This window comes from Ochotona curzoniae, unplaced genomic scaffold (assembly GCF_017591425.1).
Source record: "Ochotona curzoniae isolate NIBS_2020 unplaced genomic scaffold, NIBS_Ocur_1.0 contig_883, whole genome shotgun sequence".
Classification (NCBI taxonomy): domain Eukaryota; kingdom Metazoa; phylum Chordata; class Mammalia; order Lagomorpha; family Ochotonidae; genus Ochotona; species Ochotona curzoniae.
The window spans coordinates 34,224,295-34,353,659 of record NW_024466599.1 but is presented as its reverse complement, the minus strand read 5'-3'; the positions used below and the strand labels follow the sequence as shown (position 1 = coordinate 34,353,659).

The 129,365-nt window shown below is 50.1% G+C and overlaps 5 protein-coding genes across 9 annotated transcripts; 2 read left to right on the top strand and 3 right to left on the bottom strand.

Moving 5' to 3' along the window:
• Window positions 1-28,925: 28,925 nt before the first annotated feature.
• SMYD5 (SMYD family member 5) lies at window positions 28,926-41,518 on the top strand. Its single transcript, XM_040993220.1, has 13 exons — window positions 28,926-29,035; window positions 32,849-32,957; window positions 34,325-34,464; window positions 34,893-35,014; window positions 36,104-36,173; window positions 36,709-36,813; window positions 37,630-37,692; window positions 37,842-37,912; window positions 38,192-38,298; window positions 38,693-38,749; window positions 39,264-39,358; window positions 39,951-40,021; window positions 40,118-41,518. Exons 1-13 carry the CDS (start codon window positions 28,940-28,942, stop codon window positions 40,269-40,271), a joined length of 1,260 nt encoding a protein of 419 aa, XP_040849154.1. The 5' UTR covers window positions 28,926-28,939; the 3' UTR covers window positions 40,272-41,518.
• A 422-nt stretch (window positions 41,519-41,940) lies between these two features.
• Window positions 41,941-46,486, bottom strand: PRADC1 (protease associated domain containing 1). Of its 2 annotated transcripts, XM_040993221.1 has the most exons (5): window positions 46,127-46,486; window positions 43,638-43,738; window positions 43,078-43,187; window positions 42,696-42,863; window positions 41,941-42,473 (listed from the first exon to the last, which is right to left on the bottom strand). In XM_040993221.1, the coding sequence occupies exons 1-5, from the start codon at window positions 46,191-46,193 to the stop codon at window positions 42,353-42,355; spliced, it is 567 nt and encodes a 188-aa protein (XP_040849155.1). In that variant the 5' UTR covers window positions 46,194-46,486; the 3' UTR covers window positions 41,941-42,352. The 2 variants fall into 2 exon arrangements, with proteins under 2 accessions (XP_040849155.1, XP_040849156.1); XM_040993222.1 differs by lacking the exon at window positions 42,696-42,863.
• Window positions 46,487-46,726: 240 nt separating this feature from the next.
• On the top strand, window positions 46,727-70,661 carry CCT7 (chaperonin containing TCP1 subunit 7). 3 transcript variants are annotated; one of them, XM_040993217.1, is made up of 12 exons: window positions 46,727-47,219; window positions 58,149-58,302; window positions 58,811-58,917; window positions 62,127-62,252; window positions 63,370-63,422; window positions 63,775-63,946; window positions 67,230-67,394; window positions 67,935-68,123; window positions 68,725-68,822; window positions 69,138-69,270; window positions 69,672-69,878; window positions 70,291-70,661. In XM_040993217.1, exons 1-12 carry the CDS (start codon window positions 47,214-47,216, stop codon window positions 70,510-70,512), a joined length of 1,632 nt encoding a protein of 543 aa, XP_040849151.1. In that variant the 5' UTR covers window positions 46,727-47,213; the 3' UTR covers window positions 70,513-70,661. The 3 variants fall into 3 exon arrangements, with proteins under 3 accessions (XP_040849151.1, XP_040849152.1, XP_040849153.1); XM_040993218.1 differs by lacking the exons at window positions 58,149-58,302; window positions 58,811-58,917; XM_040993219.1 differs by lacking the exons at window positions 58,149-58,302; window positions 58,811-58,917; window positions 62,127-62,252; window positions 63,370-63,422; window positions 63,775-63,946.
• Window positions 70,662-74,891: 4,230 nt separating this feature from the next.
• Window positions 74,892-83,779, bottom strand: FBXO41 (F-box protein 41). Its single transcript, XM_040993216.1, has 12 exons — window positions 82,872-83,779; window positions 80,851-81,064; window positions 80,330-80,403; window positions 79,727-80,097; window positions 78,215-78,456; window positions 77,932-78,047; window positions 77,656-77,808; window positions 77,388-77,483; window positions 76,586-76,704; window positions 76,244-76,402; window positions 75,294-75,409; window positions 74,892-75,194 (listed from the first exon to the last, which is right to left on the bottom strand). The coding sequence occupies exons 1-12, from the start codon at window positions 83,777-83,779 to the stop codon at window positions 75,132-75,134; spliced, it is 2,631 nt and encodes an 876-aa protein (XP_040849150.1). The 3' UTR covers window positions 74,892-75,131.
• A 23,469-nt stretch (window positions 83,780-107,248) lies between these two features.
• On the bottom strand, window positions 107,249-109,577 carry EGR4 (early growth response 4). 2 transcript variants are annotated; one of them, XM_040994004.1, is made up of 2 exons: window positions 109,054-109,272; window positions 107,249-108,673 (listed from the first exon to the last, which is right to left on the bottom strand). In XM_040994004.1, the coding sequence occupies exons 1-2, from the start codon at window positions 109,184-109,186 to the stop codon at window positions 107,349-107,351; spliced, it is 1,458 nt and encodes a 485-aa protein (XP_040849938.1). In that variant the 5' UTR covers window positions 109,187-109,272; the 3' UTR covers window positions 107,249-107,348. The 2 variants fall into 2 exon arrangements, with proteins under 2 accessions (XP_040849938.1, XP_040849937.1); XM_040994003.1 differs by having other exon boundaries at window positions 107,349-108,676; window positions 109,054-109,577.
• Between the last annotated feature and the right edge of the window lie 19,788 nt (window positions 109,578-129,365).

Sequence of the window (129,365 nt, the reverse complement as noted above, 5' to 3'; positions counted from 1 at the left end):
TGATGAACACCTTCTAAAGATTATGCCCAATACCAACCCTACTTACTAATCTCTAGAAAAGGATGGTACACTATATCTTGCTAATATTTGTAGTTTCTGCATAGCTTTACAAGCTTACTGCTAGGAAATAATTTTAAAAGTGCATCTGAATAATTTTACACTTAGTCTTTCCTATACATTTCTACAAGTCTCATTTCTGAAAACCATGTTTTGTTGCCAATTCTCCAAATTTGTTAGGAGTTTTATTCTTTCTGCAGAAGTAAGAACTGGCCCTTGTACAAAGTTTACACTTTAAAAAAGTTTTATTGAAAAGGCAGATTTACAGAGAGGGGAGATAGAAAGATCTTCCACTTGCTAGTTCACTCCCCTAAGTGACCCCAATAGCTGTAGCTGAGCTAATCCAAAGTCAGGAGTCAGGAGCTTCTTCTGGGTCTCCCTCATGGGTGCAGGGTCCCAAGGTGCTGGGCCATTCTCCACTGCTTTCCCAGGCCACAAGCAAGGAGCTGGATGGGAAATGGAGCACCCAGGACTCAAACCAGCACCCGTATAGGATAGTGGCTTTACTCACTACTTCACTGTGCTGGATCCTACAAAGTTTTTATGACATGAAACATAGAAGAGGGGAAAAAAGTTACATTTTAATCAAAATGCCCAAAGGTATACTATCACTGTAACAGATTTTTTTTCATGTTAAAAATATATATGGTTTTACTAAATATTGAGCTGACACAAAAGAATATTCGTTGTATTATGGTAAAATGTAAGGAATAAAACAAACCAATCATGGCGAACGCACCACCAAGTTAGTAAACCATCACTGCTTGCTTCCTGCCACCTGACCTGGATCTCAGCATCTGCATCTCCAGGGTCATCAATTCACTGATGTGTTTTGAATTCCATACTTTAGTTTATTTTTCTTTATAATTTTAGCACAATTGTAGTATGCAATTTCATAGAAATCAAGTTGTTACTCATATCTAAACATTATAACTTTTTCGTTTCTAAATATCTTTTTATTTTTATTCACTGGAAAGGCAGAGATAGAAAAAGAGAGAGATCTTCCATCTGCTGGCTCATTCCTCAAATGCTTCTCTCAGCCAAAGCTGCCCCAGTCCCGAGTGAGACACACAGGTCTCCCATGTCAGTTGCAGGGACCTGAATACATGAGCCATTGTCTGCTGCTTCCCAGGGTACAATCGTATAGTTGGAAGCTGAAATTTGGATTAGATCGGAGACTCAAACCCAGGCACTCCAGGGGTCAGGATTACGACACAGTGGATTGAATCATCACATGTGACTCTCATATCCCTACGGGCACCAGTTCAAGTCCAGGCTGTTCCCTGATGATGTACTAGCAAGACAGTGGAGGATGGACCAAGTGCTTTGACCCCTGCCTCCACATGGAGCACATAGAAGAAGCTCCTGGCACCTGCCTTCAGCCTGGCCCAGCCCAGGGAATAAACCAGCAGAATAAAGGTCTCTCTGTAACTTTGTCTTTCAAATAAGTAAATAAATCTAAAACAAAACAAAAAGCCCAGGCACTGTAACACATGATGCGTGCGCTCAGACAGTGCCTTATCTGCTATGTCAAATGCACACCCTTGTTCAGTTCTGATGCTTCCGTAAGCCACACTGCATGCATATTTCTGCAGTGTTCTTTTCCAAGGTCATGACATTCATATTGATTTGTGCAGTTATATTGGATTCATTTTGTACTGAAACATCATGTTTCATAGACCACAGTCTTAGCTATTTTTTCTTACCTAGTTTAACATGGCCATACTTTCATTTCTCTGCATAATTTATTTCTAGTTGAGATTAAAGTATGAATATAATTGATATTTTGACTTTTCCACCTAAGATTACTTAACACAGTTCCATAAATTGTTTCTAAAGCTTCATAAAATGCTATGTAAATGAATTCATAATAGTGCACCTGAAAGCATTCAAGTATTGAAGAAATTAAACTTTGCTCTGGTTTTTAATCAATGAACAATTTTGTTTGGCAGATTGAACTTCAGATTAGACACACTGAAAAAAGAAAGAATGAAGAAAGAGGGGGAAAAGTTGCTTACCACATAGTCAAAAGGAGTAGACCCTGTGTCACAGTAGTTAAGCCTTCTGCCATATTGCAGTGCCTGGCTGACTTTGAGCTATTCCACTTCCCATCTAGCTTCCTGCTAACCTGAGACCCTGAAGGTAGCAAAGGATGACTCAAGTGGCTGATTCCCTGCCACCACATGGGTGGCCTGAATGAAGATCCATCCTGGTGCCTGCTTTGGTCTAGAGCAGCACCAGAATTGATGGGCATTTAGGGAGTGAACCAGTGGATGGAAAGTTGTCCCAAGGCGTTGGGTCATCCTCTACTGCTTTCCCAAGTCACAAGCAGAGAGCTGGAAGGGAAGTAGAGCATCCAGAACATGAACCAATGCCCATATGGAATCCTGGGTGCATGCAAGGTGAGGACTTTAGCCACTAAGCTACAGTGCCAGGACCACATAGTGCATTTCAAAAGATTCTAGCCCTCAAGGAAGAATGATGATACTTAGGTGCCTGGGGCATGTGTGGCTGCCTTCTAATCTCACAGAACCCTGGGAATCTCAAGACATTTACCAAATAATAAAAGAGCCTAAGGTTTTCTCGGCCCTACCTTAAATAGTTTTGGGGCCTGATGATAGCAGGCTTACTGACCTTGGTCAGTGTGGCAGCCTCAGTGACTGTGGCAGTCTCTGACTTAATCCTCAGGTTTTGCAAGTCACCTGCAACTTACGTCACCAAAGCTTTAAATGATCAACAGAGAACTGATGAAAATTTTGATGTGGAAAGGGTCTGTCACAACGGCTTAATGGTTAAATCCTCACCTTGCAAGCACCAGGTTTGTGTCCCAGCTCTTCCATTTCCCATTCAGCTCCCTGCTTATGGCCTAGGAAAGCAGAAAAGGATGGCACAAAACCTTGCGAGAAGCTCTGGCTCCTGGCTTTGGATCAGCGCAGCTCTAGCCGTTGTGGCCATTTGGGGAGCAAGCTAGTAGTCAGAAGATCTTTCTTTCTGTCTCTCCTCTCTGTAAAAGATGATCTCCCTTTCCAATAAAGAAAAAATAGTGAACCTTTTTAAAAAGAAGATTTAAAAATGAAAAATACAGCTACGTGGTTGGCAGATTACCTTAGATCATAAAAATGCAATTGCTGGGCCTGACGTGATAGCGGTAGTGGTTAAGGTCCTCACCTTGAATGCGCCAGGATCCCATATGGGCGCTGGTTCTAATCCTGGCAGCTCCACTTCCCAACCAGTTTCCCTGCTTGTGGCTTCCTCTCTGTCTCTCCTCCTCTCTGTACATCTGCCTTTCCAATAAAAATAAATATTTTTAAAATATGCAACTGCTTTATCATTATGCTTTTTCTAACTGCTTGTGTTACTAACATTTTACATAATTCAGCTGACTCCTGGGAGAAAATTAATAAATTAAGGCTTGCCCAGTGTGGCATTCCCATAAGGCTTCCCTTGAAATATTCAACTTTCCAAAAGAATTTTTTTAAGGATTTATTTATTTCCATCTGAAAGGCAGAGTTACAGAGAGGAGAGAAAGATCTTCCATCAGGTGCCTCACTCTCTCCAAATGGCCTCAGCAGCCAAAACTGACTTGATCCAGAGCGAGTAGCTGAGAGCTTTGTCTGAGTCTCCCACATGGGTGCAGGGTCCCAAGGTTTTGGGCCATCCTCCACTGCTTCCCCAGGCCACAAGCAGGAGCTGGATGGGAAACGGAGCACCCAGGACACAAACAGATGCTTGTATAGGATGCTGGCGCTGAGAGTGGATCTGCTTACCTACGACACCACAGCGCCAGCCCCCAAATTTGAGATCTTTTGGCTGAGATCTTTCAGATGTAGAAACACAACAACATGGTGTCAAACACACTTTGTCCTTGCTAATCCTTTTCGCTGGTTTGATATTCACTTTCTTGTGACTCATGGTGCTCTCTTGGAGGTATTTGTTGTTTTTCTCCTTGTAGTTGGCCAACCAGGATGAATAACACTACAAGCAGCTTATCAGTCAAAGCAGCAACTTTTCTTCCTTAGTGTTCCAGAAAAACAGAAAGCAGGAGAGGCTGGAGACCGTCCAGGGTAGACATGGACAGTCTGCAGAGAAAGGAGACAGTGACTGAGGACAAACTCCACTGCGGTATGCAAAACAGCAGTCCCCCAAAGCCCGAAGCCATGGCACACAGGCGCCAAGCGTGGCTCTCAGAGAAGGAGCTCCCAGGGCTGGCGTGCTCACTGAGGAATCCTGCCCTCCTCCTGCCTCTGCTCGTGGTCATTTCCCAGCAGCGCTCTCAGGGGTCAGCAGTGGGAATGGGGAAGTGGCCTGAGACTATTGCCTCATCAGCAGAGAAATCTGATAACCTAAGAAAATAGCAACTGACTGGAAGAGCTTGTAGGGTTCCTCTCATTTTTATAGAAGGGAAACCTCTGGCCCCCTGCTTTTTAAAATATTTTGTATTGTTTCACTTTTATTTGAATGGCAGATTTATGGGGAGAACGAGAGACAAAGAGAAAAATCTTCCCTCCACTTGCTCGCTCCAAAATGGCAGCAGCTAAGCTGATCCAAAGCCAGGAGCCACAGGTGTTTCTTTCAGTCTCCCATACCAGGCAGGGTCCAAATACTTGCGTCATCCTCCATTGCTTTTCCAGGCCATTGACAGAGAGCTGGATGGGAAGCGGAGCAGATGGGACATGAACCAGCTTCCATAAAGGATGCTGGTATTTGAAGGTAGAGGATAGCCTATTAAACCATCATGTGAGCCCCTCTTTTTCTTTTTTTAAAGACTTACTTTATTTATTTGAAAGGCAGAAAGAGACAGAGCTCCTCCATCAGCTGGTTAACTCCAAAAATGCCTGTAATACCTGGGGGCCAGGCCACGCAAAGCAAGAAGCTCAGAGTAGCCTATCGTGTGGATAGCAAGAGCCGGGGACTTGTGCAGGCACCTGCAGGGTATACATTAGCAGGAAGTTGCATCAAAACAAGAATAAAGGGCCCAACGTGGTAGCCTAGCAGCCTGGCAGCCTAGCAGCTCACCTTGCATGCACCAGGATCCCATATGTGCACTGGTTCTAATCTCGGTTGCCTTGCTTCCCATCCAGCTGCCTGCTTGTGGCCTGGGAAAGTAGTTGAGCATGGCCCAAAGCCTTGAGACCCTGCACCCACGTGGGAGACCCGGAAGAAGCCCCTGGCTCCTGGCTTCAGATCGGAGTTTAGCTTCAGCTGTATTAGTCACTTGGGGAGTGAATCAGTAGACAGAAGATCTTGTCTCTGTCCTTCTCTCTGTATATCTGACTTTCCAGTAAAAATAAATCTTAAAATAAAAATACAAAGGCAAAAGTCATTGAGGTTTTTGAAGGAGTTCAAATATGAGGGAAGAGATTTGCTGTTTATCTTTAGGTCATTTATTCTGTGGCCTAACAGTCACATTCTCCTCTATTTATCCAGGAGAGATAAAAACTTAGGTTCCTACCAAAACACATACAGCAGCTTTATTTATAACAGCCCCAAACTGGAAATTCCCCCAGACATCAGTCATGTGGTGATGGGGAAATTGCAGGATGTCCACGCACAGTGGGAGGAGCGTCACCATAAGAAGGAGCAGGTGACTGACACACGGTGCGAGTGACTTGCAGGTGCGCTTGGCAGGACAAGAGATGTCAGACTCAGAAAGCAACACACTGTATCGCTCACTTTACAGGACATTTAGACAAGGTAAAACTAGGAACAGAGAAATGGAGTTGCTGAGGATGGCAGGGAGGGGAAGTCACCCAAACCAGGACTGGTGGGGGAGTTGGAAGCCCAGGGAACTGCTCCAGGCCTTCTTTTTAAGATTTATTGAAAAGCTAAGTTACAGAGAGGAGTAACAGAGAGATCACCCATCAGCTGGTTTACTCCCCAGATGGCAACAATCGCTGATGAAGCCAGGAGCTTCTTCTGGGTCTCCCAAGTGAATATAGAGGCCCAAGCCATCTTCCATTGATTTCTCAATTTCTCTAGGAATTGGGATTGGAAGTGAACCAGCCAGGATTTTGGTGTTCTCATGGGATGCCAAAGTCACAGGCAGCAGTTTAACCCTCTATGCCATGGTGCCGGCCCTTCTAGAGCTTAATTTTGGTGGAGGTTACAGGCAATCTGTATTTGTCAGAACTCAGAAACCAGTTACAAAAAGAAGCAGCTCCGATCGGCTTCAGATATCAGTGCTGGGTCTACTTGTCTGTTGCTGTCTCCCGCCCTCCCTTTGTTGATGTCCTTTGAGGCAATCCCGTAAGAAGAAACCCTGCTCTTCCGATGGTGTAGTTAATAGTTTGGGAAGCTGTTTTCAGGTTTTCTAAACATTATGCCCTACTACTCAGAGGATGAAGCTCTGACATCTTGGCATTGGGGCCCAGGTGGTGCTGACAGGCTGGCTTTGGGGTGTGTGGTGATGGACTTGAGGAGGCATAGAGCTTTTGGATCCAGTGCATGAAGGACGCTTTTCAGCTCAAACACAGAGAAGAGAGGGCTTGGAAGCTCCAGGGAGAAGGGGCTGACCAGGCCTAGAGAACCCTAGATAGGCAGTAGCCATGCACCTGCTGACAGCGTGGAGGGAGGGAAGTGACAGGAGCTGCCCCGACTTCCAGGGGAGGTTAGGTGGGTGTGAAGAGGGTGGCATAGGCCATCCCCAAGAGCTGCAAAGTGTGTGTGTGTCTCCTGTTACAAGAGTGGGCCTGGCTTAGGGGTTAGTGATGGCAGAGATAGGCCTTGCCTGGGAGGGTATATGAGGGTGGTGGTGGGGGGGGGGTTGTTAGGCAAGAGGCCATGGCCAGGCCCCAGGACTCAGCCTTAGGCAGGGGAATTGTGGCTTATCAGCCCCATCTGCAATGCCTCCTACCACCTCCTCTCACCCAGCAAGGGGGCTCAGTGCCCTGCCTGGAGGAGAGGAGGAAGTGGGCTGTCCCAGGCTCCATTCATTTCTATGGCTGGATGCCCTCCAAAGCCCTTCCCTCTGCCTGCCTCACCCTCTGGGTGGGTGGAATCAGAGGCAAAGCAGGACAGTAAGTAACAGAATCGTTTTATTTTATCTCATATTATTTTATTGGAAAGTCAGATATACAGAGAGAAGAGACAGAGAGGAAGATCTTCCATCCATTGATTCACTCCCTAAGAAGTCACAATGGCCAGAGCTGAGCCAATCCGAAGCCAGAAGCCAGGAGCCTCTTCTGGGTCTCACAAGCGGGTGCAGGATCCCAAGGCTTTGGGCCATCCTCAACTACTTTCCCAGGCCACAAGCAGGCAGCTGGATGGGAAGCAGAGCAACTGAGATTAGAACCGGTGCCCATATGAGATCCCAGTGATTGCAAAGCAAGGACTTCAGCCACTACACTACCACACCGGGCCCAGTAACAGATTCTTATTGCTCCCTGCCCTCCCTGCTCCTGGGGTTCTGCGGGTGACAGCTCATACTTTACAACTCCCCGAGGGAAGAAGGCATCTCTATACCAATTTCACAGATGAAGAAAATAAACATGGTGAGGATAAAGGAATGTGCCCATGGCTACATAGATAGTACTGAGAGCTTGGATTTTTAACCTTGGTGGGCTTTGGGCCTCTATCTTTTTTTTTTTTTAATGCGTTTTTAAAAGATTTATTTTTATTTGAAAGTCAGTTACACAGAGGAAGAACTTCCATCTGCTGGTTCACTAACCAAATGGCCACAATGGCCAGAGCTGGGCTGATCCAAAGCCAGAAGCCAAGACGGAGTTCCTTCCCAGTCTGTCATGTAGCTGCAGGGGTCCAAGGGCTTGAGGCATCTTTCACCACTTTCCCAGGCTGAAAGCAGAGGGTTGGATTGGTAGCAGAACAGCCAGGATGCAAGGTGGTGCCTATCTGAGATGCTGGTGCTGCAGGTGGAGGCTGGCCCCAAAGTGCCCTTAAGACGGAGCTACGCGATGAGCATTTTGAGGATGCCTCTTGTGACACCTACACCCTTTGGCAGAGCACCTGAATTTACATTCCAGCTCCCCTCTCCATCCCAGTTTCCTAGTAACACACATCTTGGGAGGCAGGGGACATGGCTCAAATACTTGATCCCTGCCACTCCCAGGGAACACGTGGATGGAGTTATTGGTTCTTGGCTTCACTCAGCTTCATCCAGCACAAGTGGGTCCAATTCTGGGCATTTAGGAGTGAACCAGCAGATGGGAGCTCATTTGCTCTCCCTCCTCTGGGTCCCTTCCACAGAAGCTGTGGCTTCATTCCTTCTCCCAATGGGCAGCGGGGGCTGGGGAGGAGGCGGGCAGAGACCCTTCTGGTTCCTAAATCTTTTAAAGCCTTTCTCAGGAGTCAGCATCGGCAGTCAGTGCAGCCAGCGCTGCCACCCAGTGGCCATGGCCTGAAGGCCAGCTCTCCTACTACTGCAAGGACAGAAAGCTGAAACACTGCCCCATCCTGTGTGTCCCGCACAGCCTGAAGGCCAAGGCTGCCCGCAGAGCATCCTTCAGCTGAGGCAGCCCATCTAGATCACGGTGAGTATTCTCAAAGGGAACTTTTGGAAGAGGAGAAAATACCAAGGCTCACAGAGGCAAACATGGCTTTTAGGAATATCTATCTCAAATACATGAATTCAATACACATGCGCTTATTGGGGTCTGCTGAAAACCTATTTCTTACTGTGACTTAAGGGCAAAATGATAGAAAAAAAGCCCAGAATCTAAGGCTCAGGGATCAGTGTTGTGGCACAGAAGCTTAAGTCATTGCCTGCAATGCTGGCACCCCATGTGGGGTATCTACATATATATACGTACAATATGTTCAGGTGCAGATTGCTGCACTTCCAACCCAGTTCGTCAATGCTCCTAGGAGAACAAAGGAAGAAACCCTAAGTCTTGGGCTCCTACCACCCACACAGGAGACCTGGATGGAATTCCTGACTCCCAGTTTTTATCTTGCTTAGCCCTGACTAGAGTGGTTATTGGGAACATGCACCAGCAGATGTAAGATCTCTAACTCTGCCTTTCAAATAAATAAATAAATAAATATTACAGGAAAAAATATCTAGGGACTGGTGTAGTGGCACAGTGAATTAAGCTGCCAGCTGTGATGCTACATCCCGTGTGAGGGCTGGTTCGAGCCCTGGCTGCTCCACTTCTGATTCAGATCTCTGCTGATGCATCTGGAAAGCAGACAGGAGATGGCCCAAGTACTTGAGCCCCTGCCACCGACGTGGGAGACCCAGATGGATTCCTTTGGCTTGGCTCGGTCCCTAGGTGTTGGCCACCTGGGGAGTGAAGCAGGTATTTCTCTCTCTGCCTCTCTCCTTCCCTATCTCTCTGTTATCCACCTTTCAAATAAACAAAACTAATCATAAAAAAAACACCTAAATCCATGGTGTCAAGAACCTCTGATTTAACCTTATTACAAAATAATAAAAATAAATAAATCTAATAATGAAAAAGAATCTGGTTTATTCTAACTCGCCCATCCTGCTCTGTGCCTTGTCTGGGTGTCCTTGGGCATGGACGGTATTTTCACTGAAACTTAAGGCACTAGCATCTGCATTTTTTTTAACTTTACATTAACTGAGAGGTTTTTTTAAACAGACCCCTGTCTTTTGAAGAGCTGCGTGAGAGTCCCCTGTATAAATAATCCATGATATACTGAGTAATCTCCACCCCCAGACCATCATAGTTTCCTTATCTGATTGCTTAAAAGAGCAGCTCAGCTCAACTCCCTTCCTGTGTCCATAGGCGGCCACATGTTCACAAGAAGTCTCCATCTCTTTCCTTCCCTTACTCCAAGTTGGGTGTAGTGTGAATGAGGCAAGAGAGAAAGTTGAAGGACTAAACAGAAACACATTCCAGAAGGTTCTGTCACCTGCTGACGTTAGTGTTCCTTTGTCTATACCCCCTCCTCACCTTCTGCCTCCAGTGCTCCCACCTCCCTTACCCTGCCCCGGAAGCATGCAGCACCCTCCACCCTTCTAGCAGTCTCTCGGCACTTGTGGTGGGACCCTGGCTGTTGGCAACAACTACGGCCTGGCAGGAGGCAGCCCGCAGGACTGAAAGAGAGTAGGCCTAGCAACACTGGTAGCTAATGATTTAATTGGGTGAAACAACCATTAGGGAGGATTCTCACTTCCCAGACAGTCTGTGAGTAAACATGCCGGAAGAGATGAGTGAGCTGTCAGCAAGTACTATCTCCCCACTGGCTCCCCCACCCACCCAGCTGAGGACCGTTCCCCCTTCCTCCCTCCAGGATGCTGCCCTCATGTGTCCACAGGCTGGCACAGGGCAGACTGGCCAGGCAGGGCCTGAAAGAGGCATACTGTGCTCTGAGGAGGGATGCTGGGCTCAAGGCCCTCCCCCAGGAATCACCCCTCCTTCACCCACCAAGTAAGGGGGATTTAGTTTGAGGGAGTGTTGGGGGAGCTAGGAACCCAACAATGGCAGGAAGCACCTGCTGCCCTGCAGCTAGAGGCAGGGCCGGCAGAGCACAATGCTTAGGCACCAGGCCACCAGCTCACAGCCACAGCTGTGCAGCAGCTCGCTGCTGGCAGCAGAGCCGCTGGCCTGGCCTGGCCTGGCAGAGGCAGGCTCTAGAGAACAGATGTTGCTGGGAGGAGAAAGAGAGGGAAGTAAAAAAAGCTTGAATAGGGCTTGAGTGTCTTCCTTGGTGTCTATGTTGAAATGTAAGCCCTAAGCCCATTACTGTAGTTCAATGGCTAAATCCTCACCTTGAAAGTGCTGGGATCGGGCCCGGCGCGGTGGCGCAAGTGGTTAAAGGTCCTCGCCTAGCACGCCCGGGATCCCATATGGGTGCCGGTTCTAATCCCGGCAGCCCCGCTTCCCTTCCAGCTCCCTGCCTGTGGCCTGGGAAAGCAGTCGAGGACAGCCCAAAGCTTTGGGACCCTGCACCCGCGTGGGAGACCCGGAAGAGGCTCCTGGCTTCGGATCGGCCTGTTGCGCTCACTTGGGGAGTGAATCATCGGATGGAAGATCTTCCTCTCTGTCTCTCCTCTCTGTACATCCGCCTTTCCAATAAAAAATAATAAAAATAAATCTTTAAAAAAAAAAAGTGCTGGGATCCCATTTAGGCACCAGTTCATGTCCCGGCTGCTCTGTTTCCCATCTAGCTCCTTACTTGTGACCTGGAAAGAAGTAAAAGATGGCCCAAAGCTGTGGGACCCTGCACCTGCATGGGAGACTCGGAAGAAGCTCCGGGCTCCTGGCTTGAGATCAGATCAAATCAGCTCCAGCCATTGCAGCCATTTGGGGAGTGAACTAGCAGATGAAAGATTTGCTCTCTGTAAACCTTAAATGCTTTTCCAATAAAAATAAATAAATCTGGAAAGAGAGAGACAGAGAAAGAAAGAAAGAAAAAAGTTCCCACTGGGAGGGATTTTGAGAAAAAGGACTTTTGGGAACAATTTAGGATTAGGTCAGGTCATAAGGGCAGCACCCCCATCCTAGTGGCTCTATAAGCAGAGGGACACGTAGCCACAGGTGTTCCCTGGCACATGAGCCCTGGATCTGGGGGCTTCACCAGCAAGGCCCTTGCTCCTTAGGCCAGAGGTGTTAGTCACAACAAAGGTCTTTTCTGCATTCAGTCAGCCTGCCTCGGGCCATGCACTGTAGTCGCTCTGTAGGCCATTCTGTCTCCCACCATCTCATCTTCCTCCAGTGGATGAACATGGGACCCAGCACTAAGACAGACCCCCTTTCACCCACACACACCTCTGCTTGGTGTCATCTTCTTGAGCCAGTAACTTTGGAAAAAGTTCTCCTGGGTTTTCATTTGACACTAGGGCCCTGCACACAAAGCAGTCAGCCCTACTGGAGAGGAAGAATGATTGCAAGGGTTTTGTTTGTTTGTTTGTTTTTCCTGACTTGCAGAAACAGGTACTCCTCCGGGCCTTTTGGGGGGAACAAATGGGCTTCGAACAATGGGAAAGGCATTTCTCCCAGTGTTCGCAAGTTCATGTCCAACCCCAGCACTGAGCCTCATACAAGCCCCTCATGTTCCCATCGAAACCTGCACCTGGCTACGCTCTGAGCCAGAAAGTTAGGGCCTGGTTCATCCTCTGAGAGCTCTTCAACTCCCCAACCCATTCCAGATACACCAAGAACCAGGCACACAAGATGGGGGGACTCCAATGGGGGCTGCCTACCCTGACCAGACTGGCAGCCGTGCCCCTGCCAGCCCTCTTCTGCAGCCTGGGCAGGTGTGGAAAAAAATGAGGCTGCAGACAGAATGCATGTGTGTGCGTGGAAGGGGGGCGGGGCACATAAAACAGAAACAAATAGAGAGTTCAAATGTGAAACGATTTAAAAAAAAAATAAATGGAAGGGAGTGAGATAAGGCAGGGTGCCTCTGCTCCCTAGTTAACATTCATTGGATTGAATAATCAGCCTTCATTATCTCAAATTGTCTGCATATTTGCCCTCAAAATGCTAATTTACAGTTGGCTGGGAGCAGTCACGGCCTATTTTGACTAAAATATTATTTCACTGTGTCGAGCATTGTTCCTAGCTGTCGGGCATCTTGGTTTGCAAAGGGAGAGGAGGGGAAGAAGCCGAGGACAGAACATTTTCCATCAAAGTCATGCCCGCTGCGGTCTGATTATGGGCTCCCTGTTTTGCGTAGAAATGGCATTTCTAAGCCTCCCAGTAAAATTAGAGTCTTTATCATCTTCTTCTAGGGGATAGACCATTTATCATTCATCGCAGCAAAGGAAATAGGAGAAATAATTTTGTTTTGTTTTGTTTTACTGAAGGGGTGGAAAATCTTGCTCATCGCCTCCCCTCCCTCCCAGGCGAGACAGCCCGCTCCTCCCTCTGCCTCCTCTCCTGGCTGTGACCTCCACCTGCTGGACTGCTCTGCCTTCAGCCGTCTGCTGGCCTCCAAGCGAGGGTCTTAGGCGGCTGGCCACAGCTCTAGAGCCTGGGTGTGTGTGAACGCCCCCTGAACTGCATTCCTGAATTAAGAAAGACGCTGCAGTGACAGCTGGGTGTAATAACCCAGTTCACCTTGGTTCACAAAGGAGTGTGGGCCCCTCGCTGGGTTTTCAGTCCCTGGGCTGCTGGGCTACCCTGAGCCCACACCACGCTCAGCCCCTCCTCAGCCAGCCTTTCCCTGGGAGGAGGTTAGGTGGTTAAAAGGCCCTCCTGGGCCAGGACAAGCTCATTCTGCCTGTGGGTGGAGTCCAGAGACCAGAGAGCCTTCAATTCATCCCGTCCCAACTGTTTCAATCAGAGGCAAAACCAAAGCCATGGTTAAAGGTGATCGAGCGGGTTAGTGAGTTATCGTGGTGATTCCTTTTTCAGGATTCTTGGTTTGTTTTTGCACATTTATTTATTTATTGGAAAGGCAGCAGACAGAGAGACGGCAAAAGACAGAGATCTTCCACCAGCTGGTTCACTTCCCATATTTCCACAAGAACTAGAGGTAAGCCAGTCTGAAGCCAAGAGCCAGGGATCCATGCAGGCTTCCCACAGAGGGAGCAGGGGCCCAACTCCTTAGGCCAGCGTCTATCTGCTGTCTCCCAAGCACACTGACAGGATGATGGGTCAAAAGTGCAGAGGAGGGACCCAGCACTGTAGCCTAGTGGCTAAAGTCCACACACTGGGATTCCGTGTGGGTGCCGGTTCGTGTCCTAGCAGCCCTGCTTCCCATCCAGCTCTCTGCTTGTGGTCTGGGAAAGCAGCAGAGGATGGCCCAAAGCCTTGGGACCCTGTACCCACATGGAAGACCCAGAAGAGTTCCTGGCCTTAAGTCAGCTCAGCTCCTGCCATTGGGGCCATTAGGGGAGTGAATCAGTGGATGGAAGATCTTCCTCTTTGTCTCTCCCCTTCTCTGTATATCTGACTTTCCAACAAAAATAAATAAATCTTAAAAAAAGTACAGAGGAGCTGGGCTACAAAACACAACTTTGATATAGGATTCAGATATGCCAAGTAGGGTTTAGCCCACTGTGCCACAATGCCCAAGTGTCAGGTGCTCCCTCTGGACACCCTTTCTCAACCTTCCCTCTGCTGTTTCATCTTCTAGGTTGCCATAGCTCTCTTGTTGTCAACACATAACTCTCTGGTCCTCTGTGCAGCAGGAAAGTTCTAGGTTGCTGTGAAGGCCAACTCAGAGGGCCAGACACAGGACACCAGTCAGGAGTTCCCCAGCAGCTCTCCTGTTGCCACAGCTAGCTTCCCACACCCCTGTCCCATGCCAGGCTCCAAAGTGTAGAGAGGGTGTCTTCTGCTCAGCCCTCCAGCCCTCCGCCAGTCCAGAGGAAGCAAACCACATGGTCCCAGGCCCAAGGTCCAGGGTCACCATGTATGACTGTCCACTGCAGAAAAACATCTGGCTGGGACGGGGGGCATGGGACTGTAATTCAGCTCCTGCTCCCTTTGAGTTCCATGCCCACCCTGGCACTGGGCTGCTGCTGCTTCCCAGAAGGGTGCCACTGGGCTAGCCTGGCCCTTTAGAGCTATCTCCCGGCTCTCCCGGGCTGCCCTCACCCCCTGAGCTGAGCCTTCTCCCGGAGCTCTTCTCCTGACTGTCTTGAAGGCTCAGGATATTTTGTTTAGATCAAGATCTTGCCTGGGCAAGTCCATCCTCTTCCTCAGCCTGTCCTCTGTGTTGCAGGGAGTGGAGGTTGTTGGGGGGCGGGGAGACCTTGTCTTGTCATCTCTGTTTCACAGACATCAAGGCCTCCAGGCACAACTCTGTGTCCACTGATTGCAGCCGGCACCTGTCTCTTCGTGGGCCTTCAAATCCCTAGTCACAACAGTTACTGCTGTTCCCCAGCTGCCTGATCCCTGAAGACCCTGGACTGCCCAGCCCTCCCTGCTTGCGCCTTGGGGCAGCAGCTGCCTCTGGCCAAGCACAGGGCCACTGGTAGGGACACATCACCAGGCCTTTGACAGCACCAGCCTGCAGACTGCAGGCATCCAGCCACCTGCACGCATGCACACAGCAGGCATATCACACACACACACACACACACACACACACACACACACACACACACACATACACACACATCCCCGCCAGCGCTGAGCACACACACACACCCCACAGACACTACTTTCCCTCACTCTTCACAAACACTACACAAACACAGACACAGTCCAGGAGAGATGCTACCTACACAGCTACAGGAAGCAGACACACATAGTCTGCCAACATCCCCTAAACCTGCACCTGCATCCAACAGACTCCATCTGCACCTTCAGGTGACACCACACCTAGAGCACTCCCACCTGTTCACATGTGCCCTGTCGCAGTCACTGGCCACAGCAAGAACTGAGAGGCCATCTCTCTACGTCCCTGCTGGCCCACACGCGCCTCCAGGAGTCACAGCACATGGGGCCTCCACAATTCTCTTGATGTGCAAACAGGAGAGGCCGTGGCCAAGGCCCACAGAGGTTCAGCTCAGCTCTGCCACTGCAGAGTCACATGATTTGGGTCACCCTCTCCTCCATCTGATATGAGGGATTAGGAGGACTTGTCCAACGAAGCCTTCAGGCAGGGGGTCAGGACTTGTGTGGCCAGCGTACTGTACACACTAAGACCCACTGTGGGCTGGTGTTGATGGGCAGCTTAAGGAATTCTGAGCCAGGTTTGGGCCCTATCCATAGGGAGTTCAGTGTCTGGCTAGAGACAGAAGCAGGGATTAGGATCAGAGGATGTGAAAATGCAAACACACCAGTTGTATCAAGCAAGCAATCTAGCAGTGGCCACTGCAGCTGGTCATGTCTAGAGGGAGGGCAGGCTTGGGGAGAGGAACGTGGGAGGGGCAGGGTAGCCGGTCACCCTCATGAACTCACTGCCCAGCAGGCTGCTCTTGGCTATGACTCAAGGCTGAGGCGCCTGCCATGTGCTGCCCACCCCCCCATCTGAGAGAGATCGGTCCCAAGAAGGTGACATCTGAGGAGCCCGTGAGCATCATGGGGACTGGGAGGCATATGTACGGGGAATGAGCAATGCCTGAGCTGTGTCAGCCATGAGGGCAGACCTGGGTCTAGGGTAAGGCAGGGAGGCATCCAGGCTGTAAGACTGATTTTCATTTGATTATTTTATTTGAAAGGCAGAGTGACAGACATGAATCAGTCTTTGCTATGCCGGTCCACTCCCCCAAATGGCCACCCTGGGCTACACCAGGAGCCTGCAACTCCAACCTGGTTTGCCATCTAAGTGGCTGGGGCCCGGGCACTTGGCCCAGCTTCCACTGCTTTCCCAGGTGCACTAGCAGGGAGCTGGTTTGGAAGCGCAGCAGCGGGGACCCCAACCAGCTCCCTGATATGGGATACCAATGTTGCAGGGCAGCAACTCTACACCTCCATCTGGCCCTATAATACACAAGCTTGTTTTTTTTTTTTTTTTAAGGATTTGTTTTGGGCCTGGCACGACAGTGTAGTGGCTAAAGTACTTGCCCAGGATCCCATATGGGCGCCGGTTCTGATCCCGGCAGCCCCACTTCCCATCCAGCTCCCTGCTTGTGGCCTGGAAAGACAGTTGAGGATGGTCCAAGTCTTGGGATCCTGAGACCTAGAAGAAGCTCTTGGCTTCGGATTGGCTCAGCTCCAGTCGTTGCGACTGCTTGGGGAGAGAATCATTGGACAGAAGATCCTGGTCTTTTCAGTCACCTGGCAGGCCCAGGGCCTCGGGCATTCCTGGCCTGGACTCCCTTTGTAAGCAGCTTGCCATGTCCCTGCCCTCGGCTCCCCGACTTCGCCTAGAGATCTCAATATCCTTTTCCAGGGACATTTTCCCCTCATGAGTCTGGATGGGCCTGCACTGCAAGAAGAGCGGGGTGGGGGGTCTGACTGCCTCCCAGGAGCCAAGGAGCAGGGTTAGGGCACCCCCAGAGGCAGGTGGGCTGAGCCTGCGGCTCCCGCGCTAATCAATGGGCCGCAGCCGGCGAGAGGGGCCGGACCAGCGGATTAGCGGCCCGAGAAGAGCAATGACCGCGGTCGGCCGCACCCGGCTGTCCTCGGCCCAAATGCCACATTTCAGATGCAGAGCCGCGATCGGCCTGTTTGCTCGGCAGCCGGGGGCCTCGGGGCAGGAAGCCAACTCGCAAGTGTATCGGAGATTAGAGCGGGCGGCAGCTGCCTCAATCCCCCGGCCTTGATTCTGCCCGCGGCCGCGCCTCGCCGCGTGCAGGAGGGTCGGGGGAGTGGAGGCCGCGGTCCCCAACCCGCCAGCACCGGGGTGGAAGAGGGGCGGCTCCGAGCACAGAGCACGCACGTGGCCTACCCATGCCAAAGACCTTGGCGGGAGAGAGGACGGAGGCAAGGGCGCCACTACCCTTCGTCCTCACTCCTACGACTGTTCCGCAAGGCTGTAACCCCGCCATCTGCCCGCAGTTCCAACCTGGGGTTGCACCAGTGAGACGTGCGCTGCCGGCCTGCCCCGGCCTGGCGTCCAGGGGTTCGCCATATTTGTTTGCCACCCCGAACCCAAGTCGGGGACTGTGGCAGGGGGAGCCGCAGACCACACGTGTCTGAACCCTCCAGACCGTCTGCAGCCCGGGGCTGGGTAGGTGTCTGTGAACATCTTGAGCATCTGGGAACCCTTGGATGTTTTGTTTGGGTTGGACCGTGTGGCCAAGGGTAGGAACTCTTAACCCCTAGACAGGGGCTGGGTTTACAAAAGGCAGTAGCTGGGGGGAGGGAAACACCTGTGCGCAGGTGAGCCCCTCTCAGGAGTGCCGGTGACTACCCATTCATGCCACTTTGCCCCGCTAACCAGCAGCCGCTGCGCCCCGCCTCTCATTCCCCACAGCTTTTCATTTCCCTCAGCCTGGGAAGGATCATGGGGCAAGACGAACCCCAGTTCCCACACTCCCGCATCAGATCCAGCCCTCCGCGCTCCGCGCACTGGCGTAGGACCGCGGAGACTGGAGCGCCCTGTTCCCTTGCTGGACGCGCCAAATCGGACACCCGCATCGCGCGGTCTGAGCGTGCCCCCTGCTGCCCACCTCGGGTAACGACACTCTCCAAGGACCGGGATTTTCCACCTGTATTGTCTCTATAGACAGCACCCAGGAGGAGCTGGTTCTAAAGACAGTGATGTCTCTACTAATGGGTTCAGCACCACCCAACGTTATTGTAGAGGAACAAAAACCGCCCTTTGAAGGTGCAGTGATGTTGCTAGTAGGCAGATACACAGGAGGTCAGATATGAGTGTATTACAGTGTATTTACAGTGTATTACATGCAAAGGGACATTCTGGGATATTGTGCAGACCACTCACAGGGCCTGTATTCTCCAGGACCCTGTGCGAGGAGCTCTGTGGAGACAGAAGACCAAGGCCTACCTCCCAGAAGCCTGGGTTCCCCGACCAGGCTTAGTTAGACCTGAATCTGTGCTGGGCCATGCTGACTCCACCCATCCCCGGGCTGGCAAAGCCAACTTCAGCAGCTAACACTGAGTCCAGTATTGGCCTTGCCTGCAAAGGAGCTGCTTGGTGAACCTCAGAAGCACCCCTACCCACCATCACGGGTGAACTGGGGCTGTAGAGCCCCTGCAGAAGCAGCAACAAGGTCAAGTCAGAGCCGAAGAAGCCTGGAGTGGCGAGTCCTCTTTCTACAGCCACTTGCCAGCTGTGGTCTGGTTATATCATCCCCTTCCTGAGTTTCGTGTTCCTTGTCTCTGCAGCAGGATTGGGGTTTTTTCCTGGGGTATGGTGAATACTCACTGCCATGATTTTACCCCATCCAGCACAGAGCAGGTGCTCCAAAATGGTGGTTCCCAAAGCCCTTAGAGCTCACGGGGAGTGAGGGACATCTGGCCACAAGCCATAGAAAGCCTATGACACCATATGATCTAGCCCTGCCAAGACAGCTGTGAACAAGACTCAAAATTCAGCATATCTGTATAGCAGCTTGATGTTTACGCAGATCATTTTGCGTGGCCCACACATGGTGTTGTAAATATCCCAGGGGCCCTTGGCAGGACCACAAGGTCCCCCATGCCTGTCTGGATTTTTAGTCTTAAAGGGCCTCAGTCTGCCTTCCTTAGCTTTTGATTTTTTCTGGACATCAACCTCTTACTCAAAACTCTCTAAGGAGAAGGAGAACTACAGCTGGCCCAACGGGTTCCCTGAACCCAGGACACAAGAGGTCACCCGTCTCCCCTGCAGGCAGCTGGGTGCTGTGTGATCTCATCTAAAGGGCTGTCCCAGGAACCCAGGGCAGAGTTCAGGCTCTAGGATTTCTTTCACCCCTAGGGGGAGCTGGCAATCAAGTGATCTTTGCCCAGTTCCTTGCTTTTCCATAAATATCTGAGACTCAAAGGCAAAAAAAAAAAAAAAAAAAAAATCTAGAGAAAAAAGTTCCTAAGTGTTTTTCTAAAAAAAAAAAAAAAAGAGGGTCTGGTTAAAGTCCTCACCTTGAATGTGCCAGGATCCCATATGGGCACCAGTTCTAATCCCAGTGGCCCCACTTCCCATCCAGCTTCCTGCTTGTGGCCTGGGATGGGAAGACAGTTGAGGATGGCCCGAAGCCTTGGGTTCCTACACCTGTGTGGGAGACCTGGAAGAAGCTCTTGGCTCCTGGATTTGGAACAGCTCAGCTCCAGCCGTTGCAACCGCTTGGGGAATGAATCATTGGATGGAAGATCTTCCTCTCTGTCTCTCCTCCTCTTTGTATATATAACTTTGCAATAAAGATAAATAAATCTTTTTTAAAAAGTTGAAAGTCACCACGGTAAATTAAAATTCGTAAAATCTGAAAAGTGGGCCCATGCTGTGGCATAGTAAGCTAAGCTTCCACCTGTGGCACTGGCATTCCCAATGGGCACCAATTTAGGGCATGGCTGCTTCAATTCCGATCCAGCTCCCTACTTATGATTTGGGAGAGCAGCAAAAGATGGTTCAAGTCCTTGGACTCCTGCACCCACATGGGAAATGCAGAGGAAGCTCCTGGCTTCGGATCAGCTCAGCTCTGGTGGTTGCCATTTGGGGAGTAAACCAGTGAATGGAAGATTCTCTCTCCTTCTCTCTATAACTCTGACTTTCAAATAAAAATAAATCTTTAAAACAACAACAATGTAAGATTTGGAGGGTGAAAAGAATCTACAAGAACTCAAGTTCAGATATTAATTCTTATTTATTACTTGAAAGGGAAAGAGAAAGATCGTCTGTCTATTGATTTACTCACCATATGCCTACAACATTTGAGGCTGATCCAGACTGGAGCCAGACACCCAGAATTCCATTGGGCTTCCCATGTGGGTGGCAGGGACCTGTTGCTTCGCAGGGTACACACACGCAGGAAGCAAGAAAATGAACTGGGACCCAGGGATACCAACATGGGAGGTGGCACGCCCCTTGGCATCTGAACTGCTAAGGCAAATACCTGTCCCCGGGTGTCTTTTTGCCTAGAAAGCCTGCAATTTTCAGGTATATGGTGACGGATTTGGGTCAAATCAATACCTATCCAGAATTCCCTAGCTGGAGGCTGAGTCCTTGCAATCCTAGAGCAGAAATAGGCTGTGAGTAGTTCACCTGACTCCTTGGCCAAAGGGGCAGACCCAAACGGGTGAGGCTCTTCCTGCCTTTCCTGCATTTTGATGACCTGCACCTACATATATATGTGCATGAGCCCATCTCCACACCAGATCCCGTAACTTCATTCCTTTCAATTATTGGTTTATTCATTGTACAAATATGGGGTCAGGAGGTCTGGGCTCAGGACTCAGCATCAAGAAGAGAAGCAATAAACAAAGATGGAACTCTGTATCCTAGGGAGCTTACTTTTGTACTGGGAAGCATAATAAAACAGGAAATAAGACATGTACTGGCTGGTTGGTGGTAAACACTATGGGAAGAAATTGAGCAGTATAGGAAGACAGAAAGGTCAACCAGATGGAGAAAGAAAGGTCAGGTCAGGTTATGAGGGACCTCACTGGATAGTGACATTCAAGCAAAGCCCTAAGGAAGATGAGTGGATGACCCATGCACACATCTGAAGGACAGATGTTCCAGGTGGAGGGACCTGCAAGTGCAGAGCCCCATGGCAGGAGCACACCTAGTCAAGATAAAGCCAGGCCGTGCCCCCTTTCCTCTGAGCAGTGAATGAGGAGTTCAAGGCAAGGACAGAGCCTTGTTCCTGGGCATGTGTTCTCTGGCCAGGCAGCACTAGCCTCCCCCATAATCCCACCCCAGCCCAGGAGTGTGTAACAGTGTAGCGTCCAGGGATCAGCATCATGGCACAACACATTGAGCGGCCACTTGTAATGCTGGCATTCCATATCAGTGTGGGTTCCAGTTCTAGCTGCTCTGCTTCGCATCCAGCTCCTTGCCAAGGTTCTGAAAAGGCAGCAGTAGCAGGAGCAGAAGAACGCACCTGCAAGGGAAAACTGGATGGCCCCGCTTCCCATCCAGCTTCCTGCTTGTGGCCTGGGAAAGCAGTGAGGACGGCACAAAGCCTTGGGACCCTGCACCCATGTGGGAGACCCAGACGAGTTCCTGGTTCCTGGCTTCGGATCAGCTCAGCTACAGTCGTTGTGGTCACTTGGGGAGTGAACCATCGGATGGAAGATCTTCCTCTCTGTCTCTCCTCCTCTCTGTATATCTGCCTTTGCAATAAAAATAAATAAATCTTTAAAAAAAAAAAGAAAGAAAGAAAAAGCCTCCTTTAGGAAATGTGGGAAGGAAGGAAGAAAGGAAGGAAAGAAAAAGGGAGGGAAGAATTAATACTATTAAGCTGGTAATTATTCATTAATAATATTCATGGAAACTTCTTATACATATTTTTAAAGATTTATGTATTTATTTATATTTGAAAGGCCCCCAGACTGCAGCCCATGATGCTGCAAGAGTCAGTCCTACCCACCGGCTAGCCAGCTGCTTCCTCTGCTACATCCTCACACTGGACAAGAAGGACAGATCTGCCTGCTATCTGTTGATGTGAATCTGTTGCAGGCCTCAGCTGCTGCCCCCATCCTGATGTTTCTCCACCCCCCAACCTTATTTGCCAGGTACGGGGATAATCTCTCCAGAGGCATCTTTGGGCAATGTGGGAACAGAAAGTTAACCGGAAAGACCAAGACAAACTGGCGAGGCCATCTGTTGTCTCTAAAATGGGGTGGGAATTGCTGTGTGTGTGTGTGTGTGTGTGTGTGTGTGTGTGTGTGTGTGTGTTTATAAATAAAAGGAGTGTGTGTGGAATCTTAGATGAACCTGCTCAGGGCTTCTCTGCAGGTCCCACCAGTCTCCTCCACACACTCCCGCTGAGCCTCTGGAGGGCAGGAAGAGGAGGCTGCCGGCAGCTTGCAGAGCAAGATCAGGGCGGGAGCCTGGGGGATGGATAGTGCACCCGGATCCTTCCAGCCGCAGGCTCAGGGTGGGCAACTTTAAACACAGAGCAAAGAGGACATTCGCTCTTTGGAGCTAAGCCCACCAGGCCTCTCCCAGGGTAGGGCAGAGCGGGGCAGAGCGGGATTTAGGACATCCCTGTCCCGGAGTGCAGCCACTGTCCAGGACACGCCTGTGTCATTGAGAAAAGAGATCTATTGGACCCCGCCCCTGCCCGCTGAGACCAATATAAGTCGGCAACTCATCCTGGTATTTCTCACACTCCTTACAGCAGAGGCATCCCTCTTCCCTCCCCTGCACCTATCTCTGCTGGGACCACACCATGCAGGGCTCTTGGCCAAGAAGCCGAGCTCCTTATTGCTACACCTTGATGCCCCAGTTCCTGGTGCCCCCGTACTGCCTGAAGAACCCAGGCTTGCCCTGCACTGCCTCCTCCAGTGAAGCCATCCTGGTGAGGTCTGAGCCCCGTGCCAGGGTCGCCTTCTGGCCACCCATCTCCACCTGTCCCACCTGGAGCCTCTGCAGGGTTCCCTCCCACTGTCCCGGCCTGGTGCGGGCTTGCCTGACCACCTGGCGGCCAGCCTACTGGAACACGGATCTCCTTCCACTGTGGTCTCTGTGTCCAGTGCACACAGCTTCCTTCTGCAACCTCCATAGCCTCTGTGTCACAGGTAGGGTGCAAGGGATGAGAGCGAGGCGGGAAGGGGCGGCTGCAATACACCAGCAGAGTGGAGAAGTCTCCAGTCTGAGGTCAGTACACGGAGGGGGTCTTAGTTGAGAACTGTTTAACTCATGGTTGAATCCAAGGACTGTGATAAAGGTTTTACAAAACAAGAGCCTGGTGCGAGTCATCCCTACCAGGCTGCAGAGGTGGGAGAAGAGTGGGTGTAAGACAGGTGGGCCAAAGACTCTCCTCGGAGACTCTTGGAGCTTCCAGGGGACTCAGCCCTCTTTCAATCTCTGTCCTTGGTCTCTACTACTTTGGGGTCACACTTGAATACACTTTCCCCAACCACATTCTGTTCCTGAACCCACCATCCTGTGTTTGCTGAGACAAGAGGGCACTAAGGGTGGTAATTAACCAAGAGCTGTTAGGAACTGGTGGTTACCCAGACCCCACTGCCACCCCAGCTGCTGGAATCTATGGGAACTAGAGCATACTCTAACAGCCTTGCCCAGCTTCTCTTAGAATGCAACCCAGCAGTATCCCTTCATGAATATAACTTTCTCCTCTAGCTGGTTCACTCCTCAAGTGGCTGAAAAAGCCAGAACTGAGCCAATCCGATTGGAAGCCAGAAGCTTATTTCAGGTCTCCCAAGTGGGTGCAGGGTCCCAAAGTTTTGGGCCATCCTATGTTGCTTTCCCAAGGCCACATGCAGAGAGCTGGATGGGAAGTGGAGCAGCCAGAACCTGAACTGGCACTTAAAAGTGGAGGCTTAGCTAATTGAGCCATTGCGCTGACCACTTAACATATGATGAAATCAAGGCTCACAGAGGTGTAGGACTTGACCAGTGTTCTAATACTGTTAATGGGGCAGAGCTAGGATTCTGTCTAGATCTCCAAAGGAATACGCAAAACTGTTAGCCTCTTGAAGGGCCGCAGCTACTTTAGATTCCAAAACAGGGCAGGGGAACTGTATACCTGCTGGGCTTTCTTGTCATTTGATCCTACCTCAGGCAGGCACATAGAAGTCTCATGGGCGCCAGTGGTTGGAGCCTGGGAGGCCAGGACCCCAGCTCTGCTCTCTGCACTGGGGCTGTCTCTGCCAGCCACTGTTTCCCAGTGCCTCTGCCCAGAGCAGTCTCCTAGTCTAGATGCCCTTTCAAGCCCTGACTCAGGTGCTGCCCCCTGGCTGATGCATCACCACTGGCCTATGGCTTGTAAATAGCAACTGTTGTGTCTCTTCGAGATGGTGACTCTTCCTCCAAGTAGACATGGCACTTGTCAGGGTCCAAGGAGTATCTTGTAGAGGGGACAGAACTTCAGATCCCACTCTGCTCCAGCCCCTAGCTGGCTAGCTGATTGCAGTGCATAGTGTTTTCAAGGTAGTCCTAATCAACTGTTCCCACAGTAAGGTGGCTACAACTTCTAAAGATGCAAATCATCTCCCCTAAACATTCATCCCGCCCTCCTTCCCTACATTTCTTCTTCCTTACCACTTACTGCAATGTTTCACTTATTTACCTCACTTGCTATCTGTTTCCCCACCTCTAACATTTAAACTATAAAAAATCTTTTTTATGTTTGTCCTGAGACCACGCCTGACTCATGGTGGACATTCAAAAAGTATTTGTTGAATGAATGTAACAGTGAAATCTAGTGTCCTTCCCTCTATCCATTCTAAGGGATTTCCCAAAGCAGTCAGGGATAAGAAGAGGACAAGGATGTCTGGCATCTCCTATTAGCTCCTGTGCTGTAGAATGGTGAAAGCTGGATTCTCACAGCATTGTCCCTGCACCCTTTTATTTCCCTCATTTATTTGTTGTCTATTTTAACTGTACTCTTCCTACTTCGCTTTCCTGTCATGTTACTTGGCCAAGAGGACAGCAAGGCAATGGGGTGGGGGTGGAGTTGGGCAGGAGGCTGCTGATCAATATCCCTTGCTGCTGGTTGTTCTTTAGGATTGGGGCTGGTTCCCCGTGCAAGATCCTGGGATCCCCTAGAATGGCCCCCAACTGAGGATGATGACAACACTGTGAGACACCCAAAGAGGTCCCGGACTATGTTAAACTTGGAGCAGGTACAAGAGCTGGAGAAAGTGTTTGCAAAACAGCACAGTTTGGTGGGGAAGAAGAGGGCCCAACTGGCAGCCCGGCTCAACCTCACCGAGAACCAGGTGGGTGCAGAGGCTAGGGGGCCCTGGGCTGCATCTGGGGACAGCGGAAGTCTCTGTGTCAGGGGAGTTGAAGACATGGACCTCCTTCCTCTGTGCCAGATTTTTACAGAAGACACTCCCTACCTTTTTGCACATTCCTTACGCAAAGAGAGACGATGCATTTGAAGTCACCGTAAGGACAATATGATACTAATTTAATTATTTATCTAGAATAATGAAATATTTCCATGCTAAATAAGGAGCTACCAGTAAAATCAAATAGTTATTTAAGAGGCTAGATATTTCAAAAATAATAACTGTTCCCTTGACCCCTGTAGTCCTTTCCAGCTATTTTCACATTTCTCTGCTCCTTTCATGGGCAAACTTCTCAAGAACTTGCTGTGTTTACTCTCATCCTGGCCTCGCTACCATAACTCATTGCCCCTGCTCCCTCCTGCCTTTCCCTGCCCTCTCTGCTAGATCTCATTTGAGCCCCTGCTGCCAAAACCAGCAGGTGCTTTCCTGTCCTCCCTGAACTGCAGCATCAAACAGCTCTCTCTTTCTCGTGACTACCAGACTTTCTTGGTTTTCCTCCCAGTTCTCTGGTCACTTCTGTCTCTTTCTCCATCTACGGACCTCAGAATCTCCCAGCTGGTCACATACTATTCCTGTAGCCAAAATACCATCTGCAGGCTGATAATTCCCACACAGCTGCCCTCCACTCAACTTACTCTGATGACTGTTATATCTAATGGCCTTCTTGATGTCTCCATTTCCATGTCTCAAGGGGAGAATTTTAAACTTGGCAAGCTTAAACCCCAGCTCTTGGTTTTTTCCCCTCCCCACATCTGTTCCTTTCCTCACAAGTGGGCCCCTGTCCATTAAGTTGTTTAAAAAGATCCCTGTTCATGCCAGATTCTTCTCCTGTACTTCCAGCCATCAGCAAGCCTTTCACTGTTACCTCCAAAATACATTTCTGCATTTCTCAATGTTCCAGTTTACACCATCCTCTCCCAATGCTTGCAGGATCACCTCGGCAGCCCCCCAACTTCTGCCTTCACCCATTCATTATACAACAGCCAGTTGTACAACCCAGATAAAATGTAACCAGAACTACATCATGTCCTATTTATATTTTTAAAGATTTATTTCTTTAACTTGACAGGCAGAGAGCGAGAGCAAGAGCGCTTTATTCTTTGGTTTATTCCCCAAATGGCTGCAATGGCTAGGGTTGATCCAGGCTGAAGCCAGGAACATGGGACTCCATCCATATCTTTCACAAGGGTAGCAGGAGCCTCTTCCACTGCTTTGTCAGTTCATTAGTAGGGGGCTGCATTGGAATAAGGATAGCTGTGACTTGAACCAGGGGTCCTATAGGGATGCTGGCATGGCAAGGGGTGCTTATCCTGCTGCACCACAATGTTGGGGTTCCTGCCACCCTTTCCCATTTTCCCTCCTATTGCCTCCTCCTCTACAAGCTATGCTCTCCTCTCACCTCCAACCCTCCTGCTCTGGCTCCTCAGTACTGCCCTCCAGGCTGTCCCCACCACCCCAGCCTCTCATCCTTCGAGCCTCAGCTTCAGTTCTTCAGGGAGGCCCCTCTCCGCAACCTAGCTTGTCCCCACTTATATTTGTTTATTTGCTCACCAGACTCTCTCCAGTAGTGGGCAGCCTGAAGAAGCAGGGACCACACATCTGCCACTTACCACTCTGTCACCATGATCTAGGATGGCATCTAGCACCTAGCAGGAGCTCAGCAATCCTCTCTGGGTACATGAAGGGACTGGAGTCACAGTAAAGGGTGTTCTGGAAAAAGAACAGATATATATATATATATATATATATATATATATATATATATATACACACACACACACATATATTTGGCCCAGGCCGGAAGGGGTGGGCCCTCTGAGCAATGGGGAGCATCCTGGCACATTCTGATATTTACCTCCTGCCCTCATTTACAGGTGAGGGTGTGGTTCCAAAACCGCAGGGTCAAGTACTACAAACAGCTAAAGCTGCAAACCATCCCCGCCTGCCTGGATGAGCCCTCGAGCAGCTCCGATGCCACCAGGCAGAATGAAGACATCCAGGCAAGAGTTGACAACTGAGGACAGGACATAGGTGCCTCCCACCCCGGGCCGTCTCTGGGCTCCTTTCTCCCCAGGACAAGACACACCAGGGCCAAAGAGCATCGGAGAAATCAGGACTGTCAAGCAGGGGCTCCTCTCCTGGATGTAATACTTTAAAGCACAGCCTAGAGCCTTCAGCTGTGTCCTCGGCTAAGTTACCGAAGTGAGCCAAATTTCTGTACCCATGCTAACAGCAGCATTGCTAACGTCCCTGCTGCTGACACGATGCTTTGGGAAGCACTTGCTGTGTGCCAAGTCTGGCAACAGGGTGTGGTTGAAGTTAAGGCTGATCGCTCCCCACCCGAGATGCTGGCTACCAGCATTTTCAAAGCTGATTTATGCAACACAGACCACTTAGATTCTAGAGGGGGTCCTGAGGGCGGAGGCCAGGCCTCCTGGTGGCTCCCAGAGCCCTTTTCTGAGGCAAGCAAAGGAGAAGTGGCCTACAGAAGGGCCTAGAACCAGCCCTACTCTGACCAAAGTTAACAGTAAATGAAAGGAAACTGGCTGCAGGTGGCTTCCAAGAAATGGCTCTCAAGGGGAGGGGCACATACCAAGTTACCTGTCCAGCAGTGACTGGGCTCCCTCCAGTCTCCCAACACCACCATGAGCCCACGGTGTGTGCTGACACAGCTCTCTTCAAGGAACAAAGAATCAACTGGGGGGACACAAAAATAAAGTAAGGCACAGAGGTGAGGCTAGCTGTGGGTCATGCTGGCTGCAGGCCAGTGTTTCCTAGTCTTCTGGAGCTTTTGAAGGAAAGAACTTGCCTCTCTTCCACTTTCTCAATGATGCCTGTCACACTTCTGCACCCACCTTCTGCATCTCAGACCTGAAATCCACTGTGGACTCTTTATTTTTTAAGATTTACTTATTTAATTGAAAGAGTATCTTTCATCCACTAGGTTCTTTCACCAGTTGGCAACAAAGACAGGAGCTGGGATGGTTCAAAGCTAGAAGCCAAGAACTTCTCCCAGGTCTCCCATGCAGGTGGCAGGGAGGGGCCCAAGCTACTCTGGCCCTCAATTGTTGCTTTCCCAGGCATATTAGCAGGGAGCTGGATGGGAAGTGGAGTAGCTAGGACTCAAACTGGCATCAGGCTGCAGTCTTAATTCGCAATGCCACAGTCCCAGTCCCCAGATCCCTGAATCTACTGGAGAATCTGACTCTAGGACTCTCTGATTTCAAATTCCCCTGAATACAGCATGTTTTGATGTCAGGGGTGGTGTGGAGCAGCCCCAGGGTATTAGCTAGTCCTTACTTGCAAGCTGAGGGCCGGAGAGGACAGGCGCGAGTCGGCCCTCTGTTGTCCCACACCTCGGCTAGGACCAAAAAAGCTCCTATTCGGTCACACAGCTCTCGGTGCGGCGATGCCAGGGGTAGTCATAGGTGCGCGCGTACACATACATTGGGACCTGCTCACACACAGGCAGCGGCACACGCCAGCCACAGAGCGCTTCGAGACCTCAGAGGGGGTAAACGCACAAAGGCAGGTCCCGTGACACCCGTTTCACGAGCTAAGGGACTTACAAACGCCGACTCGCCAGAGCGCAAAGCCGCGCAAACACTCGCGCGCTTCTCCAGCCGGAGGAGGGGCGGGGCCTCCAGGGTCGGCGACGGGGTCAAGGGTCAGAAGGCGGAGGCGCGCCCAAGATGGCGGCCTCCATGTGCGACGTGTTCTCCTTCTGCGTGGGCGTGGCGGGTCGGGCCCGGGTCGCCGTGGAAGTCCGTTTCGTGAGCAGCGCCAAGGTGAGGACCGGGGTGGACCTCGCTGGGACACCCCCACCGCATCCCGGCTTTGAAGGCCAGCTCCTGGGGGCTCCTGTGCTGCGCGGACGCTGCGGCCCTGTCCCCACCCGTTAGGTTCCTGGCTCGATCCTGCCGTGGATCGAGGCTCCCGGGGTCTCCGTGCTCGGCGGCTCGCAGCGGAACCCGGTCGGGCCGCCAGCCATGCTGCGGCGGCAGCTCGGGGCGGGGTTGGTGGGCCTGGTTGAGCAGGGTCGTGCCTGACAGAGAGCCGAGGTAGAAAAAGGCGTGGGTCTTGAGGGAACTTTCCGAGGGAGGTGAAGCCGAGAGTGGAGGAGGAGAGAGGCTGGATCCTTGCAGAGCGGAAGAATTTGGAGCAGAGCCCAAAGGCGGGACGGGACGGGGCGGGGGTGGGGTGGGGTGGGGTAGGGGTGGCATTTGAAGAGTTTCAAGCAAGAAAATGACATCATTGTGTCATTTTTTCAATCGCCGTGTTTTAAAAGTTCATTGTGGAAAACAAAAATTCAAAGGAGGGAGGAAAAAGTAATCTTTCCCAGTTCTCTTCACTTGTTCTGCAAGAATATGCACATTCAGATGATGAAGCGGCAGAAGGAGGGTAGTTTGTAACCTGAGGGCCACCATTCGGTGGAGCAGTCTTTGGGCCCTTCTCATCCTTTTTTGGTCACTGCAGGATCAGATATCTTGTTCAGTTTCTGTACAAACATCCTTTCATCACTGTTTTTCTTTCCTAGTTATCTTTTCCCTTTGATTTTTTTGGAGGGGGGAGGTTTCCTGGTGGGATGGTGTAACTGGCCGTGTGTGCTGACTGAGGCACTCGGGTTCTTGTCCAGCAATGGTAGGCCTCTGGTGAAACGCACCCTGCTCTCAGCATCTTCACATTGACCCGGTTTCCCAGTCCAGCCTTCCCTCACTCTCTGGCCTTCCCTGGGAAGCTGTACCCCTGTCCGCTTGGTCTCAAGCTTTTGCTCACACAGCTGGTGCTGTTGGGTGGCCCACGCGGTGATAGTCTCAGTTCCACTCAGGCCTGTTCTGGCAGAACTCCTCAGTCTTCCTGTAACAGCCATTTATCAGAATCCCATCTAGTCCCCGTCTCCAGGTCCACGTCTGACCCACTGCTGGACAAAACCACACACTTCCCTGGACTTGCAAACAAGTTTTGGATTATTTTCCCCTGAGTTTTTTATGTCTCTATAGTTATCAAGTCAGATTGATTTGTGTTTTTTTTTTTTTTTTTTTTGTCTTTGTGCTCCTTCAGGTGAACACATGGACATTCAGCTTATTTTTTTTTTTTTTTGGTAAAATGGAGAAGCTTTCTACTTTTCTTTCTCTGTAACTCAGTAGTTTAAATAGCATGAAATGACTAATTTTTTGAAAACTGCAGGGAACTGGCTCAATGAAGCTAGATTGACAAAGGGCATCATGGGATATGTTTTGGGTCGGTTTTTATTGCTTTTATGGATATTGGTAGGAATGGTTTTAAAAATTTGCCAATTATGATGCCAGGGATACAGCTATGCTTGGTGGATGTCTCCTGCAATGTCCTACTGATTTCTTTAACCACTGCGCCACCGCGCCGGGCCCAATGTCCTACTGATTTCATGCTACCCAGATGGCATCACGCTTATTAGCCTGGGCTTTGTACCTTTTGAATTCAGTCTTGTCCATTTGTGTTTTTCTAGAAAATCCCTGTTTAATCAAATTTTGTAGTCTTCTTTTTTTTTAATGATGTATTTTTTAAAGAATTATTTTTATTGGAAAGGCAGATTTCCAGAGAGAAAGAGAGACAGAAAGTTCTTTTCATTAGTCGACTCACTCTCCAAATGGCTGCAACAACTAGAACTGGGGCCAAATGCAAAGGCAGGAGCCTCTTCAGGTCTCCCACATGAGTACAGGGTCCCAAGCCTTTGGGCCATCCTCCTTTGCTTTCCTGGGCTGTAAACAGGGAGCTGGATGGGAAACGAAACAACTGGGATATATGAGTGCTGGTTGTGGCAGGTGGAAGATTAGCCAGTTTAACCATTGTACCAGCCCTTGCAGTCTCTTACAAATGGGCCTTTTCTGGTCTGGCACAGTGGTAAAGTCCTCGCCTTGCACGCGCCTGGATCCCATATGGCTGCTGTTTTGTTTGTTTGGTTGTTTGTTGTCGCTAGTTCTAATCCAGGCGGCCTCACTTCTCAACCAGCTCCCTGCTTGTGGCCTGGGAAAGCAGTTGAGGACGGCCCAAAGCCTTGGGACATTGCACCCATGTGGGAGACCTGGAGGAATTTCTGAGCTTCTGTCTTTGGATTGGTTCAGCTCTGGCCATTGTGGCCACTTGGGGAGTGAATCATCAGATGAAAGATCTTTTTGTCTCTTTTTCTCTCTGTTTATCTGACTTTCCAATAAAAATAATATAAATCTTTAAAAAAATGTCTTTATCTGCCTGGGGGAGAAGTGTCTTCATAAAAGACCAACCCTTGATTCTTTTCCATTGGTTTTGATTACTGCACTGGACCTCAGGAAAAAAAGAAGAGATCTCTATCTACCTGATACTGAGAGCTGGGATTGTCACATTGCTGGAGTTCTTGTTTAGAGGAGGGCTGGGTTTTTACTTTACTCCATTGGTGCCAGGGGCTGTAAGGCATGGGGGTATGGCTTTGGGGGAGAGGAAAACAGCTCCTGCCACCTGCTCTTGTTTCACATCTTCTGTTCTGCTGGTAGGGTCAACACCACTCCTGGCTCATGGATTGCTCAGGGCCTGCGCCATCTTGTTCTGAGTTCCATGCTAAAAGGAAGCAGGAAGCGACTTGGGATGTTATAATGACAGGACATTCTGCTGCCGGACCAAGCTTTTTCTTTTCTTTTTTTTTTTTTTTAAGTTTCTCTCTGTTGTAGTAGCTCAGTGTTGGCAGGGACACCACCTCTCTTGTCCCAATAAGGTGGTGGGTGTAAGTGTACAGTGTGCCTGATGACTGCCTGAATTCTGAAGCCCATCCCCTGAGTCCTCTCACACATTTGAGAGAAACCAGATCATCCATCCCTTCCCAGAGGTGTCTAGTATACTGGACTAGGGCTTCTCAAATTTTAATATGCATATGAATTACCCATGTACCTTCTGGAAATATAGATTCTGATTGAGCTGGCCTGGAATAAGGCCTGAGGTTCTGTATTTCTGAACTAGGAGCACAGCGACACCCGTGTTGCCTGTCTACTTCCTTCACATTAAGTTGTAAGGAGCCAGAGCTCATGAGCTAATTAGCCTGTATTGTACCCTCACATCCAGGTAGGATTTACTGAAATACTCCTGGGAAGCGGAGGCGAAGAATTAAAGTGAGTGTCTCCAAGGCATACTGCAGTGAACATTAGAACGAGGGCTAGAATAACTTGTTCCTTTCAGTGAAGCCCCTAAGAACTTGGCAGGCACTGTGCCAGGTGCTGTGGGCCTCAACTGATCAAGGAAGAAGGCATGTTCTTCCCCAGAGTAGGCCCCCTTTCCCCATGTTCTGCCATTTATCTGCCACACTACCAGGATCCTGGAGGGACACATAGCTGACTTAGAGACAGGGGCTTGCTGTTACAGCTCCTGGAGGAGGTGACACAAGGTCCCAGGCAGCCAGAACGTTGGCTCTTCTCTGCACAGTCTGCTCCTCTTGGAGCAGTCTGTCCTTCACAGGTCTTCCTCTCTGAATGCATGTGACTGAAAGCAGGTCAGAGCTGCCTCTCCCGAGGAACAGTTGTGGAGGGTGCCCTAGGAGGCTGGTGGAGCCACTCCCTGTGCCCTTGGTTAGGTCTCTGCTGTTCTCGCTGTCATTCTAGGGAAAGGGACTGTTTGCCACACAGCTGATCCGGAAGGGGGAGACCATCTTTGTTGAACGGCCCCTAGTGGCTGCACAGTTTCTCTGGAATGCACTTTATCGCTACCGAGGTAAGTACATCTTAACCACCTCTGTGGCTCTGGGGCCAGTGACTTTTGTGTGGAAGACAGCCGTGTGCATCCCTAGTGGCCGATATATCTAGAACACCAGGTGCTGAGGGAAAAGATGTCTTCCCCTGAGACCTGTGGCTGCATACCACCCCTCTGTCCATCCTCCACGTTGGGAGCTGGGTGGCAGGATTTGGTGTTTAGCCCTGTGGGCTAGTAGATGGTGTGCTGAAGGACTTCATGCCCATGTGGGCCCTCCACCAAGAAGGGACATATGTCTCTTGCTCAAAGAGTTTGGGGGTCAGTAGCATATAGTGTTGGGCAAGTATTTTCGCACATGGGTTAAACTGCCACTTAGGATGCCTATATCCTATGTCAGAGTGCCTGGGATTCTGTCCCACATCCAGTTGCAATCATTTTCCTTCCAGCATTTCTTGTAGGGAGCAGATGACCCAAGTCCTTGCCACCTGTGTGAGAGAGTCGGGTTCTTGGCTCCTGGCTTCAGTCTGGCCACCCTTGAGTGTTGCAGGCTTTTAAGGAGTGACTCAGTGGATGGAATAGAATATCTATCCATCTCTTTTTGTTTTTCAGTCACTCTGCCTTTCAAATGAGCAAATCTTTCTTTAAAAAAAAAATCAGTAGCAGATGGTAGCAGCTTTGTTGGCTGTATACTCTTTTTACACTTACCACACTAGAGTCTAATGGAGAGGAGGGTCATTGGCTACTGAATGAAGGCAAAGTTCCACGTGGAGGTGTTTGGAGGAGTGCAGACAGAGAAGCATGGAAAGCTGGATAGGAAGGGTTGGGCAGTTCCTGAGAGGGAGGAGCAGATCACTCCCTAAAGATGCACTGTGGAATTCATTTGTTCATTCACGCTTTCATTCATTCATGTGGTCCTTTATTTACTCCATATATATATATATATATATATACATTTGTTTTATTTGTTTTTAATCGAAAGGCAGAGTTACAAAGAGAGAAAGGGAGAGAGAGAGAGAAGTCTTCTATTTGCCAGTTCACTCCCAAAATGGCTATAATGGTTGGATCTGTGCCTGTCCAAAGCCAGGAGCCTGGTGCTTCTTCCAGGTCTCCCATGTGGGTGCAGGGACCCAAGCACTTTTCCAGTGCTTTCTCAGGAGCATTAGCAGTGAGCTGAGTTGGAAGTAGAACAGCTGGGACTTAAACTACTACCCATATGGTATATCAGCACCACAGGTCAAGGCTTAACTTGCTACACCACAGTACTGTCCCCATGTTCTCCACATGTTTTATGGAATGTATGCAGTGTGCCAGGTACCCTTCTAGCCCTTTGCTTTGAAAAGGAAAGATGTGGCTTTCGACATGTTGTCCTGTGTGGCTCACACCCTCAGCCTGTGACCACTGCCTTCGAGCACTGGAGAAGGCAGAAGAGAATGCGCAGAGGCTCACTGGGAAGCCAGGCCAAGTGTTGCCTCATCCGGAGCTATGCACTGTGCGCAAGGACCTCCACCAGCACTGTCCCCACTGCCAGGTGAGCATCTGGGGGAGTGTACCTGGAAGAGGGCAGGTGAGGGTGCTTTGGCTGAATTCTTCACTGGGGAGGCCCATCTAACCTTGGCCCATGAGAACCACAGCATTGAGTAAGACACTGAAAAGGCTCAGATAGTGTTCTGGTTTCATCTTCACTGCCCCAGCTCTGCTGTCTAGAGAATAGACCTGGTGAATGCTTGCCTTCTTCCGCTGCCTGAAAAGCTCTCTCTCCTTCCCATGGGTTCCCAGGCCTGGCTCAGGGGCGCCTCCCATAGGCCCCAGGGCATCTATGTTTTCTCATCTCCATAGTACCTTTGAGTTGCAGTTCCAGGCCTGTGTTGCGGGACTGCGAGAAGTGAGGACCACATGGGAAGCCTGTGCCTCGCTGCCGCACTTCCTGGGGGTGCTGACCTCCCCACTGCCCAACAGGTGATGTATTGCAGTGCAGAATGTCGGCTGGCGGCTGCTGAACAGTACCATCAGGTCCTGTGCCTGGGCCCCTCGCAGGATGACCCCTTGCATCCTCTCAATAAGCTGCAGGAGGCATGGAGGTAGGTCCCCTCCTTTCCCTTATCTTTCCCTCCCTGTCTGCCTGGGGTCAGCAGATGTTGTCCTCTTCCTCATGCTTCCAGCACCCCCAGATTTCTCCTGCATTCTTAGCAGTCACAGTACCTTTACTCTGGGCTGCCGCTCCAGCCAGCCTCAGTAAAAGATCCTTAGACTGAGTTGCACTAAGCCCATAGGCTGTAGAGTCCTGCCTCGGCTCCTCTCTGTGACTGCTTGTCCTTGCATATTGATGGTATTGGCACAAAGGTTTCTCTCTCGGTAGCCTTCGGGCTGGGCTTCCCTGAGCTCAGCTGCTGTGGAGAGCACTTTATTTTCCTTTCTTGGTTCTTAATTGGCATACCATCATGCACATTTCTGGGGTATCCAATGTGTGATCAAATCAGGGTAATTAATGTTTCCCATCTTTTAGCATTTATTATGTCTTATTGTTGAGGACCTTCAAATTCATCTGTTCTAGTTGTTTATGAAGTGATACAATTGTGATTCAGGTCATCCTGTGCTATAGAATGCAAGTGCTTGCTCCTCCTCTGCAGCTGTAACTTGGTGTCCGCTGTCTGATCTTTTCCAACTCCCCTTCACCCTACCTTCCCAGTTTTTTAGGAATTAATATTTTACATGTGAGAGAAATGTGGTATTTGTTTTTCTGTTTGGCTTGTTTTACCTAATGTAATATTCTCCCAGCCTGTCATATGTTGCCATAAATGACAGTTTCATTATTTTTTTGTAGCTGATTAATACTCCATTCCCTAAATATTGTGTTTTCTTTATCTGGTCACCCCTCCATAGACACCTTGGTTGATTCCATATCTTGATTATTGTGAATGGCACTGAAATGGATAGGGGAGTTCAGGTATCTCTTTAATACGCTGATTTCATTTTCTTTGGAATACGCCCCAAAGTGGGAAAGTTGTATCATATGGTAGACCAGTTTTTAATTTCCTCAGGAACATTTATCCTGTTTTCTGTAGTGGCTGTGCTAATTTTCATTCCCACCAACGACATTATAAAAAGTGTCACATTTTTTTGCATCCTTAGGGAGAAAATTCTCAGGCAGACTTTTTCTTTTTCCTCAGGAGTGTTCACTATCCCCCCGAGACTGCAAGCATCATGTTGATGGCCCGGATGGTGGCCACGGTGAAGCAGGTGAGCCCACCTGGTCCTCCCCAAGATAGCTTCCTGGCCCCATTTAGTCCTCGGGCTCAGACCCCTCATATCAAGGCCCCAGCTTATTCCTGGCTTCCCAAAGTGGAGCTGCTAGCTGTGTAGAATAATACGTAGGAGTAAGCTAAACATAAATCAGGCGTGGGGAGTAGGGGGTGGGGGCCCATGTGGCCGGTAGCTTTTTGCATTTTTGGGAAGATGTCTTACGTAGCAGCTATTCATGCACTCAGTGCAAAATCACTTTTTTCAGGGCTGTGCCTCTAACATAAAGTGAGAGAAGCCTCTTGGACCCCTGCTAGTTTGCCTGTCAGACTCAGCCTCTTTCTCTGCTTTCCCATGTGTGGTTGAATTGGCTAGCTCTGATCCAGCAGGGGAGGAAGCCATTCCAGCGGAGAAAGGGCTTCTCCAAGCTCCTGGAGGGTAATACTTCCCTCACGACCAAGGTTTTAGAAACACAGACTGTCCCTCCCTCATGGGCAGCTGGGTGTCACAATGTCAGTCTGTTTGTTCCCTGTAGGCGAAAGACAAGGACCGTTGGCTCAGGCTCTTTTCCCAGTTCTGTAACAAGACAGCCAATGAGGAGGAGGAGATTGTCCACAAACTCCTGGGGGACAAATTCAAGGTCAGTCTCCTCCTATGACATCTCTTCCCTCCCACAAAAGTCTGACATGTCTGTGGCTATGGGTGAGGAGCTCTGCATTTGGTCTTCTCCCAGCTATAGGAAATGATTAGAACCTGGGCCCTCAAATCCATTCAGAGGCCATACGTTCTTGGTGCTGTTTACACTTGCAGACCTGATGTGCACCTAAAATTGGGAAGTATGAAAGTGGGATGGTGGCAGAGGAACAAGGGCTCAGATGCCTTGCCATGTGTGTGCTTTATGTGGCATTGCAAGGCAAGTGCCTTGTCAGAGGATGACAGTGGGCAAACCAGGCCCAGTGGAAAATGGAAGGTTGGGGTGTACAAGGTTTGAAAGCAGTGGGTACTGCTGTACTCCTTGACCCAGTGTACTACCTGCCCATTCCCAGGCAAAGAATGTATATTCGCCCTGGGGACAGCAGGCTTCCATCCAGGGTTGGCTGGATGAAGTCTGCTGTGTGAAAGGAAGGTGGGTGGGCTGGGCCTCCCGCACTGAATTCTGAGGAAGGGAGAGCCAAGTCAGGCTGAGGGCTGGGGCCAGGTGGGTCTGAAAGTGGTCCCGAGGACACAGGCTCTGCTGCTACAAGGACTTGGAAACGAGGAGATATTTGGATTGAGCCCTTAGCTTAGAGCAGGCCAGTAGCCTGCCAGAGATCCCAGGAGGGCAGGGGGCGCCATCTGCAGAGCTGGCCCTGTCCCTTTCCGTTGTCTTCTGGGCCCTGTACCTTTCTGTTGTCTTCTGGGCCCTCCTGGAAACTTCTGTGGGGACTACTACAGCTCCCTGCTTCCTCTGTCCCAGGGCCAGCTGGAACTGCTGCGGAGACTCTTCACTGAGGCCCTTTATGAGGAAGCGCTCAGCCAGGTGAGTGTGGGAGGGTGGGACCATGGTTGCCACCAGGAACACCTGCCCCCAGGATAGTCCAGCCAAAGCCAAGCTGGGTCTTCTGGAGTCAGGAGGACTGACAGGAGAAAAGTAAGCTGCTGAGCCATCATCTCCTCTCCCTTTCACAGTGGTTCACTCCAGATGGATTCCGGTCTCTCTTTGCTCTGGTTGGGACCAATGGCCAAGGGATCGGGACCAGGTTAGGAGAGATGTTGAGTGGTGGGATTGGTCCCTTAGTGGGGAGATTGATTCAGGAAGGTAACCACAGCTCCTTCCAAGACTGGGGTGGAGTAGTGTGAATGCCAGAGAGCACTGAACTGGACACAGCAGTGGCAGTCAGTGAGGCAGTGGGGTCTGCCCTGGGTAGCCTTGGCTTGCTGGAGAAATGGGGTGGCAACAGGAGACCCCTTTGCCTGGAGTTGGGGAGCTCTGTGACCTGTGCTGCTTGCTTTCCATTCACGGCCTGCCTGGCCCCCAGCTCCCTGAGCCAGTGGGTCCATGCTTGTGATGCCCTGGAGCTGAAGCCTCAGGACCGCGAGCAGCTGGACGCCTTCATTGACCAGCTGTACAAGGACATCGAGGCAGGTTGGTGAGACAGGGCCTGGGCTGCCCCCAGCCTTGGAGAGCCCCCAGACAGGTGGCCAACACAGTGTCTCCCGGGGTGTGCTCAGTAGTGAGGGAAGGGAATTTCTTCTGTACCTGTGGGGAGCCTCGGGTTTGCCCACAGGATACACAATCAAGAAACAGCTCCAAGCTCCATCCAGAGGCTCCATGCTGGAAGGGGAGTACTGGACAAATAGGGTGATGTCACAGACAGAAGAGCAGGACTTGTGCCTCAGCAGAAGCTGAGGTGAAGTGGTAGGGGCTGGGTGCCTTAGTGTGGTGGGGAAACAGGAAATGAAGCCAGTACCATCCTTGCAAGCCTAGTTTCCTATGTGTAAAATGGCTAGACTAACATCTGTATATTACCATTTTGCAGCGACTGGTGAATTTCTTAACTGTGAAGGATCCGGCCTTTTTGTACTTCAGAGCTGCTGTGAGTTCTGGCCCAGAGGTCTGCCTTTCCTGGTTGGCCTCCTAACCTCAGGTCACCTTCTTTGCTGGCCCTTTCTAGGCTGATAGGCTTGATGCTGGGAACTGGGTTGTCTTGTCTTTCCCTTTTCCTTTTTTCCTTCCTTCCTTTGGCTTGTTCGTCAATATGTGCATAAGCTTTACAGTGGGTCAGCCTCCATGCTGAGATGGGCACAGAGCTGTCACTCTTGGCATCCCTTCAGAGCCCTGACCCTCCATGTGCCAGGCAGTGGGAGTGTGGCTGAGCCTGGAGCTGGCTGGTCACGGCAGGTTGCAGTGAGGAGTGATGAGGGAGTGTGCTAGTACCTGTGCTCTGTGGCCTTTGGGAAAAAGCACGGGCTGGGGAATCAAGAAGTAGGATTTAGGCCCTGCTCAGCCTGGATTAGGGATCAGAGCAAGGAGTTACAGGATCAGTATTCTGCAGAATTAAAGCTATTTTTTAAGCCAGTAAGCCTTATCACCTGTCTCTTGTGATCCAGGCAACCACAGCTGTGTCCCCAATGCAGAAACCTCCTTCCCAGAAAACAACTTCCTCTTGCATGTCACCGCCTTGGAGGATATTAACCCAGGAGAGGTGAGGGGTCAGGGCTGCTGAAAGATTGGGTGGGCAATGGGCCTTATAGGATCTGGAGTGGTGGTGGCTAAACCCCGGAGGGCACAACCTGTTGGGTTCAATTTCTGCATGTCTGTCGGTTCTCATTTCTTGGCTCATGGGTAAGTACTAATCCTACCCCAATTAAACAAAAAATAATTCCAGAAAGTCTGAGCAGTGTTTGAGGGACAGCTGTATGCTCAAATTCCTGTCTCTGGCACCTTTCGATCAACAGATATATAACTTTTAGGAAAGCAGAAGGTAACAGTGTCTTTAGTCATAGAGTTCTGATGTAGGGGTGGGTTCTGCACCCCGAATACAGTACACAGAGCCCGACTGAATCTTCTTCCAGAGCACACAGGATAAGCTCTGATCCCAGCCACAGACCTTGGCCATCGAGGAGCTTTCACCACAGCCTCTTTTCCATCTTAAACACCTGCTGTTGAACTTCATAATGCCTGCCTGTTAGCTCCTGGGGATGGGGCCATGATTGGAGATAGGGCAGCTGTTGCAGAGCCTCTTCCCGCTTACAGAAAGCACAGAGCATCAGACCCCATCTCTCTCCTCCCCGCAGGAAATCTGTATCAGTTACTTAGACTGCTGTCAGCGAGAACGCAGCCGCCACAGCCGCCACAAGATCCTCAGGTGCCAGTTGCGGATGGGGTTGGGAAACTGGGTTCTGGGTCCTCCAACCCAGCTTCTGTCTAACTTCCCAATCTCACTATCCCCCTACTCTTTCAGGGAGAACTATCTGTTTGTCTGCTCGTGCCCCAAATGCGTGGCAGAGGCTGACGAGCCCAATGTGACTTCGGAGGAGGAGGAGGAAGATGATGACGAGGAGGAGGAAGGAGAACCAGAAGATGCAGAGCTTGGGGATGAAATGACTGATGTGTGATTGTGGCCCTCTCTGGAAGGGGCTCTGCCAGATAGGGGACCCTTCCTTCAGAGAGGAGACATGGAAGAATTCCCACTCCTGTTGCCTGCTTTCCCCTTCCAGCTCTCTGTGCCAGAGAGTAGCATGGAGTCTGGACCCCAAGCCTCCCATCCTTACAAGAACACACGCCCTGGACACTGCTGCTGAGTTGGCTCAGGACCTGCACTGTCACTGAGGCTTTCCTTTGGCCCACCTCTAGGTTCTTGTGCCATAGAGTGTGAGGGCCAGGGGCCAGGCTCCAGACCTAACAGCGCTTGTTCCCTGCGGCCCATGCTTGCCATTCACGGGGCTGCTTCCTAGCTCACTTGCTGTTGTAAATCTGAGAAGAGGCTAATTTCATCAAAGCAGACGGGAAGTGGTGAGGCACCCTTCTGCTTCACCTCTGCTTGCCATGGCTATAGCTGGTAAGGCAAATTGCCTGACCACTAGCCCAGTGTGGGAGAGGTAGAAAGAACTGGGCCTCTAGGTCACCCACCCTTGGGCTCTTTGCTGGGGAAGGCTGGTCCAGAAGGCTCAGCTCCCTCCTTGGGACACTGGGAGCAGTGGCGACTAACCTCTTCCCTAGACTTCAGAATCTCTGTACCTTGTGCCTTGTCTCTTAGGCCCTGGTACAATAGTGGCTCTGTCAGGCACAGACGAGGCCTCTGTCTTCTGTGGGAGGGGTCTGCAGGGGAGTACCACCCTTTCTCATGTCCTCTTCCTCCTGAGGACTTGAGCAGCATGGCTGAACTTGGGGGATGACAGGCTTCTGCCCTTTCATCTCAGATCTCCAGTCTTCCCTAGAGCCAATTGAGATGGGTCAGTGAAGGGCTTGCCTGGCTCCAGTCTCTGTTTTCAGGGAAGAACTCTCATGTCTTCCAGAAACCTAGAAGAAGGGCTGGATATTTGGAGATCATCTCCCACTGTGTCCTTGTTTGCCCCATGTGAGCACCACATCCTCCCAGCCTGTGGTTGGCTGCTGTGGAAACTGCAGCTCTCACTCCTAATTCCTTCCTGCCAACTTGCCCCGAGGGGCTTGCACATCCCTTTGCTTGAGGGATCAGGGAGAATGGGTACCCACCCATAGGTCTCCAGGATCATGGAGCCCAAGGGAACCCACCTGGCTGACACCCTACCTGTTGGGTCATTACTCCTTCACAGTCGCCAACACCTTGGCCTCACCTGCCCACTATTCTCAATAAAATGTGAGTGGTGACAGGCCTCTGCAGGAATGCATTGTGGAGAATGGCTAGACTGCCCAGGGCATACAGCAGTCATAGGGGAAGGGAGGGGAGACAGGTACAGGTTAGAACAAACAGTGGCAGATGGGGGCCCCAGGACCCCCAGAGTGGGCCCATCCTCTTGTCTCATCTGCTTTCTATCATGCCAGTATACCCAGTGCCCAGAGCAAGGGACCACAAAGATCTGTTTTGGCTACAGAATGACTGCTTCCCAGTGAACTGAACTATATAGTTCAGCTCTTGGGCAGGAAGCTATGTTGGGATTTGAGAACAGCAGTTTTAGCTTGGGTCCTCTTGGCCCGTTCCCTTCCTTCAAGATGCTAGTTTGGGTCCAACCAAACAGTAAGCTTCTCCTACTTCACATGCTTATTCTAGGACACAGTTGTAACCCCAGTAAGGCAGTTTTATTGCTAAAAAGTCAGTGAGGGTTTATTGAGCCTCCAAACCAGTTCCTTAAACCACTCCAGCAACTGCTATGAAGGTTATCCGTGAGAAGATCCTGGGCTAGGGGAGGGGTTAGAACCAGGTGGCATGTGACAGGTCACATAGATGGCTCTCAGGCTGCCAGCCATTAACTCCATTTGGTCCAGATTCCAGCCAGAAGCCTAGGGTCCTGGATCTTGCCACTTCTTGTAGCATGAGGCCTCTTTGGCCCTGTGGAAAGGGAATGCCAGTGGTTTGGCTTCCCTTAGCCTGGCCAAGGCCATTTTCTTCAAGTCAGTTCCACTATCCCCACATGGTCTTCCAAAATTGCAAATAGCAGAATTCCAGTTTCCCTTTTCTAGCCCACAGTCTCAGGGCTGAAGTGTGGGAGCAAGTCTTCTACCAGAAGGTCCAGGGTGGCTGTAGCAGCTCAAAGGTGGGTATGCTGGTGACATTGACTGGGATGGAAATGATGGCCCATGGCAACCCATGCTGTTCCAGGGAGCGGCGGATCATGTAGCTGGGAGGGCATGAAGAAAGCTGGTGATGGTCACTTTCTCAGCACCCCCAACATGTCCCACTGACCCAGTTACTGGGAGTTTCAGAACCTAGAACATTTTTTGGCCCCCAACTGGGGTACCCCAACATGAAGCCTGTAAGAAGGGACTGGTGCTTACCCTTGACCTTATTGAGACAAAGCACCTCACAGGTGCTGCTAAAGCTACAGGCAAAGAGCCCTTACCCATCTCGGCCAAGCAGGAAGAGGGCCGGGATGTCAGCCGTACGCTGGGTGCTGTCCTGGATCATCTCCACGTAGAAGCTGTCATTGTCCACTGCGTTGTCCGAGATTATCACTGCCCGTCCACCGTGCTCCTGCACCACCCGGGTCTTGGAGAGGAAGGAGCAGCCCCTGGAAGAGGTGATGATGAACCCTGGGACAGGTGGCTAACCCCCACCTTAGACCAGCACCCTGGGAGAATGAAAGGGGGATCATGAAGAATCTGGAAAGCTCCTAAGTTGGCAGCTAAAAGCACCCTTGGAAAGGTGAATGATTAGAAAGCTATTTCAAAGTAGCACCACTGACAAGCATCTTGGAGTCTACCCCACGCCAGTCCGCTCCTTACCCCCTCTCCACCAAAGCGATCTGATCCTGGATGAAGAAACCGTTGTTGAGTTCCCCACAGGCCTCTGGAGGTTCGGCAGGAACAAGGTGAATCTGCTCATACCTTGTGTGCTGGAAAGTTAGACATTTGGACAGGTGAGCATAGGGAGGCACACCTGCTCACCTGGAGGACTGGGCTGACTGCCCAGGCTTTGTACACACCTTGTAAAGTGTGGTGTAGTTTCTCACAGAGGTTTGGTTGTCATACCCCCATACAGGCTTTCCATGAGATAAGGGGTGTTGGTTGTAGACCCCAAGGAGGGCAAACCACTTACACGGAGGCATAATGCAGGGGTAGAACAGGCAGTGAAACCTAGTGCCCTTGTCACGGCTTTACCCCCCACCCCCAAACACCTTGTTTCTCTGAGGTGCCTGGGTCTATTCAGGGAGTAGTGGGACGTGTGTCCTTCCTCTACTCTGCAGCTCCTGGATTCTGCTCCCTTCCCTATCCTACCACTCAGGTGGGATGAGAGCAAGGCCAGGGAAAGGCTGAGGATAACCTATCTGCCTCTCTGGACTTACAAAGATACCACCAAAGTCCTTGGCAGGCGTGGCTGTGAAGATGTATCGGATGTCCCCAGGGCTCAGCACTTGGAAGTACAAATAGTCATGGACACGTAAGCCTGAAGGATAAAAAGAGTACAGATGAACAGCCTCCTGGGGAAAAAGCAGGTGCAGCTTCCCAACATGGGCCCTATGTCTTCCTATAGGCTGGTTATAACCATGCCTGTGTCCCCCTGCCCAGGAGGTGCACTGGGAGGACAGAGTTGAGATTTATCTTTATCTGTGCTGCTGTCGCTTACTCAGGAGAGTCGGGAGGACAGTCATAGGGTTATTCCATCTTTGGAATGGGCCTGGGAGTCTCAGGGGGAGGTGTGGTCGTTGTGGCAGGCATTTTGCTCAGTGGTTAAGACACTGGGGGTAAGACTACAGCCTCCACTTGAGTACGGGATTCAAGTCCTGCTGCAGGCTCAGGATTCCGTATCCTTATAGATGCAGACTCTGGGAGGCAGTGGTAATGGCCCAAGCTCCCCACATGGGAAACCTGCATTGAGTTCATGGCTCCCAGTTTCAGCCCGGCCCAAGCATTTGTGGAGCGAACCAGCAGATAATATCTTCCATCTGGTTCCAGTGCTGTACCCCTAGCTAAGCCACTATCATCTCCTGTCCTGAATATTCCAGATTCTTTTTTTTTTTTTTTTTTTTAATATTCCAGGTTCTTAACTCTTCTATCTGGCTGCATTCTTGCTCTCAGGTCTACTGCCCAAACAACCACCAGTGAGCTTACAGCATCTTAGCAATTAGCTTTCATACTCTCGGCGACTTTGCATTTAAAACCTAAACTGTTCATTGTGGCCCATAAAACCCTGCTTCCTCTGTCATTGGCCACTGCTCTAGCTGCATCTGTGTTCAGGCCACACCAGTTCAGTTTCTCACTTCAGGTCTTCCCACAAGCCTTTCCCTTTTCCTCAGAAGTTTCCCTGTTGACACTCCCATTTTACTTACTTGCCTCATTCCTACTTACCCTTGAGTCACAGCTTAAATGCCATTTTCTCATATATATACATACGTGTGTGTGTATACATACAAATTATTTCAAAGAGCAAAAAAGGGAGGAGGAGACAGTGGGAGGAGAGGGAAGGGCTTGCATCCACTATTTATTCCCCAAATTGCTACAACCACCAGGTCTGGGCCAAGCAGAAACCAGGAACTGCATCCTGGTGACCCACATGGGTGGCAGGGGCCCAAGCACTTGAGTCGTGTTCTGCTGCCATCCCCAAGCACACTGACAGGGAAAACTGCCATGAGATTCCAACTGGCTTTCAGATAAGGGATGTTAGTGTTGCAAGCAGTGGCTTAACGTGCCATGCTGCAATAATGGCCCCACATGTCATTCTCAGAAATCTGTCTCTGTGATTGCCCTTCTCTGTTCAACCAAAATGTGCTTCCGCCCCCCCCCGGCCCCCATTGATACTTTCAACATGATTTACAATACTGTTTACAGGACACATGATATTTTTATGTTTGCCTCTTCCACTAGGGCGAGAATGGTAAATCTGTAGCCTCAGTTAATGATTGAATCTCCAGTGCCTCCCTTAGTGGTCAGGCTAGAGGAGGTGTTCCAGCTTGAATAAACAACTCCATCCAGCTCCACTGGCACCCAGCAAGAGAACTGCCAGAACAACCAGATTTTTCTGGGACACAGGAATTTCTCTACAGCTTCCAAATTTATGTCATACTTAGATTTGAGTCCCTGGTTTTCTTATTAGCCCAGAGGAACTAAAAAATGTTGAAGGCTGGAAGCTGCAACCAGTTAACAAGCTACCAAGGGACTCTGCTATGTACCAGGGTTGGAACTGACGTTAGCTGGCCTGGTGTTAACTGGCCAGGCTGCACAGCCTTTCCTTCTGGAAGTGAGGGTCCCCTAGTCAAGACACAGGAAGCCTTTCTAAATTAACCTAAAACACCCGGTCCTCTCCCCACCAACCCTTGCTTGGCCTCTGTGTGTGCTTCTCAGTGTAAACTGTGGGCTCTAGGTGCATACTCACGTGTGTGCAGGTGTACACGTGTATGTGATCGTGTCAGTGCGGACCAGCTGTGTGGAGGCGTGAGCTTGTGCGTGTGTGTCCACGTGTAGCACTGTGTGCCGCTGCCTGTGTAGTGAACGCTCACATACATATCTCTGGCTGTCTTCCCGTACCTGCTGGTCGCACCCGAAATCCCCCAGGCAGGCGCCAGCTGAGGGATGAGGGAGGTAGGAGAGGGGTCGAGGGGAACTGCTTTGGCATGGGGGCGTGGAAAGCTGCAAGCCCAGCGCCCAGCTTCTGTCCCCGGGGACCAGCGTCGCCTCACTCCAGCTTCTGTCTCCGGATCTGCCCTTTTCTCAACTTGCGGGGGTCCCCAAGGTGACCCGTGCACGCTCACACACACCCACCCCCAGCGGCCCAGGACGCGCGCCCGGTGGACGGCCAGCCCCACCCCGATGCACGGCCCCGCCCGTTGCCGCTCACCGTGGGCCGCGAGGCACGCGGGGAGCCACAGCACGAGACAACACCAGCCCGCGGCGCCGGGGACCATCTCCAGGGCCCGGCCGGGCGCCGCGTTTCCTGCCGGGGTCCGGCCGCGCGTCCCTCGTCGGACTTTTCGCCTGACAGCGGCGGTGGCCTCCCGCCCACAGACCCGCTCTCGCGGCTGGTTGGCGGACGGAAACGAGGCCCAGGGGTGATTGGCTCGGGCGGCTGCCCATATAGCCACACTCACTGCCACTGCCTCGTAGCCCACTTCTTATTGGCCGAGAGAAGTGGGGCCGAGGGTTCATTGGTCTAGACTCTTAATAGCCGCTGCTGGCTTCCACCTTAGGCCCGCCCCAGCGTTCCTAGTTTGTAGCCGACCGTACTGGACAGCGCTTGCGGGCGGGCCGACTTGGGCAGAACCGTGGGCCGGAGGTGGGATTCCCTGCATGATTCGCTTCATGCCGTCGGTCAGCCCCTGACTTGGCCGTGGCCGCCTTTAAACGAAGATCGGCTGTCTTCCAGGCTGCCCCCTCTTGGAGAGGCTTCCGTCGGATGTCCACTCCGGCCTCCGCTTCACTCCTCCGTGTGTGACTGACACCTCGCTTAGCTCCAGTTCCCTTGTCTGTAACACAGGCACCTCAGCAGCACCCGTTGTGAAGGGGAAACGAGATCACTCTCGAGACGTGCTTGTAGCTTAAGCCTGGCCCACAGTCGGCGGCCATTAAACGTGTGGAGAGCATTCCTTGGTCTGGCGTTCGGGGTCGGAGAGGATTAAATCAGAGTGAGCAGGTGACCCGGGCCGAGCAGGGACTCCACTAAGGCCGACTGAAAAGGAGCCACCCTCCGATTGCTAACGCTGCTCGCTAGAGCGCCCCGCGAGCCCGGCTGCCTTTCTAGCCACGGCGACTCTGTGGTAGCGAATCAGCGAGTGGCGGAAGCGGCCCGCCCCCTTCCTCCCGGTCCAACGGCCTGGCGAAGCTTCTGGGAAGTTCTCTGACGCGAGGCATTGTGGGCTTGCTGGGCGGCCCGGACGCAGAGGAGAGAGGAGGAGGAGGCGTAGCGGGCTACTGAATAAGCTTTCAAGATGATGGTGAGTGGCTTCTGGCGCATCCGTCGGCATCCGCGGGCATCCGCTGCCATCTGGCTGATGTCTGGGACGCCCGGCTTAGGACTTGTCCTATAGGACCCTCTCTTGCCTTCAGCCTCCGTCCACGCCCGGGTTTGTAGCCCTTGGGCGTCCCCAGCCTTTCGCGGCCATTCTTCCCGCGGGCACGGAGCAGGAGCCGTTAGCAAAGGCTGGTGTGTGGCTCCAGTCCGTGATCGGGCCGACTTGGAGACTACAAGTCCCAGGGTGCCTTGGGGCCACGAACCCGCGTAGGGAACCCCGTTTTCGGCTCTGCGACCCCGCAGTCCTGACCCGCGTGCCAGACGAGTGCGGGTGGGGTGTGCGGATTTGGAAACGCGGGACGGAAGAACGCATGCTTCCTAGAACCTGCAGGGCCAACCCCAGGGTTTCAATGTGGGATGGCTGTGCCGCTGACCGACTGCAGCCGCATGCATGGAAGCCAGATTCCCCTGCTCGTACTTTAGTTCATGCACTCAGTCAATAAACGCATGTGTAGTGCTTCCTGGATGTACCTGTGCCTAGCTCGTGGTTGGGCGTGCCGTGTCTCAGCTAAGACGAAACGAAGGGGTGTAAATGGGTGCAATGCATTAGAGGGGCGAGGACCTGACTCGGGTGATGTTGGGCTTTTCGGTAGCTGGCTGCCTAACTCGGGGGCCTGTTTTCGTGTGTGTGTGTGTGTGTGTGTGTGTGTGTGTGTGTGTGTGTGTGTGTGTGTGTGTGTGTGTGTGTGTGTGTGTGTGTGTGTGTGTGCGCGCGCGCGCCTGTTTTCGTGTGTGTGTGTGTGTGTGTGTGTGTGTGTTCGTTCGTGTTCGTTCGTTCGGGGGAGGAGTGGGGGAAGAGGTGAATTCCGGAAGTTCCTCAGAAGGTCCCTGTATGTCTGCAAAGCCCTTCCCCTTTCGCCCCTTTTCTCCCTTTGGAACTTGCTGACACCTGTGTGGAGGAGAAGCGCTCTTCCACTGTTTCCCTCCCTAAGTGGCTGGAGCTGGACCGCTCAAACGCCAGGCGCTTTCCTCCAGGTCTCTCATAGGTGTGGGGGCCCAAGTCATGTGCTGCTGATTTCCTAGGAAGGTCAGTAGGTAGCAGAATGGCATGTGGGGCAGCCAGGAAGCGCCGTAGGTGGCAGCTTTGCCCGCTGTGCCCCCATCGCGTCTCCAAGCAACATCTTAACTGCTGCATCAAATGCCTGCCTTTCCCCCAATCATTACTTCATTCCTGAATTCCCAGAGACCTGGAAAACAATCCAAGTCTTCCTTGTGGGTGACAGGGACCCTGTTAGTTGAGGCATCACTGCATGGTTTTTGGGTCTGCATTCAGGAGGTTGTTGTCAGGAGATGGGTGTCCAGCCCCTGCTCTCCCACTGTAAGCTGACCTGAGGTCCTCCAACATGGCACAGGCCCCAGAGAGCAGCGGCTCAGAGTGGGCGGTGGAGCCACACTGAATGCCCAGCTTCATTGCCGAGCTATGTGACTTGGCCTCTGACCATCAGTCCCAGGGTGTAGTAAATACAAGCAAAGCATCTAGCCTGCAGGTGCTGCTGCTTGCTGCCTTTGCTCCTGTGCTGTGTATCCTGCAGCGGGGCCACCTTACGTGCTTTAGCTGGCGTTGGGAGAACTGGCCATCAGAACGAAGGTTCTCCTGTGCCTGGGTGGGCTCTGCAAGGAGCTCTGGACCACCCACACTGGTGTGTCCCTCAAACAGATCCTTGCACTGTTTGACTCCCTGCTGTGTTTCTCTCATTCTGGGATGTGAATCTTCTGTTGCTAACAATCTGCCTTGTTTTTGCTTAGCACGTTGGTCTTTTGTATTCTGGAGCTGTCTGATGCAAAGACGTGTAAAAGAGCCCCTAAAACCTGGTTCCTGTGATTTTGATATACAATGTGCAGTCTTCCCTTCGTGGCGCCTAGCCCTGTGTGCTTTGTATATACAAACCTGATCTTATTTTAAATGACATCAGTCATAATAGGCTTCGTAAAGGTTTTTATTATTATTTATTTATTTATTTATTTTTATTTGAAAGGTTTACAGAGAAGGAGACACAGAAAGATCTTCCATCTGTCAAGTCACTCCCCAAATGGTTGCAGTGGCTGTAACCGAGCCAGTCTGAAGCCAAAAGCTTCTAGGTTTTGTACATAGGTGGAGGGTCCCAAGGACTTGAGCCATCCCTCAGTGCTTTCCCAGACCACAAGTAGAGATTGGGTCAGAAGTGGAACAATTGGAACAATACCTACTATGGGTTGCTGATATTAGCAGGCAAAAGGTTAACCTTTTGAGCCACTGCACTGGACCATATGTTTCTGGGGGGGGGGTGTTTTTTTTGTTTTTTTAAAGATTTATTTTTTTATTAGAAAGGCAGATATACAGAGAGGAAGATCTTCCGTCCGATGATTCACTCCCCAAGTGAGCACAACGACCGATGCTATGCCGATCTGAAGCCAGGAGCCTCTTCCGGGTCTCCCGCGGGTGCAGGGTCCCAAAGCCTTGGGCCATCCTCGACTGCTTTCCCTGGCCACAGGCAGGAAACTGGATGGGAATCAGGGCTGCCGGGATTAGAACCGGCACCCATATGGGATCCCGGGCGTGCAAGGCGAGGACCTTAACCACTGCGCCACTGCGCCACCGTGCGGGGCCCCTCTATAAGGTTTCTAAAGAGGATAAAGAGGACAGTCATTAAACTGATATTCTGGGGCCTAGTGCAATGACTACATCATCACCTTGCAAATGCTGGGATCCCATACGGGCACCAGTTATATCCTGGCTGCTCCACTTTCCATCTAACTCCCTGCTTGTGGCCTGGGAAAGCAATAGAGGATGGCCCAAAGACTTAGGACCCTGCACCCACGTGGGAGACCTGGAAGAAGCTCCGACTCCTGGGTTCAGATTGGCTTAGTTCCAGTCATTTCAGCCATTTGGAGAGGGAACCAGAAGATGGAAGATCGTTCTCTTTTTTAAAACTTTATTTCTTTACTTATTTATATTGGAAAGATTTATGGAGAGAAGGTTTTCCATCTACTCATTTACTCCCCAAATGGCTGCATCAACCTGGGCTGGGCCGGGCCAAAGCCAGGAGGCAGAAGTTTCTTGCTGGTCTCCTACGTGGATGCAAAGGCCATTGTGGCCAGTATCTGGTACTTTCTTAGGTCATTCATTGGTAAAGGTTGAGAAGTGGAGCATGAAGGACCTAAACTGTTGCCTGTATGGGGTGCCAGCATCACAGACAGCAACTTAACCCTCTATACCACAATGCTGGCCCTATCAGTTGATAATCTTGCATGGCTCATGAGTGATGTTAGAAGTGTCTAAATGGGCCTTGGCAGAAAAACAGGTTCCTATCTCTGCTTTAGAACCTCTCAAAGCTCAGAAAAGGTTGGGAAATGCGTGGACTGTTTCAGAGTCCTTTCTTTGTGCTTCTAAGTTCTCGGTCTTTTTTTTTTTTTAAGATTTATTTATTTTTATTGGAAAGGTGGATATACATAGAGGAGGAGAGACAGAGAGGAAGATCTTCCATCCGATGGTTCACTCCCCAAGTGAGCATAACTACTGGAGCCGAGCCAATCCGAAGGCAGGAGCCAGGAGCTCTTCCAGGTCTCCCACGTGGGTGCAGGGTCCCAAGGCTTTGGGCCGTCCTCCACTGCTTTCCCAGGCCACAAGCAGGGAGCTGGATGGGAAGCAGGGCCACCAGGATTAGAACCGGTGACCATATGGGCCCCAGCACTTGCAAGGCAAGGATTTTAACCACTATGCTATCATGCCGGGCCCAGTCTTTATTTCTTTTAATTGATGTGTTTTTATTTGAGTCAGACACACAGAGCTTCATTGCTGAATGTAATGGTTTGGGTTAGAGCAGGCGGAAGCTAGAAAGACCCAGTTACTCCTAGGGTGCACACAGGCAGGAAGCTGGAATCGGAAGCAGATTCAAGGGTTGAGCCGAGGCATTTTGGTTTAGAATATGGGCATTCCATCTGGGTAGCTTAACTGCTACGCCAGAAGCTGTCCCACAGAGTCACCATATTGTCAGGGTTGTTTGTTTTTAAGCCAATAAGTCAGTACCTTCATGGCTTATATCAAGCACTTTCAGATAACTGTTGAGTTTTCACCAAAAGCTGCTGAATATTGCTTCATGTGGGCCAAATCATGGCACTCTACAAATTAAGAACCTTACTCTGGCACTTACCTTCCAAGTTTTTATTTTAAGCTAAGTTGTGGGGGGATTGTATTGTGGCGCAGCACCAGCATCCCAAATGGCCACTGATTCAAGTCCTGGCTGCTGCACTTCCAGTCCAGCTCCCTGCTAATGCCCTAGGAAAGCAGCTGTGCAGACCAATTGCTTGGGGGTCTCTGTACCCATGTGAGAGCCATGGGAATATGCCTGGCTTTGGCCTGACCCAGCAGTGGTCACTGGGGAATAAACCAGTGGATAGAAGACATCTCTCCTTTTTTCCTCCTCTTTTTCTAATTCTGCTTTCAGATTAAATATAATTAATCATAAAAGACTGAGACCAGGACCCGGTGTAGTAGCCTGGTGGCTAAAGTCTTTGTCTTACATACACTAGGAACCCATATGGGCACCAGTTTTAATCCTGCCATTTCTGGAAAGGCAGATATACAGAGAGGAAAGATGGAGAAAGATCTTTGTTGCTGGTTTTACTCCTCAAATGGCCACAATGGCTGGAGCTGAGCCAATCTGAAGCCAGGAGACTGGAGCATGCTCTATGTCTCCCACGCGAGTGCAGAGTCCCAAGGCTTTAGGCCATCCTCGACTGCTTTCCCAGCCCACAAGCAGGGAGCTGGAAGGGAAGTGGAGCAGCTGGAATGTGAACCAGCACCTGTATGGGATCCTAGCAGTTGCAAGGCAAGGATTTAGCCACTAGGCTATTAGGCCGGGCCAGCACCTGCACTCCCTGCTAATGGTAGACCTGAAGAAGCTCCTGGCTCCCAGCTCTGGGTGCTGCGGCCATTTGGAGAGTGAATCAGAGGGTAGAAGATCTCTGTGTTTCTCCTTCTCTGTTTAATTATTTACTTCTTTAAGATGGGTTATGAGTGAGCAAAGAAGTGAAGAGACAGCTATAGAATCTTCGGTTGAGGATGCCTTTGTTTGTTGCTGTGGAGAAAACTGGGAAAATCGAGGTAGTGATAAGAAAGTGATTTTGTTATAAAATGGCAGGGATTTTTTTTTAAACTAAAAAAAAACAGACTTTACTTTTGATGTTGTTTGCATAGTTGACAAGGATGCAACCCCATGAGGACCACTAATGAGAGTGGGGAGGGTCAAGGTACGGAGGTAGATCGTGAGACAAATGCTTCCAATTTTCCTTTTCTTCCCCTTTTTTCCTGTGTTGGGGGGAGGAGGTGGGAACTACCCCCAACTGCCAAACTATTATCAGTTCTCAGGAATGGGGGTGTCCACCTGATTTCGTATTAGAAACCTCAATGTGGAGAATAATGTTCTAAGAGTATTGCTTAAGTGATTTTGATAGTTCTGAGATGCTGCTCGTTCTGTTGCACCAAGGTTGAGATAATCCTAAGGTCCACTGGCTGACAGAGTCCACCCCGGTGGAACCGCTCAACCACACACTTGCTGCCAAAGTTCAGTCAGGAGAGCTGTCCAACCCATTCTGTCCTCCATTTTTTGACATGGCACTCAATGTCTTCTGCAGGCCTAAATGAGCTGGCCATCTTGTCCCTCATAAGCACCTGGGCATGCTGTCCTCTGCACAGGCATCAGCAATGAGGAAGCCCAGTCCTGACTCATGGGTATAATCCGAGCTCAAACCACAGATCATGTCATCTTCCCTGTGGCTGGAGTTTTGAGTCCAGTCAGACTCCCATATGCGTCTATGAGTGTTGCAACTTAGCTCAGCCCACCCCACCCCACAATCCAGTCTACATGTCAGCCAATGGGTTTTACCGCCTTGTCCAGCCTGGCCCAGCCACAACCATGGATCTCCTGCACATCAGCGAGAGCTACAGCCCCACAGAGGAATGCCTACAGTTTCCTTATTAGGCCTACTCCCAATCCTGGATCTTGCATTTTTCAGGGGATATTGTGGTCCAATCTGACATGATTTGCACCATGTCCCGGTACTTGGCAGCAGATGCTGTGGCAAAGCCCAGCCAATTGGCACTTGTCCCAACCCAGCTCTTGCATGCACCAGTGGATGCATTGGCCTCTCCTAGCCTGGTCCTCCCCCTAACCCAGCTCACATGCAGGCTAAAGGTTGTTGCAGCTCTGCCCAGCCTGGTCCACCCCAGTATTAACTCTTACATTCACCAATGGGAGCAGTGGCCAAACGGGAGAGTCTCCACAGTTGTTCCTATTCCCCCCCCACCCCAAGGTTGCTCTGGCCTGGGATTTTGCATGTGCAAGTGGGTGCAACAACCCAGTCTGGCATGGCTTGTCTCACCTTGGCATTTGCCAGTGGGTGCTCCAGCCTGGCTCTGTCTGGCCAGCCCCGTCCCAGACTTGATGTGAGCTGGCAGGTATGGAATCCCAACTTGGCCTGGCCTGCACCCGTCCTGACTCTTAATACCTACCAGAAGATGTTACAGACTTGCCCAGCCAGGGCTACCCCCAAACCTGACTACATGTTCTGATGACAGCCTGTCCTGTCCAGGACTGCTCCCAGCTCAGTTCTTGGGCTCACCACTTACATCTTAACAGGGGAGTTCCTCAAGCTCCCCTGTCAGATCAGTTCCCAGTCACTAATCTCACACGAATCTGTAGTGTTTGGCTCAGCCTGACTTGGCCTACCTGTAGTCCCAACATTCACTGGCAGGTAGTACAGCCTTTCCAGACCAGCCCATGCCCATTCTGGCTTATCGGGGTCCCTCGTCCCACAAGCAAGACCCCGATACGGTAAAGATTCTTTGAAAAGTTTATTGCTGCGGACTTCAAGGGTAGCGGCAAAGCAGTTACAACAGTTGTAAGATTTATTGCTTAAGACTTCAAACGTAGTAGTAAAGAAAAAATAGTTACAGCCTAGCTCTAGTGATTTGAGCCTCCCTATATCACACATGCCAATGGGTGCATAGTCTGTCTCCCAGTCTCAACCTTTGTGTATGTTGGTGGATATTGCAGCCCAGCCTGTCCCACCCCAACCGCAGTTCCCACGAGTGTCTGTAAGTTCTCTGGTCATGCCTAGATTGGCCCATCACCAGGCCCAGCTCTCAAGCGAATCAGCAGATATATAGTACTAGGTGGGTAAACCCAGGAATCCCCCACAGAATCTGCCCCAGACCTGGTTCTCTGACATGCTGGTTAGTGTCATGGCCGAGCCTGATGTGGTCTATCCCCTACCCCAACACTCAGTGGCAGGTATGTGGACTATCTCTGCCTGGATGTTCCCCCCTCTCTAACTCTTGGGTGCTCTGGTAGGCAATGGGCAGTGGTTGATACTAACTAGCCCAGCTCAGTCTCCCATATGGATGTGTGCATTGGTTTTTTTCCTCCTGCAAACAACCCAGTTTAAGCCCCCCTCTACCTACAAGTGCAGTGTCCTGGTTGACCACTTTTTAAAAAAAAATTTTTTCAATTTATTTTTCTTGGAAAGGCTGATCAGATTTACAGAGAAAAGGACAGAGAGAATTAGATCTTCCATCTGCTAGTTCATTCCCCAAATGGCCACAATGGCCAGAGCTGAGCTGATCGAAGGCAGAAGCCAGGGACTTCTTCCAAGTCTCCCAGCCTGTGCAGGGTCCCAAGGCTTTGAGCCATCCTCAGTTGCTTTCCCAGGCCACAAGCAGGGAGCTGGATGGGAAGTGGAGCATCTAGGACATGAACTGGTGTCCGAATGGGATTCCAGTGTTTGCAAGGTGAGAACTTTAGCCACTGAGCCTTCGCTTTGGGCCCAGATCACCTTTATAAAAGAAGAAAAGAGGGCCCGGCGCGGTGGCGCAAGTGGTTAAAGGTCCTCGCCTTGCACGCCCGGGATCCCATATGGGCGCCGGTTCTAATCCCGGCAGCCCCGCTTCCCTTCCAGCTCCCTGCCTGTGGCCTGGGAAAGCAGTCGAGGACGGCCCAACGCTTTGGGAACCTGCACCCGCGTGGGAGACCCGGAAGAGGCTCCTGGCTTCGGATCGGCATAGTATCGGCCCGTTGCGCTCACTTGGGGAGTGAATCATCGGACGGAAGATCTTCCTCTCTGTCTCTCCTCTCTGTATATCTGCCTTTCCAATGAAAAAATAATAAAAATAAATCTTTAAAAAAAAAAAAGAAAAGAAGAAAAGAGTAAGTAGCTATGCTGGCATACTGGTATAGTTAACACAAATTTGGCATTAGTCAGGCTCACTCCCAGCTATTAGATTCTTTTCTCCCAGCAGTGCAACACACTTACCTAGGTACAGTGCAACTTATGCAGCTGTTTTAGAGTTCTCCTATTCTCAAGGTCATATGGGCAGCAGGAGAGTGACCGCAGGTGCTGCTAATGTGTATTATGCAACCTAGGCAGTTGCCTATAGCTGGGGTTTTTAATATATTTATATGTATTTTTAAGATTTTATTGTCTTCAAAACAAAACAGCAGGTGAAGATTAGAACTGGAACACTTGGCCCTTTCTCTTATCTCTTCCCAATTGGAGTTGGTATCTCTTAATAGTCAACATTCTCCTGGGTCTGCACTTGGGCTCTCAAACCTCAACACACTCTTCTTTGTAGTTCTTTCCCGTTTCTGGAAAATGGGCTTGTCTGCCCACCATAGCCACTTTGCTTCCTATCATGACGCTGTTTCTCTAGGCACTGGAAGTCTTTGCACTTCTTTTACTGTGTTACTCTGTGGGGCTGGTGCTGGTCACACTTGTAACAGAGGGTCAGCAGGTTTTCAGAACATTAGCTCAACGTTTGCAGAGTGCTATTGGCACAAGAAGAAAGGAAATGGCAGGGTTGCTTATTTCTGTACACTTTGGGGGTGGAGATGGGAAATTTGGGTATGAATTAGCCTGTTGAAGGCAGTGGGAAAGGATTGAGACCCAAGTTGGTTTTTTACTTACATGGTTAAGACTGCATTAGGGCACGTGTAGACCAGATGAGATGCTGCTTAAGAAATGATTTAGCAAGATGGGGAAAGCTGAGAGGCTAGGTCTTTCTCCTGCTGAGAGGGACTGGGCCAGCTGAGCACCTGAAAGATAGCTAGGAGTAGTGAGAAGCCCTTTCTTGTCATCAGACCTGGGCTGCTCATGGGAAAGGAAGGAGTAGTGAGAAGCCCTTTCTTGTCATCAGACCTGGGCTGCTCATGGGAAAGGAAGGGGTTTTCCCTCTGGCCCGTACCTGACCCCACATAGAAGGGGTTATCTGATAGGCATTCTTTTTGTTATCTATGTATTGAGAAGCAGAGAGACAGAGAGATCTCATCTGCTTTCTCCCCAAATGCCCACAACACCTGGGCCAGATTGAAGTCAGGAATACAGTCAGAGCGTAGTAGCACATAGTGAGCCCTGAAAGTTTGGAAATGTTTACCCTTGCCACACTGTTTCACACACAAATGTGGAAATACTGAGGAGACTTGATGCTGTTCAGGAGCTTGTCTGAAGACTGACTTGCAGGTGTACAGAAGAAACACCCACTTGCTCCCAGGAGCAAAGGCACCTAAGCAGACTTTTAACACATGCAGTAGGCCTGCATTCCTAGAGTCTTTTTTTTTTTTTCTAATTGTAAAGTCAGATATACAAAGAGGAGGAGAGACAGAGAGGAAGATCTTCCGTTCAGTGAATCACACCTAAGTGGCCTCAATGGCTGGAGCTGTGCTGATCCAAATCTAGGAGCTAGGAACTTTTTCTGGGTTTCCTACCCGGGTGCAAGGTCCCAAGGCTTTAGTCCATTCTCAATTGCTTTCCCAGGCCACAAGCAGGGAGCTGGATGGGAAGCGGGGCTGCTGGGATTAGAACCAGTGCCCATATGGGATCCCGGTGTGTTCAAGATGAGACCTTTAGCCTCTAGACCACCACACCAGGCCCATTCCTAGAGTCTTAAAAGCAGGGCTGCAGATGAAGCCCCCACAGAGACTACTTGGCTGTTTTAGGGGGCTAGTGGGAAATTCAGACAAATGCTGGGTGGCATCTGATTAGAAATGAGTTCCCCAGAATCAGCCTGAGAGAAGGCTACTGTTGTTGGGTAATTAGAACTGTTTGTGAGGCAGGACAAAGGCATTGTTGGTTTCTCTTCCCGTTTTCCTATATACTCCAACTGAATGTCACTGGCAAAGCTACCCACCTGAGCATCTCCAGGTGACCCTGCAAGCTGTGGACACTGCGTTTTGCGAGAGTGCCTGCCGTGCTTCTCAAAGATTGAGCTGTAACAGACAAGTGCATGTTCTAGGAGAGGGTGAATACTGAGCAGGGATTCTTCCTTCCTTGCTGTGACCTAATTACTTAGTGCAGGGAATAAGGTCAGAAGTTGAAAAGGCTGGGAAACATGATCATCTGTTTTTTAAGTCTGGGTCAGTAGTCCCTAGGCCATTGTCCTGTCTGACATTCTTGAGTGCTCTTGGCAGTCTGAAAGTAGAGGCTGCTGGAGAAATAGATGTGGACACTAATGAGGCATTGTGTGTTTTTTAGTTTTTAATTTAAAGGCAGAGACAAAAATAAGGAGATCTTCCATACTCCCTAAATGCGTGCAGCAAGCCCAGAGTCACACATGGGTGGCAGGGACCCCAACACTTGATCCATGAGCTTCTGTCTCCCAGAGTGCACATGAACAGAGTTGGATCAGAGGCAAGGGAGCAAGGACTCCAATCCACGGGCATGGGCATCCCAAGGCGAATGTCTGAACCACTGTGCCAACCAGCTACTCCAGGAGTGGTAGCTTCAAAAAGGCCTTAGATCATTGTTGTGTGGAGGTTGGGAAATTGTTTTCTTTGTCCTTTTGTGTTTTATTGTAAATTAAGAACTGCTTGTTGTCCTTTAGCCAACACCAGTTATCCTGTTGAAAGAGGGGACTGATAGCTCTCAAGGCATCCCCCAGCTTGTGAGTAACATCAGTGCCTGCCAGGTGATCGCCGAGGCTGTACGAACCACATTGGGTCCTCGTGGCATGGATAAACTTATTGTGGATGGCCGAGGTAAGCCTACAGGATCTGAAGCATGTTTGCAGAAAAGCCGGGGTCATTTGGGAGTAACAGAAATTGGTTTCAAAAATTTCATTGCTTTCAGTGAGGGATTGCTGAGTCTGAGGTGGTGGAATATGGTTTCAGGAGTTGCTTCTTGGGTAAATGTGGCCTAAAGACTTGAAATAAAACCCTTTAGAAAGTTAGACCACTATCATTGTATCATGTATTAGTTGACATGTGAATAAGTAAGCATCAGCTGTGTGAGCGCTTGGGCTTTTCATGTCAGACTTCTCCTGCATCTAACTGAGCTGTACTCATTGGTGTTCAAGAAGATCAGGAGTCTGTGATCTTCATAAATGGGATTTTAGGGACACTTTGTGCACAGTATCGCCTTCCTAAGAGGTTGGATTGGTCTCAGCCAGCATGATCCCCTTTGCCCTTCCTAGTAAAGTATACATGAACTCTTAAGTCCAAATAGAAGAACTTAAGGAAGAGACTAAGTGTTTGTGTTTCGTTTAAGGCAAAGCTACAATTTCCAACGATGGGGCCACAATCCTGAAGCTCCTTGATGTCGTTCATCCTGCAGCAAAGACTTTGGTGGACATTGCAAAATCTCAAGATGCTGAGGTAGGAACATAAGTTGGATGTGTTTGGAGAAGGTTGGGACACAGGCCTGCTTGCAGCTCCTCCAAAAATTTTATCTAAAATTACAATAATTGTGCAAGTAATATATGCTTATGAGTATTTGGGATTAAAACTTTAAAATACATTCATACCCATGAATGCATTGGTGAATTGCAGTGGTCCCTAGATCTTAGTGATATGTTTATATGAATTGTTAAGTAAAGAATTTAACTGGAGACTAAGGTTTCCAGTCTGCCTTTTCCTTTTCTTTCCTCTTGTTTCTCTCTATATCTCTCCTTTTCTGTAATTCTTTGAAATGAATAATTTTTAAAAGTTTATTTACTGGTCCTGGTGCATTAGCCTTGTGGCTAACGTCCTTGTCTTGCACACACCAGGATGCCATATGTTCGCCAGTTTTAATCCCAGTGGCCCCGCTTCCCATCCAGTTCCCTGCTTGTGACCTGGGAAAGCAATTGAAAACTGCCCAAAGCCTTGGGACCCTGCACTTCAGATCGGCGCAGCTCTGGCTGTTGCAGTCACTTGGGAAGAGAATCATCAGACAGAAGCTCTTCCTCTCTGTCTCCCTTTTCTCTATAAATCTGCCTTTCCAATTTATTTCTTTATTTTAAAGATTTTTTTCTTTTAATTGAAAAGGCAGACATACAAAGAGGAGAGACAGGAAGATCTTCCATCCAATGGTTCACTCCCCAAGTGACCACAAGGGTCAGTGCTGCACTGATCCAAAGTCAGGAGCCTCTTACCAGTCTGCCATGTGGGTGCAGGGTGCCAAAGTCTTGGTCCATCCTCGACTGCATTCCCAGGCCACAGGCAGGGAGCTGGATAGGAAGCAGGGCCGTCGGGATTAGAACCGGCACCTGAATGGGATCCCAGCGTGTGCAAGGCCAGGACCTTAACCACTACGCTATTGTGCCGGGCTCTGCCTTCCAACTGGGAAAAAAAAAATCTTTATATATATTATTGTAAATATTTAACTTTAGTTGAAAGGCAGAGTCAGATTGAGGAGGGGTAGAGAGAAAGAGATCCTCTAATTGCTGGTGCGCTCCCCAGATGGTTGAAATGGTCAGAGTTTGGAGAGCTGGGTGAGTGCAAAGTCAGGAGCCAGATTCCAGATCCCCTTCTGGGTCTCCCACATGGGTGCCAGGGTCCCAAGGCCTTGAGTCACCCTCCACTGCTTTTCCAGGCCACAGCAGGGAACTGAATTGAAAGTGGAGCAGCTGCTGGGACTGGAGGTGCTTAAGTGGGATGTTGGCACCACAGGTGGAGACTTAGCTGCTACACCACAGTGCTGCTATCAAATAAAAGGAATTTTTAATTTTTAAATTATCCTTTTAAACATGTATTTATTTTAACATGTATTTATATATTTGAACATCAGAGTTACAGAAAGAGGGCCTGGCGGCTAAAAGTTCTCGCCTTCAACGTGCCAGGATCCCATATGGGCGCCGATTCTAATCCCGGCAGCTCTACTTCCCATCCAGCTGCCTGCCTGTGGCCTGGGAAAGCAGTGGAGGATGGCCCAATGCTTTGGGACCCTGCACCCACGTGGGAGACCCGGAGGAGGTTCCTGGTTCCCGGCTTCGGATCGGCGCAGCACCGGCCGTTGCACTCACTTGTGGAGTGAATCATCAGATGGAAGATCTTTCTCACTGTCTCTCCTCCTCTCTGTATATCTGACTTTCCACTAAAAATAAATCTTTAAAAAAAAAAAGTTTCAGAAAGAGATGGAGAGAAATCTTCATCTGTTGATTCACTCTCCAGTGTGGCCTCAGAGCCTGGGAATGAGCCAGGCTGGAGCCAAGAGCTCTGCCTTCTCACATGTCGGTGGCAGAAGCCCAAACACTTGGGCCGTGCTCTGCTGTTTCCCAGGCTGTTAGCAGGGAGCTGGATCAGAGGTGGAGCAGCTGGGACACAAACCGGCCTCCCCTTTAACCATTTGATGTATACGATTCAGTGCTATATTAATGAGTCTTTAAAATTAATTCTAATTCCTGGACTCTTGTAATCAATCTTGGGAGAGAAAGGTTGCATTTTTAGAGAATCTCGTGAGTAGGTATATAAAGTTTACAAGGACTCAGTAGCTTATAAAGGAGTGTGGCTTATATATAAGTAAAGTGGGAAGAACTGATTGGAATTGTTGCTGTCTTTATAAGGGAAATATACCTTCTGTCTAAAAATCTGGCAGCATTAACCATTTTTTTTCCCTTTGAGATTTTCTTACCCTATACAAAAGTTAAAATAAAAATATAGTTAATAGTATATTCTTTTCAAATGAGAAGTTAGCCAGTTTTAAAAAATTGGTTGTTTTCCTCCCTCATTAAAAATTTTCATCATAGGGCCCGGCATGATAGCATAGTGGTTAAAATCCTTGCCTTGCATGTGCCGGAATCCCATATGGGCACCGGTTCTAATCCCAGCAGCCATGCTTCCCATCCAGCAATCTACTTGTGGCCTGGGAAAGCAGTGGAGGACGGCCCAAAGCCTTGGGACCTTGCACCTGCGTAGGAGACCTAGAAGAGCTCCTGGCTCCTGGCTTTGTTTGGATTGGCTCGGCTCCAGTCGTTATGCTCACTTGGGGAGTGAACCATCGGATGGAAGATCTCCCTCTCTGTCTCTCCTCCTCTCTGTATCTGCCTTTCCAAAAAAAAAAAAATTCCATCATGGAAAAGCATTACCTGAACAAGATCATGAGCCAGTAATTATTTATTTTGAATAACAAATTTTGGGTAGTCCTGGGAAGTTAAGCTGGGTATTCCTGTAGTACTTGGTGCTCCCTAAAGAATATTTATGTCAAACTTTCAGGTGCTATGGTTATTTGTAACCTAAAATAAACATTGCACTGTGAGCAGAAGAACTTTTATCTCGAAGTCTTGTGCTTAATAAATTCTCAGTTGTGAATGTGATGTCATATGATTGTCACTGCTGGCTGTCTTTGGAAAATGGAGCTTTCTGGAGAATTAATTTTGTGGCCTAAGACCCTTTGACAAGAGAGAGAGCTAACTACCATCATCTTCTTTCTGACTGTTGAAAAATAACCTGTGTTTTCAGGGTAGGCGGGGGTGGAAGAGAAAAAAAAGAAAGCCTGATTGAAATTATATAATGCTCAGTTTTAAGTGAACTTTAGTTTGCCTAGAAAATGCAGATTTAGGGCTTTGCCCTTATACATCAGCAAACACATAGTTCCTATCTTCCAGGTTGGCGATGGCACCACCTCAGTGACGCTGCTGGCTGCAGAGTTTCTAAAGCAGGTGAAACCATATGTGGAGGAAGGTTTGCACCCCCAGATCATCATCCAAGCTTTCCGCACAGCCACCCAGTTGGTATGGGAGTACTCATTAACTTTTCCTTGGGCCTGACACCTTCATATTGCTGTATTGAGGATAATGCTTTACTGAGGTGTCGGGGACTGGGACACAGGTGTCCTTGGGCATTTCTGACTTCTAGGAATCTGTTTTACCTACCTTCTGATAGCTGTTCAACCGGATGCATTGATTTCTTTCATTCATAAAAGGTCAATCTATTATAGAGTGTGATGTGGACATAGAATCTTAGAGCAATATCTTTTGTTTTTTGGCTTTTAATTGAAATAGTTACTTGAAAGGCAGAGAGCAAGAATTGCCATCTGCTGGTTCACTCTTCAAATGCCCACAGTGGAGAGGAAAGTATGGGGTGTGAAGCTAGGAGACAGGATCATAGTGCAGGTCCCCAATGAGGATGGCAAGAAAGAACCCAGCTATGGGGCCATTAGTGTTACTCGTCAGTCTGTAATTAGTAGGATTTTGGAGTCAGAAGCCAAAGATGAGTGTTGAACCCAGGCAGCTCAACCCCTGGGCCAAGTGGCTCCCTTATGGGAGCTGTTTTTGTTTATCAAGAACCTCAATACACATCCACAGGCATGCCTGTTTTTATCTTCATCTTGTGACCTGGCACAAGTCACTTAATCCTTTTTGAGTCTTTTTCTTGTTTTATTATCTCTGTTTCAATTAGTGACATTAAAATGAGATTATGTTTGAGGTGTTCTTTAGAAAAGATTAAAAAGTTGACTGTATATTGGTATGTATGTTAACTATAGCTAATACATGCTAGAACCTCTCACAGGTGTTTTTAGAGGGCCAGGAGGTTTGGTCTGCTCTCACGTCATACCTTGTCTCCCACTCATCTGTTGTAGTGTTTTACCTGTGGGTCCAGAGCTAATTATGGAAGCACCCTAGTACTCTTCAAAGCTGTATCCCTGCTCTACATTTCTAATTGTGGGGTTTTGCTGAACTATTGTAGTTTTGTTTTCTTTTGTTTTCTGGGCAGTTATAAGATCCACCTAGTTCTAGCTATAGAACGGAAATGGATAAGAGTTGACGATCAGCAAGTAGTGAGAGATAGAGGATCGCCTTCACTGTCTGATTTAACCTTAGAGACTCACTCAGTTTCTGTTCTTGACAGGCCATTAACAAGATCAAAGAGATTGCTGTGACTGTGAAGAAGCAAGATAAAGTGTAAGTTCTAGTGAATTTTGCCAGAAACTTAACTTCTTGTAGTCAGTTTGGATACAGCAGCATATTGTAGTCCTTACATGGACCTGGAGCCTTTTGGCTCTTGCCAGACTGTTTGCTGTTCTCTAGGTCACACAGTACAAATGGGGCTATGGACTGCAGTGTAAAAGCTGTCATGTGAGATCTGTAGTCTCCATGTGTCACTAGTAATCTGGCCATATAAAAATACAAAAGGTCAAGTTGGAGAGGACTGAATTTAGAGGCTGGAAAGGATCCGCCTTCCTGTTATAATAATAATCAGGTAAGCAGCGCTTGGTTTTCAAAACCTGATGTAGGTTGTGCACTTGTGTTGCAGGGAGCAGAGGAAGCTGCTGGAAAAATGTGCCATGACAGCCCTGAGTTCCAAGCTGATCTCTCAGCAGAAAGCCTTCTTTGCTAAGATGGTAGTTGATGCGGTGATGATGCTCGATGACTTATTGCAGCTTAAAATGATTGGAATCAAGAAGGTCCAAGGTGGAGCCTTAGAGGTAAGCCTGCTGTTGCTTCACCGCTCAGCCCCTGGCTTTCACAGTGAACATCACCATTAGACAGCATTGTGGGAGGAGGACAGAGTGCATGGGGAGAGAGCATGCACTGGAAGCCAGACTTGGGCTAAACTTCCCATGGATATCTTTTGTAGCTGCTGTGGGTCTTTGTCAGCAGAATAGAAAGTTGGACTAGTTGATTTTTAAATTCTAAGATTCTCTGTGTTAAGGTGTGGGTGCAGTGCAGGGGTAGGGCCAGCCACACTACCCCTACAGGCCTTTTTCAGCCCATATTCAATCTTGTGGGAGATAAGATCGTGTTGTCCCTTTTTAATTTTTGTATCTTAAATAGATACATAGTTTAAACTGCCTAAAAAACGCCCAAAATACAGTGGCCCATTTACCACCCAGCCTTTTGTACAGTCACTGTTTTTAAACACTTATTAATTTATGTATTTGAGAGGGAGAGGCAGAGAGGGCCTCAATATTTCATGTACTGGTTCACTGCTCAAATGGCAGCAACAGCTAGGGCCAGGCCAGACCACACCCAGGAACCAGAAACTTCATGCAAGTTTCCCACATGGACCCAACATCGTGGGTTACTTTCCCAGGTTGCATAAGTGGGAAATAACCAGGGAGTGCCTAGGACTCCAACTCTGACACTCTGATATGGGTAAATGGCGTCCCCTAACCTGTTGCAACAAGGTATCTGCCCCTGTATTCAGTTTTATGAATTTACATGTGTTCCTCCAAAATTACTTTGTCCATATACAAGCATGCATATAGATAATATATAAATAAATGATCACTAGTAATGCTTAATTTTATGCTTTTTAATGTTCTCAAAAATGTGTTTATATTAGCACGAACAGTGTTTTTTTTGTGAGTTTTTGTGCTTTGTTTGTTAAGATTTACTTATTCACGAAACAGAATGACAGAGTCAGAGTATTCCATCTGCTGGGTCACTCCTGAAATGCTGTTCCAGGGCTGGGCCAGGCCAAAGCCAGGAGCCAGGAATTCCATCTAGGTTTGGCAGGGATTCAAGTACTTGGGCTGTCATCTGCTGCCTTCCCAAGCACGTTAGCCATAGACTGAACCAGTTGCAGGATACAGGCATTTCAAATGGCAACTTAACACACCACGCCACAACGGCTACCCCTGTTGTAGCTCTGAACTTAGTGCTGTCCTGTAGCGCCTTTTGGGATGTTACAAATGTTACCTGGGTGTGCTGTCCAGTATCATAACCCTATGCACATGTGACTACCGAGCCTCTGAAAATGAGTTGATGGCACCTGAGGCAGCATGTGGCTTGTGACTACAATATGAGGACACCAGCTGTAGCACTTTTTTGGATATGGTATTGTAGATCTGGAGATGTTCTTTGCTTTGAAAATATTGATGTCTCTGGGCTTTGCTGCGTTTACTCTATTATGCTTCAGTGACCTCAGCCTGTAGGGATTTGTGCAGGCAGATACATGCATGAAATGGCTGTTCACGTCGGGCTTTCCTTTAGATCAGGTTTGTATCCATTTAACTAGTATCAAAAACAAATAATCTTATCTGGAAGGAAAGGCATTCCAAGACACACTGCCTTTTCCCTAGTCTATCCAAATTCATTAAATGAATATAAAATTTTTAACATAAGCCTGATCCAGAATTCAATAAATGATAATAGTATTTGCTTGCTTATTATCAGGAGTAACTCCAGGGGACTTTCTGGTGTCTGTAGTCTTACTCGAGCCTCTTGGCGCTCTATCTTGCTCCGTCCAGCGGAGCTAGCAACGTGGGCAGGGAGAAGGTCTGGGGATGAAGCACTGAAAGGAGACCAGTGATGGTAGAAGTCTCTTTATTACACATTCACCTGGCCTTGTAGGCCTTTCCCACAAAGTCCTGTAGTGAAGAAATTGCATGCAGCTGAGCCCAGTTCTTCTCAGTCTGGAAATGAGTCCAGGAGAAACCTGTTTTGCAGAGTCAACAGTTCAGCCTCTGCTTCTGTAGCCGCAAGCCCAGTTCTTATTACTGCTCAGCTTAACAAACGCTATTAACTCCTTAGCCCCCAACAGTGTCTGACTGCTGAAGATCTCACTGTTTTGTGTTCTGTATTCCTTCTCACAGTGGTATCATTTCTGCCCACCTTCTTCTTTCTCCCTCTACAACCCTCCCTGGCTGGTCCCTGCCCTCGATTTAGTATCTTAGTGACTTTGAATAGCTTTTCATTCTCTAACTCCAAAACACCACTCCCCACCTCTTGGAACAACTCTTTTTTTTTTTTTTTAATTCTACACATCCATGATTCTGTTTAGGTATTACCCACCTAGGCTCTGAATTTGAGTGATGCAGGAATTGGAGACAAAGGATACAAAGTAAAATAAAACAACTAACCTGCTTTGCTGCAAAATATTTTTAAATCCACAAGTTCATGGGATGCATATTATGAAAAAACTGAAAGAATTTCAATGTTGGGTTGTTTTTTTGTTTGTCTGTTTGTTTGTTTGTTTTTTTAAGACTCATTTTTATTAGGCAGATTTCCAGAGAGAGAGAGAGAGAAAGATTTTCCATCCGCTGTGTCATTCCCCACATGGCCTCAACAGCTGGAAATGAACCAATCCAAAGCCAGGAGCCAGGTTCCCAAGGCATTGGGCCATCCTCTACTACTTTCCTAGGCCACTGTAGGGAGCTGGATGGGAAATGGAGCAGCTGGGACTAGAGCTAGCGCCCATATGGAATATGGGCTTGGACGTGGAGGATTACCCAGTTGAACCAGCCGGCTGGCGCAGAATTACCTTTTTTTGTGGAGCTGAGGAATGGTTTGGCCATTTAGCCAAACCATTTAGAGAGCTGAGATTTGAATCCAAGACTTAGTGAGTGCAGAATGCTTTCCTTTATATCCTGCTGTTGAATCCCCTTTCTATTGTGGACCTAGAAGAAGCCATGATGGTGACTTTGCTGGGCATTTCTTGTTCTTATCTAGAGCGAGGCAGTATTCAGGCTGCAGCAGATTTTGTATGGTGTGCGTTTGGGGGTGTGAGAATGTGTGTGGGAGGAGACTTGAGTGTGAGAGTTGGGAGATGGAAGGAGATAATCTTAGATAATTTCTGCCTTATTCAAGGTGATTGTCCCTCAAATTTTGAAATGAAATGTCTTTGTTTGGACAGTGAGATAAAGACCTGGTAAGACCTAGTTTATTCTTTCTGGTTCATGGGAATGGGTAAGCACTAGCCCAGCCAACTACCAACTTAATTTTTTTTTCCATGCTTTTCAACTTTTTTTTTTTTTTTTTTAACAGGAGTCTCAGCTGGTGGCTGGTGTTGCATTCAAGAAAACGTTCTCTTACGCTGGTTTTGAAATGCAACCTAAAAAGTACAATAATCCCATGATTGCCCTTTTAAATGTAGAACTTGAGCTGAAAGCCGAGAAGGATAATGCTGAAATCAGAGTCCACACAGTTGAGGTAGGCCCAGCAGGCTGGGGGTGGCATGGAAAGGGCAGCTTTCTGGGTCAGAGCCTTGGGTCTTTGTGGTTGTCTTTGGCACAGCTCTGCCTTTTAGGCTCCTGTGGGTCTCTGAATAGTGATGTTTAAATACTACTCTGTATTGTCACCTGAGGGACCTCAGCCTGAGGAAATTGGATTGGGAAACTATTGAAATGCTCCACTGTGGCCCTGGAATCAAGGCTGGCACGGCCTCTGTAGCCACAGTCTGTCCAGCACTTTGCTAAACCTTGTTTAGGCAGATGTATGCTGCTCCTCTTCTAGACCAGATCTCAAACTGCACCTGAGCCTCTGTCTTCAGGGCTTCCTCTAGGCTGTCATGTGGGAAAAGACGGCCATCGGGGTGAAGGGGTTTTGTCATTGGGAACTCCATGGGGCACAGCACCCTTAGGAGAGGCTAGAACTCACTCACACTCAACTGTTTCTTACAACTTGGTAGTGTCAACTCTGGTGTAGCTACTAGTTCCAAGGTGACTTTCTGCTTTTTCTGTGTCTTTTCAGGATTATCAGGCAATTGTTGACGCAGAGTGGAACATTCTCTATGACAAGTTAGAGAAGATCCATCAATCAGGAGCCAAAGTCATCCTATCCAAACTCCCCATTGGAGATGTGGCCACCCAGTACTTTGCAGACAGGGACATGTTCTGTGCCGGCCGGGTGCCTGAGGAGGATCTAAAGAGGACGATGATGGTAAACAGATTTTTTTCACCCCACTTGCTGGTCTGCATGGCCCTGGGAGAAGGACTGATGTGTGAATGCAGCCCCATCTCCTTAGCTGTTTTGTTGCTCTTTTTGGTGTTACAAACTGCTTAAAAATAGTCTGACCACAGCAAATTGGGAGGGAAATCTGGTTTATGAGAACATCTGGCAGAAACACTACCATCAGCTGCTCAAGCTCAAGGCGTGATGCTTCTAGCCAAATGTCTTCCTTTCTTGAGCATCTCACAAAAGATAGTTTTACTGAGTCTAAGGTGCTGCCCTGTGGTTGCTTACTGGGGCCCCCCCACAGCACCCTTGTTTGGAGTAGGGAGGTAAGGCTGAAGTGAAGCCAGTATCATCTTAACTAAGCCTGTTGATCCTTCAAGTGTCTTCGTTCTTTTTTGTTTCTGCTCTTTCAAGGACAGTTAAGGATTACTTTGAAGATTAGGGAAAGGATGAGCTCTTGAATGCAGTGGGCTCTGGGCACCCCAGTCCAGCATGGGAACTGATTCTGAGACCAGTAGGTAGGAGACTGACTCTGCCTTCATAGTGAGCCTTTCTGCTGGATGGTCATGCCTTCTCTGCTTCCCAGGCCTGCGGAGGCTCCATCCAGACCAGCGTGAATGCTCTGACACCAGACGTGTTGGGCCGCTGCCAAGTGTTCGAAGAAACCCAGATTGGAGGCGAGAGGTAAGTGAGTGGCCTCCTGCCATTTTGCGGCATGGGATACAGTGTGTGTGTTCTTTTGAGTTCTCACGTTTTGGAGCATAAACACTCATACATAGAGTGTTGCAGGAGGGAAGATGATCTAGTTGACTCAGAAGTCTGACTCCATAGTTGTTAGTATCCCAGAGCTTCACAAGTAAATGTCCTTCAGGTTGGATTGGACAACCTGAGTACACACTTGAACTGCCAGCATATTTTGGGAGGGCTTGGTGGAGAGAATGGGTGCAGTAAGCTAGCAGCAGCAGGGAATTCACCTGTGTGATTTGATCCTGGGAACAGGTACAATTTCTTCACTGGTTGCCCCAAGGCCAAGACGTGTACCTTCATCCTCCGTGGTGGTGCTGAGCAGTTTATGGAGGAAACAGAGCGGTCCCTGCATGACGCCATCATGATTGTCAGGAGGGCCATCAAGGTACTGGCTGATGGCCTCCTTCCTGGCCACCTATTCTACCTCTCTAACTAAACCCTGGGTTTGTGTGATGAGTCCTTTGTTGTCTAATCTGCCCTTTCTGGTGGCATGTGGGCGTGGTATGTTCCACAAATGATAATCTTTCAAACAGGACCTGCTGCCTTAAGGCAGAGTCTGGCCAGTACACTGTGGCGCCACTGTCGACAGCCACTGCAGGATTGTGCAGTGTGTGTCTACAAAGCACCATGATGGTCAGAAACCGTAAAGTTCAACCTGTTGAATTTGGGATGGACCAGTAAGGGGCTGTGTCTGGGGTTCTAGATTATGGGAGAATGAGGAGTCACCCTCGGCTGGAGCTTGGACTGTGGACCTGGTTGTGTCTAAAGGTGTTTTGATCTTTGCAGAACGATTCAGTAGTGGCTGGTGGAGGAGCCATTGAGATGGAGCTTTCCAAATACCTGCGGGATTACTCAAGGACTATTCCAGGGAAACAGCAGCTGCTGATTGGGGCATATGCCAAGGCCTTGGAGATTATCCCACGCCAGCTGTGTGACAATGCTGGTTTCGATGCCACAAACATCCTCAACAAGTTGAGGGCACGGCATGCCCAGGTGGGTCCTCTTCTTCAAGGTCCAAGGATTGGGTTGAATGGGACTGGATTTTGAATTGTGTTGTGTCCCTTGAGCCTGAATGACGGGCTGGAAGTCAGCCTAGCACCAGCTGGGTGACTGCCTCTGGAGGTAGAGAAAGCAGCTGTGCCAGAACTGGAAACACAGCAGCTTGCCTGGAAGAGGGCTCAAGCTTTTCTGTGATCAGCATGTGCAGGGTTAGAAGGGAGTGACTGGCAGGAGCAAACGTGGGAAGGAGAATCTCTAGGTTTCTGTAGTAAAGCCATGGGGGGATGCTGAGTCTTGGGGCAAGTTTGTCTAGTTCAGATTTCAAGGGTTCTTAACAGTCTGTCTTTGGAGGTGCCTCTGTAGTCAGAACAGTTCCATATCACTTTCCTTTGTGTTGCTGTTTCAGGGTGGCACATGGTACGGGGTGGACATCAACAACGAGGATATTGCTGACAACTTTGAGGCCTTTGTGTGGGAGCCGGCTATGGTGCGCATCAATGCCCTGACAGCAGCTTCAGAGGCTGCTTGCCTTATCGTGTCCGTAGATGAAACCATCAAGAATCCCCGCTCAACTGTGGATAATCCCCCAGCAGCAGGCCGTGGTCGTGGCCGTGGCCGTCCCCATTGAGAGACACCCTCTCATCTGGCTGGCAACTGGGTACATTTGCTGTCCCTAGCTTGGTTAGTTGCTGTGAGAAGGAAGGGATAGTAATTGACCCATTCGGTTCTCACTGGAGGGTATTTAAATAAAACTTAACATTTAGAGCTAACTGTAAATTATTTGGGCACAGTAATTTTACTCAAATGTTTGTAACAAATTGTTGCTTTGCAATCACTTGCCAAATAGGTTTAAAAAAAAAAGGTCTTCCAATAATCCTGGGTTGAGCCCTGCAGTGGTGGTTCCCATCTGGAAACTTCACCAAAGCTGCATCCTTGGCCTTGGAAGTGGCATAATGGAGTTGGAGCTCTTAACAGGATCATGCTTATCCCTGACATGGTTAGGTAGGGCTGTCAGAGTAACTTTCTGTGCCTTCTGCCTTCATACTCTATGTTCTTACTCCAGATCTTGAGGCTGAGGACCTTAGGAGAGATGTTGGAAATGTCACATCCTCTCCACTCTGGTGACCCTTCAAGGGAGATTGAGATTGGGGGGTTACCCCTTTGGCCAGCACTGGTGGACTGGAAACCTCGCAGGGTCTAGCAGCCCATTCCTTTGAGCCAATCCTGATGGCTGATTTGAACTTAGCTGTAGCGAGTAGTTGTTGGCAGCTGGAGAGGAACGGTTACCACCATCAATCACTGAAACATTTGCTGCCTGAAGCTAGGACTCAGGACCCTGGTTATCCTGGTTAGTTGGGCTGGAAAGCACAAGGCAACGGGCAGGTCCAAGCCTTGAAGTCTGCACCCCTCGTTAATTGGTGGTTTAAAAAGTAGATCAAGTTTTGGGCTTAACTTCCATTTATTTGTAAAATCCTCATTGTTTGCCTCATGTTTGAAAAGAACCAGTTGAACTCTGCACACACACCTGATCTTTTTTTGAAGTCAAGACCAGGTGGTCATGGACACTTGGGGTTCCCTAGAATAAAGCCTGGCTGGCTGTCCAGAGCTCCAGTGCTGTACTCACTAGACTCTGTTTGCCCTTAGATGGTCTGTCCCAGCTGAGAGTCAGAAATGGCACGTGCCAAGGCCTGTTTGGATGTGGACATGCAAGCCATGCAGTCCTGAGCCAATCTTGGTTCTTCACTGACAGAACTTTCTGCTTCCCACTGTGCACTCAACTATAGGAAGCTGAGGTGACACGAACAAGCGGAGTTACATACCATTCACCTCTTGGAACATACAGGCCAGTTTCACATCTTTTATTGGATACAGAGCCAATAAATTCTCTGGCGCCCACATGAGTCCTTTTAAATACATACACTCAGGTACATTCAGCAAAGGGCATCTGGGTGAAGTGGAGCAAAGTGCTGGGATGGCGATGCCTAGGTTGAGCAGGGAAGTGGGGCCAGGGAAGGCCCCTGGGGGCTGGAGGTACAGGCACCACTTGAGAAACAAAAGAAACAAAAATTGCTCCCCACCCCTCTGCCTGGTGTGCTTGGGGTAGGGGGAAGAAGCTACCTGTCAGACCAGGCTAGCCATAGCCTGACTGTTGGCAAGGCAGGGTCCAGCGGCTAGTTGATTACCTCTGCCCCTGGACACAAGACTCCTGCTGGGTCCCAGGTGAAGTTGGGGGGCGGGGCCCAGAACTCAGCCTCCCTGGGGCCATGCTGGCTGAGACCTAGAAGGCTTGGCCTCATGGTGGGGAGCCTGCCTGATTGTCAGGGCAGTCTTGGGACTGGCTAAGGTCCCAAAGGGTTAGGGGGAAAATTGCCTAATTTAGCCCTGGTATGCTGATCTTCACCCAGATGAGGGCTGCAGATGAACACACTTGTCCAGGAATAAATACACACACTACACAGCAATATATACAGAAATGCAGGGCTTGGTGGTTCAGCATGGCCACCAGGGGCAGAGAGCAGTGCCAGGGCTGAGACTCCACAGGAGTGCACTGGACAGATGCCATTGCCTTCAGAAGCTCCTCTGGGCACTTAGGCTCCACACCGCTCGCCAGTTCCTGGTTCCCAAGTTTACCAGGAATGTGGTCTTTGGCACCAACAGTCACTTGGGGAAAGTCTCCACTTAGTGCCTTGGAGGGTTTTGGGGGTGCAGGCAGCTCCGGACCTAGAACCTAAAAGATCACGAATCAGGACTGGGGAGCCGCGGCACCCAAAGGCAAAGGATGGCCAGACCTTGCACAGTGGCCCTTCCTGCAGCAATTCCTGAGGGACTGGCTCAAACTGGAATATCTCTGGACTAAAACTATGAGCAGCCTTAACCCTTTAGGCAGCTGCTCCTGGCCAGCAGAAACTGTGGTTCTGGGTAGGGATGCACACTGGCATCTTCAGGCCCCACTGCTGCTGAGGGGGAGCAGCTGGGGACTGGGACCAGACCACAAAGGACACAGAGTGGCCACCACTGTCGCTGCACAACCCAGGGGGCCCTGGAGCAGGGCCTACCACGGTTTGCTATTCCAGATATTCCTCTTGTGTCTTCCTCAAGTAGAAGATAGTATGGGCTCCCTGTGAGGAGAGTGAGGGCAGCAGGGGGTACTCCTAGGCGTGCCAAGTATCCCACAGGAGAATCTCAACAAGCAAGAACTTAAAAGAACAGCATCAGATTGGGAGAGGGCACCAGGCAGGGGACTGCAAAGCTGCCAGTTCTTGGGGGTGCACGGAAGCTAGCGTGCTTGGAGGTTGTCCAGTGGTGGCTGTGCAGCAGGAAGCACTGTGACCTGTCACTGCATTGGCGAGCACTGGGACTGTGCACTCTGTACTCCCACATGTTCTCGCAGAGCAAGAAAATGGGATGAAGGATTCAGTGGGCTTCCTAGGAAAAACCCGTGGAAGTGGGACTTGTTCACCTTTCAGCTCCTCTTGCTGGTGGTGCACAAATGAATGAATGAGCCTCTGCCATCAGTCCTCTTAGCACCACATTAGCTCACCGCTCATGTACCCTGTTCGCCTTTCCCAGGGCTGACACAAGGCATCCCGTGGACACCACCCAGGAAGAAACAGCCCAGAGCCTTGTCCTTCAGGGATGGAGGTTCTCTAGGGCAAGAAAAGTCCTCCCTGCCCACCAGCTCACACCAAGCAGAACACCCCTTTGTGCTTTGTCCAAGAGACAGGGAGGGCAGCACCTCTATAGTCTTGGGGTCACAAGCAGCAGGGGCTCCAGGGACCCAGAGTGGGCCTCCACCTTGCTTCCAGACCCCTGGAGGAAAGGAGAGTTGTGCTTCTTCCTACACACAGCCAAGGCCTCATGCATGGCCAACGTGATACTCTCGGTATTTCAGGCCTTCAAACAGCAGGAACAGAAAAAGCCACAGGAGAAAAGGTCAGCAGCAGTGAAGGGAGCTGAGCTAGAGCGAGGCAGTAGTGTCTGAGGAGCAGGGGGCACAGCTAAGCCCCAGCTCCGAGGGCTCAACAGGATGCCCTAGACTTGGGCCTTCATGTCACAACTAGACTCAGCTCTTTGGGTAAGGGAGGAGAGCCAATTCCGTGCAGGAGAGAAGGGAGCCCACAGGAGGGTCTAGGTTAGATACTGGAAAGAACTTCCCAAAGGAGAGCTGGCAGGACCTATAGCCTCTGAGCTGCCGTAGTTCTGAGGGGAGGAGCCTTAAGCAAAGGAGAGGATCTGTTGAGGATGCTCCTCTCCCCTGGTCCCCCACCAAGCTCATGTCTTAAAGCAGCCAACAATAGACACTGAAGCAAGGCAGGTCTGGCCCTCACAGCTTCTTCCAGCCCCTGAATACAGTACAGCCTGAAGACCCAAAAACCATCCTATCCTGGCTGCACTCCTGGGTTAAGGGAAACCCCTCAAGACAGAAAATACTTGCCAAGGCTGACCAAGCTCCCCAGGGCTGAAATTTCAACCCTCTAGAGTCCTTCTGGAATGAATGGCAGGCTTAGAAACATGCATCTTTCAAGCTCTGAATTCTGTCCTGGTGCAAGTAGGGTATGCCGTGGGTCAAAGAGCGATGGGCTTGCCTTTCCCACAGCCACATGTGAGTGTTCTCCACTGGGCCTCCAGCCCCCCTGAGGGATGCTCTCATCCTGGGGACAAGTTGTTGGGTGACTATTTTCCCTTCCCTAGCATCTTCCTATCCTCCCCTCTGGTGCCCCCACTAGCTTTCAGCTGACCACATGCCTGGGCTCCCAGCCTGCCACTATTACTCAGAGAAAAGGTGGACTAGGAGCAGGCTGCCTGAAGGGGGAGCCCACAGAGGGCTGGGGAAGGGCTCTAGGTTGGAGCAGAAGGCCCTTTCCCCTTCCGTGTCTGAGCTGCCTGTGGAGTATCCTCTGGCTTGCAGCCTGCCTGGACAGCTGAGGAGCCCCTGGGTGGTTATTGCAGATCCTTCGGGCGATGATCCCAGGTGCTGGTAGGGACAGCTCCTCAAGGACTGTGCCAGAAGGCTGCTCCAGCTGGGGGAAGGGTGGGGGTCGGAGGGTAGCCTCTGTCCAAGCCCCCGCCCCAGGTCAGACCTGTTGCTCCAATGGTCCAGGAGGAGGACAGGAAACTCAACCCCTCCCTGGAAGCCAGGGTAACACTAGGCCTCCGAAGGTCCAGTCCAAACCAAGGTTCCTCCAGAGGTTCCAAGAGAACGCCCTGCTGTGGGGCCGGCAGGGGCCCTGCCGCCCCCCACCCGGGTTAGCAGCCACCTTCCACCTTGATGTGCAGGATCTTGGAGAAGCCAGGTCGCCGTCGCAAGGCCTGTGGACCGAACCCTGGATTAGTCACCCCTTGGGCTACACCCAGGCCCCACCCTCTGGGGTGGGGAGGCTTGGGTGGCCTCAGAGCTGAACCCCTCACCTGGAGTTTTGTCACCATGTCCTCAAACAGCTTCTGGGCCTCAGAGCTGCTGGGCTCTTTGAAATAATCAGCAATCCCTATCTGGACCACAATGGACTTGAGGTTTCGGCAAATGCCTGGGGAAAGATAGGCAAGGTGAAGGCTGAGCAGTAGGTGGGCACAAGGCAGACCCCAGGGCTGAGGGACAGGAGAGACGGCTGCGGTTGGAGCACAGTCCAAAGCCAAGGGGCCCTGACTGCTGGCTGAGCAGTCAGTTTTGGAGGTCACAAGACTAAAGAACAGGAAGAAGATGGCAAGACAGTCAAGGCCAAAGCATGGGGTCACCTGGTGTCAATCTGTCCTGATCAACGGCCCAGGACCATTTGGTCAAGAACACCCTGAGCCCAGCACCTAAGGTCATTAGTGAAGAGGGCAGCGGGGGCGGGGGGGGGGGGAGAGTGTGAGCACAGTGGGTGGTCCGAGGGAGGGAGTGTGGGGGGGCAAAGGAATGTGATTTGGAGCCCAGGGAGACTAGTCTTTACCCCCAAGGAACTGCCCTGAAGCAAGGGGTGAGCAAGGGGCTTATGCTCCTTGTTTAATCTTCCCACTTATTGCAGCTTGGAAGATAGGAACACAGCATTCAGAGAGGAGTAGTAACTTGCCCAAAGTCACACAGTTAATAAGCTGCAATGGAGACTAGGGCAGTCCCGATCCTAAATCTGTGCTTTTCAGTCATTCCACCTGTGCTGCATGCCCAAGGCTCATGGAGGGTATTGAACAGGCCATGTCACTAATATGGGCAGCACACAGGGCAACACATTTCTGCTGAGCTGAATTATTTAGACCAGACGCTGGAGGGACCCCAAGCGCCACACCAGCCTCAGCAGGCAATGGTGGCAAAGCGCAGACCAAAGCCCACGCCAGGGTGGCCGCAGTACCAGTGCATCCTCCCCCCAGCCCCCAGGGCTCACTGTTGAAATGCAGCAAGGCTTTGGGGGTGACAGGCGTGGCTGTGAGCACCAGCATCTCCAGGCCCTTCAGGCCTTCCCGGCAGACCTCGGCCGCCACCTCCTGGGTGATTTCTGACACGTGGTCCAGCTCCAGGACCTGTAGCCGCATGCAGTTTCTTGCTAGGAAAAGGAACAAGGGAGGACCTGCTGACCAGCTCCTCAGGTCACCCCTTCCCAAGGTCAAGGGGACTCTCACCCATCCCCCGCCCCCAGCACAGGTCCATGTGCCATTTCACAGAACAGTATTGGATCCATGCCCACTTTTCGCCACTCCCCACCACAGTCCCAAGGCAAAAGACTCACCTAGTGATGCCAGGCCCTGTACCCCACAGCCAGCACCCCCGACCCCCAGGGCCCGGAGGTGCGGCCAACAGCGGCCAATCATCTGCAGGCAGCGGTTACTGAAGCGTGTGGGCTGCTGGCTGGAGAACAAGGAGAGAAAGGCATCAGGGAACTCCGGGTCCCTACCCCACGTATGCCTGCTTTGGGACCCCTCTCGGCCTCAGCCAAGTGCTCCACTACCAACAACCCAGCTGGTCCAGTCAGAAAGCAGGGGTCATCTTTCACTATTCCCCCACGGACCTGCTCCCACACCCTGCAGATTCTGCCTCACAGCCAACCTGACCATGCCTGCCTCCCTCATCCCCTCGCGCCCCTCTTCCCTGCGAGCCACCAGTGCAAGGCCCCAAGGGTGCGGTGGAGACAGCACCCTGCCAGCAGACCCAGTCTGGCCATGACTCCCTGCATAAGATCCTTCGACAGATGGACAGACAACTGTAGCCCTGGATTCTCACATGATCAGCTTGCCTACACACTGCACCTGCCCTCCCTGAACTGCCCAACACACCTGGCTGTTTTTAACAGTGTGTTCATGAAACACGGACTGCAGGCTCTCTGCAGGCTTTGTATCTGCTCTCACGGGAGCCAGCCACAACCCTAAGATGGCCCGTGGGTCCCTGTAATCACCTTCACTTTGCAGTGAGAACTCAAGACACGACTAGGTTCCTCAGAGGGATACCCTGTCTGCTGTTTAAAGCTCTCCTCCTAAAGCCTCCATCTGCCCAGCAGCCCTGGCTCCCTGCCATTCACCCCAGCCAAGGCTCACCAGGGGTGAAGTGGCGCCACCTGGAGGGAGACGATCTCTCTGCAGCCTGCACCCAAGGCCCAGATGACCTCATGACCCACAGGGTCTGTGGCGCTCCTGCTGAGACAGACAAAGCTGAAACTGCCCACCTGGAAACCTCTGCTGCTGCCACGCCCTCCTGCCCTGGAGCCACCCAGCACTTGGGTCCCGCTGCCTGAGACCCCTGGGAGATAGCTGGGCAGTGCCCATGGATCCCTTGGGGCCCTTGCTTCCAGGGTAGTGTGCCCACCTGTAGGTGACAGCTTGCAGGGCACGGCAGTAGCAGCTGGCCAGCCAAAGAGAGCGGTCGGTAAGGATGTTGGGACAGTGGGAAATGCGCAGGATCAGCAGGTTCCCTCCGGCCGCCTTCAGCAGAGACTCCAGCCCCGCTTCCAGGCAGCCCCTGGGGATGACCAAGCGGTGCTTGTGTCCACCTCCTCCTCTGGGAAGCATCCCTGCTTTGTTCCAGGTCGGCGGCAGCCCAGAAGCACCACCTGCCTGCCCGCCTGGGTGCCCTGGGCCTCACCGGGTACTCCGAGCGTACTCCTCCTTGCTCTCCTTCTTGCCTCGCTGCCGGGGCTTCAGGTTCTGCAGCGTCAGCGAGTGGGCCTGGGTGCACCACTGCGCCAGCATCATCAGGAACTGCGGGCACAGGGGATCTTAACTGGAGGCGGAGCCAGCCCCAGGGAACTGAGGGGTTTTTTTCCCCCCTAAGGGTTGCCAGGAGCAGACCTGGTAGTGCCAGATTGTTTGCCTGAGAGGTGGGAAACGTGGATGTGCAGCAGCGGGGCGGGGGCAAGGGCAGGCACCTTGGAGCAGACGCGGGCGTTCTCGAGCAGCACCCGGGTCCAGACGGCCGGGTGGCGGGCCACGAAGCGCCAGTCCCGGCAGACCTCGGCGGCGTGCAGCAGCGTGCGCGTGTCCAGGTAGGTGAAGATGCAGAAGAGCGCGGCGCGCATCTTGAGGATCTCCGGGCTGATGACCTCATTGGAGCGCGACGGGCTGCCTCTGTCGCCGCGCCGACCTCGCCCACTGCCTGCCTCTGGGTGGGCTGCGGAACACCAAGGGGTCAAAGGGCAGAGGACGAATGTGGATGGGATGCAAGGACGGAAAGGGCAGGATTTGGGGGGAAACGGGCACCAAAGACCCAAGTGGAGAGGCAAGTGCCTTGGCATGGGGTGGACAAGGGGTCCCTGCTCGCTCCTCCTCCACAGTAGCCTCATCCCTAATACAGATTAGCAAAGGGTGTCCCTTCCTCAGGGAGTCTTCCTTTTTTAAAACATCTATTTTTATTTGAAAATCAAGAGAAAATCGGAGAGAGGATTTTCTCTCCACCTGTTCATGCCCCAAACATTCGCAGGCATTGGGGTTGGGCCAGATTGAGCTCCAGTTGGGCCTCCCACCCGGGGTGCCATCCTTCCCTGCCTCCCAGGGTGTGTATCAGCAGGAAGCTGGATCCAAAGTACAACGTCTGGGGTTCAATACAGGAACTTCATTATACAATAAGGACATGGCAAGCAGTAGCTTCGGGAGCCGTGCCACATCACCATCTAAATGTTCTCAAGGGTGGCTCTTAGGGCCAGCATGATGGCTCAATTAGCTAATCCTCCCCTTGCAAACACCAGAAACCCATATGGGTGCCAGCTTGTGTCCTGGCTGCTCCACTTTCCATCCAGCTCCCTGTTTATGGCCTGTGAAATCAGTTGAGGATGGCCCAAAGCCTTGGGACTCTGCACCTGTGTGGGAGACCCAGAAAAAGCTCTTGGCTCCTGGCTTTGGATCAACTCAACTCCAGTTGTTGCAGCCATTTGGGCAGTGAACCAGAAGATGGAAAATCTTTCCTTCAGTGTCTCTCCTCTCTGTAAATCTGCCTCTCCAACAACAACAATAATAATAATAAAGATCTTCTCTTTAAAGATTTATTTATTTTTTAAAAATAAATCTTTAAAAAAAATTTAAACAGTGGCTCCTAAACCCTTGACCTGTGCACATCCGGGCACACCTGAGTGCAGATGGAAGGGGCTGTCCCCAATGCCCCAGGCTGACAGCTGACATCAGGGTCTGCCACTCTCCTGTGCATGCAGTCACTCCACAGTGGCGCTGGTCCCTTCTATGTTGTGTTCTTGCATGCCATGTCCTGAGCACCTGGGCACTGCTGTGTCCCTCCCTGGCCACATGCATCCCTGCCCCAGGCTGGTGAAGGGTGCCGTATAAGAGGTGGGCAAAACTGAGGCAAAGGGCCCAGGCAAGTCCCCACCCTAGCCCCACAACTGGTCCAGCACGTTTGGGAAGGCCTCTCTGTGCCCCCTCCCAGGACTTACCTGAGAGCCGGCAGCTGCTCAGTGGCCCTGCCATCGCAGGCCCGGGGCGGGGTGCTTCCGAGGGGCCCTCAGCCTCAGACTCTGTGGTGCGTGAGCCTACGTCTGAGACATCGCCCTCCTCCCCCTCGGTGCTATGTCGGCGGGGCCTGCGCTGCCAGTTCTGGATGGCCTGGCGCCGCAGGCCTGAGCTCCGAGGGGGCTGGGAGCGCTCTGAGCCGCCACCACCACCACTGACAGCAGTCTGGGCACGGGTGCCCAAGCCCCCAGGGCCACCATCCTCAGGGGGCCCCTCCTCTGGCCGGGACAGCTCCAGACTGTCACTGTCATAGCAGCCTGAGCTCTGGGATGCAGCTGGCACTCGACTGGAGGCCCTGGTGTGGGGTAGACAGGTTGGTGAGGGTCAAGAACCTCCAGGTCTACCCCAACTCTCCATCCTACCCCAATCACCAGCCAAGGGCCAGCCCCCCGCCCTGCTCCCCAAAAGCCCTTGAGTGCGGCAAGGCAGTCACAAGGGAACCCGAGGAAGGTAGGCCCAGAGGTGTGGTTTGTTGCGCTGCCCTGGGCGAGGGTGGGCTGCGAGGGGCAGGCTGGGCCAAGGCTTACCCTGTGCTGGGAGAGGAGCCATGCCGTGACACCGCGTACGTGCTTGCCACGGCTGGGCCTGCATGGTGCTCTCGCTGTGGGCCCCCAGGGTGGGAGGGGAAAGAAGGGCAGGTGGAGGAGACAAGGGAGTGAGAAGGGGCAGGAGAACCAGGATGTAAGAGGGGGAGAGAAGAGGAAGAGAGAGAGAGAAGGGACAAAGTTGGGAAAGATGGACAAATGGACAGATAGACAGTCCAGAGAGACCAGCTCAGCAGCCCCATCCCTCCACCCAGCCAGCAACCCTTGGCCCCTATTTGTGGCTCCCGGGCACTGGTTTGCAGGGATGGGCAAAGATGGGCATCTGAGAGCCATGGCCACAGGATTGACTCCCTGGTCACAGCCTCAGGCCTGTACTACTGTCTCGCATCCCTACTCAGGATGCTAGGGGCAGCCAAGGAAGCGGAGGCATGGGGAGTCAGTCATTAGGTCATGTGGGACAGGGGCTGGTATGCAAGGGAAAAAGGAGGGCCCTGGGCACTCACCATTCGTCCCGGTCCCCGAGTCCCTGCACCTGCAGCTCCTCGGCCCAGGCTTGCGCTGGGTGTGCTGCCGCAGCTGCTGCTGATAACCTGCAACTGCCGCTCAGCGCGATCTGCCCGCTCCAGCAGCTCCTCGATGAACTGTTGCAGCCGCAGCTTGGCACTGGCCTCCCGTGCTGCTGTCTCCTTCAGGAACTGGTCAATCTGCACCACCTCCCTGGGCCCGGAGTAGTCTCTCACTCAGGGCCTGGCCAGGCTGTCCCCAACCCTCTGCAGGAGAGCCAGGCTAGCCTAGCTAGCAATGCAGGGGGCCAACATGGGCGCAGCTGCCCAACACATGGCCCCTCACCAAGCACAGCACACACAGAGATGGACCCCAGCCCTGGAGCAGGAACACACAGCCCCATACAGCTGCCCCAGGGCACACACCCAGAGCCATATGTCTGCATCTAGCATACTTCACACACATACCTCACACAACAACTCAGACACACTCAGGTGCTAGTGGCCTCAATTTTCAGCCTCCCAACACAAAATTCTATCAGGCTCACACAGCCACTGCACACACCCCAACATGTAGGCCCACTCAATCATGTGTTCAGCTTGACATGTGAAGAATCAGGGAGCCACAGTCCCACACACACTCCAACGCACACAAACGTGACTGCACAAAGAGAAATGGATGCGATGGCTCAGCCCGTGTAGGCCTCCTGGAGTAGCACGAACACATGCACCTGCAGTTACCTGAGCCATGGCTGTACATACACTCCTGTAAGATTCCTGAGCACCAGGCACAGAGCCGGGGACAGAGCAGTGGACAAAACAGGAGAAAGCCTGGTCTTCAGGGAATATGGATCATTTCAAAATGTTAATGCAGCTCAATTTTATTTGAAAGATTGAAAGAGAATTATTTCATGGCTTTGATGCTCTCATCCTCTGCCCTGGAGTTTGTATCATGGTGAGGACAGATGAATGACAACAACAAAATCATTCTACACCTGAAGTCCAGAGAAGGGGCAGGCATTCGGTACAGCAGCTGATGAGCTGCTTGGGACACCTCAGTGCCCGGGGTTAAGTCTCACCTCCATGCCCAATTCTAATTCCCTGTTTCACAAGTGCCCTGGGTCCCTGCCACTAGATCTAGATTGAGATGAAGGCTCCTGGCTTCAGCCTGGCCCAGCCTTGGGTTGTTGCAGGCATTTGGGGGAATGAATCGGCAGCTGGAAGAGCTCTATTTCTCTTTTTCTTTCAAACAGAGTGAAAGTAAATCATCATTTTTCTTTAAAAGCCACAGAAAAGAGAAGCCAGCAGAGAAGACTGAGAATGAACAAAAGGAGCTCCCTAGAGACAGCATCCTGGGAGCCAAGCAGAGGAGCCTTGAAGATGCATCGTGGCACCTGCTACTGAAGGGCCAAAGGAGACCAGGACATGGCCGTCGCAACATGGACGTCACCAGTGACAATGAGGACAATGGCAGAGAAGGAAACAGGACCCAAGGTGGGCTCAAGAGGGAACACAATGGGTATAGACAACATTGTTCAGGAGTGTTTACGTGAGGAGAGATGGGGCAGTAGCATATGGGAAAGGGTAAGTGGAGTTGGAGCAAATGGGAGAAATGCCATCAGCTTCACCTGCTTTTAGGGGCGGTACGCACAGGAGGAGGAGCACAAGGGGAGTGCAGGGCTGGGGGTGATCTGAAGATGGAAAAGGAAGAAAATTGAGCTGCGTTAAGGGTAGTCAGGTGAGAAGAGGATGTGGTGCCATGGTACTTGCTGGGATCATCAGAGGAAAAGAAACACCCAGTCTTAGCAGTCAGATGCCACATAGAGGCCCACAGTCATAATCCTGGTTCCACTATCCACACTCATGGCCCCCATCTGTCCAGTACCGAAAGCCACGGCTGAAACTTCAGACACACCCAGGCTCGCTGGGGCAACAGAGGAGTCGGTGCATGTGCACGTTTGCACTTGCGCACACACAGGCACACACTTGCCCACCCTCAGCGCCCCTGCAGGCCTACTCACTGCTGCTTTCTGCTCAGCTCCTGCTCCTTGTGTACCAGGTCCTGCTTGAGCGAGGCCAACAGCTCCACGCTCACGTCCACCTGGCGCGAGAGCTCGGAGGCGCGCTCCTCCAGCTCCTCCTTCTCGCGCCCCAGCCGCGCACTCTCCTGCCGCGCCGTCTCCAGCTCGGCCGCCTTGCGCTCCAGCTCGGCCTGCAGCCGGCCCACCTGACCCGCGATCTTCTGCTCCACCTCCTCGCTCAGCCGCTCCAGCCGCCTGTCCACCTCTAGCTTCTCCAGCGCGCGGATCTTGAGGCGCGCCAGGCCCTCCTCGTATGCCACATCTGCAGGCGAGGGCGAAGCGGGGGAGGCAGAGGCGGGTCCGGAGCAGGTGCCAGGGCCTGGCCCAGGTGGCGGCGTGGAGCACGCCGAGGATGCCACCGACTTGCGCGCGAACAGCTCGCCCAGCGGGATCTCGATCTCGCGTAACGCGTAGCGAGCAGCGGGCACGAGGCCTGGCTCGGCCAGCTCGTCGCAGGGCAAGCTGGCGGGCACCAGATCGCCAGGGAAGTGGGCGAGGGGCGCGTGATGGTGGTGGTGGTGGTGTAGCAAGTGTGGCGCCGCAGGCGAAGGTGCGGCCGTCTGCTCCTTGCCCTGGAAGGACGTGCTCTCGAAGACCTCGCGCCGCGCACCGGGCACCGCCAGCAGGGCAGCGGGCTCGGGGGCCAGCGGGAAGCCCGAGGCGGCAGCAGCGGCAGCGGCAGCAGCGGCGGCGGCGGCGCCGTCACAGATGCTATTGGTTTTGGAGAGGATGTAGAGCGTCTCGTAGGTGTGGCTGTACTCCAGGTGCGCGCGCAGCGACGAAAGACTCCGGAAGCGCTTGTGCTCCCCACAGCGCGGGCAGCGGTAGGGCAGGTCCAGCGAGGCCATGGCCCCGCCGCCCCCGCTGCTCAGCGCCGGCTCCACCGCGGCCACCCCGCCCTTCAGCCGGGCGCGCTCATCGGCGGCCGCGGGCGAGGCCCTCTGCGGGGTCGGGAAGGCTCAAGGCGCCGGCAGCCGGCAACCGTGGCCAGGGAACCGAGGCAGCTGGAACAGATAAAGTGTGTCTTAGATGGATAGTATCGTTCCCTGTCACCCTCGGCAGCTCCCCCTGCTACCCCGCCCGCTCGACTGAAGACCTGTGTGCCTTCCCCACCCCTATGAGGGTGGGGCAAAGGAAAAGTAGCATCCTGACCTTCTCCCAGAGGGAGCTGGCTCGGGTACTGTGCAAGAGAGAGGCTGTGATTTCTTTACAGGAAACATAAAAAAGGTTTTATTTATAGTCGTTCTAAACTTGCAAACAAGCCAAGCCCCCATTAACAGTAGAATGGATAAACTATGGTACATGGACAATGGAATCCTCTGTCTGAAATAGGGCCAGTAACTGCCGGTACTGGCAACTTGCATGCATCTGTTCAGTATCATGTTGCAGCAAAGAAGCCAGACCAAGGGGTGTGTGCTGCAGGATTCCGCAGAACAGATACAATCATCAATGACAGAAGTCACAGCAGAGGTCATCCGTGGGAGGGGTGATGCACATCTTGATCTGAGTGGTGGTGATGTGGATGCATGCATATGTTGATCAGGAAACTGCACATGCAAGGGGAGTGCACCACATGCATTTCATGCACACGTATACATGTGTGTATACAGGTGTGCATATGGTATATTGTATATGCATATATTTGTAAATATGCATGCACAAGTGTATATATGTGTGTGTATATCTTAAATGCATTTGATGTTTAGATGTCTACTTCCCACCATGCAACCCGCTGTTATCACACTGCCTTGAATTAACAGTACCATGTTACAGAAACAAAGAGGTTCCTCCCCTAATGATATTTGTGTGTTGAAAAGTTGTTTGCTCCCATCCCAATACCCTCTGGTCTCTACTCACCCAGGCCCCTAGATCCCATTCTCAGACTTAGCAATGGTTGCAGATATGCCTCTGGCCAGCCTGCCTGCCAGCCGTTCCTAGAGCTCTATGACCCATCCTCCCCACGACACCATTGACTCCTGCTGCCATCTTTCCTCTCTCCCCGTGGGGCATCTTTCCCTGCCCCCCCCACCCCCCGCATTTCTCACTGCCTTCCGGCAGGCTGCACACTCCTTACTGTGGCCCTTGGGCTCCTCAGACACTGCAGCTGTAAGCAGGCCCTTCACTGTCCCCTGATTCCAGAGCCCTGTATCTTCACAGAACACCACAATGCGTCTTTTGGCTTTTTCTCTGGGTTCTGCCATTTCCTTCCCTCGCTGCCTTTCTAAACTTCCTGGCTATTCATGGGGCAGTCTTTGGGTCTGCCTTCGGGCACTCTCTGCCTCTGTCCTCTCCTCCAGTGATCTGGTTCAAATCCACAGATCCCTCTGTTCCTACATGCTGCCCTCGGCCCCTTCTCTTCATCTTGGTCTGCTCCTGCGTCCCATCACCTCTGGCATTTCCACAAGGACGCACAAGTGGACTTCTGTTCCCTTTGCCCTAGTAGCGGCATGCAGCTACAACCCTAGGGAGACCACCCTCCTCTACCCCTCTTTCTTTGTTCTGTGGTCTGGGAGGTGACAGGCCTGGCCAGTCAGAATCCTGGAACAGGCACTGAGTCCCCCGCCCCCAACAGAGCCAGTGCACCCTAGGATGATCTTAGAACCACTCGAGGGGCATTAGTGTGGGCTCCGATTCCCAAGGGAAGGTGAGGGCCAGAGCTGCTAGAACTGTCATTGTCCCTTAGGAAGCCAGTGCCAACCCAGAAGAACTCCCCACACGCTGAGATTTCAGCCTGTTCAATTGTGTGGACCAATCAGTCCTCATTTTTGCTTAAACTCCTTACAGCTGGGTATGCGTCACTTGCACCAGAAAAGAATCCCAACCAAGAAAGCAGAATCAAAGAATCTTTTTCCCCAAATAATTGAGCCTAAGATAGGCATTAGCCAAACTAGAGGTGATGGGGAGGGATAAGATGGTGCCACTTCTTCCATTGCCCATCCAGAAACTGGTGTACCTAACACCAAAGAGACATGGTTAAAATGTCTCTATGTCTCTTGTGGCTCCTGGGGCAGAGGCCAAGGCCGTCCTACGGCCATGCCCCATGGAGCTTTAAGGGACTCCTTGAAATATGTAGGGTATTGGGGTTGTCATCTTTCCCTTGTTCTCAACCAGGAGACACACCCAGCAGGGGACAGTGAAGGAAAACACAGCCTGCTCTTTTCTGCCTGAGGCCAGAAACGCAGGATGGCTAAGAATGAGATCATTACGAGGTGTTCTCTGCATCAAGCTCCAGTCAGTTTAAGCAAAAACTGGGAGGCTGGGAACCCGGGGAAGCCTGTGTGGGGCCTGCAGCAGCCTTCCTTCCCCAGTGGGCAGAGATCCTCACTCCCCATCCCACTGAAGGCCACGGAACCCTGGGAACTGTGGTTCTGGCAAGGACAGAGCCCTCCAATCCCGGTTGCTAAGAGACCACCACTCCCTTCCCTCACCACCACCAGGGACTCTGCTTCAGAACTGTGACCTTCAATGAGCCTCCAGCTTTGGTTAACGGATCTGGGGATGACTGGGTGAACATTGACTTAAAAGCTTCCTAATGAATCAGGGAAGTCTATGACCAGAGAAAAACCCAGAAACCTGTAAATGCAAAGGCAAGGGTTACTCTGCCTCTAAGATCACTCTTGACCCTGACCAAGTACCCCTCAGTCAGTGCCTCTCAGCTCTGATCACCAAGCTGGAAGGAAGAAACAGTAGAATCAGAACCGCTGATTGGTGGGTAGACCATTCAGTCAATGGCCCCAGGACCTATCAGCTGTGGGGAGCTGCAGGTGGTTTTCTTCAACTGCTCACCAGCTTGGAGGGGGTGGGGGGCCAGCAAAGCGGGGGTTGGTTCTTATAGCTTTCCAAGTTTTTTTCTCCAACATTGCAGTCTAGTGCAAGATGTGAAGGCCAGGAGGGGATTACTTAGGACCTCATGGGCCGGATAGCCACTGCCAAGCTCCTGCATGGAGGCTGAATGTGGTGACTTAGAGAGGGAGCCTGGAGAAGCTTGCGATGACACCCTCTCCAGAGGGACTAAGAGGGAACGACTATTTAAACCTGGTACAGGGGTGGGGAATCTGTGTAGATGCTGGGCAGCCAGCAAGTAGAACACCATGGACACCTACAGCTTTTGCACCTTGGCCCCAGTCCTCCTGCAGGGAGGACTCAATTTTGCCTTAGAAAACCATTCCCTCCACTTTGAATGAGTTTGGATAGGGCTGACCCCACACTCAGCACCAGGGCAACACAAGTGACCTTCAGATCCAAGTCAATCATGGACAAGTTTCTGAATCCAAGCCAGAGCAGTACCCTAGGACCTGTGCTCGGCTGGTGCTGGCACAGTGTTAGCCCAGAGCTGCTTGGGGCCATTTCTGTCCTCTCTTTGGGGAAAAAGGAGGAGGAAACCCCTGATGATGCCCCTGGGGCATGCACATCAGGATGTGCCTGGGTTTGTCATCTGTGTGGATGCAGCAGGTGTTTCGGGCTCTCTCGTGGTCTCTGAGATGGGTATTAGTCTCTAGCAAGGAGACAAAGAAAAACCCCACTCCCCAGCACCCCGCTTCCCTCAGCAGTGCCACTGCCTCCCAGCAAGGCCACCAGCCAGCTCCCTATTTGCTTCAGGATGCTTGCAACCAGCGCGGGCATTCTCTTTTCTGTTCACGGCTGCTTTACATCTGTCTACTGGCCCTGCCCTCAGCTGTATAGCAGTTCATGGCCTTCAAAACCCCAGATTCCTCTTTCTGCAGATGACTGTTGCTCAACTCCAGCAGAGGCTCCCCATCGTCTATCAACCAAGCCAAACCCTCAGCTTCACGGTCTGGCCTCACGATGCTCTTGCCAACTTGGAAGGGGAAAACAGGCCGGCTGTTCCACTTAGGTTTCTTTGATTACAATGGCTGGCTGTTTTCCCACACATTTACCAGTCACTTGTGCCTTTTTGGTGACTTGCCTATGGCCATTTTGTTCACTTTTATACGGAACACTGGGATTTTCTCATTGATTGGCAAAAGCATTTGATAATATATCAAATCTTTAATCTTAATCTTTAATCTTTAATCTTAATATCTTTCTCAAGTATATTGATTGGCTTTTACTTTTGTTCATGGTCTTTATTGATATTTAAAGTATGCACCAGTAAATTATAATTTTTTAAGATAATTTGCTTACTTCTTTTAATTTGAAAGGCAGGCAGAAAGGGAGGGAGACAAAGAGGTCTGTCATTCACTGCTTCCCTCTTCAGGCAAGGATAGGCCAAAGACAGGAGCCAAATATTCGAGTCACCTTTGTGGGTGGCAGGGACCCAAATACTGGGGCCATCAGCTGCTGCCTCCCAGTAGGGCATCAGCAGGAAGCTAGCATGGAGGCAGGCTGAAACCCATGCCCTCTGATCTAGGATGTGGCCTTCCTAAGTAGCCAGCTTAATGCCTGTGCCAAGAGCCAGTCCCAATTTCTATGATTTCTGATGTTGCTGCCACACTTTGGAAGCCTGTCCCTACCTCAAGATTAGAGAAACATGTTTCCCTTTTCAACATATGTGATTTTAAATTCCAGAATATTATTCTAAATTAAGGGCTTTAGTCATGATATCGTAAGCTGACAATGACCGGATAGCATGAAATCTATTCATGATTTCCTTTCACCATACACATAACTAGGAATGTTTGCTGTGCAGGGTGAGAAAAGGAGTTTTGAAAACATTTTCATTTTAGAGAAAAACAGAGAAAGTACAGGATGAACTCCCATCATCCAGATTCGGCAATGTTCAACTCACAGCCAACTTTGTTTCATCTGCCCACTCCTCCCCTGCCTCAAGCCTGCCCCTCTCTCAGCATAGGAGAACTTTTAGAAAATCCTAGCTGTCACATCATTTTATACACAAACCCCTTAGTAGGTGTGGAACTGGCCTTTGCTCTCTTTTTAAAAAGGAAATATTTAGTCATTGTCCCAACATCACCATCTTTTAGGTAAAATAAAGCCCAACAAGTAGTCTTGACAAGTGAATCCCAAGGATGATAGTCTAAAAAGACTAACAAAACAAATAGCCTTCCAGGGAATCTTCAAAGACAAAGAGACAAGGAAACACATACCTAACACTATGAATGAAAAAAAGGTGGGGGGCTGGCACAGAGATCTTTTGAAATTCCTAACAGGTGCCACTCTTGGCCTACATTTTTTCATCATCAATGATAAAACTGACTCAAAAAGAAACAGAAAATCTGAATAGACCGATAGCAATAGACAAAGCTGTAGAAGTTGATAAAGTTACCAGGGATGTTAGAGAATTCAGTTCCCAGCCACCCATACCTGCTCAAGATGAGGCTGTCGTGCAGTGTATGGCTGGCTTAGTAGCAGGACTTCTGAGTGTGCCCACCAGTCCCCACTAAGTGTTGGTGCTTCTGGTGGGGGGCACTTTTCAAAGCCTCCTCCTCCCCACTATGCACTCTTGAAGCATTCCTTTCGCTTGCACAGCACCCTGCTAGGCAAGCTCTAAGAACCCGGGGAAGGGAGAAATCTGGGACCACAGGCCTATGGAGGGATGTGCCTGTGGAGTGGAGGAGAGATTCCTGGGCCCCAAGTGGCCATCACTCAAGGCTAGCCTGCCCGATTTCCTCCATCTGCTGGAGCTTAGGAGTGACTATGAATCATTCTTAGAAATATTTTTGTCTAGATCTACACACCTCCTTTGCATAAGCACGAAGCTTTGCCTGGATGTGAGCAAGAAGAGGAAGGAGGCAGGGAGTTGGGATGGAGAGAAGGAAAAGAAAAAACAACAAACAACACAGAAGAGCCGTCTGTTCAAATTCCACCACAGTCCCATGCAATGAACACCAAAACAGGACACTCAGAGTTTCGTCTTCGGATTCTAGTCTGCAGGAGTCAGCAGCTCGTGCAGCCCTGAGACTGGCCTGCTTCTCCAGTTACCCCCACTTCTTGCCCTACCCAGGCATGGTAGGCTTCTCCCACCTGGAACACCTAGCTTAGGTGTGCTTTCTTTCAAGTTCACCTCAACATTCTGAGATAGAAGAATCCTACCAGCTGAACTAGTCAGAGCTTTATTCCCCCTTAGGCTTTTAGTTGTATGAGTCTTATCTATTCAGACTAGTGCAACCAACTTCAGAAATGTGCTTGCCCTGGCTCCTGTCTGCAGTCATCTTCTCACTGTTCACTCTGGTGAAACATGGCTCCTTTTGCATTTTCAGTAGCTTCCTCAACCACGTGCTTGCTGACCAATGCTGCAGTAGGCATTGCCATTTTCATCCATTCAGTACATCAAATTCCTAACACTTCTTGTAACAGCAACACCACATCCTTTGGGGAGTAGCCCCGAACTCCATGTGATTCTGGCAGGGCTGTCAATACTAGTAGGGTAGACACATAACCAAGGCCTGGCCAACCTAGAACCCCCATCTCCTTGGTCACAGCAACTGACTCAGAGTTGGGCCCATTCCTCATGTGAAACCATCACAATTCTCCACTGGGAGTTGATATGAAAGATCAAGGCATCTTGTGGCCTTCTGGGATTACATGTTAGGATGAAGATGTGCCTTGTGATATTGGGGTCCGTGTGATGGGCGTGGAAGACAGGAAGGTGTGAAGAGCATTGTTTCATTGCAGACAGGGCCGCAAGGAACTTTCCGTATGGCAGGGCCCAGCGGATGTCTCTACAGCCACCTGAATGCAGCTCCACCTTCCTTTGCGTGGACACCAGACAATCCCGCTGAGAATTCTGTAATCTATTTAGGCATTGTCTGCCTCTGCAGAGTTAATGTTTACTACCAATGTGAGCTTGGAAGCTGATGTTGCTGATACCGTTTTTTCAGCCAAAAGGTCATTCATTATTGCTGTCTCTGCCCCCTTTGACCATATGCTAATCAAGGGCGTTCTATCCCCAGGTGTAGTGGGAATCTATTCTTTCGCTCTTTCTTTGATCTTTAGGTCCTTCCTTCTGTGATGCCTCTCCTCTCTTAACTGATTCAAGACTAAGCTGTAGAATGAGGATTGTAGTAGGAATGTGTTACTGATTGATATGCACCATCTATTGAAAACTTCCTAACCACGGCGCCAGGATGGCTAACATCCTGCTTTAAGGTGAAACAAATGACAGAATTATCCTTAGAAACACCCACTTGACCATGATGTAAAAAGTTTGAGCCAGAGTTTGACTGCTTCTGTATAAATAAAGCGGACAGCTTTATTGCATTGTCCACAGTGATCATGGAATCCTAGTGGTTTGTCTCTCTCTCTTTACGCCTCATCCACGCACCCTTCTCGAGTTCCGAACTCAGCTGGAGCTGGACTCCGGCACTGTGTAATCTTCATCACCACACAGAGGAAACCCACTCATGGTGGGGAAGAAAACGTGACAACATCAAAATGAAGCTGAGCCAAGAGCTGGGGAGACAGTGCTGTGTACTCTGGCTGGCAGCAAGTGTTGGCTTAAGTATTTGGGTCCCTGATACTCACATGAGAGACATGAATCAAGTTCCAGGCAGCTGGCTTTGGACCAGCCCAGCCTCTACTGTTGTAATTTGGGACATGAACCAGTGGATGGAAAATGTCTTACTGTCTTTCAAATAATAATGTAAAAAATAATTTAAATGTTAAAAGTGTTAGGCAAGAGACTAGCACAGGATTCTACACTTAACCTAGCATTGAGATCTGGGAAATGTAAGGAAGAAGAGTCAGGCATGTCTGGAGACAGAATAATTGTGGTAGGTAAGAAAGGAAGGAGTCCAAGGGAGACTCGGGTTTGGGTTTTAAGCAACTGGGTAGATGAAGATGTGGCTTAGTAAGGACAGAAGGCAGACCATGAGTCTGGTTGTGGATTCCTTGAACCTGAGATTCTATTGGGTCTTGGAAATAGAGATATGGAGTAAAAAGTTTGCAATATGAAACCAAAAACAGTTTTGACAGCTTAAGCATAAAAATGAAACTGGACATGCAGGCCCCAGGAGAGAGTACAGAGACGAGAGAGAGCAAGGGGAAGTGTTGGAAGTGTTAGCTGCTCATAGACACAGGGGAGGGAGAAGAACCAGCAGCAGAAATGGGAACAAGAATGTCAAGGAGGGCCACAGTGGAGATAGTGTTGACAGCGTATGGCTGAGCAGGAGGCCGGGTGTGCACTGGGGACTTCATGAGGGCTGCTTGCTGCTGTGTGAGCCTGCCTCATATGGGAGGAAAGACCGTGAGTGCACACAAGGAGATCCACTGGGAAGGGCAGCAGACCACATGAGTGAATCAGAGCAATTGCTATGATGAGCAAGAACCAAATATACTCAAAGGATTCTTGGAGATAATGTAATTCCACGCCATACCATCACTTCTGCTAACCTGAGGCACAGATAACTCAGCCCCGAAATGGATGGCAATTTGTTTTCTAAAACTGCCTCTTAGAAGCAGCCAGCAAAGAGGTAGAGAATGAAAATGGCACCATTTCAATGTAGCTGGCACAACACTTAGTATGGCTAATACAGAACTCACAATACTGCAAAATCCACCTTCATGCCTGCTTCTTTTTCCCATCTTGGTCAACAGCTTCACAATCTACTCAGCACCCTGGACAGCGACTCACCAGCCCCCTCAGAATTCTAAGTGCTAAGAAATCTCACTCATCATTGACTGCGGGCAACAATACTTTCTAAATATCTGACTTTCCCCACAGTCACTATCCAGTTCAGGCCTCTACCTGCTTCTTCTGGACCACCAAGACCATATAATATCAGCTAACTCCTCAAGCATTGATTCTTATGGCCTTCAGGGTTCTCTGCAAATAGGCATTCAGTCATGTCATTTTATCCAGTCTCTGAAGGCTGGCTATCTCCTGAGAGGTAAAGCCCACCCTGCCTTGTTTGCCCTGCAGGTCTGCTAGATTTGACCATGGCTCCCCTCTGTTCCCCTCTCATTTGCATACTAGTGAGGCTTTGCCCCACTGAAAAGTGCCATATATTGTCCAAATCTAGGCTGTTGCTGGCCTTCTTCCAGGGACTTCCTTTTCCAATGTGAGGCCCTACTTGCTCATAAGACACCTTTTCCATGACTTCCTTCTTTCTCCAACTCCCTCCTCCTGCTCAATTTACACCACAGCATGAATCGTTCCTTACCATAGCTTTTCAAGGATGGTAACAGGTATTGCATACTCATGGGGTACATGTCTGCATGTCAGATCCTTCCTTATGCATGTATGCAAGGCTGGACAGTGCAAGTGACTCCTCACACATAGTACACATCAATATGTTGTTAGAGAAATCACACTGAGTGCTGGATGACTTGATTGATTCCAGGAAACTAATTTCCACCACTCACTATCATGGAACTTGATGAACTGTTTCAATTAAATCAAAACAAGAATCACCTTGAATAACAGGTGTTTCCCTGACTCTATCAGTCACCCACTGGGAGGTAAGAACTTGCATCTTCTCCATGCTGTCACTCACTCAGGCTGATCTCCCAAGCCTCATTCTATCTACCCAGCAAAAGAAGTCAAGCCTAAGGCCCACGCCAGGCACAGGGTATATGACAACAACAAATGAAGACGGTCATGTTGTTAAGTGGCTGACAATCAACACACTGAACATCTGTTTACTAATTATTCCAATCAGACAACATACTACTTCATGCTAGTCCATGCCACAGGGCTGGCGGTACACAAAGTCTTCACAAAGTTCAGCAGAATGCATATTTGGAAAAAGCTATGCAGGGATTTAAAGAAATATTTGTGCAAAGAAAGATTTTTTAAAGGTTTATTTTTATTGGAAAGGCAGACTTTGTAAGAAAACAAAAAGCAGAGAAAGATCTTCCATCTGCTGCTTCACTTCCCAAATAGCCACAGTGGCTGGAGCTGAACCAATCTGAAGCTAGGAGCCAGAAGCTTCTTCTGGATCTTCCATGAGGGTGGAAGGCACTGGGTCATCCCAAGGCCTTGGGTCATCTTCCGCTGCCTTTCCAACCACAAGCACGGAGCTGGATGGGAAGTAGAGCAGCCGAGACATGAATTGGCACCTATATGGGATGCTGGCACTTGAAGGTGGAGGATTAGCCATTGTGCCGGTCCCCTAATCAGAGGTATTTTAATTCTGCTTTACTACTAGCTTTTTGAAGTACCTTGGCTATTGTCTTCATATCATGCTGATGAAATGGAGGCTTGGAGGAACTGCGTTGTTTCTCCAACGCCAGTCAGGACTTGAACACATGGTTACTTCGGTAGTCCCCGTGAGCTGTGCTTCCCAACCTGTGCTTCCCTTTTACACACACTTGGCCATGTGACTTGCATCAGCCTGTGAGACATTAGCTAGCCTGCAGCAGGCAGAGGTTTGACAAGCAGCTGTACCTTAGGACTTTCTCCTGGAATACTTACTCATGGGGTTCAATTGCCATGCCACAAACTGGGCTGAAGGGCCACTGTGGTGGCACAACAGATTGATCCTCCACCAAGAGTTGGCATCCCTTTTGGGTGTTGGTTTTTGTCCCGGCTGCTCCATTTCCCATTCAGCTCTCTGCTATTGGTCTAGGAAAACAGTAGAGGATGGCCCAAATGTTTGGGACCCTGCTCCCACAAAGAAGACCTGGAAGAAGCTCCTGGTTTTGGATTGGCACAGCTTGAGCTGTTGTGGGCATTTAGGGAGTGAACCAGTTGATGTAAGATCTTTGTCTCTCCTTCTCTCTGTAAATGTGCCTTTCCAATAAAAACAGATAAATATGTTTTTTTTTAAAAAATCTCTAAAACTGGGCCCGGACAATGTAATGATTAGATGCCACGGGGAGATGGACTCCAAGAATAAGAGGCCCCCTTGACAATCCTCTCCTGTCAGCTCCTCAACTTTAAGGCAGCTGTGTGAGAGAACAAATGAGACCAGTACAGTGCACAGCCACTGCCAAGCCACAGACTAGGAGAAAATCTTAGTCACCACTGTTCTAGTCCCTAAATGACAGGGTGGTTTGTTACACACCACGGCCTAGCTGTAACTGTGATGTGGGAAGATTTGAATCCAGCACCACTGACTTCATAATTTCCAGTCTCTGTGTCAACTCTCTGTCCCCTCAGGTGGGGAGGGATATCCTCTCCCGTGCTGTAAGGCTCACAGATGGCTGTCTCACTGTCATTGATGAGTGTTTGTTGCATGAGTCACCAAGGCTGTGTTGGGGCATCAGAAGGACAGGAAGGCAAGATGGCAATCACTTTTCTACAACCATCACCCCCTTCCCGCTACAAATACTTTTCACCAAAAACAAGCGAGGCATGCTAGAATCTAGAAACAAGAGTGTGAGACTCACCAAACACCAGAATGCACACGTGTGTATGTGTGTCTTTTTGTCTCTGGTTAATTCATGTCAGGCAAAACTGAGAAGTTACAGCAGGTTTTGTTGATGGCTTGCCCTCTCCTGCCTGCTTCAGCACCCCCTGCCTTTGATGCCTTCCCACACTCATGGCTACTTCCTCTCCCTCCCACTTGGCCTCCAGGGCCCACCAGCTCTTTCCTCCTGTTTCCATGGCCAGTCCACATGCAGGAGAAGGTGGAAATGACAGAAGTGAGGGCAGAAGGTTTAGTTGTGGACAGATGGAGTTACAAGCCAAAGAAAGGAAGCTCTGAGATCCAGGCTGCTGGGAGGCATGAGCCAGCAGGTGGAGGTATTCTAAGGATGGGGCTAAGTCTACACTGTCCCCTCCCTCCAGTGACACCCCTGTAGGTGGGATGAAAGGAGTGCTCTTGCCTCTCTAAACCCTTCTGGGCCCCTCAGGAACGCTGGGTGTCTGGCTTTCCACACCTGCAGCTGGGGCCCCACGTGCATCCCTCCCAGAAACGTGAAACGCCTAGGGGTCAGGAAGGCCAGTACCCTGCCTCCTGACAGCCCCATCACGGGCCTTTTCTGTTCTAAGATCCTGCTCATGCCTGCACCAGCACATAAGCTCACACCTCCCAAGGTCACACACACATAGGCTTCAGCTCTTGGATCTCACACCCAGAAAACCATCCCAGTCCCTGCTGCAGACACAGCCTGGGGAAAGAGCAAGTCCCACTCTGTCCTCTCAGGAAACCGGGAGCAGCAGGCGCCCGGCAGACACAGGCTCACATGCAAAGCAATGCAGACACCTCCAGACGCACCCTGGGCACAGTGACGGCGTAGGTACCAGCATGCAAGGAAGACAGAAACATGGTGCACACACATGCACACCTCCAGACTGTCACACGTGCACACCGCCACGCAGACCTACACAGATGCCCAGCCAGGCCTCAGCACCGAGCCCCTCCCCCACCCCGTCAGAGGCAGGTGTGGGGGGGATGGCTGGGGTTTGAGAGTGCTCCCCCTCCTCCCTCCCTCTGCCCCCCTCCTCCAAGGGTTCAGAATCCCAGTGGGGTGCTGGAGCCCGACCCGCCCACCCCCCACCTCCCACCTCCCACATCGGACCTGGCTTGGAGATCGCGACTGGCAAAGCGGGGGAGGGGAAAGCTGGTTTCAAATCGTTCTGATTTTAATTCCTTAAATTAACCCCTTGCTCGTCTCTGGCCTGACCAGCCCAGAATCCATCCCGGTCGGGTGGACTCGCGGGCCTGTGGCGGGGGAGGGGGCTGTAGGGGAGAAGCAATGGGAGCAGGAGCCAGCGGCTAAGGTCCTTCCTGCCAGCCCTCTCCAGTAGCAGTCCCGCAGCGCGCCCGCGTCTCGCCCTTACCTCCGCCACCCCGCGGCGAGGCCAGGCCCCGCGGTCCCGGACTGGGGGTGCCGAGGCAGCCCCCGCGTGCCCGGCCCAGAGGCAGGGCCGCCTCGGGGCCTCGGATCTCGTTCCCGTCCGCAGCCTCGGGTGGCCGCCGTGGCCAGCGCCCCCGCCTCCCTCTTGGGGCGGGGGCGGCCGAGCCTCCCAGTCAGTCGCAGCGGGAGGGGCGCACAAACCCGGGTGGGGGGGGAAGGATGGAGGAGGAGGGAAGGGAGGAGGGGGCGCGCGGCCGGAGGAGAGCCAGGGAAGGGGGAGGGAGGTGGCGAGGAGGTGGGGCGGAGCCGGCCCCTCCTCCGGGGCGGGCTCTCGGCGAGCTGGGGAGCGGCAGATGCAGGCAGCGGCGGCTGCGCTCGGACCCCACGTTTTCCGCTCGAGGTGGCTCAGGTGGGGGAGGGGCCCGCGGCGCCGCCCTGGGGGCGCAGGGACTGCTCGTGCTGCGCTCCCGATCCCTGTCTTTCCACCTCTGGGCACCACCCAGGGCACCACCCGGTCCCGACACCACCAGCTGTGGCCTCTGCCGCCCACCTTGAATCTGCTCCTCTCGTCCGATTCCTACCACTCCAGCTTGGGCCTGCTACCACTAGGCTGACAAACCCTGGGATGTGTGCGCCACAATCCATAAGCGGTATTGTGGGACGTGCCTCTGGGTCGTGCACTTGGCGACCTTGGGTCAGGCGCTTGATCTCCTGAGGTGACCACCTGGGACCATCTCCGCCGGACGCTCCCAGGGGACCACGGAATTGGTGGCTGCAGTCTGGCCCAAGACCCAATCCCGCCCTCAGTTTTAGGGCTGGGAGGAAATCCCATCCCGGACCTGGAGACCTAGGAAGGGACAATGACCTCTGTGGTTCGGTTCTCTCCTAGCTAACCCCACTACTTGACTAGCACAGCGGCCAAGCTTACTGGGAAGGGTGCACCTAGTTCCCCAACCCCCTACAACACACCTGGTTTAAAGGCTACCTAGCTGCTGAGCTGCTGAACCGTCCCAGGCTTGGAGTAAGTCCACAGAGCTGCCATGGAGCCTGAGAAAGCAGCCAGGGTTCGAGGGCATCAAGACCCTGGTGGGGGCTGGCACTGTGGTATCTGAGGTTAAAGCACTGTTTGCAGTGCTGGCATCCCATATACACATAGGTTTGTATTCCTGCTGCTCCATTTCTGATCTAGCGCTCTGCTAATGTGCCTGGGAAGCAGTGGAAAATGGCTCAAGTGCTTGGGACTCTGCCAACCAAGTGGGACCTGGAGGAGGCTCCTGACTTCCACTTGGCCAGTACTCCAACTGTTGGGGAGTGAACCAACAGATGGAAGATCCCTGCTTAAAAAAAAAAAAAATTACCAAGGCTGAATTGGAGGATAAGGGAAAAAAGCATGTCCAGCTTTGGTGTTTGGGCCGGCCTGAAGAGCACCCTGGCTGCAACAGAGCCCCCAAACCCAGGCTCAGGGCTCCATCAATGTGAAGTTGCCAGGGACTTCCCTTGTTTGTGTCCCACTTAAAAAAAAAAAAAAGATCTATTTATTTGTATTGGAAAGGCAGATTTACAGAGGGAAGGAGAGACAGAGAAAGATATTTCATCTGCTGGTTCATTCTTGAAATGGCTGCAACAGCCAGAGCTGAGCTGATCTGAAGCCAGGAACCAGGAGCATAGTCAGATTTCCCACAGGGGTGCAGGGGCCCAAGGCCCTCTGCTGGAAATGGCCATCGCTGCTGTTCTCTAAGACCATTCGCATGGAGCTGGATGGGAGGTGCGGCAGCTGGGACTTCAGGTGAAGGGCTAGCCTGTTGAGCCATGGCACTTGTCCCATATCCTAAGCACTAGGAGTACTCAGTATCACTCCTAGACTTGTCTGTCAGGTAGCTTTAGAGGAAAGAGAAACTCATAAGGACTGAGGTTGTACAGGGACCAGAGTTGAGTCCAACTCCCCCCATGCCCCATCTGCTCCTCCTTCCTGTAGCTCCAGAATTTGTTCTCCTCTCTGTGAGGTCTTCTTAGGCTGAGTGAATGAGAAATCATTTCTTCCAACATCCAAGTGATAACACCTCTTATTAAAAAAAAAAAAGAAATCTATTTATCTTGTTGAAAGGCAGAGTGACAGAAATCTACCATCCACTGGTTTATTCCCCAAATAGCTGTATCAGAAGGGCTAGAATAGGCTGAAGCTAGGAACCAGGCACTCCCTCTTGGGTAGCAGGGACCTAGAGCTGGCTCAGAAGCAGAGCAGCTGGGACTCTAATCAGAGCTCTGATACACGATGCTGGTGTTGCAAGTGGTGGCCACCGTGCCACATCGCTGGTCCTGACCATTCCTAGTACTCATGTGCCAAGCATCATGCTGATCATTTTACACATATCGTGTTGTCTTCCTCAGCCCATCCAGTAAACGTTATCACCACTTTGCTCACAGAAAAGCGAAATGTCAAAGTCCAACAAATGGCACATCCAGGAATGGAAGGCAAGCTGCTGAATGCCAAAGTCTGTGCTCAATCGTACTGCCTTCCTACCACCCCTCTTTTACGTTTAACTCCACGGAGCCTTCTCCTGTAAACATGAAGGTTTCCTAAACCCAACTGCTCCTGCAGGTAGTCAAAAATACCCATAACTGGTTTTGTTCCCTCCTTTATCAATATGTTATTCTGCATTTCTTGTGCATTTATGAGGATAGTCTGGAGCATGTCTGTCTAGGCATGGGTGTTTCTGTGCATGAGGGTTTGCGCGTGTGTGTGTCTGCAGGTGTAATCCTGTGCATACATACATGTGCAAAGCTGTAGTGTGTATTTGTGAGTGCACGCGTGTGTGCACGTATTCATGCTTATGGGAGTGTGGGTATATTGTGAGTGCATCTGAATGTATCTGCGTGTCTGCACGTGTGCAGGCACATGCGTATGTCAGCAAGTGTAGGTGCGCATGCGTGCCCATGCTACATTTCACAGACAACAGTTCCTGCTTGGTTGTTATGGGAACCACAGTTCTAAAAATGTTAAATCACTTAAATCCCACTCCGTGTAGACCAGATAAACCAAGAGAAAGAGCTCAGTGTCAGACACATCTGGGATCCCAGAGCTCAGGTAGCATAGCGTGTGATTGTGAGAACTGGACAGGCCCAAGCAAGGCAGGCAGGTGAGAACGCGTGGGATCCCAGGGTTAGATCAGGGACCCAGTCCTACTGCTTCTTGTCACTTGCCCTAGTCTTCCCTCTCTTGCCCAGCTTCATGCATCTCCAGCCACTTTCCTTCACTCCTTCTCTGTTTCTCTTTTGGAGAACGTTTTTGTCAACTCGTTAACACAATAATCAAGCACAGAAATGTGCTGCATAGTAAGCTCGGAGATATGGTGGAGGGGAATATGGAATCTGCCCTCCAAAGAGCTCCAGGGGGATCACTTGGCTGTACTGTGGCTGAAAAATGCATCTACATTTTATATGGAGGGTTCTACCTGTAGAGTATATGCATTTTTCATAGGTGGGTAGAATCTTGGCAAGTTTGGAACAAAGCACTTACCTGGCATGAAGTGTTTGGGGACTTTTCATCTGAGTGCCAGGCAATGTAGAATGACAGGAGGGAGAATGGGGGCAGAAAGTCTGCAGGAGGCAGGATGGTATAGTGCAGGCCTGCCTCATCAGGACTCAGGGTTGAAGAAAGGGGAACAGCACGTTTTGGGTGGCTTTGCCAAACCCTTCCCCATGTCTCACCTCATGAAGATTCTTAGTACTCATCTCTTTTTCTCCAAGGTGAGAATCAGGACCTGAGTGAGCCTCTGTTCCTGACAGGTGTGTCCAGTTCCTCAGGTGCTGGAAACAAAAATCCTGGTGACCACTGGCCCAGTACTTTCAATGCTGTTTGTGCAGTAAATGGATGCGTGGATATACAATGGTCTTAGAACTGGAGGGTTGCTTGTGTGCCCTTAAGGATACCACCTAAGCCCTGGGCCTCATTTTTCTCTTCTATATAAATGAGAGTTTGGAAAGGCTGTTCTTGTAAACTTCTTTCAACTGCAATCTCAAGTGATTCTGACTGTCATAGGTAAGACATGCGTATGTAGAAAGGCCAGCATAAACCGATGTGCTGGCAACATGTAGGAAGGGGATAAATATGGGAAATTATTTAAGAATCAGGGCCTGGCACAGTGGCCTGGTGGCTAAGGTCCTCGAACACACCAGGATCCCATACTGGCGCTGGTTCTGATCCCGGCAGCTCCACTCCCCAACCAGCTCCCTACCTGTGGCCTGGGAAAGTAGTCGAGGATGGCCCCAAAGCATTGGGACCCTGGGATGGAAGGCCTGGAAGAGGCTCCCGGCTTCGGATTGGCACAGCACCGGTCGTTGCAATCACTTGGAGAGTGAATCATCAGACAGAAGATCTTCCTCTCTGTCTCTCCTCCTCCCTGTATATCTAACTTAGCAATAAAAATGGAAATAAATCTTTAAAAATAATAATTTAAGAATCAACATTGAGCTTTGCATGATGGCTCAACTGGTTAATCCTCTACCTGCAAGTGCTAGCATCCCCTGTGGGTGCTAGTTCTTGTCCCAGCTTTTCTAATTCCCATCCAGCCTTTGCTTATGGCCTGGGAAAACAGCAGAGGATGACTCAAAGTCTTGGGACCCTGCACCCACGTCGGAGACCCAGAAGGAGCTCCTGGGTCCCAGCTTTGAATCGGTTCAGTTCTGGCCACTGCTGCCACTTGGGAGTGAACCAGCAGACAGAAGATGTTTCTGTCTCTCCTCTCCATAAATCTGCCTTTCTAATAAAAAATAAATAAATCTTTAAAGAATCATCATCTTCTGGCTTCAGTTTCCAAGACTACGAGGGCTCTTTAAACAGTCAGTGCAGGAGCAGCTTTGTGGGCAGCTGGCTAAGCCATGACCTGTGATGCCAGCACCCCTTACTGGAGTGCCTATTCAAGTGCCAACTGCTCTAGCTCCTTGTTCATGTTCTTGGGAAAGCAGTATAAGGTGGTCTAAGAACATGGACCCCCATCACCTATAAGAAACCCCTGGATGGGCTCCTGGCTTCAAGCTAGATCAGTCCTGGCTGTTGGGAAGGTTGGAGAGTAAATAAGGGATAGGAGGTTGGTCTCTCTCTTTCTTATTCCTCTTTCAAATAAATAAATATTTTGAAAAAGTTTGGGTGAAAATAGAATAAGAACATGACTTCATTTTGGAACAAGACTTTTTTGGTGCAAGATTTTTTTATAATACACAGAAAAAGTGTGTATTAAAAAGAAACTGCATAATTTTGAAACGATTCTTGCACCAAAAGAAACTCATAGTTTGGATTCCATTTTTTCTATGAATTTTTGAAGTTCTCTTGTGTTGTTGACTAGATAGCTCAAAGACTCCTATAAAATATGAGGAAGGCTCCATAAAATGTAAAAGGTGACCCTTATAATGCTTAGCTAAGCTTGCAAGAAAGGAAAGAAAAAAATCTAGGTGGGTCAAAACAAAGAAATTGAGACTAATGCAGCAAGCATGAAATGTTCTGTGCTTAACCTCAGAAGGGATGGCAAGGGAGGCACATTATTTTTCATTCCTGATCTTGGTAGGTAGGCTAAGTAGCTAGACTAGGATCACTCAGCCAGAGGGGTCTGAAAGCCACGAGCCTCCACACCACGTGTTACAAAACATGCCGACTTGTTCATCAGCACTGCCTCCTTCCCAGAGAACCTCCTTTACCTGGGACCTGAGGGGAGGAGGCACCACCTGAACAGCCACTCCCCTTTCTGATAGGATCAAAGATGGGTCCTTCTTTTTCCACTACAAGGGGAAGGAGACACTGAGGTGCTGTGTATCTCTCTCCTTCCCCTCTCGCTCCTTTTCCTGGGCCCCTCCACGCCTCACTATGGCTACATGTGTGTGGGGGTGTGTGTCCACTTTCTCACCCTTTCAATAAATAAACCTCACCACTTTGTGCATCGTATGCATGTCTGCTTAGATTGCTTCTGGATAATTCAACCCCATCTCTCTCACTTCAGTTGGAAAAACAGGAATTGCCTCCAAGAAACTATAACTGTGGAGCTGGAATCTGAAATCCCAACACCTGCATGGAGCAGGAACCCCAAGCCAAGGAGTTAACAAGAGATTCATATCCGTCAGGTGCTACTCCTGGAGTGCTTGGCAGAAGCAAAGACAAAGCTGGTCAAGATGAGTTCCAGACCCATTGAGTTGAGCTTACAGGCTAAAGAGCGCAGTGCATAAATGCAAGTAGTGCCTCCTGAATGAAGGCAGGACCCCCCAAAGACTTTTAGTAGGAATTGAAGTTCCAATGTTATCAATGTAGGGGTGATGGCTGAGGTCTAACAATGAATCCACCCCCGGGGGGGGGCTGAATTGAAAAGGGGATAAGACTGAATAGGGTACACACCCACAATTTTAGTTTTAGATAGAAAAGACCAAGTACATGACTGCTGCAGTGCTCCAACTGGCTAATCCTCTGCCTGAAAGTGCCAGCATTCCACATGGTCACTGGTTTGTCCACATGGTCCTGGCTGCTCTATTTACCATCCAGCTCTCTGTTTATGGCCTGGGAAAGCAATGGAGAATGGCCCAAGTCCTTGGGACCCTACACCCCTGTGGGAGACCCAGAAGAAGCTCCTGGCTTTGGATCTGCTCAGCAAGAGCCATTTGCAGTCATCTGGGGAGTCAGTGGATGAAAGATCTTTCTCTTTGCCTTTCCTCTTCTCTATAAATCTGCCTTTAAAATTAGAAAAAAAAATTAATACATATATCAAGTAAAAGACTCGCACTGTGGTTGTAACGGGTTAAGCATATGCCTACAATACTGGCCAACTGGTTCAAGTCCCATTTGCTCCACTTTGGATCCCACTCCTTGCTAAGGCACCTGAGAAAACAGTGGAAGTTCAAGTCCTTAGATCCCTGCATCCACACAGGAAACCCAGATGAAGCTCCTGGCTCCAGGCTTCAGCCTGGCCCAGCCCTGGCCTTTGCGGCCACTGTGGAAGTGAACCAGCAGATGGAAGATCTCTAACTCCCTCATTTCTTTGTAATTCTGCCTGTTTAAATAAACAGTTGATCTTCAACAACACAAAAAAGATCAAGTAGGGAAAATAAAACTCTGACAAATTCCAGTTCTGTTTTGGTCTTGGATTTGGGTTGCTTTTCTGACAGTCTTTAAAAAAATAAAAAAGATTCATTTTTTTTAAATTGGGAAATCAGATTTGCAGAATGAAGGAGAAACAGAAAGATCCTCCATCAGCTGGCCCATTGCCCAAGTAGCTGCAACGGTTGGAGCTGCGCCAATCTGGAGCCAGGAGCCAGGAACTTCCTTCAGGTCTCGCACACGGGTGCAGGGTCCCAAGGCTTAGGGCCATCCTCAACTGCTTTCCAGGCCAAAAGTAGGGAACTAGATGGGAAGCAGAGCAGCCGGGATATGAACCAGTGCCCACATAGGATCCATGGAGTGCAAGACAAGGACCCCAGCTATTAGGCTATTATATTGCATCTCTCTGACAGATTCATAACTCTTTCTCTTTGTGGCCTTGTATTGTCTGCCTCTAAAACCCTAGAGGAAATTCCCCCAAACGGGTTTAATGTCCCTCAGGTGGCAGGAGGGTTGGAAGTTCTGGAACCTGGCAGAGCAGGATTACTAGGGGTCACTTGTATAAATAAATAAAAAAAAAAGATTTATCTAGCTTTATTTCATTTTATTTGTTTAGGTTTATTTAGCTTTATCAGAAAGGCAGATTTACAGAGAGGCAATACACAGAGAAAGATCTTCTGTCCATTGGTTCACTCCAAAAGAGGTGTTATGGAGAGCAAGAGATCACGCTGGACCCAAATGTAGGATGTTAGGAGGAGTCTTAATTTCCCAAGCTTTGCAGCAGGTAGCAGCTCCGGCCACACTCCAGGAGCCACTGCACCCAGCTGCCAAAGTCAGGGGTGTCTAAACTCTCATCCTCCAATCAGACTGAGAGCCACGCAGTACAAAGTTTCCAAAGGTAGGACGGGAGATACCAGAGCCCAACGTTTTCCTGTAGTTACCCTAATCTTGTACACTAGCAGGCAGGAGAGACCAGGTGCACCGAGCCTCGGGAGTAATTTCCCTGCTGTCAGTTGTTTTGAATGGTGTGGAAGGCAGGAGGGGCAGAATGCACTTTTTGAGCCTTCAATTAATCTGAGTAGCATGAGAGGAGGTAAGAAGGGCTGAGTGAGGAAATTCTGTTTCCGCCACCTCATCCACTGTCAATTAAGCTGAAAAGCCAGGAGCCATTAAAGGCTGCACCCCATTACAGTGGCAGCAGCAAGGCCAGAGCTGAGCCAATCTGAAGCTAGGAGCCAGAAGCGTCCTCTGGGTCTCCCACATGAGTGCAGGTTCCTAAGGCTTTGGGACCATTCTCCACTGGTTTGCCAAGCCACATACAGGAAGCTGAAAGGAAAGTGGAGCAGCCATGACACGAACTAGTGCCTATGTGGGATCCCAGAGTGTGCAAAGCAAAGCGAGGACTTTAGCCACTAGGCTACTGCACCGGGCCCGGAAGGTCACTTCTTCAGAGGTCCCTTTCCTCATCAGACAAGATCGGGCACGTTCAGGGAGATATGGCCGTAGACTCCTTTCCTCATCAGCAACACAAGGCCTAGCTGGGCCTGAGAATGAGGAAGGGACACACCTGAGCAACAGGTGTTTGATGGAATATTGTTAAAGGCTTAAGGAGGAAGGAATGGTTTGAGGCCAGTCACTCACAGCCTGCCTTTACTTCCTCATTTATTGAGATTGTGTGGTTTGGGACCAGCTGTGGGGCTTAATGGCCTTTCTCACCCTCATCTGCAGGCAAAGTGAAGTCAAGGGAGCCTAGTCCCTTGAACAGTAAGATCGTGAGGGTCCCTGTTACCATCAGCCACTTGAGCCTCTCTGTAATGTTAAACACTGCCCTCTGCAGGCTGCTCTTGCAAAATGTTTTCCAGAAAAGGCACCTTGGCCACAAACCAAACGACTTGATTAGATGTACACTACTCAGCCATGTGAAAGTACTTAACTCTTGGAGAGAGGAAATGATGGGATTTTTCTGACTTGATCATTTTGCCTCTGGTCAGTTGGATTTGGGGTAGGGCAGGAAAATGAAACAGAGAAGTCAGAGGCTCCGAAGCTGGGGAGAGGGAGAGGAGCGTGTAATTAGCATGTTCCTCCTAATTCCAGAACAGTTCAGATTAGAAGGGAGAAAAATAAGATTCCCAGACATACGCCTCCTCCCTTCCTTACACAGAGGAGTCGCTGCAAGAGGAGGGCAGCTGCACACCGGCAGGATTTTATGCTCCAAGACCTGTCCCAGATGACAGAGTGTAGAAGTTCCCGTCAGCAAGTTGAGTGAGCAAAAGGGAGCAACACCTTCCTCTTCATGGGACCATGCTTTCCTTACCATCCCATAGGGCCTTATCCTCTAACTGCCAAGTGTTTATTTGGAAGGAAAATGCGGGAAAACGGGGCTGTGGCAGGTGCATGGGCTGCCACCTCCTGGAGGAGAAGCCTGGAGGGATGAACAGCTAAGTGGACTTCTGGCAAGGATCACTCCTCACTAGACTTGGGCAGTGTCTAGTAGAATGCTGAAGCTCTTTGCCTTGACAGCACCATACTTGCATGGGCACAGGTTGGTGCCTCCAGGACACACCACACACTCTGGTGACACATTTCTGCATGGAAAACCGTATGGCCTTCTGCTGCTGTTGCTACCGCTTTTGGGGCTCCCCCTAGTCGCTGAAAGCATTTCTCACTTTTTGGCAGGAAGCCTTTCCAAACAGAGCAATTAAACTCAAGTGCCTCCCTTCTGGAAGGGCTGGGAAACCAGCCTTGGTTCACTCTGTTTGACCCTGTCTGTTCCCAGCTGGGCTACCTGGCAAGCTACCTTCACTACTTCACTTCTGAAATTGAGCTTATATCTGCTCCACGTGGGACTGTAAAGATTGAGAAGGATATTATTTGCACAGTGTTGACCGCCTACACCTTTCAACCACTTCCAAGTTCCAGAAACACCGCTAGCCCTTCGGTTGGCTATGATTACATTTATTCATTAACTCAATACATACTTATTGAACGCCTACTATGTGTTGCAGTCCTGGATAGGCGTACCTCGCAGGAGGTACCTAACCGGTTCAGGGCCACGAGGGTGGTTTTGTTTGTTTAGCTTCTGGCACAACACTGCCCTGCGGGACGGGCCAGAAGCTTATACGACAGATCCAGTAAGCTTTTAGCACAATCATTTTAATTGCAAAAATAAACAGTTTTGTCAACTGCTTCAGTAGCGTCTGCTTTACAAAAATTAACAACAGAAAGGAAAACTACCCCAAAGCAACAACAACAAAAAGTAACACCCAAAGGCTGCTGGAAATGACATTGCTGTACAAAGTCCCGCGCGAGACCAGCTCGGCGCTGCCCCAGCCTGTCCCTGGGGAAGGGGAGGGGTGCGGGAGGCCGCAGGGCGTGCGCCAGTTACAAAGCACTGCCTTGCGATTCAAGGAAGTGCCTATTCGGTGGATTGGCGTGGAGGACTTTTCCCCAAAGCATGGCTGACTGGGGACTACAACGCCCGGACCTCTGGAGCTGTCCACAGAGCTGGTGCTGAACGAGTGCGTGTGCTGTGGGCGCTGGCTTCAAGGGAGCTGGAAGCAGGAGTGGAGACAGGCCCAGAGCGTGCGAAGACGACGAAGAGCGGGGAGGGAAACCCGGCCGGACCTCGCAGTGCGCGCTGAACAGCGGCGCCTGCCCCTACAAGCCCATCCTCTGCTTGCTCACAGGGCGCCGAAGGAGAGCCCCAGTGGGTAAAAGCCAAGGCCCTTGAGCCGCTCCTCGGCGCGCGCCTTCTGCTTGAGGTGTACCTTGCTGTGCCGTTTCTTCTCGTCGCTGCGCGCGAAGCGCCGGCCGCACACGTCGCAGGCAAATGGCTTCTCTCCCGTGTGGGTGCGCACGTGCGTGGTGAGGTGGTCGCTGCGGCTGAAGTTGCGGAGGCAGATGCGGCACTGGAAGGGTTTGTGGCCGGTGTGGATGCGCAGGTGGCGGTTGAGCTCGTCGGAGCGCGCAAAGCTGCGCACACAGCTCTCCACCGGGCAAGCAAAGGCCTTGGCGTGCGGCCGCGGGCAGAAGCAGCGTGCGCTGCACTTGCCGCCCCGGCGCCCTTTGCGCCGCGCTTTGGTCGGGGGGTAAGGGATGGGTGGCGGCGGCGGCACGGGAGGCACAGCTGCACCACTGCTCGCAGGGATGTCGCCCACCAGAGGTTTTGGGAAGTCTGCTGTGGGGGCGCTGCGAAGGCCCAGCGGGGAAAGCTGAGGCTGCGTGCCGGCCAGGAACTCCCCGCCGTCGCCGATATTTCCTCCTCCCTCCCCACTAGGAGGGGTGAGCAGCCCCGGGAGGCCCTCGGCTGCTTCCCCCAAGTGACCCAGTGAAAAAGCGTCATAGACTCCGGTGGGGTAAAGTCTGTTGGCTGGGCCGGCCGGCAGCTCCGCGGGGCAGCTGATGGACAGCAAGTCCTCAATTTTGGTCCCTATTGAGGGGAAACGGGCTTCGGGAACGGCCTGGTAACCTCCTTGTGACCCACAGTTTCCTGGGGCCCCTCCGGAAAGCAACTCCCAGGGTGCGTAGGGACCCTTGAAGGCCGAGACTGCGTCCAGCGCTGGCGAGGCTGGAGGTGCCCTGAGGCCCGGCTTGACGTCGGGCGGGGAGAGCTGAGGTTCGTACAGGCACTGTGAGGGGGCACCCGTGGAAGGCGAGACCTCCCAGAACGCCTCGGAGAAGGCGGCCGCGCCCAGATCCGGGGAGTAAAGATCCGGGGGACCCGACAGCAAGGCGTCGGTGCCCGCGGAAAAAGGGGCCTCCACGGGAGACCGAGATGTTGTCGCCTCGGGGCTGGGGAAAGGTGCCAGGCCTAGGATGCCCGACATGAGATTGAAGAGTGCCTCTGGGTCGTGCGGATGTTCAGGTACTGCCTGAATGAAGAAGCTACCGCTGTAGCTGAGCCCAGGAGGGGGCGTGGGCGCAGGGCCCTCCAGGAAGCAGGAGTCGGCTAGGTCCCCCCCGGCGCTGGCACTGCAGTTGCTCAAGGCCCAGTTCAGGAAGTCGCCTGCTGGGGAGGGGGCACGAATCAGCTATGTCCCAAAGGGCGCGCCCCCAGAGTCTGCAGCCCCTACCCACGAAGCCCTGGGTGCCTACGGACACATGCAAAGTGCCATTTGAACATTCTGATCCAGCAGGGGCCGGCATAAGTCCCAAGACGCACACACAAACATGCACACGCAAAACACACGTGCACAGGCAAAAGGGAGCCCTGTTGCACGCACAGGATCCAGTGGGGGTGGGATTGGGAGTGCGCAACTCCTAGGACCCCTCACGCCGCCCATAACCTCCATCCCCACAGTTCCAGCGTCCCAGTCCCGGCCATTTCCAGGCATCGTGCGCCCTGGGCCGCGCCGCCGTCTGAGTGCCTCTCGCCGCGCTCCTTACCTCCGGGGTAGCTTGCGGTCGCGGAAGCTTCCCTGGCCGGCAGCCGAGACAGTTCAACGCTGGGTTCCGCGCTACAGCCTTCGGTGGACTTGAGGAGCGCGTCGGGGCCGGAAAACTCGCTAAGGTGGAGCATGGCGCGGCGGCGGCGGCGGAGGCTGCGGGACGCCCGAGGCCTCGCCCGCTGGGCTTGGGGGCGCGCGGTTTGCGGGGAGGCGGGCGGTCGGGACGCCCCACGGTGCGCACTCCCAAGCACCCGGGCTCCTGGCTCTGGGCGTTCACCTCTGGGAAAGGGGTCAGGGAGCCGCGGCGCCCTGGCCTCCCGGCACCTGCCTCGGGCGGTGGCTCCTCGGATCTCCAAAGCGCGGTCGGGCTCCCCCAACCCACAGCCCCCCCACTTATATAGCTGCGGCGGCGCTGGCTCCGGGCTTCCGACTCCCCGGGCCACTGCCATTTCGGGAGGCCCCGGCCCTGCCGCCGTGACGTAAATGCCCAAACATGGACACAGGATGTGTGCCGGGGACTCCCGAAAAGGAAAGCTCGGGCTGTGACGTGGCCGTCGCCGCCGGCGGGCCCGCGCCGTGGCGTGCGCGCGCGCTCCCCAAGCGTGGCGGCTTGTGCGCGCCTTCCCGGGGGTGCGCCCGGTTGGGGCGCGGCAGGTGTGGGATCTGGCCTTGGTCCGTGTTCTTCCCGCCTAGAAGTGGGTCTTCGTGGGCTTCGAAATAGTGTGGTTAGGGTTTGAATCTGCCCTCTGCCACTTAATAGTTTATCATTTAATCCCACCTGTGAATTTGCTGGGGAGACTGAGTTGAGGCAATACGAAGTTCTAGGTACATTCCGTAAACCACAGAGGTTATCAGCATTTATTCTTACTTCCTCATTTTCTATGTTCTGAAGAGTTTTTTTTTTTTTTTGAGTGTTTGCGATGAAGAATAACATTTGAATGAAAGACGGTAGCACAGTGCTTGCTAATAGTGGGTGCGAGGAGTCAGAAGTACCAAAGGGTATCTTCTAAACTGAAAAGTGAAAGTCTCTTTTTTTCCCATCCTCTTTGCTCCTACCTTCTGAGGTGCCACATTATTTTCCTTGTGTATTCTTTCAATTTTTGTGTATGTGCAAACATAATACTGTTCATATATACATACATATATTTCACTTAGACAAATGGAGAGATGTGCAGCATTTGAACACAGATTGCTGGCTATTCCCTTCTAAGGCTGGATAACACTCCACTGTAAGGGAGGAGCACAAGTTAGTTTGTGCCCTGTGCATGAACATAGAGGCAATTTTCCACCTTTTGCTTTTACTGCCTTCATTAATGTAGTGAGAGCCAACTTTTTTTTTTTTTTTTACCATACAAATGTGAATGCATCTGCAGTGTAAATTTCCAGAGTGTAATTTTGTGCCAAAGGGTATTTAGAAAAATATTGAAAGCCAGAGTTACGGAAAGGGAGGCAGAGGGAGGGAGAGATGGGGAGAAAGAGATAGCTTTCATTGTTGCTTCATTGCTTCGTTTCTCCAATGTGTGCAACAGGCAGGGCTGGGCCAGGCTGAAACCAGGAGTCTGGGGTTCCCATGGGGGTGGTAGGGGCCTGAGTACTTGATCTGTTCTTTGCTGCTTTCCCAGGTGCATGAGTAGAGAGCTGGAGAGAAAGAGAAGCAGCTGGGATCTGAAGGGCTCCACTATGGCATGCCAGTGTTACATGGGCAGCTTAACCCACTGCACCCAGTGTCAGTCCCAGATATAGAAAATCTGGGGCCTTGGTAAACAAGTGGCAAATGGTTCTCCAGCGAAGTCCTCCTACATCCTACTCCCTCCTCCGCACTCACGGGCCTGTGTGTTCTCTGCAATGGTCTTCCTGCCCTCACCCAAAGGACTTACCTATGGGGATGTTGTTCTGGCGGGACATCCATAAGGAACATTTCCCCGGACTCAGTACCTGGCGTCACTGAGCAGCTTTGGAGAAAGGAGGAGAAATCCCCTAGCCTTGGGAAGGTGGCAACCCTGCTGCAAAGGCCGAATTGGCTCCAGCTGGGTCATTCTGCCCCCTGCCCCCACTCCCATATCTCTTCTGCTGTGAATTCCTTCTGCCTTATATTCTCTTCCTCTTTCAAGGATGTCACTTAATTTTTTTAAAAAAGGATTCATCCATAATTGTTTCTTTTAAAAAGATTTATTTTTTAAGGGCCTGGTGCGGTAGCCTAGTGGCTGAAGTCCTTGCCTTGAATGCCCTGGGATTCCATATTGGCAACAGTTCTAATCCCGGCAGCCCCACTTTCCATCCAGCTTCCTGCTTGTAGCCTGGGAAAGCAGTCGAGGACTGCCCAAAGCTTTGAGACCTGGGAGGAGACCTGAAGGAGGCTCCGGGCTCCTGACTTCAGATTGGCTCAGCTCCAACCATTATGGCTGCTTGGGGAATGTCAACAGATGCAAGATCTTCCTCTCTGTTTCTCCTCCTCTCTGTATATCTGACTTTCCAATAAAAATAAATAAATATGCTCTCCCTTCATTTGATTTTGTGTTCTGGTTTGCTTAACTCCCTTCTGGAATCAAACTGGGGGTTAAATAAATATGTGGAATAGTGGTTTTTTGTTTGTTTGTTTGTTTTGTTTTGTTTTGTTTTTCTCATTGAGCTTCAGTTCCTAGGTCTCTGGATGCTGAAAAGTGAAGATGGAAGGTCTCAGTTCTCCCTTTATTTTGTTTGAAATAGAAACAAAACTCTTGGGGAGGGGGCTAAAGTGTGACTGGCAGTTTATCTCCAAGCCTCTCTTCCCCTGATCCTCTCCTTTCCAAGATGGAGTTCCCAAGCCCAGCAAGTTTGGAGTCCTTTCACCTAAGTTTATTGTTCACACATCCAATCATTCAGTTTCTCGGTATGCATTCATAACTGTCCCCAGTGCATCATGACCCTCGCGTGAATTCACAGAGTATGTCCCATCACAGTCGCCGGGGGAACATGTGCTGACACACTTGTAGGCATCTTCACGTATCCTGCTGTTCTCACAAAGCCGTGCACTAGGACTCTCCTCCTAAATCACTGCAGATATGGTTCCGTGTTCGTGGCACAGGCGTGTGCGGGCAACAAACACGAAAACCCGGCCTTTGTAAGAAGGAGGCACTGGGGGCATCATTTCCCTTGTGTTTCAGACCTAGGGTTTGATTCAAATCCAAATGCATCGTCAGGGCCAGGTGAGCCCACACGAGACACTCAGAGCATGTATACTTCCAATCCACTCTGGCATCTTGCTGCCTGGGAAGGGCGGGGAGAGGCCAGCTTTGGCTGGGCTTGCATCCAGCGCTCCCCAGGTCGCTCCGTCGGGCCAGATTGGCCAGCCCCAGGTTGCCCATCCCTTCTGCTGTTCTGCCCTCTGCCACAGCATTCCTTCTCTTTAGTCACGGATAATTCCCCAAGTCCACTGGTGAGTTGCCAGCCCATGGTTGCTTTCTGCCAAGGGCCATTTGGGCTAGGTTTGCTGTAGGATAAGGGCCAGAGTCACCCTCCATTCCTGTTAGAATGTGTGCCTTAGGGGTGCTGGGGTGGGAGGCAGGACTGCTAGGGAGAGGAGCTAGGAGAGACAGCTTGTGCTGTGGGTGTGGGCTGCTCCCTCATCTCTGTGCCTATTTACCTCTGGTGGACACACATACACACCGGGCCTTGGCATCTGGAGGGCAATTTGTGTTTCACCATTTGATTTCTTGAGGAAGGACCAAAAGCTGAGCATTTAGTAGACTTCCCCTAAAGGTTAAACTGTCTACCAAGAGTTGCTGGACTAAAATTAAATAAAAATCTTCAGAAGATGAAAGGGAGAGACATTCAGAGGTATACGTCTCCTATTAATCACACTGCAAATATAAAAACACAACTTACAGAAGAGGAAACCAGGACAATCTCCTACAATGAGTACTTAAAAAACCATGATGATTTCAGTCATCATGGAGGTGTGCAAGCAGAAAGACTCAATGACTTGCCCAAGGCCACCTTCTATTGCGTGGTAGAGGCTGAGGGTGGAGCTTAAGCCAGCCTACTCCAAGATGGTTTTCAGCAGAGGCTCTTCCTCTAGCTTTTCAGACAGGATACCCTCTGTGAGTTCAGGCTGGCTGCCAACCAGCCCCGCAAGATATCCCCAGGATGTGTGCCACTGGAAGGTCACACCCAGTGCACCCTGACGAGGAGTGCATGTCGTGTGAGTTGGTGTGTGTGTGGCCTTGGGAGGAACAAGAGGGAATTTCCTATTTCCAGAGAAAAAGGAGAGTTTACTTTCTAGAGAAGCAGTGAGCAAGCACTAGCTGAATGAATTAGTGAATGAGCAAATTCCTTCATCAGATGTTCATTGAGCACAGCCCTATGCCAGGTGCTGTGCCAGCCCCTTAGATGCCAATGCCGTAGTGCCTGAGATGGGAAGCCCTGGGTGTGGGGAGCAAGGTGGTGAGTGGATGGGGAGCTGAAGGGAGACAGGCAGCTGCCTCCGCTCTCTCCCTTCTGGGCAGGGCCCAGCACCAATTGTAGTGGTCACGGGGATCCCACCCCACCCATGTCCTACCTTGATCTCCCTGCTCTAAATATCATTGTGTTCAAATAACGGTTGCCTGTATTTTAAACGACTCCAAGAAGACAGCTGCCTGGGAGTATTAATCATGGAGAGACCAGCTCCGTCTCCATGGCGACTCCTGACAGAACCGAGGCAGAGTGCCACTTCCCACGACCCATGGAGGGCTGGGGAGGCGCACTTCTCATTTTTCTTTTCCTTCTCTGCCTCTCTCCCTCCCTGTCACTCTCCCTTCTTCTTGTCTCCTACCCTTTCCACGCCTCTGGCTCATTCTCTGTCTTTCTCTTCTTGAAAGATTTACTCAAAAGCAGGGATAGTGGTAGGGTGGGGCCATGAGTGTAACAAGGCACAATTCCAACGAGCTGTAGCAGGGGTGAAGGCAGTGGTCCACGGCAGTCCCTACGATGCCCAACTCCCTCCCAAGGCTCCCGCAAGGCCCCAAGCCCCAAGGACAGCATCAACAGTCTAATTTTTGCCCTTCATTAAGGTTCCCACATCAGAATCTTTCCTCTGTGCCCTCCTAATTCTCCCTAAACCCAGCCATTGCCTTTACAGTTGGGTCATTATGATGATGAGGAGGAGGATTTGAAAAACAGCATGGTGATTTCTTTCTTTCTTCTGTAATTTTTAAAAAAGATTTTATTTCTGTGAAATGCACAATTATAGAGAAAAGAGAGAAAGACGAGAGAGAGAGAGACAGAGAGAGAGAGAGACAGAGAGAGGCAGAGATCTTCCATCTGCTGGTTCACTCCCCAAGTGGCCATAATGGCCAGGGCTAGGCTGGGAAGATCATCTGGATGCTCCACACAGTGGCAGGACCCAAGTCTTTGATCCATCGTTTGCTGCTTTCCCAGGCACATTAGCAGGAATCTAGATTGGAAGTAGAATAGCCAATGGTACCCATACGGGATGCCAGCAATGCTGACAGTGACTTTAAATGCTATGCCACAACGCTGGTCCTGGGTACACATTATTTTGAAATCAATAGATCCCTATTTTTCACATTATAAAGAATCTGGCTGTAAGTGTACCCATTTTATATGTATGTGGTGCCCTATAATAAGCAGTAATATTATCGAATACTTGCTTTCATTTGTATATCACCTACTATGGGACCTTTGCCACATAGTGAAATTTTTTTTTCTACTGAGACATATATTTTTTTAAATTATTATGTTGGTCATTAGGTCTGAGGGCCACACAGACCTATTTTGAACTGTACAATGCCATTGTCAGTGTTATTTTCCTGTGGGACCAGTGCTATGCACTGAGATCAGTGAGTTCTCACGGAGCTTAGCGCATGCACAGCTCACTGTTGTCCGTGCAGTCTTAAATTCTTTGCCACACTGTACAAAATAGCACCTGATGTGCCACTACTAGTGTTCTTGATCTGCTGGCCTTCAGGTCTGAGGGCTACCCGGACCTGTCTTGGGTGGAACCTGTAGGATGCCACGTTGTTGCAGTTCACTGACCCAGAAATGAGTTCACTCCCAGCTCAGTCCATGCGTAGTCCTGCCCCCATAACCCTTTCTTCCTTAAACAAAATGGTGCCTAATTCAGCTCTAGGAGGCTGGTGGGCTGTGAGATCCACCCTGTTCCCGCACCATCTGACAGCACTAGGAGCTGGCCCTTGTGTTTCAAGGGCCATTTTCAGAGAAGAGGAAGTCACTGCAGCCCAGAAATCATCCTGGCAGCCCTCAGCCCCGGCCTTGGCCTCCAGGGCTGACGGGAGTACACTCTTGCTTCTCCTCCTGAACAGCAGTACGAGTGATCAATGGGTCTCTCTGCCGAATAATGCCCCTGGAGCAAGTCGCCTACTCCTTCTGTCTGCCAGCTCCAAGGAACACTGCCCAAAATAAAAATCCCTAATTAGCAATTCCTGCAATCCAAAGCAAAACAACCTATTTGTTTCCCAGAATAATCTGGAGCCACATTGGGCTTGGCAACCAGGGGGTCCCACACATTCCTGCTGTGTGTCACACGAAGACTCTAGCAGGGACCTTTTTCCGTCAAAGCCCAGGGAAGGGAGTGGGGAGGCCTGGGAGTGGGGGTCACAGCCCTGGGCAGCAGCAAGCAGAGACTCAGAATGGCACTGGTCTCATCAACGATGGGCAGCAGGTCTTGGTACATGATGCTAGGTGAGGCGTAAAAGGAACTTGGACAAGGAGTCTGAATGGCTGTTGGGCGCAAAGGCCAAACAAGAGACCCTTCATGTGCTGGGGGTACATAGCCTGTATGGGACATGGAGTCTGATGGTGGAATAAAAACCTCAACCCAGAGTCAGGGGGACCAATTCTAACCCCTTGTTTTGCTCTCTCATGATTTTGTTCTGTGACCTTGAATGACTGCTGTCCCTTAGTGTATTTGCATTTTCCTGCTTGTGGAGTAGGGGTGCATTTTCTGCTCTACTTACATTTTTTTTTTAAGATTTATATATTTTTATTGGAAAGTCATATATACAGAGAAAAGGAGAGACAGGAAGATTTTCTGTCCACTGATTCACTCCCCAGGTGGCAGTAACGGTCAGAGCTGAGCTGATTCAAAGCCAGGAGCCAGGAGCTTCTTCCTGGCCTCTCATGTGGGTGCAGGGTCCCAAGGCTTTGGACCGTCCTCCTTCACTGCTTTCTCGGGCCACAAGTAGGAAGCTAGATAGGAAGCAGGGCCACTGGGACACAAACTGGCACCCATATGGGATCACAGTGCATCTAAGGTGAAGACTTTAGCCGCTAGGCTACTGCACTGGACTTACATAGTTTATTTTTTAAAAAGGATTTATTTATTTATTTGAGAGAAAGAGTAGTGCTGTGGCGTAGCAGGCTAAGTGTCTGTCTGTGATGCCTGTGTCCCATACGGACACCATTTTGAGACTTGGCTGCTTCATTTCCAATCTAGCTTCCTGCCAATGGCCTTAGAAAGCAGCAGAGGATAGCCAAGTCCTTGGGTCCTGGCATCTGTGTGGGAGACACGGAAGAAGCTCCTGGCTTCTGACTTCGATGGGCTCAGCTGCAGCCATTGCAGCCACTTGGGAAGTGAACCATCAGATGGAAGACCTCACTCTCTTTACATAAAATTAAAAAAAAAAATCTCTAAAAGAGAGAGAGAGAAAGAAATCTTCAATATGCTAGTTTACTCCCTAAATGGCCACAACAACCAGAGCTGATCCAGGGTGAAGCTAGGAGCCAAGAAACTCCATCTTGGTCTCTCCCATGTGTGACAGGGAACCAAAAATGTGGGCCCCTTCTACTGCCTTCCCAGCAACATCTGCAGGGAGTTGGTTCAGAAGCAGAGCAGCTGGCACAGGAACCAGGGCTTCTACGTAGGATGCTGGCGTTGTAAGTCAAGGTTTGACATGCTTCACCACAGTGTTGGCCCAGGGAGATCCAATTTTAGCTTGGAAGGAGCAGTCTAATAGCCAATGACCTGTGAGGAAGCTTTCCCAGTGACCCCAGTGAGATTCCACTCTGAACCATGTGGCAGGCACACATTCAGAGCCAATTGTCGTGTAGCCATGGGGCTGTAATGATGTAAGGGTGATGAGCTACACATAAGGCAGAAGGGCTGGTAGGGAATAAGGGGTGACTTTGGGGCACTTTGGGTTTTGTCGGTGAAATAGGCATTTGTTTGCAGGGAGAAACAACCAAAGAGACAGAGCCCTGCCTTCCGTGCATACTGTGATTTGCTTACAAAGCTATAATTTCTGTATAGTAAAAGGAACAAATATATATATATATATATTAATTTTAAAGATTTATTATTTTTTTATTTTTATGGAAAGTCGGATATACAGAGAGGAGGAGAGACAGAGAGGAAGATCTTCCTTCCGATGATTCACTCCCCAGGCGGCCGCAACGGATAGAGCTGAGCCAATCCGAAGCCAGGAGCCTCTTCCGGGTCTCCCACGCGGTGCAGGGTCCCAAAGCTTTGGGCCATCCTCGACTGCTTTCCCGGGCCACAGGCAGGGAGCTGGATGGGAAGTGGGGCTGCCGGGATTAGAACCAGCGCCCATATGGGATCCCGGGTGTGCAAGGCGAGGACCTTAACCACTGCGCCACTGTGCCACAGCGCCGGGCCCAAAAGGAATAAATCTTAGGGGTACAGTTTGATGCCTTTATTGCCCAAGGCAAGACCCAGGGGCCCAGCGTGGTAGCCTAGTGACTAACATCCTTGCCTTGCATGTGCCAGGATCTCATATCGGCACTGGTTCTAATCCTTACTGTCCCATTTCCTATCCAGCTCCCTGCTTGTGGCCTGGGAAAGCAGTCGAGGATGGCCCAAAGTCTTATATGGGAGACTTGGAAGATGCACCTGTGTGCTGGCTTTGGATCAGCTCAGCTCTGGCTGTTGTGACCGCTTAGGGAATGAACCAGCAAACCGAAGATCTTCATCTTTCCTTCTCTCTGGAAATCTGCCTTTCCAATAAAATTAAATAAATCTTAAAAAAAAAAAAAAAAGATCTGGACTGTTTATAGCCCCCAGAAAGTTCTCTGGTGCTGCTTCCCAGTCAGCGCTCACCTCTGCTCAGGGGAACTGCTTCTCTCAGCTCTGTCATTGTAGATCACTTTCCCCTGTTCTGAACTTCATGTAAATGGGATAATTCTGTATGTACCATCTTTAAAAATTTTTTTCTTTACCTAAAAATATGTATTTATTTATTTAAAGACAGATACAGAGAGAGCTTCTATCTTCAGTTCACTCCCCAAATGGCTACAACAGCCAAGGGCTAGATCAGGCATACATCAGAAGCCAGGACCTCCAGCAACGTCTCCCACTGGATGGCAGGGGCTCACACACTTTGGTCATCTTCTGCTCCTTTCCATGGCACTTCAATGCAGAGCTATATTTGAAGTGGAACAATCCAAACTCAAACTGGTCCTTGGAGACGGGTTGCGGGTTTAACAAGCGGTAGCTTGCCGTGCAGCACCTGCCCTCAATATGTACCATTTGTGCTGGCTTCTTTTGTTCAGCATGTCTATAAGATTTAGCCACCCGTTATTTTGTATGTATCAGTAGGTATTTTTTTTTTAACATTTGTTTATTTTCATTTGAAAGACAAATTTACAGAGAGAAGGAGAAACAGAGAGAAAGATCTTTCATCTGCTGGGTCACTTTCCAAATAGCTGTAGTGACCAGAGCTATAGCGATCCGAAGCCAGGAGCCAGGAGTTTCTTCTGGGTCTGTCACATGGGTGCAGGGTTCCAACGGTTTGTGCCATCCTCCACTGCTTTCCCAGGCCAAAAGCAGAGAAATGGATGGGAAGTGGCGTAGCCAGGACATGAACTGGCACCCATATGGGATGCCAATAGTTGGTGGTGAAGGATTGAGCCAGTTGAGCCAACCTGCTGGCCCAGATGTTTATTTTTTAAAATCACTTGATTGATACCTATTGTATGAGTAATTACAGTTTGTTGTCTTACTGGTGGAAGTAAGAATTGTTGTTGGTTGCTTGTATGTTTATTTAAAATTTTAATTTAATTTAATTTTTTTGAAAGGCATAGTGACAGGGAGGGAGATATAGTAAGAGACTCAGAGGGTAAGAGAGAGGTCTTTCACCTGCTAGATCATTACCCAAATGTTCTGAATGGTCAGAACCATCTTTTGCTGCTTTCCTGGGTGTGTTATAAGGGAGTTAGAACAAGGGTTAGCAGCCCAAACTTGGAGTGGCACTAATATTGGATGCCTGCATCAGAGGCAGCAGCTTAACAGACTGAGATGTAGCACCAGGCCCTGTTTGTGGAAGCTGGTTGGGGCCTGTGTTGTGGTGTAGCATGATAAGCCATCACCTATGACTGCAGAATCCTATATGGGCACTGGTTCACCTTCCAGCTGATCTACTTGCAATCCGATTCCCTGTTAATGTGCCTGGAAAAGCAGCAGAAGATGGCCAAAGTATTTGAGCCTTTGCACCCATGCAGGAGCTCCTAGCTTCCAGCTTTGGCCTGACCCAGCCCTGGCCACCGTGGCCATTTCAGGCAGTGAACCAGCAGATGGAAGGTCTTTCTCTTTGTCTCTTCTTCCTCTGTAACTCTGACTTTTGAGTAAAATAAATATGTATTTTTTAAAAAGCTGATTTAGAAATGAATGAGGACAAGATATAACATTTATAAATCCTAATACCCTCTCTACAGCTTTAAGGTATAAAAATAAAACTGTGAATAAAAATATCTCGCTTCATTTAACAACAACAAACTTATATATAAAAAAAACAACTAGCAATAAGAATGTGCAAGAGGAAACGAAGAAAGCTATAGAATTGTCCTGAAGGACACTAAAAAGTAGAATCTATGGAGAGATGTGCTTTTTTTGGTGGTAAGACTCCATGCATGTGCCAGCATGTCGCGTTTGATGGAGTTTCTGCAGCAGATGTTGAGCTGGACTGATGGGGTGCAGCAAGGGCTTTATTTGGGGGGAGCCAAATGAGAGCCTCAGGTTGCTCAGTGCACCCAGGGGTAAGTCCTAGACCAAAACCTGCCCATAGAAGGATCTTTCGCTGGGAAAGAACGGCTGCTCCCCGGTGCCCTCTCTGTAATCAGTCTTTGGAAAGGGCCTGCCTGGAAACAGCACAGCTAGTGCTAACAGCTGGAGGCTCAGCTGCAGCCGTACTGCTTGTGGCTGAACAGCGAGTTCTTTCTTGCAAGGAGATTGTGGTGGCCACACCCCCACAGTGCCACAGTCAGTTCTTCCTCAACCAACCTGTAAGTTTCAAGTGGCTTCAACAAAAAACGCCAATAGCATGTGGGTTATTTTAGGAATTGGGAGGTAACTGGGCAAATTGAGTCTAAAGAATGTTTGGAAGAACGTGAAGTAATAATCAAGAGAATTTTGAAATGACTTGTATCCGATGAAATTTTCAAAATGCATGAAAATAATGTAATGGTAGAAGAACAAATGGACCAATAGAATAGTCAAGAAACTTACCCCAAAATATTTGAAACTTGGAATGTGGTAAAAAGTAGCCTACCACAGTAATAGGAAACCTTTGCTTATTGACTGAGTAAATGATATTGAGAGAACTGAGTAAATCTGTAAGGGAAAATGTAGAATATTTGGGGTTTTTTTAAGATTTATTTTTATTGGAAAAGTGATATACAGAGAGGAGGCGAGACAGAGAGGAAGATCTTCCTTCCACTGATTCCCTCCCCAAGTGGCCTCAATGGCTGGAGCTGAGCTGATCTGAGTTGATCTGAAGCCAGGAACCAGGAGCTTCTTTAGGGTCTCCCATGTGGATTCAGGGTCCCAAGGCCTCTACTGCTTTCTTAGGCCACAAACAGGGAGCTAAATGGGAAATGGGACCACCGGGATGAGAACCAGCATCAACATGGGATCCTGGTGCATGCAAAGTGAGGATTTTAGCCACTATTTTAGGCTATCATGCCAGGCCCAGAATATGTGTTTTATGTAACATTCAAAAGTAAACTCCTAGGGTCAGTATCAGTGTATCAGGTTAAGTTGTAGCCAGTGATGCTGCTTTTCAACATGGGTTTTTGCGGCTTCACTTCCAATCCAGCTCAGCACTAATGCACTGGAGAAAGCAGCAGAAGATGGCCCAGGCACTTGGGCCTCTGCATCCACGTGTGACAACTGGATGGAGTTCCTGGCTTCAGTTGGGCCAAGACCTGTCTGCTGTGGCCACTTGGTTGGTGAACCAGCATATATGGAAGATTTCTGTCTCTCTTTCTCTCCCTCTCCTTCTGTAACTCTGCCTTTCAAATAAATAAACAAGCCTTAAAAAAAAGTACTTCCTTTGTCCCTCCAACTGAACAGAAGGAGAACAAATAATTTAAAAAAAATTCCAGAGATGGGTGTTTGGTTGAGTAGTTAAGAGGTCAGCTAGGACACCTGTGTCCCAAAGCAGACTCTCTGAGTTCAGTCTTAGGCTTTGGCTCCTGACTCCACTGGGAATGTAGACCCTGGGAGGTAGCAGTGATGACTCAAATAATTGAGTCTCTGTCACCCACATTAGAGCAAAGGTTTCCTATTCCTGGATCCTGGTTTCTGTCGAGAGCCTGTTTGGACTTTTGGGGAGTGATCTAGCAAATGGGAGTGCTCTCCCTCACTCTCTCCTTTGCTCTTTCTCTCACTTTATCTCTGTTTCCTTCTGCCTCTCAAATAAAATAATGAACTAAAAAAAATTCCAGATCTGTAAAAAAACAGAATTATAAACTTAAAACTACAAAATAGACAAAAATATAAAAACTGTTTTTACAAACATTGGATAAGAAAGATCTTTTCAAGTATCAACTAAAATCCATAAGTCATACTGGAAAGTATTGGCAAGTCGGTCTATGTGAAAGTTCTAAATGTGTCACAAAAACCATTGATAGGATCTGCAGGGGTTCTTAGAAAACAGAGGAAGAAATTACGTGGTGACACCCAGGAGTCCTTGAGAAAGGAGAAATATACATTGTCATCTTCCAATGTTGTTGCTGTCTGTCCAAAGTCTTGTCCATCTTGGCTGGGTTTGAGGGTTACAAACCTCTAGGCAAAGCAGGCTACTCTGATGTCAGTCCCCTAACTGGTCCACTTTGAGTGCTTCATTAGCATGCACCTTGACCTCAGACACACTTCCTCTTTTTGACACACATAAACACTTCTCTCTAAAATGCATACTTTTGGGGTCAGCACTGTGACAGTGGGTAGAACTACTGCCTACAGTGCCAGACTCCCCTTGCATGTATTAGTTGCTCCACTTCCCATCCAGCTTCCTGTTAATGTGCCTGAGAAAGAAGAGGATGTACCAAAGACTTGGGCCCCTGCACCCACGTGGTAGACCTGAACAAGCTCCTGGCTCCTGGCTTTGGACTGGTCCAGCTCAGTGGCCATTTGGGGAGTGAACTAATGGATGGATAATCTCTATCTTTCCCTCTATCTCTCTTGCAAATCTGCATTTCAAATAAATAAATAAATCCTATTTTTATTTATTTTTTATTTTGAATTTTATGATGCAATTCCATACAGCCTGAGATTCTCAACCTTAAATTCCCACCCCCGACTGATCTTCCCCATATTGTTGCAATAGTATAGTCCTTCATAAGGAGTTAGAATTCCATCAATCTGTTATTTAAGAGTGTCCCGACATTGCTGGTATAGACAATGTTAGACAGTCCATCATCCCATTGTCTAGAGATGTCAACAGCTTCTCTGGGAGTCCATCTTTGATTTGGAAGCAGGGATGCATGTTGCATTGTGTCTTCACATCTGGATATGGTAGTCTCTATTACTCTATCACTATACATTTCTAAATCTTATTTTAAAAAAATACATTAAATCTGAATTTCTGAACAAGTAACATCTTAAAAGAAATGCAAGAATACAAAAGTAAAGGCAGATTTAAAATTTTATATAAAAAGACTAAAATATAGAAGCAAGCAGTTATAACAAGAATAAAATTTCATACAGTAGTTTAGGCTCACCCACAAAAAGTACAGAACCCTATAAATACTGTTTTTGTCCTCTCTACATATCTGTGATAAAGTTTAATTTATAAGTCAGACATAGTAAGAAATTAATAATGCTTAATCATAAACAATGATAAGAATATAGCATAAAAATTAGTTATACTAATATGAACGGGATTAAGCTCCTTCTGCCTCGCTATTCCTTTAACCATTTGATTTTCATTCTCAGATTTCTCCCTTCTAAGTAAATTTTGCCCAGGGTAGAGGAGCAGGGAAGAGAATCTACAGAAACAGAGGCAAAGAATCTGAAACATGTGAACATTTTTTTTGGAAGGACTTTCCTGGGAGGCTTCTCTTGTAACATTGTACCTGGGGCAGGGGGCCAGACACCACACACCTGCAGGGAGGCCCATGTGAGTTTCAAACCCCCTGGAGGTGTTTGAAAACTTGCTGGAGCAGCTCCATCTCCCCTTTCTAGCTCCTGGATGTGTTGGGACCAGAAGGATCCTCCTGCTGCTAGACCTTTTTCTTCTTTTATTTTAAACATTTATTTCTTTTTATCTGAAAAGCAGATTTTTACAGAGAAAGCAGGAAAGACAGATCTTCCATCTGCTGGTTCATTCCACAAATGGTTGCAACAGTTGGAGCTGAGCCTATCCAAAGCTTGGAGCCAAGAGCTTCTGAGTCTCCCACACGGGTACAGAGGTCCAAGGTCTTGAACCATCTTCCACTGCTTTCCCTGACCATTAACAGGAAGCTGGGTTGGAAATGAAGCAGCTAGGAATAGAACTGGCATCCATATGGGATGTTTGTGCCCGAGTGAGAGGATTAGTTTGCCATGCCACCGTGCCAGTTTCCTGCCATTTCTTTTCTATGCCCTGGACATTCTCCTAATCCTCGTTATGAAAACCCTGGCAAACTTCTTATGGTGGCCACTTTTTTTTTTTTTTAAGATTTATCTATTTTTTATTGCAAAGTCAGATATACAGAGAAGAGGAGAGACAGAGAGGAAGATCTTCTTTCTGGTGATTCACTCCCCAAGTGACCGCAATGGTCGGTGCTGGGCCCGATCCGAGCCAGGAGCCAGGAACTTCTTTCTGGGTCTCCCACACAGGTGCAGGGTCCCAAGGCTTTGGGCTGTCATCGACTGCTTTCCCAGGCCACAGGCAGGGAGCTGGATGGGAAGTGGAGCTGCCAGGATTAGAACCAGCACCCATATGGGATCCTGGTGCGCTCAAGGCAAGGACTTTAGCTGTTAGGCTACAGCGCCAGGCTCATGATGGCCACTTTTAAATTTAATTTTTTATTTTAGATTCTTTTTAATTGGAAAGGTAGAATTACAGAAAGAAGGAGACAGAGAGAAAGATATTTCATCCCCTGGTTCACTCCCCGAGTGACTGCAATGGCCAGAGATGAGCTGATCCAAAGCCAGGAGCTTCCTCCAGATCTCCCATATGAGTGCAGGGTCCCAAGGCTTTGAGCTGTCCTCAACTGCTTTCCTGGGCCACAAGCAGGGGGCTAGGGAAGTGGAGCAGCTGGAACATGAACCAAAAGATAAAGAGAAAGAGAGAGAGAATATCTTCCATCTGTTAGTTCAGTTTCCAAATGGCTAAGACCACGCTGGCCCAGGCTAGAGCCAGGAGCTTCATCCGGGTCTCACACACATTAGCAGAATGCATGAACAGAATCAGAAGTGGGACAACTGGGACACAGACTGGCAACATGTGGATGGGATGTTAGTGTGACAGGCAGTGACTTTGAAAACTTTCCAGTCTTTGTTACTTGTCACAAGTAGATGAAGCTTCCCTGTGAGCAGTTCCCACCTTGAGGTCTAGTATTTGGCAACGCCCAGAGCCACTTGCAGGTCCACTCAGGAAATCTTGAATCTTGGCTGCCTGTGTACACTCTGCTTCTCGATCCTGTTGACAGCCACCACAACCGGAGCATCACCGCAGTCCTAGGGAGCAGGACCCCTTTAGGTGCTGTTTGTGGGGTTCATACTGTGCCTGTGCAGCCAGAGGCAGAGGGTGGTTTAGGGAAAGGTATGAGCAGATTGTGGTGAGAACTCGGGGCCAGTGGACAGTCACGGATGCGTTCTATCCGTCCACGGATCCTCATTTTCTCATCTCATCTGCCACGGCCCTTAGGGTTGTTTCGTTTTCATGGCGGTGGTTAAGAGGAGGATTGGGCATCATCCATGGCATATGCTGTTTCCAAATGGGAACTCTGGACTGGCTCATCCTCCTGCACAGCACTTTTGTGCTCTCTCCCTTGACCCTGTTCCCAATCTTTCCTGAGTTGCTATCATTTTCCTTGCAAGGGTGCGTGACACCACAGAAGACCCACATCTCCAGGGCTGTTTGAGAAACACAGGTCACAGGGCCTGCCCATGAGGTGGGTGCCAGGTTCTTGAGCCCCAGGGGCAAGGGATCCAGTGGAATTCAGGTTGCCTGGCCAGGGTTCTTGGGCCTGCCAGCAAGGTAGGTGTCAGATTTGTGAGCCCTGGGGGCGGGGAATCTGGCAGGACTAATTTTGCCTGGTCTGGGTACTTGGGCCCAAGTACTAGCGAAGAAGGTAGAGCAGTGGACTCAGACCCTAATGCACACGGAGAATATTGCAGCTCATTGGGTACCAAAGCAAGAGGAAGGAGAACTAAACAGATTGGACATCCCCGAGCCAAACGATGTCAGTAAAGATCTGGCTGAATGGAGAACTGGGGTTGACTGTGTCAGCCAATGGACATTGGGAGGACTGCTTCACCTTTGGATCAGAGAAATCAACAGCATTTCAGAACTACCCAAACCACTTGGTCAGACTCCTTGGAACATGCACCACATTGGGACCCAGGGTTGATATCAGGTGGCAATTCCCCATCCCTGGGTACTGGGACATTTGGAAGGCTGGTTGTGGCTTCCCCCTTTGTCTCTCCTCTTCCTCCAGAGACAAAAAGAGGCATGAAACTTGGAAACAACTATTTCACCCACTTTTCCTTAACCTTCAATCTTTCCCACCTTGACCGACCATGTAATCATCAAAAAAAAAAAAAATTAAAAAAAGATAGCTGTGTGATAGTATATTTCAGAATCACACCTGTAAGCATGAGACTAATTTAATTATGAATTCTGGTTTAGCTCTTTTATAACTGTCGAATAATATTTTTGCTGCTATTATACTAAGATAATTTCTAAATGTCATCTTGAAATTGAAACATATATTTTAGCTGCATAAGACATGAGTAAATTAACATTTTTAAATGTGTACAGTATTTTTTCTTCTGTGTAAGACTCTTAAATATTAAATTACCTATAGTGGAAGTGATTAATAGTTTGTGAGAAAGCTGGTTGGTCAGACATTATATACAAGCTTTGATATATACAGAATATATTATTACACTTGTAAACTTCTCTTGAATAACCTGAACTTAAATTCCACAGTGATATTCTGTTCTATATATTATTATTAAAGTAAGTGAATACACACACAAAAAAGTTTTTTTTTTTTCATGTGAAAGGTAGAGTTACAGAGAGAAAGAAAGAGTGAATTTCCATCTATCAGTTCATTCCCAAATGACCACAGTGGCTGGAGCTGAGCTGATCCAAAACCAGGAGCCTGAAGCCTCTTTCAGGTGCCCCCTGTGAGTCCAGGGGCTTTCCCATGCTATAAGCAGGGACTTGGATTTGAAATAGAGTGTCTAGAACTTGGTCCTGTTCCCATATGGGATGCCATGGCATTAGTCCCTACGTAAATATTTTTTAAAAGGTGGAGACATGGAGTTGCTAAGGGCTTACTGATTCTCTTGTCCATCTCATTCACACTTGTGACTTAGTTCTAGTTAGTGTTACTAATGTAATAGCAACCCACAAATTCACCAGTCAAGCCAAAATTAGTTTCTTTGCAGCAACCAACATGTAACAATGTAGTCTTAAATCCTATCATGCCTTCCATTACCAAAGTGCCTTTCAGTTATATATTCAAATCCAGCTTGGAGTTGAAGCCTGTCCTGTTACATCTCGATCTTGCCTGTCCCAGTTGTCACCCATAGGGCAAATTTGCTTTAGCAAGGCTTAATGTTTAAAGAATCCTTAAATGGCCTCATTTGGCAGAGACTAAAGCTCAGATTAAATGCTGCTTTTGGAGGCATCATTTTCTATGTTTAAGAGGAACTCAAATATAGCTGAGGCATTATTCATCTTGAAGTCATCATCTGCCGATTTGGATTAACTTCCTTTATCGATTCCAGAAATTCTTTCAGGATAAGAGCAAAGCAGCTGACTAAGAAGTTGCCACCCCACACTCACAGCCTACCTCCTCTCCAAGGCGGATTAGTATTTTCCCTGAGACATTATGGCTCCTGAGTGACATTTTTCCTCCTGGGTCACAATTTAGAAGCTGCTATGTGCAGTGACATGCACTGCTCTTAGTTACCCCTCCCAATACCGAGTTTGTGTCTTTGGAGTCGTCCACACACATACAAAGAAGGGATTTAAAAAAGACCCATATGTGTTAGGGAACCCCTTTGCTCAACTTCATCCTTGCTGAGGAGAGAATCTCTTAGAATCAAAATGAAGAGCCTGGCTCAGTAGCCTAGTGGCTAAAGTTCTCACCTTGCAAACACCGGGATCTCATATGGGTACAGGTTCGTATCCTGAATGCTCCACTTCCCATTCAGCTCCATGTTTGTGGCCTGGGAAAGCAGTTGAGGATGACCCAAAGTCTTGGGACCCTGCACCTGTGTGGGAAACTCAGAAGAAGCTTCTGGCTTCTCGCTCCAAATTGGCTCAGCTCTGGCTGTTGTGGTCAGCTGGGGAGTGAACCAGTGGATAGAAGGGCTTTTGCTCTGTCTCTCTATCTCTCTGTAAAGCTGACTTTCCAATAAAAAAATATGAATCTTTAAAAAAAAAAAAACAAGAAAGGAATGAAAATGAAGAGGTGGTTTGAATTAGCAGGAAAAAGGTTAATTTGTGTTAGAAATGTTTTATCTGCAAGAGACTTCAAGTGCTACCAGAAAGTTCCATTTGGGCTTGGTACCATGTTTCAACAGCTAAATCCTCGCCTTGCAGGTGCCAGGATCCTATATAGATGCTGTCCCAGCTGTTCTACTTCCCATCCAGCTCCCGGTTTATATCCTGGGAAAGCAGTGGAGGATAGCCCAAAGTCTTGGGACCCTGCAACCACGTGGGAGTCCCAGAAGAACCTCCTGGTTTTGGATCAGCTCAGCTCCAGCTGTTGTGGCAATTTGGGAATGAATCAGTGGATAGATCTTTCTCTGTGTCTCTCTTTTTCTCTGCAAATTCGATTTGTTTGCCTTTTCAGTTGTAAATACATCCATTTAGTTTAGTTTTGTTTTATTTTAATGGAGGCTTCATTTCCCACTCAGAGAAGTGATGCTTCAAGACCTTGACCACTTACTGATTCTCTTGTCCATCTCTTGAGTTACTGTCAGAATAGAACCCAGAATCTGGAGCCTAGAGGTAGAGTGAGGACAGGGTTAACAGGAAGAAAGGATGGAAAAGAGAAGAGGAAGGGAGCCTGGGAGGCGGCAACTCCCCTTGTGCTGAGTCCATGTTGAAGGGCTCCATGATACAAGGAGCAGGGACATGTTCTGTTCGTTTGCTTTTATATAAAGTCACTGCTGTCATCAGAATCTCTTCTGGAATTTCAGCCCAGAAATGCTGGTTATGTAGCCAATTAAAAAAAGAATTTTTTTTTTTTTTTGAGATACAGAAAAAGGAAGAGCATGCCATTCTTATATCTGCTGGTTTTCTCCAACAGCTGCAAGTAGGCCTGGCCAAGAAGGGAGATGGGAACTCAGGGTAGGTCTCCCATGTAGGTGCCTGGAACTCAGTCACTTGAGCCATTCCCATCGCCTCCAGGAGTGTGTATTAGCAGGAGTAGGAGCATAGCTGGGTACTGGACCCTGCTGATCCTCTGTGGAATGTGGGGATCTTAACTAGCATGTGAACCACTAGGCCAAGACATGGTTTAAATTGTTCTCTCAACTGTGGGTGTCATCATGCTTGGTTGCGGGAGATTTTCTCTCTGCCTGAGGACAGAAGAGCAGAGTCACAGACGGGAGGCCCTGCTCCTGGGCAGGAGCTTGGGATGGTTTCCTGGGGGGCCATCATCTCCCAAGATGAGGTACCAGGTTACGGTTTACAGGGACCAATGATTGGGAACTGCCTGAATAGTGCTTGGTTCAAATTCCTCTTGGCTTGAGAACTATCTCAGATAATAGCAGTAGGCCCAGGAATCAGGTCTATGTGGTTTAAATCTTCTCCAAGGTGGTAACTAGTCCAAGGAGGAGACTTGGGCTGGGCCAGGCCTGCTGTGACATCCCTTCTGGAGAGTTTGGAATGTGGAATCTAGAGGGGG

Excerpts from the sequence above, each read along its gene's own strand:
- SMYD5 (XM_040993220.1), top strand. The coding sequence starts at position 28,940 with ATGGCGGCCTCCATGTGCGACGTGTTCTCCTTCTGCGTGGGCGTGGCG. Across the intron at positions 34,465-34,892 it reads AGCACTGTCCCCACTGCCAG|GTGATGTATTGCAGTGCAGA; the intron begins GTGAGCATCTGG and ends ACTGCCCAACAG. Across the intron at positions 39,359-39,950 it reads AGGATATTAACCCAGGAGAG|GAAATCTGTATCAGTTACTT; the intron begins GTGAGGGGTCAG and ends TCCTCCCCGCAG.
- PRADC1 (XM_040993221.1), bottom strand. The coding sequence starts at position 46,193 with ATGGTCCCCGGCGCCGCGGGCTGGTGTTGTCTCGTGCTGTGGCTCCCC. Across the intron at positions 43,188-43,637 it reads AGGACTTTGGTGGTATCTTT|CACACAAGGTATGAGCAGAT; the intron begins GTAAGTCCAGAG and ends CTAACTTTCCAG. Across the intron at positions 42,474-42,695 it reads TTCCTGCTTGGCCGAGATGG|CTACATGATCCGCCGCTCCC; the intron begins GTAAGGGCTCTT and ends ATGCCCTCCCAG.
- CCT7 (XM_040993217.1), top strand. Across the intron at positions 63,947-67,229 it reads TCCAAGGTGGAGCCTTAGAG|GAGTCTCAGCTGGTGGCTGG; the intron begins GTAAGCCTGCTG and ends TTTTTTTAACAG. Across the intron at positions 68,823-69,137 it reads ACCCAGATTGGAGGCGAGAG|GTACAATTTCTTCACTGGTT; the intron begins GTAAGTGAGTGG and ends TCCTGGGAACAG.
- FBXO41 (XM_040993216.1), bottom strand. The coding sequence starts at position 83,779 with ATGGCCTCGCTGGACCTGCCCTACCGCTGCCCGCGCTGTGGGGAGCAC. Across the intron at positions 80,404-80,850 it reads CTCGGGGACCGGGACGAATG|CGAGAGCACCATGCAGGCCC; the intron begins GTGAGTGCCCAG and ends GGGGGCCCACAG. Across the intron at positions 77,809-77,931 it reads GAGTACGCTCGGAGTACCCG|GGGCTGCCTGGAAGCGGGGC; the intron begins GTGAGGCCCAGG and ends GGTCATCCCCAG.
- EGR4 (XM_040994003.1), bottom strand. The coding sequence starts at position 109,504 with ATGGCAGTGGCCCGGGGAGTCGGAAGCCCGGAGCCAGCGCCGCCGCAG. Across the intron at positions 108,677-109,053 it reads GACCGCAAGCTACCCCGGAG|CAGGCGACTTCCTGAACTGG; the intron begins GTAAGGAGCGCG and ends CCCCCTCCCCAG.